We start from the raw sequence: 129,210 nt of genomic DNA on the forward strand, positions 1-129,210 counted from the left end.
CCAGGTTAAAAGTTCTCAAAAGAACATCACATTGTGCCCCATCTAAGGATTTTTTTTGTTTGTTTTTTCTGAAAATGGTTACTAAACTATTTATAAAGCTTTGGGAATTCAGAGAGTCATTATCTACAAAACAAGAAATCAAGGGGTGCAGTAGCCTACCAAAGCTGCTCCAAAGTGGAAAAACATCGACTGTGTTTGGGTTCATCATGAATCTGCTCTGACGGCTCATCACCACCGCATTGTGTATTTATGTTTCTATTTATTTGTCTTTGTTAATCTGCTCTGTACGGTTTCTGAAAACAAACAAACACACAAACAAACAAACAAACAAACAGTGGTCTGGATTTGGGGAGACTGAAGGTCGTGCACTAAATGTAAAGAAACTAACCGAGCAAGATGATCCAAAATGCCAACATGCAGCGACTGGCTGCTGCCAGGAAGACGCAGGAAGATGCAGTTTTTATTTTTTGTGGATTTGTTCTAAAGAAGTGTGATCCACCTTTAGGAGGATCAAGGAGAATCATACTCAATTATCCTCCTTGTTTCTAGGCATCTAGATGGGCCAAGCCCAGGGCCCATTTCTAGAAAACTGTAATATCTTTTGGACAACATGAAGTACACAAATGCACTGACTCAATAATGATACGCTTTGTTTTTCAGTGGAAGAATACTGCACATAGATCATCTTTAAAGGTGGAAAAAGTTCAGAAATAATTTTCTAGGCTGCTATTTTAGCAGTGGTGTGTAAACCTTTTAGATGTTCATTAATTGGTTGATGAAGTTTAGATTTAAAAGCCTGGCTTTCCCAATCTGAAATTATCATCTGAACCTATAATCCTCACGTTTATTCTTTAACAGAAATATGCAATGAGTGAGTGTTTTTATCTCTCTTTTTCTAAGGCAACCTCACCTTTCAGTCTGATAGTTATTTAGTATTGTGTGTTTCTAACTCTGCATTAACAATTTAAAGACCAAAAGCCAATGCCAAATCCTGCCTACGCTGAACTGGTGGGATCAAGAGGTCAAAGTGAAAATGTGGGACAAAAAAAACTTTTATTGAAAAGCAAAATGCTGTAATTTAAACCCAACATTCATCTTTCAAAGTAATGTTTTCATTAATTTGACATACCTGTGGGGTCTACACCTCAATGAAGGCACTAAAATCATGTCTGAATCATAACCTATGGATGAAGTTTCAAAGGAGGAAACCTAATCGTGAGTGCCACAAAAATATAAATGTGATATGAATTTAAGGGGAAAGTGAGCATGTTGAATATAAGCAAAACAAGACAACATCACCATGCTTTGTGGGCATCTGAAACTGTGATCACTGTGCCTAGTGAAGCCATTTCCAACAGATTTTTTTTTTTTTTTAACTATGAACGTTTTGTACTTTTTGGAACTCAAAACCATCAACCATCAGCTACAATCTTGTGCCACAAGGCTGCCAAATGAGCAGGAGATAAATCCTCCCATTTTTCCGGCGGCCACTGTGCTGCTGGTGGTTCAATTCTCTACAATTTCCCTTTTTTTTTTTTCTCCCCTCTCCCTGTAACAAGGGAGGTTTTGGGTGGGCATATCCTTAATAACGGAATAGTGATTCATCATTTAATTATGATTTGACAAATGCTCGCGCCTTCCCCATCCTCTGCATCCTCCTCCCTTTCAATTCTCCGCTCTGCCAAACTGTCACGCACTCCCCCCGTGGGATTAATTCGAGCTGTCTGTCTTTGTGAGGCTGCCGGCGCTCTCGGGGCGGCGGGTGCACGACACTGTCAATGAACAGAGCGCCTGACACTTCCAGGGAGCCGCACACAGACGCACGATCCCCGCTTCCCGTGTTATTGTTTTCACCTCAACCCTCCGCCCCCCCTTCCTTCTCCTGCTCCTGCCTGTTTCCCTTCCTCAGAGTGTGTCTCCTTCTCCTCCTTTCTCCTCTATCTCTCTCTGCTTCTGTCTCTCTCTCTGTCTTCCTCTTGGTTCCTGTCTGTCGCTCGTCTTTTCCCTTCTTTCCTTCCACCCACCCTCAAACCTGGCAGGGAGAGAAGGACAGCAGCAGCATCAGGAGGAAATATCACACAAAGAAAATAGAGAGAGATTATGGGAACACAGCAGAAAAAAAAAACAAAAAAGAAAAAAAAAAACAGACCTAAGATATTCTGCGCCATCAAAGTTCAAACCGAAATTATCTACAAGAGGAGAAATTGTTTTCTATTTATACCTTTGTCTCCTGCCGTTGACGACAATTTAATGTGCGGCCATTAAAACTGGGCTTGTTTGAGTTGAACCTCTGCACTTGTGTCGCCAAATCCAGCAGGCCTTAGCCCCAGCTGGGGAGATAAGGCGTAATACCAAGCCCTAGGCCCAGCCTTATCTCCCCCACTGATAGAGAGAGAGCAGAAGGGGAGGGAAGGGCCGACAGGGAGAGGAAAACAAGGGGGACAAAAACAAGTGTCTTGCAGGGACCCTGGCTGACTAGCTGGCTGACTCTGTTTCTGCGTCCTCGCGCTGTTGGCATAGAAACTAATCCACATGCACATCTCTCCATCTCTGCGGCCGTGACACGGCGTGAGCTAGGGGGAGGAGAGGGTATCTGTTAGCGTTTTCCTGTTAATAATGAGGGAAAGGGGGTGGGGTGGGTAAGGTTTGCTGGCTGACTGACACCCCTGGCCCTCAGCATCCAGCTGCGTCTCACTGTAGGACACAAACTTGTTCGAGCACACCCAGATCCTCTCTGCAGCTGTTGTTCCGCAACTTTGGTAAACACACCTGGAGGACATCAGGCGGTACTGGAGGTAGTATTGATCAACCAAGCTAAGCACAAATTAACTAGCAGCTGGGAGTCATGAGTCGGTTTAAGGGAGCGCTTCGCTGTTTCACGTTTGCTAATTTCAGCACACAGTGGGTGTTGTTGTCAAAGAACTTGTGTCTTTGGTCAAAACTTTAGTCGCTTTGATTCAGCTGCAATGGAGTGTTTTTCAGACATAAACAGTCAGCTTAGGGTGATGTCACATCATCTCAAGCTGACGAGTTCAAACTTTAACTAGGCCACTCTGACGTCTTAATTTATTTATTTTTTTTATGGTTTTCTTTGTTCCTTTTGAGCGATTAAGAAGTACACTCAGTGGTGTGCAGCAAATTATTGTCCTGGTCTAGCATTGTCCTGGAATTAGAACAAACTTGGATATCCAGAGAAACTGCTCATTACCTTAGATCAACATTTAGTATAAAGCTTTTTATGCTTTTATTTTTCTTTTCTATTACTTTATCCAGAGAGACTCCTGTTAGTATATAAATTGCAGAGTACTTTTTGTTTTTCTTTTGCTTTTCTTTTGTTATTTTGTTTGCATTTCCTCTAACTCTGATAAAGCACTTTGAATTGTCTTGTTGCTGAAAATGTGCTATGTAATTAAAATAAAATTACCTTACTTTACCTATATATGGATGGATAATTCTCCTTTGGGGTTTTCAGTCAGAGAGCAGAGTTCATGGTTTGACACTTGCACAGTGAAGCTTTACTGGATCGTCACACTACTACCACCATGTTTGACTGTTACTAAATGTTCTTTTTCTAAATGAATGACGCACGCCTTTAAAAAAGTTCTACTTTTCTCTCATCAATCCACGGTATCACCAAGACGATTTTACAACGCGTGAAGCCGAGCCTTTGTGTTCCTTTTGCAGTGGATTTATCCTTGAAACTCTTTCATGGGTAACGTTTTTGTCCAGTTTCTTTCTCATTATTGAGTTTTGAAGAAAGTGAGCCTTTTGTGAGAAACATGACGCTGTCAGAGCTTAGATGTTCTTATGGTCCCTTTGTGAATTGCCGTGTGAGTAGTTCATGTCGTAATTTCAGCAGGGCCCATTCCTGTTATGGTTTATCTATGTTCCATGACTGTTTCATTTGTGAATAACGGCTCTCGCTCTGGTTCGTTGGAGTCCCACAGCATTAGACGTGGCTCTCAGTATATCAATAATTTTGATTTCACCTGTTCTTAAATTTCTCCAGGTCCTGGTAGATTCTGTTGCATTTCGGAGATGGCTTAGCCTACTTCATGTTGTCAGATAGGTTCTATTAAGATAATCTCATAAAGTCTCACTGTAATCAAGCCTTTGAGTGGCTAATGAAAATGAACTTAATATTCCACCATGCCAAAAAAAAACAAAAACAAATCGATCTGTCACAGTCACTTCATAATTTAGAAGATGTTTGTGGTTACTTAGGTTACCTGTTTCAAGATTAAGATTTGTTGGATGATCAGACAACCAATGTGATTGGATTATATAGTTTAGACATTAAACAGTTTAGATGATATGTTTAACGTCATGGTGCAGATCGATTGGAGTTACTGTTTTTGTTTGTTAGTCATTATGTTTGTTTGGGTGTTCCTTTTGCTTGTTCTTAGTGAGCAGATTATAAATAAAGGTAGCATTCAGCCATCGAGTTAAATTTTTTAAAATCATAATATGTTATGAGACTAGGTGGTTTATGAATGAGTTAGATTTTAAAATAATGTCACAAAACCACAGACATTTATTCCTAGTCAACACTTTTTTTTAAGTTTTTGTCGTATAGCACAAAAGCACATATCTGTCAATTACAAGTGATGCTTATAAAAAGAAATTGACTAAATTCATGCTGGATTGTCCCTCTGAATATGTAGCCATCCTGACGCATAAGAAAGGCGTTATTTTCCTTTTTTTTCATAGCTGTTGTACGTTGAACTCTCATATTGTTCTGTTATTGTTTCCCGATGAGGCCCTCATACTTCTATTTTTCACTGTGACATCAGCTGGAAGAAGAAGTACACAAGAGGGGGGCTGCTTATTCTCCATCTTGCTTCAGCCCCCTCCGCTGCGCCCCTACTCTAGCACACCTCTCTTTCATTCATATGTGCGTGTGTGCGCGCACTCTTACAATAGCCTCTTACAGCTTTTGGAGGACGCTGTATAAGAGTGTGAGGTGCTTTCCCGTGGCTGCACTGTAAAAAAAGTCAGTAAATTTACGGTAAAAAACTGTAAAAAACCAACAGTTTTTGACCGTCGTATCCAAAAACATTGCATTACCGTAGAAATTACATGGAACTACCGTAAGTCGAAACTGCAAAGAAAGTCAGTAAATCTACGGTAAGAAATGGTAAAAGACCAACAGTTTTTGACCGTCGTACCCAAAAACATTGCATTACCGTAGAAATTACATGGAACTACCGTAAGTCGAAACTGCAAAGAAAGTCAGTAAATTTATGGTAAGAAATGGTAAAAGACCAACAGTTTTTGACCGTCGTATCCAAAAACATTGCATTACCGTAGAAATTACATGGAACTACCGTAAGTCAATACACATATATATCATGAATTTTTGACAGTCATGAGCAATAAAAAAAAGGATTGTAAAAATAATAGAAATGGTAAAATCCATAGAAAAATTGTATTCTTTACCAGTAATTAATAATCAATGGTACTAATTTCCCAAATTACAAAGTTTGTTGAAGTTAATCAGCAAAATGTTGCATAGAACTACATTACAATAATTGATTTCTACAAATACATCTTAAAATATATTACTCTCTTCTATTGACTTGTAGTGCAGGGGTTCTCAAAATGTTCTGCTTATAAATCTATATATTGTATTTAGTAAATAGTTATAGGGTGACTCAATCATAAGCATTTTAAAACAATGCAACACAGTTGCTTAGCAAAATAATTGCTTTCATTATTTAATCATTTATTGGGAAATATTAATATATTTATTCATAGTTATTCATTCAAGCTTTCTCTTTTTACTCATAAGGTTCTCCATACCCAGTGGCGCAACTGCACATTATTCAGGTGGATGCTGCGCCCCTATGCGTTGCATACACTGCATACCCACTTTTTGCGCCACTGTCCATATCTTTCAGGGGTCACATCACAATGATTTTCATCTTTCGACTCCCTACCTCGGGAATCCTGTTCTAGTCAACATTTCTAAGATAAATAGAAGCTCTAGTGACCGTTCATTGAACGTGGTCTGATAGGACCAGTAAATGGTAATGAGGGAGGGTGAAGACATGCATCTTGGGTGGTGAGACCTAAACTCGAACCTGTGACTACAGCGTCAAGAACCTTCTCTGTTGTGTGTTACTTCTGAGCCACCGCAAGGGTACTGCATGTTTAGGCTAACAGAGAATTGTTTCTGAGTGACGTCACCCGTACAAGATCGCTCCTCCCCACTCATCTTCATGTGTCCCCATGACATGTTTTATAAACAGAGTAAGGACCATACGCAGTGTTTTGTTCATTCGCCGATTAAATAAAAAGAAATAGAATAATAGCAGCTACAGTGTGTGAAGAGCATTACACTCACTGAGACTTGAGTCCTAGTGTCCATGAAAATGTGTCGTTCAAAACAATCAAATCGTGCGTAAATATTACACCACTAACAGAATTTACATGTACCGTCAATCCTTACATAAACACAGAGTTCTCCATTTTCTGTTGAGTATTTAAGCACAAGCGGGACAGCGGTTGCAATCGATTACCCAAGTTGCTTGATATGTTAACTGCGGTTTAGTTATGATGCAGTCTGACGGTGGGAGGTCTCTTGTCTAAAAAGGTCCGGAATATAATTTACATAAGGACGTAGTTGTCTTTAATACCAAGAACATAGGACAAAAACAGAAGAGATTTAATCTTGACCACGTGCCGACGATCGAACCCAGGTATTCTGAAGGAGAAGTGCAGACAAGCACCAGTGTGCTATTTTCCTTCAACTCGAGTGAAAGATTCAGATCCAACTACTTGGCACATCTCCTGTACATTAGCACCTGACAGGATCCTGTTGGCATTAAAGTGAAGTGCAGCACAAATGTCCTTGTATTAATGACTGGTGTGAGGGCTGAAATTATAGATAAAACGGAAAAAAACTGGTGAAAAACAATAAGATTTGAAAATATAATAGCCCGAGAATTCCAAAACATCTAATTGTAACCCTCTTCATACAATGAGAACGTATCGTTGCCTCGGGGCTGGGGGGGTTGAGCGAGTGAGCATCGCTCCTTCACCCCGCCCCCCAAGACAGCGCTCCTTCCTCTGACGGGGGTGGGGCGCCGATTTATGTTTTCGCGTCCACCTGAAAAATGTGTGGTTGCGCAACTGTGTTTACCCTTATTAACTTCCTTAGAATTTTCACTCCTCCCACTTTCTTAAACGGGGTCTTTTGTGAAGTGCGCATGTTCCAAACGCAAGTTAACAGTGCTGAAAAAAATAATTAAAATATATTTCATTTTATTTTTATTACGAAATGAAATACATATTTTTAAAATTTAAAATAGCACAGCATTTTGAAATAACCTATTAAATAAATAAATATATAAGAGATAAATCACGTGTCTGCCACTTCCGGAGCAGAAAACCGCTGCTCTCTGTCTTACTCAAAGGGAATAAGACACCTCTCAGGTTCTGCCCCGTGCCGTTTCCAGGTAAGGACCTGCTCCGATTAAACCCTAATTTACTAATCTACAAAGGAAATGTTTACTTGCAATTTCTGTGGCAATTTGGCTAAAACATTAAGACTTTATTTACTTCATTGTAAGCTACATCGAAATGAGCCGCGATGTTTATTTAAATGCGCTGCTGCTGGTTGCAAAGACACGTTCTTGCGTTATGAAGCGTTGAAGGCTCATTTTTATCGGAAACACAACACCTCTGGTCCTAGTAGCGTCGGAACGGTTGTTACCGACTTTAAATGCTCGTTGGCATTGTGTGACCACCAGTGTCAAACTACTAAGGCTCTAATAGCTCACTTGAAGCATCATATTGTGGAAGGGCGTGTTGTGAATTGTCCTTTCAGAGGATGCAAAAAAGTTTTTCATGTGAAGTCCTCGTTTACTGCCCACATTTCCCGGAAACACAGAGATCTTGCAGATAATATCCATGACTCATACAAATGTTCTGGTTCTCAGTCATTATCTGTTCACAATGATCCAGATAACATCGAGTCGCAAGGAAATGAGATTATTTTACAGACAGCTCCAAATGAAAGTGATAATGATATTACTGAGGATTTCAGTGATCTTTTTTTTAGAAATGTCTCTCTATTTTACTTGAAATTGCAAGGGCAGTTTCTATTACCAGCTTCAACCATCCAGAATATTGTTGAGGAGATACAAAATATACACGAGTTGGGCCAGACATACTGTTTGAGCAAACTTTGGTCACTGCTAAAAAATGAGACACCATTATCAGATGAAGACATCACCAACATTTGTGAGTCTGTCAAGGGATCTGATCTATTCTCTATATGCCATACTGGGCCGATGAGGACAGCACACTCAAGAGTGCAAACCTTCAAAAAAAACTTCAACTATGTTGAGCCTAAGAAAATATTTTTAGGAAGAGATGAAAACAGAACAGATAGGTTTGCCTACTATGTTCCTCTGAGGAAGACTTTGAAATGTTTGTTGGAGTCTGATCTGTGGAAGAAATCAAGGCAGCACACGTCTGAGTCTCCTTCAGACATTTTAAGTGACATTAATGATGGTCAGATATACAAATTCAACAACTTTTTTGTGGAGAATCCATCATGTCTCAAGCTAATACTGTACCAAGATGCATTTGAAGTGGTTAATCCTTTAGGCTCAGCAAAGACGAGACATAAGATATTAGCCGTGTATGTGTCTGTTGCCAACTTGCCACTTCATGTACGGTCTGACACAGACCACATGTCACTGGTTTTATTGTGCAAGGAAAAAGATTTCAAGGAATTTGGGCATTCTAAAGTTCTTTCTGAGTTACTAGAAGACCTGAGGCTGTTGGAGGAAAATGGGATTGTAATGGTTGATGAAACGGTAGTTAAAGGAACTGTATTTTGCATTGCTGGAGATAATCTAGGCTCACATTGCATTGGTGGGTTCTCTGAAAATTTCAGTCGCACACAGCATTTCTGCAGATACTGCTTAATAACCCGATCAGAATTTCAGGGTGAGGACCCAAATGTGTGTGGACCACTCCGCACTATTGAGAGGTACAACTCTGCTCTTGATGAACTCCAGACAGCTGAGGAACCGGACGTAGAAGGTGTAAAGTTCAGGTCAATATTTAATTCTTTGAAATACTTTCATGTCTGTCTTCCAGGTTTACCTCCTTGTCTAGGTCATGACCTCTTTGAGGGAATTGTATCTTATGACCTGGCATTGTACCTGAAATATTTAATTAAGAAAAAGGGATGGTTCACTTACTCCACTTTGAACAGGCGCATTAAACAGTTCAAATATTGTGACTCTGATGCCTCCTCGAAGCCGTGTGAAGTCACTTATAACGCAGCAAAGCTCTCAGGACAGGCTACGCAGAACTGGAACCTTCTAAGGCTGTTGCCCCTCATTATTGGCGACAAAGTACAAGATACAGCAGATGATGTGTGGCAGTTGACTCTCCAGCTGAAAGATACTGTAGAGTTGATATGTGCTCAGAAAATTTCTTTGGCTCAGATTGCATATCTTGACGTTGTTATTCAAGAGTATTTGGAGACAAGAAAAGCGCTTTTCCCACAATGTAATCTAAAACCAAAGCACCATTATTTACGCCACTATCCAGCTCTGATTATAAAATTTGGACCCTTGATTAGACTATGGACAATGCGTTTTGAAAGTAAGCACAGTTATTTCAAGAGGTGTGCTAGACATTTGAAGAATTTCAAAAATCTCTGCCTCACCCTCTCTGAAAGACATCAGATGTTGCAGGCTTATGTTTCAGCAGGCCAAAGCGGTCAGACTATCTTACAGATTAAGTCTGGTTCTCCTTTTTACTCAACATTATACAGTAAATCAATTCAAGATGCAGTTAGGCAGTTTGACTTCACTGAGACCAACACAAATGTCTCATTTGAAATACTCTACAAGGGAACGTCTTACAAAAAAGGCCAATTTCTTGTAACAGGGAGCATGGAGGCAGTGGAGTTTGGTGAACTACAGCTTATATTGATAAATAATGAAACTGTCCATGTTCTGGTCTCGGTGTATATAGCAGAATTCCTTCCCGAGTATCACATGTACTCTGTTAGGAAAGATGATGAAAAGATGCAGTGTCTAAACATCTGTGACTTGATAGATTTCTATCCATTACCATCTTACATAAAGAATGGAAACAAAATGGTTCCACTGAAACACAGTGTGCTGTCACATTAAACCGGGGTTTTGAAAAGTTAAGTCCAGGACCCATTTGCAGCCTTTTGACTGTTTTTCTTTTCTTTTATCTTTTGCCAATGACGATAATCCCCTAATGAAACAGTTTTACTAATCCAGCATGACTGATGGAGTCTTTAGTTTTAATTAAGGCAAAATGAATGCAGAAAACATTAACTATTACCACAAAACATTGCCTACACATTTAAAAGTTTAAAGTATCAAAACTTTTTGCATTCTCTTGTGAGGACCACATGTATCCAGCAAGCCCTGCTGCACCCAGATTTACTTTGAATGAATTTATTCAATTTTGGAGACCTTTAAAATGTCCATAGTGGATCACTTTTTCTCAGTTGAGTAAGAAAAACTGATTAGTTTTTCTTTTTAGCCTCTTTTTTTCTATCACTTTTTTTCTTTGGCCCTTCACTTCTTTCAACTTCAATATTTTGCACCTTAGGACAGAAGGTTTGGACACCGCCATACTAATGATGTTTTGGAAGAAGTCTTAGGTTGTTATTTTTGTGTTAACTGGAGTTCTTTAACTGTTTTGTTCTCAGATATGGATGATGACTCCCGAAGCCTCACACGCAGGGTTATTTATGAGGGGTTGGCAGATCTCCCAGTCTCAACTCTACAGACTTTGGAGGACACACTAGAATCTTTGGGGGTGGAGACCAATGAAGATTTTCAGTATATTAATGAAAATGATCTGAGATCTGTACTAACACCAATTCAAGCAAGGAAGTTACTGAAAGCTTCGAAACAAACCAGTAGGTACATTATTACAGAGATATAGCAGCCTATCTTTACCTTTTGTTCATTACTATATACCTTTTATCATATAGCACAGACCAGTGGAATTTCCAGTGAGCCATCTCTGTCGTTGTCATCTCCTTCTACAACCAGCACATCGTCTGCCTCTTCATTTTCTATACATTCCACGCCAGTAGATTGGGTTGACACTTTTCAAATTCCTTGGAACAGGTTTCCAGAGAACTTGATTGAGTGTTTTGAGAATGAGGCAAGGCCGAAACCCCACCTTCGAAGAGAAATGATTCGGATTGTTGTTGCTTCAATGATGGAGGTGTGTGCTTCTCCTCGCAAGCAAGAAACCACAGAAGTGGCGAAAAAATTGATAGCAAAATATCCACTTTCACTCCAAGATATTATTGAAGGTGATATAGTGGGCCCAGGGTATTATTCACTCGTCAAGCAACTACAAAATCGTATAGAAAATTTGAGACGGGTTTCAAAACCAAAAATAAGGAAGCGTAAAAACATGTTAGATGAAGATGGCACAGTCCCACCAGAGCAAAATGCAGCTGTTCAGGACATTTACGGTTGTATAAAGTGGGACATGGAAGTCATGCCAATCCAGGAGACAGCAGAGACACAGAAAGAGAAAAAAGTCAAATTGAAAATGCTAAGTGAAGAAAATAACTTAAATTCGGACGAGATAAGAGATCTTATGCAGAGAACCTACTACACTCAAAGGAAAGAAATAAACCAGGGAAAAGACCTACAAATTATGGTGAAGGAGTGGCCCTTCCTGTTTCAGGAAATTGGTATGACGATCCACTTCCAGGAGCTTACTGGAGTAAATCTACTAGAGACTTTCCATAAAAATCTCGAAAAAAAGGGTAAAAGACTTCTGGACTACTTAAGGACTGTCTCGGCCCACAAAATTAAACGAGTTCTTCAAACTGTCCGAAACCTGGATATTCTGAGAGGACAGGTCCAGGGCTGCTCTAAAGAGTTGAAAGATCTTGTCCTCCTCCTTCTGTCTCATTTCAATGACAAAGAGGAAACCCTCTTCCACTATGTAGATGAGACATGCCTAGCAGGAGAAGTAAAAGTGGACAACTTGCCTGTCACACCATGCTTGATTGTATGTGGTAAGTAAATATGAATATTCACTGAGTAATTTTAAGAAAGAAATATTACACTGGTTAAAGTTTGTATAAGACTAATTGTTTTCTGGAATATTTTTTGTCAGGAACCTCCTGTTATACTTCCAAGAATTTTATGCTTGGCATTGACGGCAATGTTGTGAATGACCAAATACCAACCTTCACATCCGCTATATGTCTAATGTTAGCAAGTTACTTTTGCTTCAACATTCATTATCCGACTCATCTGGCCTCCACACTTGATTTCATTCAGAGGTAATATTCTTTTGTTTTCCTTCCCTCATTTAGATGAAGTCATATTTCATTACAGTGGTTGATTTTCATGTATTGAATAGGTGCTTCCTAAACATCAATCCAGACCGGGGGACAAAAGTTGAAACCAAGAAGAATAAGAAGAACGTGTCAGTGAACCCAAGGGTCCTTACCCTAATCTCTGAAATCGCAGATCATGAATGGAGAGGGACATATTAAAATGGACATAATAGTCCAGCAGAAATGTAAATTCTGATTTCTTACACACCACTTATAGAGCAGAATACAAATTTCACTGCAAGAATATGGTTTGCAATCTGGATGGATAGAATTTACATTTAGTTTTCATATTTCTTAGTTTTAGGATCTATTGAATTTATTTTAACAGGCTTGCTGTATGTTTTGCGGTAATTATAAATGCCTGAATATGTAGACAAGTTCAAGACAACAGCTACTTTTTTTTCCATCATTGTGAGAGGCTGTTCCTTTAGTTCAGTAAAATGAGAGAAGAGTGACTTGTATTATTTATTTTAAAATTGTAGATTCATTTAATTTAGATGCTCCATTAATATCTCAGCCAGGACTGCAACTAATGATTCTTTTGGCTATCAATAAATATGACAATCATTGAAACCCATACAAAATTGCACTGTAAGTCAGTAAATTTACGGTAAAAAATTGTAAAATGCCAGCAGTTACTGACCAGAATATTCACAGCATTATACTGCCGTAGAAAATACATGGCATTATCATAACTGAATAAACATATATCCTAAATAATTGTGACAGTCACGAATGTAGAAAATACAGAAATATAGTGTAAAAATATAAGTAATTGTAAAGTTCTTAAAAAATTGTAATATTGCCAGCAGTTAATTACCCTAAACTTAACAGTAGCAATCAGCCAAAATTACAAATTTTGCTGATGTTTAGATCTACAATGTAAAAGCGTAAACAAGACTGCAAAATAATTTTTTACAAAGAACAGAATGCTGGTGTGATATTTTGGTTTCTTTTTTAATAATGCCTTTAATACACCAAACTGAAATCTCAGCAGTAGACCAGGCATCGATCTGGCGATCCACCGATTGCAAAGCAAACTCCTACAGCCAACGCCACCATCATTTATGAGAGCATTTGATCATTAACATTAAGAGAACTGTATGTTAGCCCCTCTTGCTTGAATGAAGCTGAAGTTGGTTTCCAATTGCTGCTTCCAATTTGGGAAATGGCTAAAGGGCAATTCCACCTAATTTTTCACTGCAATCAGCATCTTTAATTTACTCTAGCTAAAAAACTACAACACCTAGACTCTTCAAATCTGGACTAGATTATTCTCAACTCATATCAGAATATTTAAAACCAAGTGTGGGATTTGTAAAACCTTTATCTGATTTGTGAAACTTCAATAAAGAACAATTCTAGTGTTATCCAAAATCATACAAGTTGTAAAGTCACCCATCATTGAAGTTTCACAAATCCCACACTTGGTTTTAAATATTGTGCTATTAGTAGAGAATAGTCTAGAGCAGGGGTCCCCAAACTTTTTCCTGCGAGGGCCACATAGCTGTTCCTTTCTCTGCTCGGGGGCCGGTCTTAGTTTTTGGAGAAAGATACCTTAGAAACTTATTGTCGGCGGGGGGGGGGGGGGGGGGGCTGTTCTGTCTTTGAAACTGTCGACGGGGGGGGGGGGGGGGGGGGGTTGCTGACTACGACACATTCGCGGTCGCTTTTAGATAGATTTTTACCCAGAATGGAAATGGAAAAAACCGTGAGTGAAACGGTGACTGGGACTGACTAGTATATATTTGAGGGAAAGTTAGTTTAACATCTGCTCAAGAGCCCCCTGGTGGTTGAAGAGAAATCCACAAACCAGAAAATACAATATATGAAAAAATACACTGAATGCTCTCTGGTATGAGGAGGCGGGCCAGATCCGGCATTGCCAGACCAAATGACGCAGGCCGTAGTTTGGGGACCCCTGGTCTAGAGAGTTTTTCATTTTGTTATTGTGATAAATAGTAGGGTTTACAGTAAATGGAGACTGTTATTTGTCATGTAAACAAATAATTATCTAGTTTGCATTGCTGCTTGATCCTTCAGCATCAGCAGCAAGATTCTTTTAACTCTGTTCCTGTAGTGGTGTCCTGAACTCAACACAGTAAAGTCACTGTGCTAACTAAGGTTGCTAACTAGGGTGCTGAGAGCCCAGTAGGCCTGGTCCTTGTCAAGATGCTGCTACTGTCTTTGAAATCAAATTTCTGCTATTTTTGCACGTTCAGGAGGAGAAGGGCAACACATCACAGGTGAGTCCCTTTCACGGTTTCAACTGAAGTTAGCTAACTTTAACCAACTGACAAAGAAATGTGTAGTTTCTGAGCCATGCTGTTTATGTACATGCACTGCAGCTAGATATTTTTACTATATGGAACATTTAATCTTCACAGATGCAACACTTCCATTAATGTTTCTGTAGGAACGGCTGCATAGATTATATTTCTGGTCTACTTCAGACTACATGTGCTTAAAGTTATTGTTAATGGCAGAAGCAACTTTTTCCAAGTTTGGTTCAATAATTAATTTGAATTACTTTGAGTGTGAAATGTTCATGCATGCAAGTTAAATCTCTGAAGAACATGTTAGCTTTTGTTTCAATACTTTGGTAATACTTAGAAGTATAAAGCTTGGCATCAGAGATATTATTTAATATTTTCCTTTGACCTCTTGACTCTCACACCCAAAATACTTGCACTAAAGTCACTGGGTCCATGACAGTTGAAGGATTTGAAGATAAGAGAATTTAAATATTAATATTTTACAGCTTTTCTCAGTTTGGGTGCATCTCTCAGAACAGAATTGAAATTCTTAAAACTACCTGTTCAATCTTCAAATTACTGTGTCACTTCTGCACATCAAAAAAATTAGTTTTGCAAGTTTTGCTTTTGTACATCATGTAGCTGGTTATGTACACTTCTATGCTTTTATAATTGTAATTTGCTTTTATCGTCTTGATCAAAATATGTTAACCCTCCTGTTGTCCTCGGGTCAAAATGACCCGCCACTGTGTTAAACCCCCCCCCCCCCAAAAAATCCCCTAAATGTAATTTTTTTAACTTGAGATTTTAAGACTTTTCCTAGATTGGCCCAGACAATAGAAAAAGTTCAGTGTTGCTTTTATTCTCATTTCCATGTAAGCTGTACAAAAAAAGGTACAAAGATGGTCTTCAGGTCAAAATGACCCGTGAGGCAAATGGAGTTGAAATCAAGGTCACAGAGTTATTTACAAACCATAAAATGTTACAAAGTTTTAGTTGTGTCTCAGATCAATCAGTAGCAGAAGTGAGCAGAGAGTGGAAGGCCAATTTTCCGAGCCACAATGCCAGTCAAACTCTTTCACACCTACTCAAGACTGATGCGATTTGATGACCGTGAATCAAGACCAGCAAGACGTATGACAGACAAACTTGCAGCCATAAGAGAGGTATGGGACAAGTGGGTGGAGCGGTTGCCCTACCTCTACAATCCAGAGCCTGATGTAACAGTGGATGAGCAACTGGTTCCATTTAGAGGTAATCTGTTTTCATATTTGTAATAAAAGTGATTTTCACTATTGATTTCTTTGACTGTTTTCTGTGACACTGATACTAATCACTGATGCTAATGTCTTTTGTCCAAAGGTTGTTGTCCTTTCCGGCAGTATATGCCCAGCAAGCCAGCAAAATATGGGATCAAGTCATGGGTGGCTTCTGAATCAAGCTATGCTTGGAAAATGCAAGTCTATACTGGGAAGTCAACCAGTGGATGCCCAGAGAAGAACCAGGGGTTGCGAGTTGTGCTTGATGTGACAGAGGGACTGAGGGGTCACAATGTGACATGTGACAATTTCTTCAACTCTTATGAACTCGGACAGCAGCTCCTGAAGAGGAAGATCACCATGGTTGGTACAGTTCAAAAGAACAAGCCTGAGCTCCCACCTGCACTGCTTGGGTCAAAGGAGAGAGAGGTCTTCTCCTCAAAGTTTGCCTTCACACCCACCACCACTCTAGTTTCCTACCTCCCAAAGAAAAACAAGAATGTAGTTCTTCTGAGCACACTGCACAAAGACGGCGACATTAGTGACCGTGAGGACAGGAAGCCAATCATCATCCTGGAATAAAACCGAAACAAAGGAGGTGTGGACAACCTAGATAAGGTGATTGGAGCATATAGCTGCAGAAGAATGACTGCCCGCTGGCCCCTGGTCATCTTCCACAACATCATTGATGTGTCCTCCTACAATGCCTTTGTGATTTGGATAGAGATCAACCCAACCTGGATGTCTCATAAGCACAACAAGAAGAGGGTGTTCCTGGAGCAGCTAGGAAAGGCACTTGTAACTCCACTCATTGAAAGAAGGAAGCATGTCCCCCACACAGAAGCCTCAGCAGCAGTTGTGAAAGCTATTCAGAGTGCAGCAGCTCCTGATCAACCTGAGGATCCATCTACCACAGCCACTTCCTCAGCTAAGCCAAGTAAGAGGAAGAGATGTCAGTTCTGCCCTCAGACTGTAAAACACATACTGTGTGCTGCAGGTGTAAGAAATATATCTGCAAAGGCTGTGCACTTGCATACTGCCCTACATGTGCCAATTAGTTGAATGGGTTATGTTATTTTTCATATTTTTGTATTGTACATCCTCTTGTTCACTGGAGAAAAGTAAAAGAAAATTAGTCACTGTGATGAATAAAAATGCATTCGAAACTCATTTTGCACATTTTTTTTCTTAAGCTATAGAAATTCAAGTGGAGAGGGAAAAGTCAAGTATTCACACATTTTGTGGTGAGTGACAATATACAAGATAGAATTTGGTGTTTAAAATTCAATTAAGCTGCTTATATTGGGGGTTTATTGAAGACGGGTCATTTTGACCCGGAGGATAAAGGGTGTATACAGAAAATGAGGACAACAGGACAACAACGTGTCTGTGTTGAATTCTCAACTTCCAAAATAGCATCAGTTCATTGTGTAAGTCTTAACATGCATAAGTCTTAAAGTTGTCATAATGTGAATCATATATTAATTAATTTATATTCTATTATTTTCTAAATCTGTCCTGAATTGGTAAATTGCTCCCAAGTGAGTCCTGAGTTTCTCTAACAGGTCAGTGTATGAACCATTAGCTCAACCAACGATCAACCAGTTTTCTGAAACAGATTGGAGGTGCATCTTGTGAACCATCAGTTGGCAACATTATGCTCTATATAGTCAGAACACAACACAATGTTACATGTCTGAGAACTGATGAACAAGTATCTGGGCAGAGTGAACAGCCAGAGAGAAGAAGAGGAGTGAGGCTGAGGAGGAAATAGTTGGGAGGAAAGCAGAAGAAGAGTCAGAAGAGGCTGAGGACATCTGCCAGTTTCCATCAGTCCAACATCAGGACATGGCTGAGACCCACAACATGATGCTGATGGAGGTCCTCCCACCCTACTGTTCATTCCTTAACCCCACTGAGGAAAAAAGATTCCTCAGTGGAGTTAAGGAACAAAGTGACTATGGAAATTAAAATGTAATGTAATTTCTACAGCACTGTACAGTTTTCCTTGAGGAGATTGTCCTGTGGCTCCTTTTCTACTTTTTTTGTTCTCTGCATTTCTGTCTTTTTCTTTCTGAATCACCATGGCATGGTCCATGAATAAATTATAGCAAAAGCGTAAATCAGTGTTTCTCAATCCTGGTCTTCAGCGTCACCCTGTCCTGCAGGTTTAGGTATTTCCCTTCTGCCACACACCTGAATTGTATCTCTGGATGATTAACAAGCTTCTGCAGTACTTGATTGTCATCCAATCATTTGAATCAGCTGTTCTGGAGTAGAGGCACATCTAAAACATGCAGAGCAGGGGGGCGTTGAGGACCAGGGTTGAGAAACACTGGCGTAAATGATCCTTTTGTAGTCTCTTCTCATGACTAATCGATTTGACTGTCTTATCTGTACATAGAGAGACTATAACTTATTATTTTGAGTCACTGATATGTTAACAGACAGAATTTTAAGAGCTGAACTAAGGATTTTGAAAGCAAACAAATGCTATTTTTCCTGTTTCTACAAATTGTTTTGAGAAATGCGCTTACTGTTTTGTAAATGCCAACAATGACTTGAGAAATGCACCAAAAGTGACTGAGAAAAACTAACCTAGCATAAATTGTCTCAGCTGTATCAATTTGTTTGCCTGTATGAAAAGTGTTCACATTTACAGCTTTGTTTCTGCTAGCTTGCAGGAAATGTAACTTACATAAATGGTTGAAGACAACCTATTGGCCTTCATGAGACTCAGATAAATGGTGAGTATCTATTTCATAAATTGCCTAAAACAGTTATATTTGTTTTTATTTGTTTTTTGTTTGTGTATTTTGTCTGGTTGCAGACCAGAGGATCACACCTGTTGACAACAAACAAAGGTTTAACTACTGAATTTTCAGTCAGAAATGATCACACCACCTGGTTGAAGTACCTGTGTCCATATGCAAGTCAACAAAGGTGAAACAAACATTTAAGCGAATAAGATGTTCATGTAGTGCATCTTTCTAACTTTTTCTTTTTGTTTTCCAGCAGAGAGGAAACACCCGATTGACAACATGCGAGTCTCAATTTCAACCTGTGACTGGGAAGACTACAACCATCCTGAGCAACGTCTGATCTCAGCGACTTGTGACTCTCAACCCAGAACAAGAATCCTTTTATCACCATTTTGTCTTCTACAATATGTTATCTCTTATGTGGACACATACTGTTTGTTTTGTTTTTGTTTTCCAGATCTCAGTAATACCGTGAGGAAACTGGACAGAAAATAGAATCAGTTCTTTTTTTAACTTGACTTTTTAAATAGAAATTGTTTCTTTAAGTGGATTACTCGTAATCTGTATTTTTGTTTAATTAGAAATTATTTTCTTTATAACTTTCTGTATAGAAATGCTTGACAAGTTACACTTCCTTGGTTGTTGTACTATAATTTGTATGGTAAAATTCTGGTAGGAACAGAGACCAGTAATTTACCATAAGTTTTTTTTGGGGGGGAGGGTTTACAATAAAATGTCAATATATCATACAGTCTGGATGTGTTTTTCACTCATGTAGATATTATGCCTCAGTCAGCATGACCGTATTTACTACGGCAAAACCACATTTTATTTTTTTTAAAATATTTTAGGAAGTACGGTATTTTACCGTATTTTAAAAATACGGTAAAATCCTGCATTTACAAAATACGGTGAAAAACTGGCAGCTGTGGTTGCCAGAATTTTACCGTATATTAAAAATACGGTAAAATCCTGCATTTACAAAATACGGTAAAAAACTGGCAGCTGTGGTTGCCAGAATTTTACCGTATTTTAAAAATACGGTAAAATCCTGCATTTACAAAATACGGTGAAAAACTGGCAGCTGTGGTTGCCAGAATTTTACCGTATTTTAAAAATACGGTAAAATCCTGCATTTACAAAATACGGTAAAAAACTGGCAGCTGTGGTTGCCAGAATTTTACCGTATATTAAAAATACGGTAAAATCCTGCATTTACAAAATACGGTAAAAAACTGGCAGCTGTGGTTGCCAGAATTTTACCGTATTTTAAAAATACGGTAAAATCCTGCATTTACAAAATACGGTAAAAAACTGGCAGCTGTGGTTGCCAGAATTTTACCGTATATTAAAAATACGGTAAAATCCTGCATTTACAAAATACGGTAAAAAACTGGCAGCTGTGGTTGCCAGAATTTTACCGTATTTTAAAATACGGTAAAATCCTGCATTTAGCAAATACGGTAAAAAACTGGCAGCTGTGGTTGCCAGAATTTTACCGTATTTTAGAAATACGGTAAAAAACTGGCAGCTTTGGTTGCCAGAATTTTACCGTATTTTAGAAATACGGTAAAAAACTGGCAGTTTTGGTTGCCAGAATTTTACCGTATAAAGACGGTAAACTTCTGGCAACTCAGCTGCCAGTTTTTTACCGTAAAATGAGGCCGTTTTTTTTTACAGTGTGTCCTTCAACATCCCACTTACCTCCCAGAAGAGCTCTCTGCATCTCCACTGCCCATGTCACAGCCATTGTCCCTAATTAGGGATTCAGAGACCAAGCCCATTCAATTAATGTGCAGCCACAATGTGCCGCAGATCCACCCCGCTCTTCACCCTTTCACCTCCTCCCCGGAGCCTTAAAAAGCCTTTTCAACCTCTTGTGCAGCTGAAGCAGATTAAAGAAACTGAGGTAAAAAGGTTAGGAGAGGAATTAGTGTTGCAAGTAATGCCATGATTTAGTAAATCTAAATGACAAACTGGAGGAATTGGCAAAAGGGCATCAGAGAAACAGCGGCTTCCTGAATGCTTCATTCTGGTTTGCAGGAAAAAGTTATTCCTTTTTGTTGTTGTTGTTGTAACAGTCCTTCTTGGAAATAAACCTTATGCAACTTGAAAGCTGGTTTATTTCCTCTTAATGGCCCCACATTGTTAAAGCTGCAGTTTTTTTTACATGTCTGTTAAAACTGTCACTGTGTCTTGATGTACGACATATGATGTGGGGGAAAAAAAATCAAGCTCCTCTGCCTTCTCTCAGTGGTTCTACTGCCATCTGCAGAAATACACCACTCCACGTCAGAAACAACCAATCAGATTCAGGAGAAGGATCTTAGCACTGATTGGTTGTTTCTGACTGGGAACAGTGTATTTCTGCAGATGACAGTAGAATCACAGCACCGGCTGGAGGCAGAGAAGATCTTTTTTTTTTTCATAGATTATCTGTCATATAGTGACAGTTTTAACAAATGTGTAAAAAAACAAATGTTTATAATAAAATATGCATAATATATATAATGCATATGCATTATATAAAATAATGCATATTTTATCCATTATTTTAATGCATAAAATATGCATAAGGTATAAGTTACCTTACACTGTAAGGTAACTTATACCTTACAATGTTCCTTAAAACTGCTTCAATTTTAAGGAAAATGCTTTGTGGGTTAAGCAACACCACAACTGAGCAAATGGGTTTCAACCATGAGATACATTATGCAATTACAATTTAATTTGACAATTTTTTTAAACCAGTTGATTTATTTAACAAATTGGGCCTTCAGGAGTGCCATGGAGAACTGTATGGAAGAACAACACCTGGCACGTCCCGATTCTCACGCTAGTCACCAGCTTGAACACGTAATGCTGGGTAACAGCATCACTGCTGTGAGTTAGTTTTTGGAAGTGGATATACTGCGACTTTCACTATACTGTCGAATTGCAACAAGTACTTATACTATGCATTTGCAGCCACAAAGTATGCATATTCACTTTTTAATGCAATGGAGCCTTTGTCATTGACAAATACCAGTAAGAACATTTTTGAAACAAAACAGTGACAAGTGTCAAACACCAAAGTTTAACAAGTTCAGATTGAGATTTAAAAAATATATATCTGAATGCCAAATAGCCACCATCCACCCACTAATATAACGAATCTCGGGAGTTCAATGACCATGAAAATAATTTAATGATTACAACAGTCCAGAAAAAAATACCTACTTTGGGGAGCTTAGCAATTTCTTAAATAAAATTAAGCCAACAAAACAGAATCACTCACAAAGCTCATTGTTTTCTGATCAGCATGGCAACTGATTGAACAAATAAGGCACCAGGATAAAGTAAGCCTGGTCTGGAAAAGGTAGCTGCCCTGGATAAATCAGCAAATCATTTAGTGATTTACCCAAATCCAAATCCGGATCTTTGATCAGGAATCTTGATACATTGATCTTACCTGTGTTTGGAGACATTAAATAAAAATCATCAGCGTCAGATCAAGAATGATCAGAGGAGCTGTAACGGTATTTGTGGGACTCAAAATATACAATAAAATAAATTGCATTCTGAATGTTCTGTCCAAACAATATCCCCCCTCAAAACAACAACAACAAAAAAAGAATCACGCTGTGCTGCATGTTTTCACTAATGTTTGTGGCTACATTGGCCAAAACTTTGCAAAAAGAAAAAAAAGAAAAAAATTTCGTGATTGATCTTTATCTTTCCTCTGTGGGAAATTATTCAATTACTCACACACACCCAGACAGGAAATTAGGGATTTTATGTATGAAGTATTTTTCACAGCTAGGATGCGTGAACAAGCCTCGTAATGAAGCAGGCCTAAGCTCAAAATGATGCTATCTAAAAAATGGGGAAATTACCATGATTGACCCAGTAGAACCTCAGACTGCTCACACACACACATGCACAAATTGTTCCGTTGCTTTGTAGAGGTTCTGCAGATGTCTGGAATACTCTCAGACTTTGAGGTTTGCAAATTCCCCGTTGTATCGTTGCTACATGGATTCAGTTCCTATTTTGACATCTCCACACATTAAGATGTCATTACGATTAGGTTGGGTTTTTTTTTGTGTGTAAATAATTGTATGATCTCTGCAAGTGCATCACCGAGACTCGGACTCTAAATGAAGACTGATGCAGTGCTCCTGGATTTCAACATGAAGTCGTACTGAAGTGAACTCGAACCTGTTAGAATCACTGCTTGATGAAAGCATCTCCAAACACAAATGCTGAGATGAATTAATGGGCTTTAAAAGGTGCTCAATGCATTTTGAGCAACTACTGGTTTACGGTCTGTAGGAAACATAGTGCAGGTACTGACAGATTTGTTAATACGGGGAAAATGTGCAAAAAGTCTTAAAACATAATCTCATACTTTATTCTGTGTAGATTAAAAATATCGTGTTAATAAATATTTGTTTTTAGCTAATTCCTCAGTGGCACATTTACACTGCTGTGAAAAAAATATTTGAACTCTTGCCGATTTCTTGCGTTTGACCATTTCTGTCTCACATAAATGTGAAAATAAGACAATTATAACCTGCGCAAATACAAAATGTAGCTTTTAAATAGAAAAATAACAGCCTATCGTGTCAAGTAATAAATGAATTGTGATTAACCACACCTTTATCAGGTCAAACATTTTTTTAAAATCAAAATAGTCAAGAAACAAACCTGTTGACATTTATCAGTATGGAAAGGGCTACAAAGCAATTTTTAATGTTTTGAGACTCCATAATTCTTCATTTGCCTAAATGCATCTTGATGATCCATGAAACTGATCACTGGATTATTATTATTATTATTATTATTATTATTATTATGACAATGCAGAACCATACTGTAGTTTTCTCCTGATACGTTTTGTTTTCTTTTTTCAGAGAAAAACAAATGTGTAGACTTTTTGAACATTTTGTGTTTTTGCACAGTTTTAAGCCCTTTTCAGGGTAAATTAGTCATATTGTAGGCCAAAGCCCAATCCTAATGAGGCTGAACGTCACTTCTTGTCCTCGCTAGTGTAAAGCTTTGGGAGTGAATGAGCAGCAATAGATTACTGTTAGTATTTGGATTTGGAGTAAAACTGCACCCATTCTGTTTGTTTGTGTGTGCATTTTTCGCTTTCTGTTCTCTCAAACCCTTTCTAACTTTTGCAGAGTTTTACTCCAGAATAAACTTTCTATTAGCCTATTAAAATATATCCAAACATCTGCCCCACCTTGAGAACAAATGCAAGAGTGAGTCTGGCAAGTCTGCACAGTTCATTGACATTTGCCAATAATTACTACAACAAAGCTTTCAAAGTTTTGCAACTGTATTTAACACAAACATCTGGACCATCACAAAAATTAGGGAAGCACTGAAATTGTAAACTTAGCAGTTAGGAGTTAATGCGGCGGACTGGAAATGTCTGAATGATTGTTGCAACTAGTGTCATTATATTTTTCAGCTTTTTATATATATATATATATATATATATATATATATATATATATATTTTCAGCCACACTAGTGAGTGGCAACAGCTTCACTCTAAGTGGAATATATTTATCTTTCACAAATGTCAAATCGTTGTTGTCACAGCACTGTTGCTCCAACAGCGCTGGCATGTGGCAAGCAATTGCCCCATGGGCATGTCAAAGAAACGCACAAATGCACAGTCGGGAAGCAGGCACGCATGCCCGCACACATACGAGCACACCTGTAAACATGTACCATGTGCTGGTATGTCACCAACTGTCTCCTCCTCCCATCGCATCCATCTCTCTCCCCTCTTTGCTCCCTCCCTTCATGCACCTTCTACCCCCTACACCCCGCTCCACCCACCAACCCAATGTTGTGGTCTGCCCGTGACAGTAATTGAGGTATGCTGGTCAGAACAGTGTGAAAACTGGGATGGTAGAGGAGGAAAAGATGGGAGAGAGAGAGAGAGAGAGAGAGAGAGAGAGAGAGAGAGAGAGAGAGAGAGAAATGAAAAGAGGAAGGGAGGGAGGGGGAAGCCATTCATCTGAGGCCTCTGGATGCGGAATGGCGTATTACAGGTCTAATGTGTAATTAGATAGATAGGGAATAAGGTCAGTGTGCTCTGAGAAGGGGGGAATTGCTGCTGGTACAGTGCCATCTAGTGGTGACATGTTAGCAGGGCGTCTCATCCGCAGGTGGACGGTTTGTGGAGTGAACAGGGGGTGGGTCCAATCTGAGAGTAATGGTGATTTATGCCTTAGCCTTTACTGACTGTAAGTGGAATTTCTCACATGACGCTTGCAGTGCTGCTGCCACATAAACTGGCAGACAATCGGGCCTTCGTTTTTGACTCCTGTGTTGGACTAGACAATTGCGATCTGGTCTCAGAGGGAAGTGGAGTTCTCTTCCAGTTGGAAAGTTGTGGGTTCAATTCCAGAATTCCACAGTCGACTGCCCAGGGGCAAAATGCTTGACCCCGAGGAGCCTGGTAATCTGCATGTCAATGGGACTTTGGCGTAAAGGGATTATATTGGTCAGTTTGACTAGCAAAGCACTGTATACATTTAGTTCATTTGTTAAACATGAATAAATATGTTAGACCAGCCAAATGTATTCCTGTGAATTTACTGATTTTCCTTCAATGAATTATTGAGTGTTTGTCCAATTTCAAACCTGAGGTCTGCATATGTTTTCACTGGCAATGTTGAGATGCGCATATGCAAGGGTGATTGACAACACTAAGATCTTCCGTCTGGCTCTGATTGATTGTTTCTGACAGAGGCGTGTATTTCTGTAGCTGGCAGTAGGACTACATGGAGGAGGTGGAGCTTGGTCTTTTCACAAATCATCTGTCTCATGTCACACGGTCACAGTGCAGTGAGAGTTTTACCAAACATGTAAGAAACATATTTTTCTAAATGTTACCGACTGCAGCTTCAAAATTATGTTTATGTGAATTAAAGACATGAAAATAAACTGAAATGAAGCTAGTGCTATACATGTTCAACATTTCAACTTTGATCAAAGAATTAAAGTCACTCAAGACTTTTATTCTTTGAATTAAATTTTGCTGTGCAGTTTTATGAATTTTGCCATGCAGTTATCTGTTGATAGTGTAAATAATGCATATTTTTTTTATTTTATTGCATAATTAAAGTAAAAATAAACATCTTCATTTTATTGCAAATGTTTCTTCTTTAGAAACTCACTGTACTGTTTTCTTATTCAAGCCATCTTTTAGTAAATTCAGGGTCAGACAGTCTTTTCAACCCATTTTATGTTGCTAAAAACGAAAAAAAAAAAAAACATGTGAAAGTTAAACTCATAGCACAATCTGGTAAATAAACAAAACAAAAAAATGCATAACTTTGGCCAAACACAAATACTTGAAGAAGATGGAAGAACAAAAAGAAATGAATCACTTCTGCTCTCCTGGTTACTCTGCTCAAAATATTCACCTTGTAACTTACAAATGTGTGTGTGTGTGTGTGTGCGTGTGTGTGTGGGTGTGCGTGCGTGTGTGTGTTTGTGTGGATGTGTGTGTGTGTGTGCATGCATGAGTGTGCGCATCCGCCCCACCTCTCTATCGTTCTATTACATGGGCCAGTGACTGCGCCATCTCCCCAGTTATACCCCTCTGCTCCCCCAGACGTCTCATGCAGTCCTGAGGGATGGTGCTGATGCGGGAGGAGGAGGGCGGGCGACTACACACATTATCTCTCTGAGAGGCTCAAGCCACATGCATGGCTGCAGCCTCTCCATCCCCTCGCTGCTGAGTCTGACGCTAAACATTTAGCTCAAAACACATCACGTTGCTCTTTTCACAGTCACTCAGAGAGTCTACGCCTGCACAATTTGTTGAGGTAAAAAAAAAGAAAAAACAGAAGTGAAGAGGTTGTGCATCTCCTGTCGCATACGTAAACACGGTGGGGAAGTTATAGTAGGTGCCTTACTATAATGCCATTTATATTTTTACTTTTCTGTTTATTCAAAACCGTGTAATACTGCTCAGGCAAGTTATTGTCATTAATTTTTTTTATTTATTTTTGTTCCTGCAATTTCTCTTTTTTTTCTTAGGCTTCATGAATATGAGGGAGAGCAAATTCTCTCGCTGTAAGTGAAAAATCACAAAGAATAAAGAAAGTCTACTTGAATTGAAATTGAATTGCATTGTCCTCACACCTAAAGTCGTCTCTCTTATGCCTCCTAGTGGCCACGGAAAAACTACACCAAAGCCTTCTGTACAATTTAGAGTGTAGATTAATAAGGCTTCCTGATGGCAAAATAAATTGTGGAAGTTAAGGTAGCAATCTAATCTAAACTTTAATTTCTTATCAGGCTGTAAGTAGTATCAGCCACAGCTCAAGTTGTCTCTTTAATGACATGTAGCTTATGAGTCACTGAACCTTCACCTCTTGGATATTCTGCTTAGAGACAGGTTTCACTTTTCATTTAGCGAAAAAGGAAATTAGAATATCATCCAAAACCTTTGAGTAATTTAAACTGAAAAGCAAAACTCATATATTGCAGGGTTTCACTACACATAGGCCGATAAGTTATTATTTTTTATTATTATTATTTCTGGTAATTTTGATAATTGTGGTTTACAGATGGCTGATGGAAGCCTAAAATCTACATCCTTTGAAAGTTAGATGGAGTTCAGAAAATACCAGCAGATGATGTGACTTCCCAGATCCTCGCTGACTGTAAAAACTCCACACTGACGTCAACCAACTCGGAACTTTTTTTTTCTTTCTACTCTCATGCATGGTAAAACTGCTAAACATTCTACAAATAATAATAACAATAATAATAACAATACTAATACTAATACTAATAATAATAATAATAACAATAATAATAATAAAAACCACCGGGAATTGACAAACATATTTTAAATATATTTCGATTAACAGAAGTTAGACCAATTTCTAAATTGTCTAACTTCTACTTTTGTCCTTGTTACTTTTAATGTGATTTTCTCTATATAAAATGCCATCACTGTACCCGTAATGAAACATTACCAAACAATACTTTTTTATATATAAGCCGGAAGGCCTTTCAGCAACCCACACAGCTGTGGAGCCGGATATTACCAGCTTTTTCAGGAACTCGTTGAGGGGAAGAGCTGATCTTGTGTAACGGCTTTCAAAATTAACCTCAGGGTAAAACTTCTGAAACAAAAAATACTGACTGTAAAATCCAGACGTTAAGTACAAACACCGATTTGCAAATGTATTTAATTGACTTGTTAAATTTATCTACAAACATAAAAAAATAAAAAGCTTTTAATGAGAGTTTATCTGATAGGTCAACACGAAGAAGTCTATAATTATGAGGTGGAATGCAAATGATATCTGGTCTACAACTGTTTCACAAATACAAATCTGACAAATCTACTTTTTGAACAGAGATAAGAGACAGGTAAGAGGAAAAAAAGAAGAAAAAATAAACTATCAGAAGCTACAAAAAGTCTGAAACTGAGTTGATGGTTCAGCAGGTCAACAACCCTAAACATACAGCCAAAGCACAAAACAATTTATTTCAGTAAATTATCCTGACAACTTCATGTGTCAGAATGGTCCATTCATATTCAAGATGTAAATCCAATTTAGAATCTGAGGAAAGATAGATGCTATCCATCCAGTTTGACTGAGTTCAAAGAATTTTGCAAACAAGAATGTGCAGAACCTCCAGTCTCTCGATGAGCAGAGCTAGTAAAGACATACTGTACCCAATAAGACTGGCAGCTGTAGCTGCAGCAAAATTTAATTATATGTAGTGCTGACCCAGTGGTGGTTCACATAAATCATTTTCTCTACCATTTCCAAGTTATGATTTATTTTGAGTTTCACATAAAATCCCAGTAAAACCCTGTGACGTTGAAGGTCGCAAAGTGATAAAAATTTAGAACAGTTCAAGGTTTTAAATGGCCCTGACAGACAAAGCCTAAATAATCACGAGAACTGAAACTGAGTGAAAAAGCTGCTATTGTTAATTGAAAGAGCTTCTGATGTCAAAGAACAAACGTCAAGAAATGTTGGTCAAATTTAGTTAGTTATTTGTCACTGTCTGCGTCTCCGACGCTCTCGTGTCTCTCCTATTTTTAACCTCGGTGAAGCCATTTGTGTCACAACGTCCTGTGTGAGAAGTGTTCCAGGAATAACGTTTGATCGTCCTCAGAAGCAAATTACAATAGGAGTCGTAGATGACTTCTTGTACAGCACTGTGTCACGTACACGTTGTGGTGATGACAGCAAAGCGTTGAGTCATTGTTTTCCCCTTTTTTATCCCAGTGCAGTCTCTTGCACTTCCTGCGTAGCACCATGAGGATCTTATATCCACACAATTGCTCCAAAGCACAACCGCAAACGAGCATACGATGTAAATAAAGGAGTCAGACGAACTATGGGTAAAGACAAAAAGAAATGTAAAATACCTGTTTATACTGCTGCACAATGTTGCATCAGGTCATACGGTCAAGGATTCCCCAAAGCCACTTGTTTCGTTTCGTGTTAGCATATCTTATCACATTGATGGTAATCACCGTCATTATAAGGAGACATGCTGTCAACCCTCCCTGTTAATTATTAGCTTGCTGAAACGCCTTCTTTATTGCTGGGAGCGTCCTGGAAAAACACATAAAGATACATTTACTTTAACGCTTTTCATACATCTTTACCAGTGGAACAATAATTGTGGCTGGCCATGCAACGCTTCCTATATTATACTGTTTATCCCACAGCGATTTAAGATGCTCATTTGTGGGTGTTAGCTGCAGCTCATACACACACGTGACTGGCACACCAACAATGTGTCAGCGCCTCAAAGTTGCCTCACCTCCTTCTTCACCCAGATCCACAGCCACGTACTTAAAATCTGTGGCTGGACGGGAGTGTGGCTCAACTTTTTTTTGTGCTGTGCTTTTGCATCTGCGACAAAATAAACTCAAGTGTAGATACAGCACAACTCTCGCCATTTCTTTTTTGCTCATACAGTGCCTAAACTTGTGAATAAGAGGCATTTCGTTCCAGTTTCTAATCACACACGCAACAGTCACAGTTTTCTCAGTCGAAGTAAGAATGAATGTGTGTCACAGTGGAGGAGCTAACTAAAACGCCAAACCTGTTGAACGACTCTGACTCAGCATTTCTATGCATCATTTTAAACATGCCTGTTTGTTCTCAGACCAACAAAGAGGAAAAACTACAGCGAGGAAGAATATTCTACATCTGATCACACACAGTCTCTTCTAGATGAACAGTAATGTTCACAGTTTATTATACATTCTGAATTGACAAAACTATTTAACAGTTCAGCTAAAGTATAACCCACTGTGCATCATTTATTGTAGAAACACTAAAACGGTTAAAACAACTAAGAGTCAGCCATGTCTCTTTTGTCTTCTGGCTAAACATTGAAGACGTTTCAATTTAAACACAACTTGAGCATGTTAAGTTGTGAGCCTGCATCTATGCATTATAGGTGTTTATTTCTGGTACTTGGAAACCTAAACACATTTTTAAGATGTGTCCCTGCTCAAACAAAGTTGATTCACATGGTTGCATTTCTTCCTCGGCAGGTCATTGACTTGCGCAGAATCCAAAGAGCTGAACCATAAAACCATCTAAAACCTGAACAACACTTGCCTTTAGCGGTCTGGCTTTGGGATTGATGGGGGACATGTTTATTTTTTCTTTATTAATGCTTTATGTAAAGTATCTTTTCGTATAGGTCTCTACATTTTGAGCTCCATTTGGGTCTCTTAGAAAAACAAGTACAATGCTTTTTTTAAAAAAAAAACATTGCCCTAGAAATACACGCTTCATAAAATGTACTTTTTTTTTGGAAGAGTTCTGAGAAGAACCACATTGCCAAAAGAAAGTCATCATACGTGCTGTTTGTAACTCCACGTGAGACGTTGAACTTTGTGACCTACAAACAAAACATTATGAGAGGAGCAAAATCAACACTGTTCATCAACCAGAATGTATACCAACTGTAAAACATGTTGTTGGTGGTGGTGGCATCGTGCTGTGAGGATGGGTTTCTTTAGCAGAGACACTGGACCTCGTCAGACTTGATGTATGCAGCTGAACACAGAGCAATTCTGAAGGAAAAACCAGTTAGAAGCTGAAAGAGTTCTCAGACTATGGAGGAGTTTCACCTCCCAGTTTGATGACAATTCTGAACATACAGGCAGAGCTACTAATGGATTCAATCAAAATACTTTAAAAAAAAAAAAAGAAAAACAATCAAAGTGTAAAAATAGGTATCTGTGGCGCGACTGAAATAAATATTTTTAGATGCTCCGCAACTGACCTTAGCTTTATGCTGCTTTGCAAAAAGAATGGTCCAAAAATTTAAATCTGTACAGGCATCAAACTGTGTCAAACATATTTGCAGCAATAAATAGTGTGAAAATCGATTTTGTTTTTTTCTTTTTTTTAACCCACAGAGGTCTGAATGTACAGTAAATGCACACCAAAATTTTGGGAATTCTTAGGTGTTATTAAAAATCTTGAAATCTATTTTATGTGTTTATCACATAAAATCCTATTGAAGTTCAGCAAAGTCATGCTATGGTGGCAGCATAATAAACTGTCAAAGTTCAGCGGGTATGAATACTTTTTGTAAGGCACTGTTACATTGATTTATATCTGTGTGAAAAATCACACTGCAATGCTAATTATCATGAGTGGATAAATAGATGAGTTCCACTCTGGTTAAAAAGTCAAAAATACCCAAGATGCACTACTGACTTCAAAGCAAATTCTGTATTCTGATTTTATTTGCCAGACAGTGCACTACATTATGTTTGCCCAAGTCCAGCAGGTCTGTGATAATGGAACACTGCAAATAGCAGAGGGAGCTCTGAATCAGTCAGTCAGCAATAACAAAGATGACTATTGAAATATTGTGCAGTTAAAGCATGAAATGTGCAATATTTAATATCTCTGAAAACAGTTTCAGCATTTATTCAGTTGTCTGTGAAACACTGGAAAGATGTGACTGCTTTAAAACAATATGAGAGGTTTGTCGGGCTGAGTTTCCACTTAACACAGCACAGTGAAACTTCACACACTGTGTAGAAGTGCTTAGTAGCTATGAGAGGCTATCAGTAGATGCAATAAAATTGTGAACCCAGGCAGTGTGTAAAAAAATAACACAGCACATATTCTGCACCTTCTCTCTGGATTCAGTCCTTCGGTGCTGTTTTTCCAGAACATCACTGGTTGGGAACAACGGTTGAGAGGGAGCATAGTACTTACTCCATGAGCAGAGTTTAAGATCCCACCCTTTTCTTTTGTTTTTTTCACTCCCATAACCGTGGCTGGTACCACTTCTTTTTTGGTGCATCTCCTTCTCCTGTTAAAGTTACTGCTTGTTCTTAGTGTAGATGCTGTCGTTTCTCTGTTGGTTTCCTAACCTTGTAGCCAAGGCGAGGAATAATCGTCTCCTTTTGGTCCCCTTTGCTCTCTTAAATCCCTTCCTTTTTCACCAGTCATTGTTTTTTTTTTCCCAGATTGTCAACTCCCCTTGGTGACTCAAGTCACCAGGTCCTCATCAGTAGGTGTTCACCTGGGTGAAGTAAAAATGGACGGCTTATCTTTCAAATTAAAAGCACACGTAATACCTCAAGGTTCAAAAATACAGTTAAGAATGTTTTTTTTTTCCTGGATTCACTAGTTTTCTCTCCCTTTGTGGAAATGATTGAGAAAAAAAATCAACTGAATCGGTTTATATTTGATTTACTGGTGAGTTTGGTGGAGTCAAACATTTAGAAAAGCAACAAAAGAGGGTGAGCTGGATGTGACTTAATCCGCTGGTAGTTAGAAACAGGTATTTCCATTTTCAGCTGCTGGGGTGTGCAGCAGTATTAGTGCAGAGATTTAACTGTGTAGGAATCAAATTTCAAAAATACGTTATTTTTTTTTTCTTTTTAGATAAATAAAACAACCAAGTTATGTAAGGGTTTTCAGGAGGAACACTGTGAAGCTGAAAGATGCAGACCAGACACTGAGGAAATTCCATCAATCCAACAGACTGCAGTGATGCTCGCGTCACCGCTCACCACAACCAAACTACTAAATTTGGCAATGAACAAGGGACTTTCTGGATCAACCATTTTTATGGCCAAAAGAATGTTCCCACATGGTGATGTCATGTCACAATGTCAACCCCGTCAAAGAAAACCTTTGGTGATTGCTTTAGTCAGTTTTAAAAATACCCATTAGTTTCCCCCTTCTTTTATTGCTTGAGAGATGGATTGCTTTACTTTTCAGTGCGATAGAACTGATTGAAACGATGGCGCTCGAAATCACGTCTGCAACGCTAACAGCAGGTCTTCTTTTCTCACAAACACAAGCAGACACAAACGAAGGGGACTTCCAGGCCAACACACCTCCACCCACGCACTCAGCCACAGAGGCTGGACTTCGAGACAAAATCACATTCCATGCACGTCTGCTCACATTTACACAAACGGTTTGAGAATTAGGTCTATTGACACAATCTACTGATGGGCACCACCTCACTTGAAATTTGTTGACTATATGGCATGCAGTTACTCCGCTGCAACCTTAATAGGGCGATTGGTGCAACGGTACATATATCAACGTGCTGCTGATGAACTGCATTAGTCATCATCAGCACTAATGACTGATGACTAATGCGGATGTATTATAATGTAAGTGAGTTTCTTCAGCCGTCGGCTGATGTTACGCTTTCAGCTTGTAATTAATGGATATTAATTTCTGTTCATTTGTCTTAAAAATATTAAATTTCTGTAGTAAATGTGAAATGTTTCTTATTAAGTAAGAAACATTAAAACTAAGCTCCAATTTATTGAACGGCTACGAAAAATCAGTTCAGTGTCAAAGCCCACTTATCCACGGAAACTGAATTGTCTTAGACTTATATAGTAGGCACAGAAGAAAAGCGGGACATTCTTCTGAAGCTCGTCACCATCACTCACTTCTCAGTAGAACACGATTAAACTAATTACAGTAAATGTTTTTAAAATTAGAAACTGTTTTGTCCTACGATTTTTATCGTGCAAATATTAGAAGAAGGCATCCTAGGGAAAATATTAAAGTAAAATTACAAGTGTCTGCAAAGGGATAACAATGAAGCCTCTGTGATGGCTGTGTGATTAAGCAACTAAACCAACATGCTATAAAAGGTCTGGCAGCTGTAGCACTGATATATTGTAGGGCAAAAATTAACACAGCAGCACAGCAGAAACAGAATCTCCAAAGTTTCAAAGTCATAATCAAATAAACAAGTGAGTCAATGACCCTGTTTAGAACAGTCATTCAGACCAATTATTTGAATTTGTTGCAGCAATATTGCCAAGAATGCTACTTGAAGAGAATTAACTAATGGCCACTATTACAAAAGCATGGCAACAAAAGCAATGGTTGTTATTTCTTGGTCACTCACGCTGGAAAAAGCAAGGTTTTAATGTTTTTTTCTTTGCTAATATGTTTGTTTGTTTATTTATTTATTAGTTTCCACTGAAGTGGTTCCTAATTAAACATGTTTATTGAGAGTTATTTTGTATGTGCAGAACAATCTTACATAAATCTTAAATAATGCAGCTTTAAGATGTGCCCTGTATGAAAAATGTAGTCATGTGCATTGTGTGTTCTTACCTATTGAAAACAAATCATTTTCAGACCTTGAAGGTTCTGGAAGCATCTTCTGTGTAATCTGAGATTTAGTTATGTCCACATAACTTTAAGCTCAGTTTAGCAGATAATTTACTGGTTCTCCCAAAACCAAATGTCACTGTTGTATGGTGACATTTGGCAACATAGTTTGTCTGTTGGCTAAGAGTTTCATTTTGCTCTCATCTGACCAGACCCATTAGTATTTCATTGGCTTATCCAGATCCCCATCCGCAATCTTTAAGCAAGCCTCAGGCTTTTCTTTCTGCAGTGGAGACTTGTGTAGTGAGTGTGCCGTTTGCCAAACCAACTAATTCCAGGTCTTTCTGAAACTCTCTCTGAGAGATCCTTGGTCTCCGGACAGGATTCTGATTATTTTTGACTCCAAAGTCATAAATCTTGTGAGGATCACAAGATTGTGGCTTTGGTTTTATTTCCACTTCCCAATTCTTGTCCCATCACTTGAACACTCAACAAAAATTCAAAGATCTTGAGCTCTTTCATTTTACCCATAAATACACGCTTCATTTGAGATACCTGGGTAATGAAAAACCTTGTAATAATTTTACTGTAATAGCAATGGCAGGATTACTCTCTAAATACTAGTAGATTTCTTAACAAAGCCACAGAAAACATTCTTTAAAATCTGAGAAGTTTTAAATATTAGATTATGTATTTTGTTTAATCTGTAATGTTTCACATTTTGAAAATGGTCTCAAAGAAAAAAAATGATTTAATATTTAATTACATATTCTTATTTAACCGTAAATATTTTTATTTAACCATAAATGTGTTAAATATGAGGACAAATTGTAAGAACAACTTCTAGTTTTCGTTTGACTGAAAAATGAGGAACAATTCAGCTACCCACACACGAGCTGAGTAATCAGAAATGCTTTCATCGTGTGTCTTTAAGAACATTTAACAAGAAATTCTGAGAATCAAATAAAAAAAGGGGAACTATAAGACCATATGGAAGAAAATCCTACTCCTAGATATTGCAAAAATCCAAATTACATTTCTTAAAGCATGCTGGGACACAGACCTTGCTGTTTTTTATTTTTAGTTCAGATCAAATACAGTATTTAAGGGTTTTTTTTTTTTCAGTTTTCTCTAGCTCCAGTGACCTTATTTATCAGTGGTCAGACAGTAAAGTGGGCTATGACACACGCTAAAAATCACCAGACCAAGACTCGAATCAATGAGATCCACATCGAGGACTAAAGTCTCTGTATATGGGTCGCTGCTCTACCACCGCGCCCGATTTGAAGTATGGAAGTGGTGACGTCATGTTCTGAGATTTTTTTTTTCTTGTAGGATGGATTGGTGCACTTTGAATAGGTGCCACTTTGATTAATGAACATTATGTGGAAGTAGTGAAACCTTGAGACATCAACCATATTGTATGATTATTAGATTTGTTACATTATGGCTTTTTTAGACACATCCATTCACATTTCATAGTTAGTTTTTCTTTTTTTTTTAAAAAAAGAAAAGAAAACTGCAAAGAACTAAAAAGAATCGTAATCTTTTTTTTTTTTTTTGACTTAATGTTTTGAGTCAAAGTAATCTTTTCCAAACAGGTATAAGCAAACATGACATTTATTTGCACTATAATTACTGACGGTCTATCTTTGTATGCTAAACGAGCCAAACTGGCCCAATGACTCATGATACAGGTCACCCGGTTTGTGTGTACACATGCAGAAAACTTTTCCTATCCTATAGTACTGTTCATTTGGTGCCAGACACCACTGCTTTGTTAGTGTTTTCATCTGGCTCAGATATGAGTCAGCATCCCCCGCTCCATCCCGCTATCAACATATGTAAAGCAAGTCTCTGCATGCTGCTCAGACAGTAATCAACCCAAAACAGAGGGCTGCAGCGTGTTTCTTCATGCACATACAGCTGAGTGTCTGAGTCACTATTGATTCAGGGAGGATCTGTCTGGGGTAATCTCCTTAAATGGCTTTTTAGGTTCGTAGGTTATAATTTGTGACAACATTAGAAAAAGGGATTTAATCGCTACGCACCGGAATTAACTTAAAACCCAGTCTCAGACATAAAAGTAACTTCCTTATCTTATTTAAATACAGTTAAAATCTCATTCTGCTTATTTAATTAAAAAAGAAAATCAGGAATATTGAGCTACTTTGCTGGAGAACCCATTGTGTTCCAGCATGCTCTTCTATCTCTTTACCACATCAGATAGTTTGTGCATGTCTGCAGTTGGGATTCACGTCAGATTATGTCTCCCAAAACAGATGTACAATAACAAAGCAGATCTCCTTCAAGAAATCTAATCTGATCTGTTCCTGTCACCACATTCAGCAGACAACCCTGAGAAAGCTGCATGAAAGGTTAACTGGGCCACAAGCAGAATTTTCTTTGGGGACCCAAGCAAATTGTTCAAGTAGCAGCTGTGTTATATAGAAATCTTTCACTCTTGCAACAACAAGAAGTAGATTATAAGTAGGTCAAAATTCAACACATCATCCCCCCGATCTAAAGGAATTCAAAAACAATTGAGAGAAAAAAAAATCCCTGACATCCATCATGCAGGAAATGGTTACACTTCATACAAACTGATGAATCACAGTGAGCGACATTACCCACAAATAAAGAAACAGCGTAACCACACATGGATGCACGTGTTACTCTAACCGTCCAATGACTGGTCCACGAGGTCATAAAAGAACCTAAATGAACAGCTAAGCAGTGCAGGCCTAAGTTGACTCAGTTATGATCAGTGTTCATGATTCACTAATACAAAAAGAGACTCGGCAAAACCTCCAAAAGGTCAAAGTGAAACCCAAAATCAACTCAAATGCCTTCCCTAAATTTGCCAAAAACATCTTAATGATACCAGAGACTTTTATTCATCATACACTCAGTCAAACATAAAGAGTGTGATGGTTTGGAGTTACTTCAGTAAAGTGGGACCTGTTGGCATAGCAGCTGGAAACCGTAAATACTGCTCAGAAGCAAAATAAAACCTGAAGAAGAATGTCAGGCCATTACTTTGTGACCTTAAATTCAAGCCCACATGGGTTCCACAAGCAGGACAACGATCCAAAGTAAACAAGCTAGTCAGTAAGAAGGTTTTGTAGTGACTCGGTCAAATTCAGGGCGTAAACCTGATACAGAAGTTACATGGCAGACGTTAATGCTCAAAAATATTCTAATGTGGCACAAACAAAACAGAACAACTCTGCAAAGAAAAGGGGGCTACAGTTAATTCCTCCACAGAGATGTAAAGCTGATTATTTCAAATTCTTCAGGGTCATTGTTGTCACCGAGGATGGTGCTCCCAGCAAAAACAGGTTAAAAATTCATCTTGAATTTACTTATGTTATTTTTGTCTAATAAAAAAAAATTAGCTTGATGGTCTGCATTATTTAAGTAGGGCATAAAAACAACCAGGGAGTAAATCTGCAAGCGGAGCAAATACTTCTCCAAAGCACTGAAAGTCCAAGAAAAAAGTAGGACGAGATGAAAATTTAAATGGCAACAAATCCAATCAGTAACAACTCAGCAAATCTTTCTGATAAGGTAATGTTTTGCAGTATAACACTTCGACTAAAATTTATATGAATCATTGCACATACAAATGAAGGCAGGCCTAATATCTTGTTCTAAATTTATCACAAGAAAAGGATATTTCATTTGTAAATTAGACTGGAAATTGTAATAATTTAGCTGCAGAATTCTAAAAAAAAAAACAAGTGCATTCTAACTTTTCTCATACAACATATTGTGGTCGATGATATCATAGCAATCTACTGTATGCTAGTGCAATAACATTAAACCAGCACAACTAAGTGGATGATTTAGTCAGCACAAACAACAATAAACCCATTCATGATTTTTTTTTCAACTTTGGTAAAGATTTTCTGCAAAAATATTATGCTTATAACACCATCAATATGTTGAAATGTACTTGGAATACCCTGGCTAAAGCCTGTATGATTAGCACTGTGATTGAAAGCTTGTGAAGATTTGAAGGGTGATGACTTTACACTAAATAGCCCTCTACTAACTTAGTTTTTATTTTAAGGGAACAGGGGGACACATGTTAGTCGTAGTGTGCATTCCTGTGCACTGCAACTTGCTGTCATTTCAACTATTTCTTGCCTTGCTGATCTCAATTTAACGAGTTTGGCTTATTATTTTTTCCTTGCTTAATATTAATGATTCTTTTGTGATTAGTTTTTACCTGTACTTTTGTTTCATTCTGGTTTTCATGTATTAATGTACATTTGAAGGATTTTATCCTTCGTAAATAAGATTTATTTTTATTCTTATTCAACTCTACTTCTATTTTTGTGACTTTATTTTATTCTTCAGGTGACGACTACAACAGGTTTAAAATCTAACTGAGTAACTGCGCAGGAATGAGTTTCACACTCACGCGCATGCGCAATACCGCAACAGCCCAGCTGCGCATGATGACGCCACCCAGCAGATGATGACGCTGCCCATTCATTAAATACAAGACAAGCCCGGACACACACCGTCCGACAGCCGGTGGACGAGCGCTGTTTGTTTTGACCGAACCCAGAGGTTCTTGCGGCGGAGTGAAGAAAAAGCAAAACGAAGACAGAGACGATCTTTATGGGATTAAATCCTCGAACACTCATTTTTAAAGCTGTGTGAGTATCGGCGCCAATATATATAAGGAGCTCGGACGAGTTTGTGAGCTGGTTGTTCCTCAAATAAGCATCGCCGTCGGGGTACCTGTCAGAGGAGGACAGTGACGGATATCGTCGCTGACAATGGTCTTGGAGGATGAACTGACCACAGCCGCAGCGACGGGACAAACGGCAGAGGTGAAGTCTCTGCTGCAAAATGGGGCTCCGGTTAATGGGGTGAATAGTTTTGGACGAACCGCTCTACAGGTCAGTGCCTCCCTGAAGCATCTGCGAGAAACAAACAAAACAACAACAAAACAAACAAACAGAAAAAACAGTGATGTCTATTTTATATGCATCTATTGCATTTCGTATACTTTTAGTTGTTTCAGTCTGGTTTCTGTGTACAAATAGTGCACCTCAAAAGCAGACGGGATAACAAGTGGCAGATGAGGCAGCGACAACGCTATAATCTGTACTCCAAAATGGACGGTTATTCAGGAGGGCGAATAAAACTATATATGTATAATTGGGTTTGATAATGTCAGCGGCGTTCTGAGCTGAAACGAAACCGCAGGGAACCTTTGACTTCATCATAACTTTTACCTTATTTAAAGCTGCGACGGGCATTGGTTTCACTCTTAACATTGTGGTCGGACTGTAAAACAGGGAGTATTTACCAGCCGTCGAGACAATCAATCAACCAATCAATGAATGGAATATACACCTTATTCTTATATATATATATATATATATATATATATATATATATATATATATATATATATATATATATAATATATACTGACTGCAAATAATTTGTAATATATCCGAGTCATGTAAGATCCAATATTAAGCGTGTTTCTAAAGTAGACTCTGACAAAGACGGTACTAAATCCTGTTTGGCAAGTTTTGAGCACTTTAAATAACTAACTCGCTGAGTTTGTACTATAGTGTTAACTGTCAAATTATTGTTAAGCGTTGCAGGGCCTACTGTAAAACTAACTGTGGTAAAACAGACGTTTAACAGATGAGGTAAAACAGCATGTAACCTAGAAAACACGGTCGATGCGAGATAAGTCAGTTCCTAGTGCATTTATGTAGAAAATGTGTTTTTAAAGCAAATTATAGAGTACCAATACATAAAAAAAATAAAATTAAGAACAATAGCTAATTTCGTGTGAGTATTTCATTTCTGTCATTTTTTAAAAAAAAAATTATTTATTTATTTTTTTTAGCGTTTTGGGCGCACTGCACCATTTTGGCAGATATGCTCCAAATTAAATTTTGCAGTGTATAATTATTGAGCACATGGTGGTTTTCGGTCACCTTAACAGTGTAGACGGGTTTGGCATAGAAAAATGTTTGCAGCGTATCACGGTGTTCAGCCGGTCGACTGAAAGGCGCAAGTCCAACAGCGGGTCACCCTTTTTGTTTGCGTACTAGCGAGAAATCAATGAAAACTAATAAAATGGGATTAATTTCGTTAGATGAATAAATGCGCAGATCATTCTATTTCCCCGCATGTGTCCATTGAGCATTAAATAATTCGCCAGGAACTGTTTGTTTTTGTTTTTAAGCATTTTATTCAGTGTTATAGGCCTTTGCATCAAATAATACATTAATTAAAAACGCCTGGTTCGGTTTTCCTGAAGGTGATGATGATGGGCAGCTCGGAGGTGGCTCAGCTCTTACTGACGAGCGGAGCGGATCCAAACGTTGCGGACAGAAGCACAGGGGCGACCCCGCTGCATGACGCGGCCCGAACGGGCTTCCTGGACACGGTGAAGCTTCTGGTGGAAGCCGGGGCCGACCGGCAGGCCCGGGACAAGGACAACCGTCTCCCGGTTGATTTGGCCAGACAGAACGGCCACACGGATGTTGTTGCTGCCCTGGACACTCTATAACTATGGGCCTGTCTTCAGATGAAATATCATTTAATTCAGTTGGTTCTGATTGAGAACCGTGAATAAGGCCCGAAAGGGCCCTAATTTATATTTATTTTTTATTATTTAACGAGATGCTCATAATATAGTAGGATACAACAGGACTTTTAATGGACTACTTTTAGAAATCGGTTTAGGATGATAAATCTTTTTTAAATAACGTTTTGTAAATGTTCATGAAATGCTTTTTTTTTTTTTTTACTGTTCTTCTGAAATATATTTTGCTTAAACTTTTGTTTAATGAAGAAAGCTGATTTAGAAGCCATAACTTGTTGCACATATTTGTTTTATGCACTATTATGAAACCAATACATTGAGATATTATCTCTTTGTATAATTAGTGTTTGCACTTTAATTTAAAAAAAAGTTATCTATGAGTTTGAAACACTGAAGGAGAGAGTAAGCATGCTTCAGGTTGTCACAAAGGTGAATTATTGTCTTTACAACCAAATAAAATAAAGAAATTACTTAAGGATATTCATTACACTGGGGAGTTTTGAACATTGTAGTGCAATTAAAACATGGAACGTATGGACTATGACTCCTGATTGTTTTTAAAAGTGTTTTTGTATGTGCAGGTGAATAACAGCTGAAATGTTTCCTCTTAGCAATTATGCTCTGGACTGGAGCTAAACCATTAAAGTGGCTAGAGATTTGCATTTTCCAGTTTACCTTTAATATGCGGGTCAAATAAAATTGTTTCATCCCTTTATTCAGTAAATGCAGAAACTTATTAGCTGTCATCAGTTTTGGTCCAAGTCCAACAGCATGTGGCCTCATGAACATTTTTAAGCCAGAGACTTGCACTCGGATAGACAAACGACGACAATCTTGTAATTTCTTCATTTCCAGTTTCCCGAACCAGCAGCACGTTTCCCTTTTATGCATTATAGATGACAGGAACAAAAAGGGTGAAATCTGAATTGGCCTGGAAAAACCTGATCAGTGCAGCTGTGCTCTTGATCATGTCTATTCGCAGTGTGATGACCTTATGTTGTAAACATGGTGAGTTATTTTGTATTTCGGTAGCATATGTATATACCAGAATGACAACATGACTGGGCATCCAAATTGTGAATACAAAGAAAAATGAAAAGAAAAAAGATGTTTATCATAACATTTTCTGTTAGAGGAAAAAAAAAATCATATCTTTTAAAAATACAAAAAGTGACAATCGCATTTGCAATAATTGACTTAGTTAATAGGTGCCATTCAAGTAAGTTTTACTGCACTAATCTGTTGAACCGTTTATCAGTTTAGCTCACAAGTCAAAAGAGAAACGAATGGAAAATCCTGATTTACAGCATCAACCGGATCAAAGTGATCAAATCTACTAAAAATTATTCAAATTTTCCTTTTTTCTTAAGAAACTCAGCAAAGACCTCAATGTTTTGATTTATACTTTATTCAGATATTTGTTCATGCATGATGGATTGACAGTTCAGCCTACAAAAAAAAGAGGAAATCTAAGTGACTCAGGCATACTGTGCAGCATACAGTGCAATGGAAAGTCAAGGCCAAAGATCACAAAGATACAAAATGAATTATGCGGTTTACTGAAATATATGGGACAAACATACAAGTTCAATAAATGATTATAAATCTCTACATGAAATGTTTGAGCATGGTTACAAATATGGGTGCAAATTCTACTGCCAACTATATACAAAGTAAGAGCTGAGGATAAGAGTGAAGATCAGAAGATGTAATTTCTAGAAGCAGAAAAACATTCCAAATATTAAGAGTTATGTGGGCATTTAGAATATTGTGGTAAGGACTTTGATCAGTATGTGCTAGACTGCGTTCTATAGGAACTGAAACTAAGACGGACAGTTGAGAGTCAGGACATATAGAAAGTGTAAAGGTTTATAAAATACTAAAAATATAAGTCTGCAACATATCAAGTATAATTTCGAGACTTTTCAAATGCAGTTACCAAAAGGTGGACAAGAAATGACCTGTGAATCAGTTTGAAGAAGTGCTTCGGGATGCGTGTAGAAATTGAGGAGGTGACCTAGTGAGACTCCAGCTAAACAAACAGAGGTGCATTATTCCTGTGAGGCACTTTTCTTGTGATTCACCGATAATGAATCCACAGACAGAGTCAGGGTCCGCCGTCCGTGCTGGGATACGTGCACGTGGTGCCTGGTATTTTTTTTTTTTCCTTTTCCTCTTTTCTGCTTCATGTCTTCTACGCCCACTCAATGCTTCGGTAGCATTACTGAAGACTGAGCCATATTCTGTGAGAAAAAGAAGAAGAGTCGTTAACCTTTCATTTCACACGTTATTCTAGTTTTGGCGATGTGGAAGATGTGGAGTGACTTGTAGAGACGGAACGACGGAATTCCGACGTCTCTAACGTGATCACTTTATCTGACAAATAGTTTCTTAGTAGGTGTAGTAGACAATAAAATAGAAATCCAACAATCGTCACGTGCATGCTGCTGATTCTGTGCAACTGAATCGTTCAGTTACACAAGGTTAAAACACCTGCGACATGGAGTTCAATCAGCAAATAGGTTTCAAACAGCTGGCTCCTATTTAAGGAGATGTTGTATGTGCTGGTTATCACACAGTCCTCTGAAAATCTGTCCCAGGCACTGACTAAAAAGTTGAATGGAAAAGTAAAAGTATATACAGGTGGCGAAAACTATAGGCCAACTAAAATGAGGTCAAGTGCCTCAAAATGGTAACGAGAAAGATGGGAAGAAAATGCAAAAAATGCCATCGGAATCAATCAAATCATAACCGGAATGGAATGTCCTCGATGTTTTGAATACGTTTTTCTCGGTGCATTTGCATGTATGCAAATAAAAGCTATTGGAGGAATTATAAAATTTTCCCACCTTCTATAAACATCCTATTATTTTAAACGCAACTGTACATGTTAAAGTAAAAAAAAAAAAAAAAAAAGACAGAAATATCTGTTGCCATTTAAACACTTATTCTACCTATGATTTTAATTACTCTGGGAATTTTAGAAAACTTGCTCAAAATGCATCTAAGGAATGTTTCCGCCATAAAAAATAAAAATAAAACGTGTCTAGCCTCTGTTTTTTAAGCTACACCTTTTTGTTGCTGTACTTGCTTGCAGTTACTTCTACAAAATGTTACCAACATCTAACATCATAAAGTCTGTCTTACAGACAGAGATTTAAGGGGATTGTGCATTGACATCTTTGGTGGCTGGGTTGGTGAAAATAAACAACAAACGGCAGCAGGAGACAATTTTAAGAATGACCCTGTAAATCAACAAGCAGACGCTGTCGCCAGATGTTAATGACATTTTGTTGGAGTATTACTTTTAAGTTCTTGGTGGTTTGAGTCCAGTCCATCTGGCTGATCTGCGGTATTGCAGTCAGCAGGATGCTGCTGGCTTTGTTTGCGTTCTCCTTCATCATCTTCAGGACATTATCAACACAGACCTGAAAAACAGGAAGAATGGCAGCAGCGTTACAGCAATGAAAATTTCTCTTCCTCTAAATGTCACTGATCTTCTGCATTCCAAACAAAATCATCAATGTTTTTTTTTTTTTTTTTTGCATGTTGCATGTTTTTGTATCCACTTTTGGTTTGTGGGTTATGTGTTTGAATGCCTGTGTCATAACCCCAAATAAGGTCCTGAGGAAGTGCTGTGAGCCCGATCTAGATTTTATTTTTCTCTCCAGTCTCAATTAAAAAAAAAAGGTAAAAATAAAGTCTAACCATTTGAATTTAAGCAAGAAAAAAAAAAAAAAATCGGAAAAATCATTTTGTTATTTAACACACACAAATTATCTTAATTAATTTAAGTTAGAAGATAGTTTTGGTGCCTAAAATGTAAATCATCAGAATACTGGCTGCACTGTGTTTCATCTTGGTGTGTTTTCCCTTCAGATTGCTTATGCTCAATTTAACTTAGGTCTGGACTTTGACTGTGCCATTTTAACACATTCCAGGAGACTCTTTGATCTAAACCATCCCACTGGGGGCTGCATGTTTAGAGTCACTGTCCTTTTGTTCCCTGTTTTCAGCTCCATCCACCTTCTGTTTAACTCTGACCAGCTTCCCTGTTCCTGCTGAAGAAAATCCTCCCTTAAGCATGATACCGCCACCACCATGTTTCACTGTTTGGACGGTGTGGTCAGGGTAATGTGCAGCGTCTGCTATTCGCCAGACAGAGTTTTGCATATCAGGCAAAATGCTCGATTTGGTTTTATCTGATAAAAGCACATTCTTTCACATCTCTGTTTTACTTCCTGCATTGTTTGTGTCATGACTTAATATGGTTTTCTTTCAGTAATGTTTTTTCCCCCTCTTTTATAAATGACATTTGATCACCATTCATCTAGCTTTGACAGCGTTATAAAAACAATAGGAAAATTCTGTCTTGTGGAAATAAAATACAAGCTGTTGCTCAGTATTACAAGCTTTAGAAATATAATTATGATGGGATGTTTACAAATTCTGGTACATTAATATATCAATTTAAATGTGTTTGGAAAGGATCATACAGCTGAAATGCTTTCCGTAAACACCTTCCAGCCTGCCATTTACATATAATTTTGAGAAAGAGAGACAGACAGGTCGGATGTTCTTTTCACTTTTTCAGATACAAATCATTTTTGATTTTCCTTCTTTTAAGTTTTTGTCAATATTTGAAGTAAACTTGTAAAGTTTCACAATTTGAAATCTGCTCACTGCGTATGCAGCATGTGGTAAATAGTTTGACTTGTTCAGCACATTTTTTTTAATCTGATGAGGTATAAAAAAATGATTCACACAGTTTTCCTTTCATTTACACAGCTGCTTTGTGTAAGGTTAAGATTGCATCAGCCTAAGAGTGTACAGGCTGCCAACTACGCAAGTAGCTAATTTTCTCAGGACCGTCACACACTGTACAACTTTTCATGTAGCTGCAGATTTTAAGTCAGTAAGTCAAAAACCAATCTTACGATTGGGTAAATATGTAACTCATGAGTCAATGTGACAAATTAACCACACGTTGATATTCATGACAAATAGATACATTTTTCTTGACACTCTAGTAAACACACAGCTTTTTGGAACAGTTTACTGTCCAAAAACCCGCTAGTGGCTGGAATTGCTCATTTTTAGCCTGTACTATATCAGCTGAGTGGAAACTTTCAAATTACAAGCTGGTTTCTGAACAGTGAATGCATCACATTAATTCATACCAGGTCAGACAGATGACAACTCTCTTCTGAGTGACACTTCATTATTATTCTTTCATCTTTTGAGAAGCGCTTGTCTCACTTCCCATCAGATAGAAACTTCTGAGTTGAATGAAAGAAGAGGTTTGAGAAATTCTGAACCTAACTCTGCTTTCCACTGTGAACTATTGGCTGTTCATTCAGACTGACATATGCGTGGCATCTCCTTTGGTCCCAATATAAAAATTCTGATATATGGTTCATAAAACCTCCATATGGAGTGTTTATAACTAAAACAAATGTTTCAACAATGTAATATAACAAAACCAAGTAACTATGTTACATTCAGTTTTTATATATATAAAAAAAACACGACATAAAACAAATCTGACTTTGCAAAAAGAAACCTTGAAATTGGGCCTCTGTCTCTTTAAGAAGACCCTAAGCTGATCATCTTAAAGAGACAGATTTTACATAATAGCCCCCCTTAACTTGGAAATCACTGGGGGGTTTTCTGTCTTGAAGTAAACAAATATTTTGACAAACTCAGAAATTCTGAGGCATGAAATAGAAACAAAAGTAAGTGAACTATAATATGAATTGTAAGCAGAGTATGCTGTAAATTAGTCACTTTTATTTTATCTGTTAAGATATGTGTAACCCAGATCCTGGAGGAGACACATCTGTGTAACAGTGGGCTGTTTTTAAGAAATACAAGTTGTCCTTTTGGTTGTTGGGTTTTTGTTGTTACTGTTGCTATGACCAGAAAGTAGAAGGGAAAGTGTTTTAGTTTCATTTCTTAAAGAAAAATTGGACGTGCTGAAACTGAAACTGGCAGTTCTGAGCTTTGCAAAACAGAGCGACTAGAATTTGGCCACAATGTGTCTAATTTATGCATCTCTGTTGAGTATAATTTTGTATCCATCTTAGAAAATATCAAATCACAAAGAATGCTCTGGTTGATGAAATCAGCCATTTCATCAACCAGACTTGGAAATATCTAAAAAGGCAAATTACACAATATAAACATGTTTGCTGTTAAAATATTTGTTTTGTTATTAGTATTTTTCTTTTACATTTTAAATGTCTAAAATGCTTCTCCATTCTGTTCGAGACTGCACAAAAACCCTGTTTTTATTTCACACACATTCCAAGTAAAATGTGTCTTACATATCCACGGGTCATATCAGACAACGTCTGAAAATGCCATAAAGTATAAATTACAGTCGGGGATTCTGGTACATCCGTCCTGTTTCTACCTCCTGTAGCCTTCCTCTGTTTTCATGTCATGCTTAATGAATACATTTGTGTTTGTGGTTTTTTTGATAGCATGAAGTCATGACTCATTGTGACTCAACCTCCTCTGGCAGGGCTTCCACCGGAGGCTGGCAGGCCAAGCAGAGTGGGGGTGTGTGGCGTGAGGAGGGAGGGGAGTAAACAGGGAGAGGCCAAGAGGTAGCAGCAGGCCGGGCCGGAGAGAAGAGAGATTGGTGGTGGTGGTGTGGAGGGAGGGGGCGGAAGGATGTGGCGAGTGTTTTGCAACAGGAGGGGGAAGAGGTCAGCTGCAGGAACTTGGAAGTGAAGCTGGATCACTGACAAATAAGCTAAAATTCGCCCACACACAAAACACACGCGCGCGCGCACACACACACACACACACAGCCACTATCAACCGGTTTTTATAGAGCGGCTGCCACAGGAGACGCCACTCGGAAGCTATAGGAAGCCGCAGGCAAAAACTGTGGATCACTTGGGGCGCAGGGGGAGAGACTTCTGAGAGCTCAATATGATAAGAAAACTTGAAAATGTGATCGAAACTGTGCAAGATGGGAACGTTTGGCAGCACATTACACAAGGAAAGACTTTGAGCAATATAAACTTTCTCTGATAACAAAAAGAACTGTAACAGGACGTCAGTCGTGAGCATCCAGTCAATGATTATCATCTTCACTTGCTGTAAAATCATATCCCAGCCTTAAACGCGACAGCTGTCATGGGACACAGGGATATAATTGCAGAATAATTGCTTTATTGCACAACACGGCAGAGGAGAGTCCAAGTAAACCTGTTGACTGACACTGAGTTATCAGAAGAAATCTGCTGAACAGTGAACAGCTGTATGTCATATTTCAGGTTAGTTTCCTTATTACCACTGGTGTAAAGTGACAAAGACTAACCACATAAACCATGTCATCTTACTTGTTTTTTTTCTTCTCTCGTTCTCTTTCTTTCTTTTACTCTTTCCTTTGTTAGACGCAGCAACTACAGTGGAGCAAGTTGTGAGCAAGTTTGGAAAAATAAGGTTTAATGTGATCCCAGAGAAACAGCCCCTCCTCCACATGTTGCTGCACTCTTCCATTCAGCTGCATGAAAGAAGACTACCACAATGCTGCCTTGCTTACAAGACGGAAGGATTGAGCAGTTTGGAAACAATTCTAGCAGACACAGTGTGGAAGCTAATAGAGCAAGTCTTTTCTAATGTACGTGTATTTTTGACCTTTGAAGCTGACAGATTGGGTCCATCACCCTGTTTCTGTCAGTCTGCAGGTGCTGTCTCAGTCCTTCATGGACATTAAAAAGGTGTGACAACCACAACCATTAGTGCTTTATATTTTAATGGGTCAGCAACACTAAAATTTTAAAAAATCGCCCCACAGACACTGCATATTTGAAAAGATGTGTGAGTGAAATTTTTAAGGGAAAGAGAAGTGAAAATCTCTCTGTGCATCACTGAGAAAATTCAAGACTTCACAAATAGGTCAAAATGATATTCATCTGCAAGTCCCATTGTTACTGCTAGCTGCTTAGATGTTTACAGTCAAGTCGGTTATTACAGTACAGCAAAAATGAAAAAAAAAAATAAATAAAATAAATAAATAAATCTGAACCTTGTTATATTTTTTGATTTCCACGAGATAGCCGTCACCAACTGATCAACATCTTCCTCTTATTTAATTTAGCAATGAAACAGCACTCAGCTGTTTCAGGTCTGACTCATGTCAGCAGCGTCTTGGTGCCCGAGTCACTGAATCAGTGGGAACAACGGTTTGTCCTGCCACTCACCGCCTCTTCGTGCTCCTTCCAACAGTCGTAGTCTGTTGCCATTGCGATGCTGGCGTAGCACAGGCCGGCCTCTTTGGCGAGGACCACCTCCGGCACGGTGGTCATGTTGATCACGTCGGCGCCCCACTGTCTGAACATCAGGCTCTCTGCCCGAGAGGAGAAGCGTGGTCCTTCGATGGTCAGCATGGTCCCTCGCACGTGGCACTTGACACCCAGACTGCGCGCCACCTCCACCAGAACCTGTTACAGATAACAGAGCATCTGAGAAAACTGGCCGTTGATGAAGCATTACTGACCTCTGGAAAGGAAAACAGCTGATAGGCAACAGCCATTCTTCTACGGTATTGCCATTAGGGTGATGGCAAGGAGCTCTACCAGCCTTCAGGTCCTGAAGCACGTCATCAGAAATAATTCAAAATACCAGTGGAAACATGCAAAAAAGATGGCATTCAATAATAAGAAAGGTTCGATTGATTATTGAGAAAGGTATAAATAATTTTGGCTGTGCCACGTATTATTGAAATGTAATTTTGTTTTTAAAATTTGTCACTCCTTTTATATCATTCTATTATTTTTTCTTTGTCTGAGAAGCAAGATTCAGGTATACCTGCTCATCATTCTAGGGAGAGGAAGAGTACACCCTGGAGAGGTCAATATAGTCCACAAAAAAAAAACACACACGGCAAACACACGCACACACGCAAACACGCACACCTAATTCTTTTTTTAAAAAGTGTATTTTTCTGCTTCAGTCAAGATGTTTTATTTTAGCCTGGCCCCAGAATCTCGCTGCAGTGGAAGGTGACCAGCACATAGTACCTTTTTTTTTTTTTTTATTTATTTTTTAGACAAACTCACCTCTCTGGTTTTGTTGCAAAAAGGCTCGACCATGGGGATGTGACAGACCCCCGGTGGGCTGGTGGGCTGCCCGTCATACAGCGTCTGAGGCCTCTTGGTCGTCCTGGAGAAGAGAGACTCAAAGTCTTTACTGGAGCCAATTTACAAATGCTGCTCTTTCAAATTCATGTCAAAATCAAGATCAACCACATCAAAGTGGAACATCTTACATTACAATAAAAGATCTCTTTAAAATAATCATCAATTTGAACATTAAACTGAATAGTACATCAGGAATGTATGTGATAATGTTGGGGAAGGTTTACCGTGATAATATTCCGCTAATATTCCAAATAACCAGGTGCTTCATTTTTATAAAGTTAATGTTGCTTTTCCTTGGGTTTTCTGCAGAGAGCAAACAGCATGGTGTCTATTTAAGAAGCTAATATTGAATCCAGTACAATCAGCTTTTTGCAATATGTATTTTTGCACAAATGAATACTGCAAAGTTGATAAAAGCACTAAGAACCACACATCAACACCAATATGCATCGAGTGGTTTCTAATACCGTAGACTTGTACAGTCTATTGTAACACTGATACACTGCTTTCCTCATCTATCCAGGACAATAAAGTGTAGTGATAGAAAAGCAGCAGTTTTTGTTTTATAAATAAAACAAGTGTCCTCTGTGTCAGTGAGCTGAGTCAGCCGTAGCTTCATCCTGTCTCCAATGAGCTCATAATGCAGACAAACGGTGGCAAGCACACAAATAACCTATTGACTTTTCCCAGCGAGCCGAGAACATCAGGCCTTCTGTGGTTCCCCGAAGCCTTCCAGCTGGGTTTTTAGTTATGAAACCCTTGAGCTTTGGAGTCAGTGAAGGTGAAGGAAGAATACATTTTGTTCTCTTCACGTCTTACACTGCGAGTATGAAAACATGTTTTTAGATTTTTATATGGCACTCTTTGTCTAGAAAGGAATACTAAATGAAAGGTCTACAGTAGGGCTGACTGAAAGTGACTTCTTGCTTTCTGGTGTTTTCTCAGAGATCATAGAGTCGTAGCAGCATTGTCTTAGACACCCCAAGTATGAACACCTCTGATGCCCTGCCCTCATCTCTTACTCACAACCGTGGCATTCATTGGATGATTAATGTCAGCCTTTAAATACTTTGTGCAAGCTTTGCAAAGCTTCCCGTCAAAAGCAACAATTTAGGTGGGACAAAGCGTGAGCCGAGAACAATGCCTGATTATATCAAGAAAAACCAGTTATCCTTGGCCTTGCAATTCGCTTGTATTTAAAGTGCATTTTCCACATTGCATATTTACGAAATATTTCATATATTCCTGATACAACCACGAGGAATTAGCAGTACAAGGCAAACATTACTGAAAGGGCAGTCAGCAATTTCTGTTTACGTGTTTGAATGTTAAGAATACTATGTAGGGGTTGTGATGACTTTTTGCAGAATAGAATGGTTACACAAGACATAAATGAAGGAGTCAAAAATAAGAATTGGTTACATATATTTGAATTGATTGTGGACTCCAATTGATCCACACCGGGTCAAAATTATACTCATAAGCTAAAATACATGAATGCATCCCACTAATGTGTGGCTTTCGAACTCAAGAACACTGCAGTAATTGGTAAGCATGGTAGAGGCAGAATCATGCTGAGGGGCGTGCATGTATATACTGACTTTGGCTCCGCGTGGATTAAAGAAAGATCAAACTTCCACACCTACTTCTTATTTTCACTCAAGCTTGTTTATTGAATGATTATTCCACCTGGGAAATAAACACTTCAAAATAAATAAACACAAGCTCAAATTTTAAAAAAAGTTAGGCCAAGTCATGTATGTAAACTTATATCACTGGAACTACGATCACTGTTCAACTTGTCTGATTAAGACGGTGCCATGCATGGAGTTGATAAGAAGTAAAAATCTGAGGTATATTCAGGAAAAACCAAACACAGGCTGGCTTCAAAGCAAAACTGCGAGAAGGCATTTACCAAATGTTCCTTAACGGTAAGCGTGTGGTACTTTGAAATGAAGGAATGAAGAGATGTTGCGCATATCTGAAACCTCCCATTATTCCTGCGAGACAGCAGCCGTTAAACATGTACGACGAGTACATTTAATTTTCTAAAAATGCTGCCCGGCCAGTTTGGAGCTGAACGTTAGCTATTTAATCAACCGCAAAGATCTGCGGCCGTCGCCTGAAACGAGAGAATGGAAGAAAAAGGCAAAGTTGAGATTTAGATTTACAGGAACACAGGACACTGGCACAAACAGACAAAGGCATCTGTTTATTAAAAGTTCAGCTTCTGCACGATGAGTTAACGAGATGGGCTGAGCTAAAGCGATGCAATCACATGCAGTGGGACAAGTCCGAGCAAGTCCCAATGTTTAACTTCCTCATTTCGGATGAATAAGTCATGGTGAGGATAGTTCATCTGGTTCCTCAAAACACTCAACAAAACCACAGGCTGAAATGTCGGAGAGCAGGTTATTAAGATCGGCTTGACTCGCCTTGTGCCAACTCACAGGTCACAAGGGCGGTGATTCAAATAGGAACTCGGAAAATGTACAGCCATGTCTTGGAAGACGGTGTGCTCTCGTCTAAACTGGCTGTCTTTTCAATGTTTGGAGAAAAAAAAAGAAAAGAATAGCGGAGCGCTCGCCTCGAGGCGAGAAACAGCTGAGGAAGAAATTCTTAGCCACAAGACAAAGATCTTTATTTTTTTACCATCAGTGGCAGCAATCTGAACATGTGAGACAAAACACCTGAAGAAGAGAAGCAAAAAATGCCTGTGTATTCCACCACCATTTTTTTCTTTTATTTATATTTTATTACTAATGTTCTCTGAAAAAAACTCAAGAGTCCTTCCTAAAAGCAAAGATGTTAAAACCGGGACTGCATGAAATCAGAAAAAACCCACATCTAGACTATTTTACTTAATCACAATGTCCCACCACTCTCTGCCAAAAATATTATCATCCATGCGTTAATTTGCTGTGCTGCTGTAATGTATCTCAAGATTAACTTACACACAGACGGACTTCACTTACCGTACTAGGCATAGGACTTCTGAGGGGAACTGGAGTTGATTTAGGGGAATCGCAGTAAAATGCGACTCAATAAAGATCAGCACCACACTTTTCAGATTTTTTTTGTTTTTTTTTGATAAAAACTACAAAATAGACACCCCCACTCATTGTTTTCCTTCCACTTAAAAAAGTCTGTGCTCAAATCTGGATAAAACGCAGACATTTGTGGCTGTGACGTGAGAACATGTTCAAAGGTTCCAGAGGTATGAATACTTTTGCACCGAACTGAACGTCCAATATAATTTCCTCTCACTTCAATAAGCATTACATGTCAAAACACTGAACACTGCACTTGGCGCAAAAACTCTTCACAGGTTAGAGATTAGAAGTTCACCTGTTTACCTCCTGAAACTACCTTTAAGCTGATCCACAGTCGGTTATGTTACCATGCCAACTAAATGCTGATTCAGTCTGACCTCATCCTGACCTTGGGCTGAAAAATCCTCTCACATACGTACGGTTCTGCTTCTTCAATGTCAGCTCAAGTCTGGATATTTGTGAAGCATTTTTACAAAGTCATCCTGGTTGCTAATTATCAGTATTAGACAGGAACAAAAATGCAACAAAGTCGACCAACAGGCTCTGCTGTAATTTTAGCGGCAGTTATTTAATATAAACAGCCCAAATGAAGACCACAAAAGTCCACACCAAGTATTGAAAAAACCTCCCAAACATCCATTCGTAGACGTTCAACAAACACGGACATTTCATCCTCCTCTTAACTAACTGCCAAACCAAACACACAGACCAAGAAGACGTTAAACAGGTTTGTCAAATTACAAATCAACTTATTGTGTATAAACACTCGATGTGAACCGACAGCAGAAATTCTCATGCAAGAACAAAATCTCACTGAATGAATGTAGAGCAGGGGTCACCAACTCCAGTCCTCCAGGGCTACCATCCTGCAACTTTTAGATTCACCTCTGCTCCAAAATGTCTGAGTTCCCTCACCAGCATTCATTCCTCTCTGCAATAGGCTGGAAACGAGCAGTTTATTTGATCCAGGCGTGTTTGAGCAGAGATGCATCTAAAAGTTACAGGATGGTAGCCCTCGAGGACTGGAGTTGGTGACCCCTGATGTAGAGACTCATGGAAAAAAACAAAACAAAGAAAAAAAACAAAAAACAGGAATACATAGAAGTATCTCTGTCCCAAAAGTTAAGACGATTATTTTAGTAGTCTCCTCGCTGAAACATCACGCTTTCAATTTGTTTTCTCTTTAGCTTTTCACTTTTACTTCAGCAAACTGCTACAAAAATTACTCTGCAGAAGTCTTCAGTTTTTTTTTTTTTCCCCCACAAAGCAGGGCAGAAGGCAAACACTGCTTTTCTCACATCACACCAAACATTCTGAAAAAAATCTTCCTTCCTTCCTGACACGGATATCCGAACACTTTGAAAGTTAACACAGATTCTGCTCTAACATGATCCTAGTGTCTAAACAAAACATCAGCTGATGTCAAGTCAAAGGGGTTCATTCATAAACAAGAACACCCGGTTAGCTAGTCACACTTCACTTGTTCTACTTCATATCACACTTGTGTGTAAAAACAGTGCTTGAGAAGAATGAGGGTTGGTTTAGAAAAAAAAAAAATTAAATATATAACCCAATTAACCCAAATTTGGCTTACACCATGGCTTACGTCTCTATTTAGCGTCAAAACAACTCCAGTGCTCTGAACATCAAGTAGCATAAAGCTAATTAAAAACAGCTTACAGTACAATCTCTGCTCATAAAAACGGTATAAATGCTGGTGCATTACAGGTTCAGGTTGTACCTAGTTATTATTTATCATCATTATTTACAGAAGACATTCTGAGTGACTTCAGCTTCTGGTGCTAACAATAATAATGGTGACGTCAATGCTGACGTTAAACTGGTAACCGTTATTAATGTGCACACAACAACAACGAGACAAAAATGTTCACAGGTATAAGATGACAAGAATGAACAAGTGTTGATATTTTGTGGAAGTTTGAAGTACGTCAAACTTAATGGCTTAACAATGTTTCTAAAATGCAAATTGGGATTGAAACAAGTTGGCAGTTGGGCAAAACTCATTAAAATATAGTTAGAAATGCTCTTTACTCCAAGTGCTGCTGTCTTTTTTATGTAAGAGCTATGCTTCTTATTGAAGGAAATCTTGATAAAATCATAATTTTAATCTATAAAATTTTGTGGATTTTTTTTTTTTTTACATTTGAAATAACACCTGCTATTTCAAATGAATAACAAGTGTATTGCAGTATGTTTTCATCGTGACAATGCCTGAAGCATTTCCCCAACATTTACAATAGTATCATGAATTTCCACATCTTGACAACAGAGTGCAAGAGAGAAAGTCTTCAAGGGTTCTTTTATCCCGCTGTAAGAAGCAGCAGGTGGGCGAGGTGATGAGTCAATCTACGGCCCATTCACCTGTACAACCCTCTGGCCACTGAAATCTTCCCCGAGAAGGATCTTAAAATTGAACATTAACCTCCAGGAAAGTTTTGATGCAACATTTAAGTTGTTTTGAAACCAACACTTTTTCCAATCTTGGCATCACTTCATACTGGTAAGCGGCTACCGTCTCGAGGAGTCGGGAATCAGTTGATCAAAGCACGTGCATGGCACACGTCGCTGACCTGTCGATGAACTGATCTATGATGACGATGTCACCGGGCTGAATCTCTTCCCTCAGGGAGCCACAAGCCGTGGTTACCACCAGATGAGTGCAGCCCTCTTCTCTTAGAGCCCAGATGTTGGCCTGGTAGTTCACATTCGACGGCATTATGGTGTGCTGTCTCCCGTGTCTACGTTTGGCAAAATTCACAATGTCATTTTATACACATGCACACAACACCCAACACTGGCCCTTTTCCCAAGGCGCACTGACACCACAGGAGAGCTTACCTCGCAAGGAGCACACATTCCACATTTTTAATCTTTCCCAGTATCAAAGCATCTGAGGGCTGTTCAAGCAAAACAGGGAAATCTTTCAGAATACACCACGAAGCCAAAACAGAGCACATGAAATGCTTACTCTTTACACCACAGAGTGCGCTTTGGAACAAACAACTTGCCTTTCCATATGGTGTGTCAACATAACGCTCTGTTCTTCCTTCCAGAATATCTGGATCATCAAGACCTGACCCACCGATGATTCCTATCTAAAAAGAAAACAAGGTAAAAAGTCACAAAGATATGAGCTGTGTTTTGAATTAATTTTGGTGGTTGCATCCAGCCGCAATGGTTTGTCTTTGTTTGCACTTTAATACACTTTACATAAAGAAACAAAGAACTTCACCTGCCAATGCAAATTTATGGTGTACCCTGGAAAAGGAAACACACCTCAGAAGCAGCAATGCGACCACCAGATTGATTGATTGATACAAGCTTAGTTCGACAACAACGACTCTGTCTTGCAAATTTCTGTTTGTGACGACTGGCTCCATCCCAACTGTGAAATGAAAACTATGTACGCCTAACATATCATCTACTGTACATCTTTGGGTATCTCCACAGCACACTGTCAAAAAATATGTTGTTTTTTTTAAAGCACACAGATAGAAAAAGCCTTGCTAGCTCTCTGTTAAGATTAATTGTAGGCTAGTAAAATCAACAGAGACAATGGCTAATGTCATCAGGTTGCATTAATAGCACAAATGTTGATTTGCATATGTCATGCAATGGACTTACTTAACCTGATGTGTCTGAGACAGGGTTTCAGTCATATCAGGCAGCAACCTGACAATCAGGTTGCTACTAAAGCAACCTGATTGTCAGGTTGCATTAAATGTCTGAGACTGGGTTTGGCTCAAAGGACCCCAGTGTTATGGAGGATGCTGCTGTTGATGCTAAAGTGGAAGCAAACAGTGACAATGACTGGAAACATATTCAGAACTTTTACTGGTACAAATTGGTTTACTAGATAGATACAGAAACCAGAAATCCAAAAGTTCTGTTTTGATGGAATCACAGTTTAGGGAAAGTGGAATGGCATGTAGCCTGAGTTCATATTCCTTTATCCAAAGTAAACTTCTGACTGCTACGTGGCAGAGGTTTGTTTGGTTTTTTTTCTTAGTTTTCCCCTTCAGTGTAACCTGGAATGAAGTGAACTGTTCTACATGTGCTGATAGAGTGTAGTTAACTGAATGCATTGAGCAGACATACCAACCTTCCTTGAAATGATCATAAAAGATTTTTGATCATGAACTCAGGCCACTGCAGTCTGTTTTAGTTCTCTTCATAAACCTATTTCGTTGTAGTGTTTGACTAGGACACATGTCCCCGTCAGTCAGTCAGTAAGCGTGGCGACAACAGCAGGGTGCGCTCAGGCGGCCACGTGTTTAGGTAGGGTTAAAATTCTGATGAAAAATAAACACATTTTATTGCCAGAATAAAAGCCTCCGAGTTCCCACAGATATGCTTAGCTAAGTGTTATAGTCAAGTTACTGTGTAAAGTAGCTTAGTTACAATGCTAACGTCAAGACAATGTTTGTTCCTTCACTTCTAGGTTTGATATAGATTATATGGCTTAGTCCCCCTCCTTTCAGCGAGCTCAGCCACGTAACGTTCAGCAGCAGCTAACAATGCTCGCAATGTAGCATGAAACGATAGTTAATACCTTTACGGGGACGGAGGACGCCATTACAGTTATCTTCTTGCAAGAAAAAGTGGAGGGTTTGGTCAAATAGAGGAAGCTTCACCATGAACATCCGTCCGCACTGTGAAGCGCCAGTATTTCTCTTCCTGCTCGGTCATTTGAAAAATAAAAGCACTGCGAAAAAAAAAATAAATAAATCTCCGACTGTTAGAATGTCAATTATTTCCTTTACAAGCCAAACTTTTATTATTTATCGATTAGAAAAGGTAAGAGGTGAGGAAGAGTCTGGAAAATGAATGAACGCAGAAACTCAGCACACGTCTGCAACTTAAATCTAAATATCTGTAATATAAATAAATATGCAAAATTTGTTTTAATATATTTATGGGTTTTTTGTATCATCAACGTCATACTAGTTTCAATACTACGTGTGTCTTTGAGGGATATAGTTTTCACCTTTTGTTTTATTTAAGACCTCTAAAAGGTCATATCGTTCATATGTAAAAACCAGCAATTGTCTTTTAAAAAATCATATTAATTTAACCAAAAAAAAAAACAAAAAAAAAGGTTTTTCTAACTTTTAAAACCATTATCCCGTCCACTAGATGTCACCGTAATCTCAGTGCCTGCTTAATCTGTGTAGGTCTTGTCCGTTTTTGAGAGATATCATTACTAGATTGCCCCCTTCTGGATGGGAGATAAAGTTAAACAAGAGTACTTCGTGTAATATTTAATATTTTCCCTTTAAAAACTGTCTTGTTTAACGCATTTCTGACCGCAGAAGTATGTAAAGACACAAACACCCACGGTTTCACTATTTTGAAAATATTTGGTTTGAGATTATGCAGGAATAGATAAAGATCTCCACCGAAGTTACTCCTACCTCTGGTAGATTCAAATTCAAAATAATCATTTAAATTGACTTGACAAATTTCTAAGAAAGGTAGAAAATAGTTTTGACATGCTGTTTTTTTTCAGAATAAAAATGTAAAAAAAAAAAGAAAAAAAAAGAAAATACTCTTTTTAAATTAAGTGCCAGTATGTGTGGCAGATGTATATCTATCGTGTTTCTGACAGACGCATAATGATTTAAATAGGTTAATCTTTTGGGAAAGTGTCCTTTAGATTACCATTTGTTGCAACATAGTGCAAAAAATAGTAAGTGCATAATGAATCTACAAATAACTTACTCATTATAAACATCACCAGTAGAACATCCTCCACAGTAACCCATTCAAATTAATTCATAAATTAAACTTGATACAAAAAAAAAGTCATTTTTGAAATCATAGTGCCATTTTAATGGTAACAACTGAATTACTGGCAGTTAAAAGTAGATCTGTGCCATAATTACAACAGAAAGGCTTAAAATCCCTGAATATACAGACACCTCTGCACATTGCAATATTTCAATATTTTAACAAAATAACAGCTCATGCTTGTAAAATATACAATTCAAAAATATTTACCCCTCTACCTTGGTAGCATTGTCATGTAAAACAGCCTTTAATAACTTTTTACATGGTGGGCATACCAGACAGTTTTGATACAAAATGTCATTAAAGATAATCTGTTTTGAACTGTAGAACGTACATCGTTTGTGAGACATATGGAATTTACGGTGGAAAAACATAGTTACAATAAAAATAATATTAAAAAAAAGAACTGGACACCTGATAGTTTAAAGACTGTTCTGATGCAAAATACTTGTGGCAAGCTCTAGAATATTTAATCCATCAATGTGATTGTGAAGCTTGGTCCACTGTGGCAGGGTTTTCTCCGCCATCAGCAGCATTATCGATGAAAGTATGTTCAGTAGTTCTACTGACAGGCGTGATGCTGCGATTGGCAAATGACTCATTGTCGCTCTCAATTGTAATGACATTGGGCGAGGACTTTGCTTTGTGCTCGGAACTCTTGCTTTTTTTACTTTTCTTCTTGTGCTTCTTCTTCTTATGGTGGTGCTTGTGTCGCTCACCGACGACCTCTGTGCTCCCACTCCTGCTTCTCCTCCTCGACCTCTCTTTGGATCTTTTATGGTGCTTCTCTTTGCTTGTCTTCTTGTGTTTTGTCAACGACATGGAGTCACTTTGGCCACTTTGGGTGTTCTTGGACGGTTCTGCCAAATGTTTAGCTTTATATTTCCTTTTGCCGCCAGGCTTGTCAAGATGAGATTTCCTTTCTGGCGAAGAGGAGCAGCTGCTGGAAAACGCTCTGGATCGAGACTGCCTCCCGTCTCGTCGGTGAGACGAGTCCCTGCTGCGGCTCCTGGACTTGGAGTGCGAGTACTTGTGGCTGCTGTAATAGTAGGACCGTCTCTGTGTGTAGTGAGTTACGCTACCATTCCTCTCTCGTCTGTAATGGGTGTATGACTGGTAGCTGTGGTCGCTGTCCCTCCTTGCATGCAGTCCATCAGTTTTTGAGAAGTTTCCACGACGGGCATGAGAACTGAAAGTGCTTTGAGAAATTACTGGACTTTTGCTAGAGTACTTGCGCCCTCTGCTCTTTGAGTTGCTCTTCTTTCTCTTGTGGTCTCTCTCCTTTGATTTATGTCCCTCAATAGACCTTTCCCTGCTGTCAAACCTTTTATGTGTTCTTCTACCAGTTGAAGTATTGTATGTGTTTGAGCCAAGTCTTTCTTTAGAGGAGGACTGATGATGGTGGTCTGTTTGGCCTTTTGGAGTTTCTCCAGCCTTACTGGAATCACTACTGTGTGAATTTGCAGGACTACAGCTGGTGAAACGGATGTGTTGCGACTGAAGAGGAGCTTCTTGGTTCTCCTCAACAGAAGAGCCATCAGAGTCGGAAGACAGATGAACCAGCTCTGGAGTCCTTTCTGTTGTAGGCTTAACATATCCCACAATGACACAGTCATCACCGTCAGAAGATGCACAGTCTTCATTGGTGCCGTCTGCATGAGCAACATCTGTTTGGCTATAAGAACTAATTTGTGGTGGAGAAGCCCCAAACATTTGCTGCTCGTCTTCTGAGCTGCTTTCTGAATCCAAGTCCAGGACTGTCTGAAAGTCTTGCCTGCTGGGCTCTGTTGTTGTTGAATACGAAGGCCCAGGCGTCTCATCGTCCCACAAAGACTGACTCAGAGTAGATGCCGAGTTCCCAGGAGGTTCCATCTCTGCAGAGTTTTCCTCGTCCTCTGAAATGGCGATTACAGAGGAGTTGGAGCTGCTGTGCTCATTGGAGGAGGGTGCAGGGCAATCATAAACGGCATGTTGGTCGTAGGCCTCCATATTGAAGGGGGACTTTGCAAAATTGATGAATTCGTGCAGAAAGTGTTCTGTCCGACCCTGCAGGAAAGGTCTGAGCTCTTCCTGGATGGCCCCGTCCTCCATATCGTAGCGTGTAATGCGTGACATGATGATATGCTGAACTATGTTGACCAAAGAGCCGTGGGCCCCGTACAGCACCATCAGTTCTCTTTTTAGCCACGGGACGAGTCTGTGTAGGCAGGCAGGATTTCTTCTATAAAATTCAGCGGATGTGTCTCTGGAGCGCCCACCGTCCCTCACATTCCTCACCCTCACCCCCTTTCGGTAGAGCTCCCTTCTAAAGTTGATCATCTCTTGCTCCCTGACATTGTTCACGGCTCTGCCTTCGCTTGCAGCTCTCCTCTTAGCCGCCAACCTCATCATCATGCGGCGAATGTATCGATCCCGTCTCTGCTGGGGTAAATCGGAGGAAGCTTCAAACATTACTCCGTTATCTGGAGGCGGAGAGGTTCTTCTCATCTGTCGATGAACCCCAGTGAGAGTCGTTCGGTATCGAAACCGAACTCCTTCGAAATAACCAAATGAGGAATTTTCCACCTGCTGTTTCAGTTCATATTTTTGAAAGTCCTCGTCTGATTTTATGCTGTGATAGATTGAACTAAATGGCTGTTTGCACAGTGGGCACTCAGGTTTGTTCTTCGACCACTCCAGAATACAACGGAAGCAGAATTTATGGAGGCAGCGGTCCAAGTAGGACATATTATGAAATACGTCCAAACAGATGGGGCACTTGGAGTCTGGAGACACGTCTGCAGACATTGTCTTGGAGGTTTTACGCCTTCCACTCTTTGAGCTGTGCTGTAGGGCAACCTTGACTGCTGACATGATCTGATGAGGAAAAAGGAAAGTTGACCATTTTGGAAAAATTAAGTTAAAAAAAAAACAGTCATGAAACAATTTCACAACATCCCGAAAGCCCTATTTTTTTTTAAGTTTCTCAAAGACTTGCATGACAAAATGAAGACAACTTAGTTGGTGTCTCTCAGTGATTTTTTTTTTTACTTTTACATCTTAATGGCCTTTGAACAAACATTAAAAAAATATTTTAGCAGCAGAGAGAGCAAGAGTGGATGAACAATTTCAGTACGGCATTTCACATCCAAGCAGTTACCTTTACATTAGCATTATATTGTGCTGCCATAACAAAAAAACTTGCATTTGATGTTTTATCTTAGTATGCTTCATTTACTACTACTTCCTTTTGTTGAATGTTCTGATGCCAATTCGGGCATCTTAGAAAAGGTGAAAAGTAATGATCCATTCTCCAACCAAAATATTGCTAATTGGAGAAACTTCCAGTAGGTAGATAGTATTTTTGGAGCCACATGCCAACACCCTACCATAGACTTAGTAGATTTTATAAAGTTACTTTACATGCATTATCTGATGATCAACAACAGAATTACAATAATGTTATGGTGCATGGAATATTCACTGAATATGTAACGTTCCAATTAAGATATTCTCTGTTTATAAAAGGTTATTTTTCTTTATTTTGACACCTAATAATAAAAATAAAGTTGCAGTTCTTTTATTTTATACATATATATATATATATATATATATATATATATATACACACACATATAGTGGGCATTTATAAAAATAGAGAACATTATTTTTAGAAGCTTTTGAGACAAACTTTAGCAAATCGGCCAGCATCCTTTAAAATATCCACAATAAGTTGCGGATATTAAAGCTTTTTAAAGCTGTAGCAAGCCCTTCAAATATAGAAGAAATACTGTATATTTTGATCAACAGCATTGGGTTCACACACGATCAAATGCCGTATTATAGTGTTGACATGACATCCTAAATAGTACTACACTGTTAAAGAACGACTTACGTCACTGGAACTGGATTTATAACAGAAAAAAACCCAACCATCTTAAAACTTTAGTAGCTCAAAATGAATTTATTCTGTTTAATACCCACACAATTAAAAAGGTGTGGTAAGGACTACAATCATGATTCCTTCCAAGTGTAAGAAATCATAAAGAATTACGGGCACTAAAATTGCTAAGCCCGGGGTTCGTGTGTACTGTTCTCTTGAAAAGACATTTATATTACTGGAGGGGAAAACTAACTGGAAACTGTTGTTTAAGGATCAACTCGATTGAAGTTAGCAGACTAGCTAAATTTAGCTATGGAGGCTAGCAAGCACTACAGCTGGTTAGTTAGTCGGCTTTAGGAAAAGTTGTTTAGCATGTACCTGTTACTTTGTTGAACACGTATATGGTCGAAAACTAACTATACCTTCTCTCCTTGAAGAAACTCGCTCATTCCAAGACAAATTTATCGTTAAATATTTCCTTCCTCACATTTCATAACGCAGGCTTGACAACGGGAAGACCTGTGCACAACTTCCGCCTTTCAAAATAAAACAGCGCGTTCGCAATGTTTTTTAAGTTTGTTAAGCAGAGCATATAATTTGTGGACACTTGCATTATTTTTTACTTTGCACACATAAATGAATGTCTATACCCTAAAGAACACTAAACCTACAATAAGACATGCTGTGGTGGGGATCCTTCAATGAAAGAAAATCCTGCAAGTGAGGAATGGATCATAATCAAAGGGTGAGCGTGTGTTAAAAATTTGAAACAAAACCTTCAGGAGTTTGTGACAAAATTTGACTTGGATTATCGCTTTGCCTTCCAACATGACATCCATTGCTCCTGGTAGAACGCTAACTCCATAATGCACATTATTGATAGATGTGCTCTAAACCCTGTCTTGAATCCCATTGAAAACTTGCGAGGGTCAGCTGAAGATTAAGGTTCATTCCAAAAGACCATCAAATTTGAAGGATCTTGAGACTGCAGGCGGTTATCCAACAAAAATAAAAACACAAAATGACTAATAGCGTCAAGGGTTTTATAAAATGAATTAGTTTCTGTGTTCAAAGCAAAACACAGCTCTCATTTATAAATCTAGAATGCTTAAAAAAGGTGTTTGAAATTTTTGGAGAGAAAAAAGAAATATTTTAAAATACAATTTTGTCCGCAACTATGTTCAAAAAATGACTTCGAACACGCCCTGATTTAGATTACATCTAATCAACAAAGGAAAAGCAGCTACGACTTTATCTGTACACATTATTTTATGAGCATTTCCAAACCAGTTTGTTTTCCTAAAGTTGCTGCAGATATTCATGTTGCCGTATGGCTTCATCACAGAGAATAACATCCAACCCCCAAACGCATGCTTTCAAATTTCACATCTTAAATTATTTCCATACCTTATATTGGTGACTTTTATAAATTAACACAACTGCTGTTTGACAGGTGAGCAACCAGTAAATCAAAAATCAGCAAATATTTCTGGTTAAAAGAATTTCTCTACAAACATTTGATCCATGTTCTTGTGCATAAAGTACACAGTTTATTTTTGCAATATACATTTTTTTTTACAACAGAAACTCAAGAAAATTAATGAAATATTTCAGGTTCAGTGATGGCCATGTGTTTCAGGGAGACCAGGAAGAACTTCACCCGTCTCAAGAATGGTGTCACCCTGAGGAAAAAAAAAAAAAAAAAAAAAACTCAGAAAGCAGGTTTATGACATTAAAGTTGAGTAAAGAGAGATACAAACCCTTTATAATTACATTAAAATAAAAGTAATAGTCAGAATTTATTTTAAAAAAAAAATCACACTCACAGGGAAAAGCTTGGGTTTTAGCTCCACAATGCCGTAAGGTCTTTGCTGTAAAGAAAAATGACACCATTGTTTAGTCCCTCCTGATCAGATAAGCTTTGATTCACAATTATTTTCTAAATTATTAAGGGCAAGAAATACAGCCAGACAGTTTCTTTGTTACAGCTACATTTAAGTGCGACGGCTCGTCTCGGTTTCAAAGCATTTGCTCTTTGACATAAGGTTTGATCCTAGTTTGTCTGTGCAATTTTATTTCCTTCAGAGAGTTCATTCTGAGAGCCTGAGAGCCAAAGTTAAACTTAGAAAAGTTTAACTTTGAAGCTATATTTTTTTTCTTTGTCTGACTGCAACAAAATGGGTTTGTTTGATATACTGATAAGAGTTTTTCTTCCCTAACTGCATGTCCAGTTAAAAAAAGAAAAAGAAAAGACACACACACACACACGCACACACACACACACACAGCTGTCACCATTTCTGTGAACTTACAGCAGCGTGGTATTTCACATAGTAGTGGGCAAGCCAGGCAGGTATCAGCAGCCGTGTTAATGTGAAAACACCACCTTTGTACACCTTGTGGGTCTGCAAATACAGAAATTAATCAGTATTAAATAAAATAATAAAAAAAAAAGATTTTATAAAAGATAGATAATTCTAAGACATTTTAATTCACAAATAATTACCATTTTTTTCTCAACTCAAGGATTAAACTGGCCAGTAAGGGTGCAAGAGTATTTGAGTGGGATCATCAAATGGTTACATAGAACATACTGAATAGCACCTTCATAACAAAAACCATTTGAAGACTTAAAGACTTTTAGTTGAAATATAAATTATTCAACTCCTCTATTTAAGTGAGATTTTAAGACAAAAAAACATATCAAATGAGGACAATTTGAATTGCTTAACACCATAAATATTACAAGTAGCATCTTCAAGTTAAACATAAAATGTCTACAGCTGCTTCAAAAGTATTCAACCCCTTGATGACAACCATCTTTAGCATTCAGCAATATGACACCATATTGCTGTCATGTACTTAATGATCATCTCCTGCCAGGCTTTCTGAGGACGCTGACCAATTGCTCAAAACATTGCTTGGGATCACTGTCCTCCTGCCTGGGGGTCCAGAGATGTCCACTTCCCCACTGGCTCCATTACATTTTCTCCCAGGATTTAACTCAGTAAATTTAGTGAGTCAATCTTTATGCTCCACATCCTCTACATGCTACAGGTCTCCAGAACCACAAAAATTGGGTTCTTTTCAGCGAACGCTTCATTCTTCTTCTACAATGGATTCTACAATGTTTAACAGGTTGAAAATGTTTAAGAATGCACTTATTAAAAGTATGATGTGTTGACCTTGGATAAACTTATTGTAGCACTGCTTTTAATTTAACCATTCAAAATGTTCCTGTGCCATTTTGATTTACAAACTTAGCAGAGAAGATTCAATCATTTTAACCGTCAGAGTAGCTTTATCTACACAGGTGTTATGATTTACTAAAAATATTCTGGGTGCTGCAAATACAGTAATTATAATTGCTCAAATTGTGATCTGAAATTTAATTAAACTGATAAACTACTGAAGATGTAGCAGTTGGTATTGCACTGTATGTAAAATACGCAAACAATGGAATATATACAGACCACTGTTTTAATTAAATACTTTAAGCCTAACTAAATAATTTTCGCACAATAATATCATTGTAAGTTTAATGAAGCGCACATTTATCTTAATAAAGCTGTATCTCAGTCCAGATCACATTTAATATAACGTGTTGTTGTGTTTTAATGACTCACATAAAGCCTCCACAGACTCTTCGGCTCCAGAAACCCGGCCCAGAACTTAGCGACAGGCCCGAGAGGTTTGGGCTGCAGCACGGGCTCCCTGTGACTGAGCTCCTGGTCCTTTAGCCACTGCCTCCGGAGCTTCACTAGCTGCTGGAAGCGCAGCTTCTCGTCTGGTGTGTAGCCAGACATTATTATTCTTGAACGTTCAACCTCGACAGACCTACAATGACACCATGGAGGACACTTCCCTTAGCAGACAAGAGTAGCCGGAAATGCTACAAGAAGAAAATGACACAATTTAAGAGTTTAACTAATCTGAGAGTGACCTCTACTGGACAACAGTAGGAAGGAAACCGGTTGAGGGATCCAAGATGGGAAAAGGGAGAGAAAAGCTTTTGAGAGGATGCCCCTGGTTTTCTCCTAAATGCACCAAAATGTAATAAAAAAATAAAATAAAATCTTAACAATACTTTACAAGTAAATGATGCATTAATTATTCGTCTTTAGCTGAAGGTCTTTGGAATTGCTGTGCTGTTTTTTATATTATTAATTTTAACCGCTAGATGGCGCCAGAAGCAACATTCTGACTAAAACAAAAAATAATATTCCATATTTTAACGGAACCTACCTAAAACTCGGGATTTATTTCAAGTAATATGTAAAACATTTTATTAGGAAGTAAATGTTCAAGAGACATAAGTGACTTTAAATAGTTCTCTTCATCACACATTAATTTCTATGTGTGTGAAGGACACCTCACTTGTTCTTTTTTAAATTATTTTTGTTGTTATTGTATATGTGTGTGTATCTTGGTGTATTTTATTTGCCTGTCACTTGCTGCATAAACCGGATTATTCTATTCTATTCTATTCTATTCTATTGAAATTGACATACTAATAACTGAAATAGTGAACATTTCCCTTTTTTGATCAGTTAAGTTGACTAAAATTTTTATATTTGCTAAATGAGAGAATAATATGACAGAAGAAGTTATTTCTTCTGTCACATCTTTCATCTTTCCATAATCTTCTCCCAGTAGTTTACTACAATATTCTGTTCGTAATTTTATAAATAGTTAGGTTAAACGGGAACCTTTCTTTTCCCAATTTTCCACCAGCCATAATTGATAAATAAATAAATAAATAAATAAATAAATAAATAAATAAATAAATAAATAAATAAATAAATAAAAATACATAAAGAGGGGTTCTTTTACTTTGAAAGTAGCCGGAAATAGTCATGTAACGTCTGTCCTCGCTGTTACTTTTAGCATCATGTCTTTAATTAGCTAACGCTTCCTTATTTTTGGGATTGAAGCTCAATAAAAATTTTTAAAAAAATCACCACACAAATTGCAAATGTTTCTCGACTTAGATTTTAACTCTTTATAAAGGTAAGTGTCGTTTAAAACGCATGTTTTCGTCCGGTCGACGTTAAGGCTAGCCATTCTGAGTAATTAACCTTGGTCGGGTTTTGTCAGAATGGTTTAATTATCATTAAAACAGCTACAAGTAAAACGTTAGATGATGACAAAACTTTTAAATTATTGTTAATGTCAGTTATAGGTCTAAGCTCATTGTCTGGTCAATTAAATAATTTTGTTTGTAGAAGCAGCTAGGGCTGTCACGTGAGCTAAGCGATAACGGTGAAAACATGTCTTCACCTGTATTGTATAAGCTTGAATTTCGACTTACATGTGATAGCAATGGGGGGGGGGGGGGGAGATCACGTTAATACCATTAAAACTGTTCCCATAGTTTTCTTAGAATAGATAAAGAAGTCAAATAGGTTTATTAAAACTAATAGTCACAACACATATGATGGCATACAGGTGCATCTCAATAAATTAGTCTATTATTTAAATTAATATTTATGTTAACTGTGATTATTTTTCTGTTTACAGGCAATGAAAACATAACATTTAAGATTAGACGATTACATCAGACCATTGAACACCATTTATTAGAAGACATAAATATGGGCTTAATGAGTATTATGTCCAGTACCTACTTAAAGATTTTTATTTTCAAAAGGTAATTTTACAAATAAGCTGCATTGCAGCGCATATTCTCATTTCCTCAGATGTGCTAAAGCTTCCGGGAACACTGGTACAACTAGCAGTGTATCTGCTTGGAGAGTGACATTTACGTGTTATTTAGAATGCATTTTGTGTTTCACTTTAATTGCTTTTAATTATATGGACAAATCAGTCTGAGATAAAGTTAATCTAATGTGTCTTTATTTCTTTGATGGATTTTTTTATTTTCTTTTTTCAGGACAATCCCAGTCTTTGGATGGAGTCATTTTCCAGCTTCTCGCTATTTTCTATAGTCATACTAAGGGACCTCAGGTTTCAGGATTCAGGTCTTAGTGCAACAGAGTTGCAGAAGAATGGTCAAATATTTTTGTAGCACCTCAGACATAAAGAGCACATGGGACCATGTTGTCTCTGCCTTTTGGCAGAGATACCCTAATCCTTTCAGGTAGTGAAACTCTTTTCATTGTCTCTATTATATCAAACCATATTGTTTAAAGATATTTGGAGGATATGAAAAGTGAAAAAGGAATTTTGTGGTGAATGGTAACGTGAACCAATTATTTATTTTTTTTGTTTTTACAAAAAAATAAAGCTTTGTTACCGCTAACTTGTTAGAATGCATTTTAAAGCAAACTAAAATATCCAGTCTGTGTAACTGTTTTATTATAATAATCAGCCTTTAGAGAATTTGCAACAGATGGCGCCTTCGTGTTTGAAATAAATGCGAAACATTTTTAGAATATCATTAAAATGCGCAAAAGATGTCTGGCGTTTATACTAAGCGATGAGGTCAATTCTAAATGAATCAATAAAAACACCTTCCAAAGTCCATTATTAATATGTGACACATGGCACTGAATATGCATTTCTCTGAAAGAAAAAGACAACATCAGTCATGATTAGAATAGAGAACTGAAAAAAAGTCACCAGAGAAGTAAAACTGGGCTCAGTCTGTTCAAGTTCTCTAGACCGTTATCTGCTTCTTACCGCCTGCTGCCAAGGCCTGCTCTTTTCACCATGAAAACATGAAGAGTTTTGCGACACTTTGAAAACACTGATCTGCAATATTGATACTAGAAATAAAATTAATATAATAAGAGTGAAATGATCTCAGTGATGACTGTCAAAACAAAACAAAAAAAAATCTAGACAAAAAGTTTTCAACCTGAATTAAAGCTATTTGATGGCAGACTCAGGAACATTTATTAAAAGTCTGGTTGTTGAGTTGGTTAAATGAAGACCATACAGAAACAAAATGATTGATGTAAATATAAGGTCAGTTAATGTCAAAGCCACTCTCTTGACTCCTTTAGCGCTCAGCCAAAACTGCAAAAGTTAATTCCAGTCAATAAGATTAAATCCATTTGTGTCATTTGTTGTGGCCATTTGGGAACTTTGTAAGTATCTTTAAAAGAAACAATTGGTCCTATCACTGAGCCTTAGGAGACCCTCAGATGAAAAGTTTAGCATATATAAATCTATTTTCTCCACAGCAATGTCAGATGGGTGTTTTTTTTTTTTTTCGTTTTTTTTTTAGATCCCAAAAATTACACATGGATTTTGTTGTTTAGTATCACAAAGATAATTCTTTCAAGGATATTCTTTATATATATATATATATATATATATATATATCTGTAGAACTGTAGTTTATGTTTTCTGACTTCGTTTTATCAGGAAAGGGATTAGCTTAAAGTGATAAGAAAGCCTTCACAAAATCCTCCACATAATCCTGTTTATTATGTTTATACATAATAAACATGTCTTCACCTGTATTGTACAAAGTCTCAGAGGTGTAAAAATACCGAGCACCACCGCTAACGCGACTCTACGTCTCCCAGCACCCATGTTCTCACTGAGGACGTTGTGTACCGGGAGGTGACCACGGACCACCGGCTCCTCTCCAGACGCCTGCTGATGAAGACCAATCGGCTGCCTCGCTGGGCAGAGCGGTTCTTCCCTGCCGGCATGTCTCGCTACGTCTACATCCTGGAGGACTCCATCGTGGACCCGGTCAACAGAAGCTTGACCACCTACACCTGGAACCTGAATCACACGACTCTCATGGTGAGGCCGCATTCTCTGTGAAAAGGAAAACGGACAAACATCCTGTTGCACGTAAAACATTTCAGCTTAGAATCTAGCATTGGCGAGTTTTTGGTTCTAAAGAGCGTGCACGCTTTCCTTCTCTCCTGGTTCAGTCTGTGGAGGAGCGCTGTGTTTTCCTAGATTCGGCGGAGCAGCCAGCAACCACGCAGCTAAAACGGGAAGCGTGGATATCTTCAAGCATTTTTGGCTTCTCCAAACCCATTCAGGTACAGTTTACCTGCAGTTTACTTTAATAAGCTCACCTGTGCAAACCTTTGGATTGCTTTATATACGTATGTCTCTTTTAACGCTTGTTTCTTGTGACACGTGCAGACGGGCTATTTTGAGTTCTGCTAAGGTGTTTAGAAGTAGCCAGGAGGCCGATTGTATGTTTGGAGAAGCTGCAGATCTTCACTGCTTAGGGGGGGAGAATCAGTAGACAGGACAGCTGTTAAGCAAATAGCATTTTAAAAAGAGAGGCCATTGTTGAAGTCTGGAAATCTCATTTGCAGTTTGAGTTTGTAACATGTGAAAGTATTAAAAGGTTTAAGAGGGTATGAATACCGTTTCTAGTCACTGTTTGTAATTTAGTTCACCTGTCAAGGGGAGTTTATTAATTTTCAAATGTTTAATCATTTGGGCTATTACTTTAAGGGTGCTGTAGAGAACATTTCAATTCAAAGTGCTTTGCACGATGAAAACGTAAAACAGAAATATACTGCGTTGACATGAAGGAAAGTGATGAAAAGCCTAAAGACTGAAATTAATGATGTTTGTCTTGGTATAATAAGTGGAACAGTCAAAGGCAACTCTAATAAGCAAATGGGGTTTTATCTTCGATTTAAAGGAAGTCAGTGTTCCAGCAGTTTTCTGGTTTTCTAGATGCTTTTTTTTTTTTTCCAGATTAGTGCAGCATAAAAACTGAATGCTGCTTCTCCATATTTCAGAGTATTTTAAAATCAGAGATCCGGAATGTTGATGTGAATCTAAACTAAATGTCTTAATGTCTGTTCTCTGGGTCACAGGGAGCCAGTGAAAGAATGTTTTGACTGGGTGATGTGCTTTATTTTCCCGGTTTTAGTGAGAACGCAAGCAGCAGAGTTCTGGATCACTTCAGATAGACCTTTGAAGACACTGTTGCAGTAATCCAACTAAGGATAAATGCAAGATCTTGTTGGGATATTAGACCTTCAATCTAAGCAGTATTAAACCCATTAGCTGTAATTAAAATCAGAACATTCCAAACTTTATTAAACATCTCCAGACACGGAGGAGTGTACTTCTCTTGCCATTAAATTACCATTTCTTGTCGTGTGCTTTCCCAGGAGTTTGGATTGGCCCGCTTCAAGAGCAACCAGGTGAAGGCCATGAAGGGGCTGGAATACGCTCTATCCAATCTGCAGGGTATGTACGCTACGATTGAGCTTCAGATGAGGGCAAGGCGAAGTGTAACGTCTTATTAATGTGCTTAAATAACAAAAGATTAGAGAAATGTCTCCTGTTGTTCCTGCTCCGACAAAAGTAAAATGTTTGGAGGTTCTGACATAGAAGACAAAGTCACACTCGAGAAAAGAAAACCACGAACCGTTCAGTTAGAAACAAATGTAATCTCCTATTAACTGTTAGCTGCTTGTTTTGATCTGTCAGTGTAGCTTCTTGCGCGGTCTGGCAGTCCTGTGCTCCAAACCGCTGTTGTGCTGATGCAGCAGCGTACTGTTGTCTAAAAGGGAGTTCTCCCATTGTTGTGATTCTGTTTTATTGCCCCATTGTTGATGGCTCTGCAGGACTGGGCATCAGGCTGAGCGTTGGGGTGAGTATGTTGGGTGGGTGGCGGGGTGGCATCAAATTGACACTCTTGGCCTCTGCCCATGGTTGTCACATGAGCCTGCAACAATAGCTAGAGTAGTGGAGGTACTGACACTCCCATTCTTCTGGGAAAATATTGCCAGCTAGAGCAACAATGTCTTTATGTGGTCCTCAAAGCAGCAATAAAATGTCTGTTTTGATGCAGCATGGCTAACCTAGCATTACTTCCAGCAGTTGCAATTTGTGAAAAATTGCCTGCATACAATATTATTTATAATTCTGTTTTGTTTGTCGCATGCAAAAACCTTAGCGGCACGTAAATATTAAAATAAGCTGAAAATGCATGATGCATGATTGCTTCCATATCTCAGATTAAAAGGCCCAAATAAAGTCATTGTTATTTAGTAAATTTTGATTTGAAGCTTTTGGTTTGTTTGTTTTTGGGGGTTTTTTTATTGTAGTTTTTCTGTTTCTGTAGACTGTCAGTAAGTCACGTAGCCTAGAAACACACCAAGTTTTGGTCTTGTTTATAGGGATTTCAATTTGGAGCCAAATTTGAGGGAACGTGGCGAAGTGTTACGTGTGCGAAGGATTTCAGAAAAGTTTGCATGCGGTTTTCCTGGGTCTGTTTTTCTGCCATCATTAGCTCCACATAAAAACAGACTGCTTTTAATTTTCTGCCTTAAACATGTAGCTGCACGTCGGGTTTCTGTCTCGCTGTTGACAAACTGTCACTGCTGCCAGCATCAGTTGTTCGAGAAGCCTGGAGGAATTTACTTCAGAGGTTTTAAGCCTTGAACTTTTTCACATTTTGTCCAAGTTGTAAAGAAGGTTGAAGCAAAGTTAGGTTATAAAAATATCCAGTAAAGAGAAGAACACTGCACATCTGCACTCAACATGAATGGTGCAAAACTTAAACCCCATCCTGAATGCACTGACTCCATGGAGCAACAGGTGGGGGCAGCATGATGCAGAGGACATGCCTTTTTTTTAGCAGGGGCAGGGAATCTGCTCAGAGTTGATAGGATGATAGCCGGAAGGTACAGACGTACCCACAAAAATACTTGCAGGTTTAATCGGTGTGACATGTGGTTCAAGATTAAAATGCACACCACACTTTTCAGATTTTTTTACTGCAAAAAACAAAAAAAATGTAATTTTCCTTCCAGCTCATAAATATGCACAAATTTGTGCTGGCCTGTTGCAGAACACGTTGTCGTTTGTGGTTGTAGAGTGACTAAATGTGAAAAAGGGTCAAGAAGATGACGATTTCCTGAGGCGCCTTAGAAAACCAAACTTGTATTCTGTTCTACTCCCACTTTGCTTTCAGTCTCAAACTGCACGTTCTCAGGGGCTTGGATGTTTTGAGCTTACTAAAAATCAGGTGAAAGCTGGTATATTGTATTACATGTTTGCCACATTTGAGTTTTTAACTTTGAAAAAGGAAAAAAAAAAAAAAAAGAAAGCAGAATTGGTAAAAGATTTGAATCGGCAAGTCAAACCTCAAAGCAAACCAAAACTTTCTAAGCCTCCAGAAGCCTCATTGGTACATTTCTGTTTTTTTTTTTTTTTTTGTTTTTTTTTAACAAAATAAGCAAAACCTTTTTAGAATAACTACTTTAAGAATATTGGAGTAAACTTTTCACCATAGCTATGATACACTGAGGCGACCTCAGAACTTTTCTACCTGCTTTTTGACTTTTTTCAAATATGCTGCAAGATTTGACGAGACCGGTTCATCCCTGCTGTCCGTTCTGTCTTTATTGTGCTTGTTGATCTCCCTTGAGGTTGAAAGGTTCACCGTCAGGGCAGATACACACACACACACACACACACACGCTCACACACTTGCACCCCATAGCCCACGGCAGTGAATCCAATGCGAGCCACTTCAAACCAGCATACAAAAGAGGGAGTTTTGTTTACTTGTAGGATCTCCAAGGTCCTCTGTGCTTGTTTATGTCACCTATTCATCTGACATCCTTGAGTCCATAATGTGGAAAACAGATGACTGGCTGTCTGGAGCTCAGACAGCTCTCAAATGAACTCGGATGAAATTAAAGCCTTTGAGATATTGCCTGTTTAGAGTAAAGATACAGAGACTCATTCTTGTTTTAAACTCTTATTTTTTTGGAAACAATCTCAGGTAAGCCAGTAAATGAGAGTTAAACCCCTGGTAATAATTGCAGTTGAGCCTTGCACTTTCATCCTAACTTGATGCCTGCAGCACCGGTAAATCTGTCGACGTGCTTAGACAACGGCGTCTTTGATGCCTCTTCAGATTTTCTGAAAAACCCAAAAATATTACAAAAACGTCACCTGAAAGCCCCCCTTGCAAAAGTATTTCTGTCCCTTTAGCATGTTCACAGTTTTGTTTTTTTGTTTTTTGCTTTTTTTTGTTTTTTTTATGTGACAACCACAACAGAGGATTGTTGGGTAGTTACGTGAAATGCCTTAGGACACATAAAGCTCTTTCTATTCTCATGGTCATTAGTCATTAGTGAAACACAGCAAACAGATCAGAGATAAATGTGTTGCACAAATCAAACCTACACAGCTGCCCACCTAAACAGACAGACCGGGTAAGAAACCCATTACTGAAGAAATCCCTGCCTTAGTGTTGCAGTGGACACGTGGGAGAAGGGTGATCTGGTCAGATGAGACCAAAACTGAACCTTCTGGCCTACATGCAGAATGTGGCAGCGTCATGCTGTGGGGGTGTTTTTGAAAAGGGAAGCTGGTCATTTGATGGGAAGGTTAGTGGCGCTAAACATCGGACAGAGATTTCAGGCTTCCAGCAGCGTGGGTCATCCAGTCTGTAGATAAAGCGTACTCAGCTGATCGTCTGTTCCGAATAGACAATCTTTGCCTAGATTTGAAAATTGATATGCAAGCTCATTCTGTGTGGCTGAGCTTGAACTATTTTGCAAAGAATAATGTTCAAAGCCGCGTAGGCAGAATCCTAAAGACTTCACAGTTGGTCTACGACTTAAAATCCCAATTAAATTATATTCAGCTTTGTAGATGCAACATGGCAAAATGGAAAACAGATCAAGACGTATGAATACTTTTGCAGCGAGTTGTGCAGATGATGAATAGTTATGCCTTGGTTATTGATTTAAGTTTGTTTTTTTTTTTTTTCCTTCCATCTCGTCCTGCTGTGGTTGTGGTAGGAGAGACGCCGCAACGGCTGCTCCGAGACTCGGTGAGACCCCCGTCAGAGAAGGCCAAGGAGGCGGCCAAGAGTCTGGCTTCAGCTGCCGCCGCTCCGAAGAAACCCCGGCAATACGTCTGACGGCCGGGAGCGGGAGGCTCGGGGCCGACGCCTTGGATGAGAGCAAACTGTGACTGACTTGGTCCTCTTCATCATGTCTGTGTTTTTTTCTTTCTTTCTGTCTCAGCTCTGTTAAATCTCAGGTGTTTGTATGAAAGAAGTCTGCCTAGAACTGTGCCAGTCAGCCAGATGTAAATACTGAGTCCAGATCACTTCACATTTTAAGTGTCCCAGTAGAGAGAGACGATGTTGATTTTTTTGTACTTTTTAGAGCTAATATATAGAGCTAATATATGCATCAGTAATCTGTGACATGATCTTTAGAAAGCATAAAATGCCTATGCTGACACTGACAATCGCAACAGACTGGCTTCTATCAGAATGAGCAACATTTTCACTGATTTACTGTAACGTGATCAGGCTGTAACTGTATGACTGTTTCTGAGGTGCAATAATGATGATAATAATGAAACTGAATCAACTTTTATTTTAAAGCTTGTTCTAAAGATCATTCTGATTTCAGCGACTGCATTCCTTTCAAGTTTGAATTTGACTGGATTTTTATTTGTTGTCTAAGCCTTGGATTAAAGACACAATATGATGGATGTATTCCTGTTTTTTTTTTCTCTCCAACAGCCAAAATCTTCAGGACGTCCAATTTCAGAAAGCTCTTTTGTTAAATGAGCTTCAATAAAACTTAAAAAAAAAAAAAAAAAGGTCACATGATTGACAGATGCTTATTGTTTATGGGATCAGCTAACGTCTTTCTGCTGCTGCAGCAAGAAGCTCCACTCTGACCTTTAAAAGTTAATATTCCAGACTTCAGCTTCACAGCTGCACAAACCAAACAGGAAGCCCCCTAACATTTCAGCTCTTTTTATCTGCCTTTTCCTGCTGCTTTGCTCAGCTGCGTGCATGAATAAGTCACAGCAACGTGTTTATGTATAAAACATTTTAATTATATTACAATGAGACAATACACAATACCTTCAAGTGTTTGCTAAAATGTAGCCAGCACCAGGTACTCGTGTAGACGCGCTCATACGCACAAAACAAAAACAAAACCAAAAAAAAAAAAAAAAAAGGAACTTAACATCTTCTGTATGCAAATTACACATCCTCTATAAAGGAACATATTTCACAGGTCTCTGGCACAGAACTCTCCCTCCCCGGCTCAGCACGCCGGTCCCCAACTGTTTCTCCGTCATCCTCTGTACTAAACCCACAGCCAGAGATCCTCCTGCTGATGCGGCTCTGGAGGGTTTCTACCTCTACGTGTGAAGGTGTGATGAAGGTTGACAAAGGGCGGAAAGCTGATCGAAAGCCTAAAGGGTACTTAAAGCTATCCACGTCGTATAACAAGACATAAATTCTTAATTAATCATGGAAGGAATAAAAGTGACCATTCGTTTGGCAGGAATAATATTCCTAATGGAAGTCATTGTGTGGATTTTTGAAAGCAGCAACAGATTCTGATCTCTGATCAAGGTGTGCTGATGTTATGTTGTCCGAGTCTGTCGATGTTTCCAAACCTACAAGCTTTGCAGAAAGTGCACTATACCAAAAGCTAATCTCTGAGCAACAGTAACGCGAAAGTAGGCATGGGCCAGTAAAGATATTCTCACGATAAAATATTAAGGAAAAAAAAATAACTTGGTGATAACAGAAAAATATAAAATATTTAAATTGTGTTCGTCTCGAAGCATCCAGAGCTGTCCATCTCATGAGCACAGAAAGTCTGTTTTCAACCACCTGACTAGCAGGTGGAGCAGCTAGCATCATGCTACTGAGGCTCCATCTAGCTGAAATAAAAAAAAAACCTCTGTTCACTCCAGAGCCTTATTTTGGCATTTCATTTAAAGGGCCTTTCAATTACAGATGCACTAATAAATCATTAGGATATCGGAATCGACTAGTTTCCACCCAATATCAATATTGTTAAAAAGACTTTTAAAAATCAATCATCCAGAGCCTCAGAACTAGCCAATCAGGATAGCCTTGTCATTTCCTAATGTTCTTTTGGATTCAGAACTACAAACCTCCACCACTCACAGATTTTTGTCCTTTATGTGGCAGTTCTAAAAATTATTTTTTTTATATTTTTATTAAATTCGCAGGCGATACCTGGCCAGAAAAAAAGCCTAATTGGTGCATTTCTACTTTGGTTTTGAAACCTGAACCTTTTAAAACCTCAATACCAGCAACTGGTCCATGCCTACGCAGAAGCCATCATCAAAACTCGTCTTTGCTTGCATGTGTGTTTATATTTACACATATATATTTATTCAACTGGTACAATCTCTGCTTAGAAAAGGCACATCTTTAAAGGAACCTCCTTACGCTTTTAAAACTTGACCAGAATGTCGACTAACGTCCGGTCGGCTGCTCAGTAAACCACTCAGCATGACTGCAAGTGCCATTTTTTTTTTAATCCAATGACAGAACTGAAACATCATAATCTCACATCCATCTAGCCCCAATCCCTGTTGCGTTTCATACAGGAGGTTCTGTGCGAGAGAGTCATCCCATGCCTTCAATAATAGTATACTCAGTTGTTCATTTTGACCAACATGGATGCCTTTTTTTTTTTCATTTGTTTGTTTAGTTTTTGCGACAAACAGTCATGTACAAATGCTCTGACATGAATGTAAACTCTTTATGACCAAAAGAAAATAAATTTAACCTGGGGTTGGGTTTCTTTTTTTTTTTTTTTTTGCCCTCCTGCAGTGTATGGAGAGAGTGCAGATAGGAGGTTAAAAAAAAAAAGTGTTGGTCACCATAAATGCACCACAGAGTAAAAGCAAAATAAACCACCTGCTTGTCTTTAAAAATCCCTGCCCTGCCCACCCTCCCTTGTCTGAAAGCACAAGATGGTCATATTGCTGTGAGTCGAGAAGTCCTCCTGATCGATGGGTAACACTAGTTTTTTTTTTTTTTTTCTTCCTTTCTTTCTTTTTCAGTTTGGGACGGACCACCTGGGAGCTCGGAGGATAACACCTTAAGCTGCCATTGATTGGATTATTCTTTTATCGCTCCTCTCCCGGGTGGCTCCCGCAGAACAAACATTTAGTCAAAATACAATTATTGTTAAAAAACAAAAAAATAAAGAAGATGAAGAAGCTTCAAGCCCAGACGTTTAGAGCCCCCCGCTGGTGTCCGTTCGGTGGGGCTAGGGAGCGAATAGAAGCTGCCATGGGAGTTCACCAGTGTGTGTCTTTCTTGTTTATTTCCATGACAGAGATGGCTGTGGGGGGGTGGAGTGGGGGTCCTGGACAGGGTGCGGCGGTGACTCCAAGCAGAAGCCAAGGGGCGGCGGGTGGGGCGGGATACTGATGTCGTCACAATACCCCTCTGCTTGTGGAAGTGTAGAGAAAACAAGGAGGAGGAGGGGGGAGTGTGACCTGAGTTGGGGAGGTTAACGAGGAGGAGGAGGAGGAGGAAGGCTCACCAAGGCACAGAATGACAGCAGAAGAGTCACTCAAGAGAGAGGGGGCCAGTGTATGAGCTCCCCTGCCCCCACTCTCCCTTCAACAAGCCTGGCCTCCTGTCTGTCTGTCTCTTTTATATAGATATATATTTATAGATATAGATAGATATACTCACTCTTTTTTTGACTTTTTTTTTTCAGTTTCAGAGAACATTTAGGAAAATATAATACAAAACTCAAGTACAAGAAATATAGACTACACTAGCTGGTTTCACTTTAAGTGACGAGTAGCTTCTTTTCTTTCCAGGGTTTTTTTTTTTTTTTTTTTTTTTATTGATATTTTTTCTTCTGTTTTTAGCAGTTTTGTATTTTTTTGGTCAGACCCACCCGCCGTAGTGGACGAGCTGCTTTTCGGTTTTGTTTTGTTTTTGTTTGGTTTTTTTTTAAAGTGCCAAGCTCTACAGACTGCAAAAAGACCGGGGGCGGGGGGTGGGTGGGGTCGAGTGAGGTGGAGGTCGGGGGGGAAACTTATTGATTACTAACACCGTCAGAGGCGCCTCGTCCGTCCATAACCACTATTGTGCATCGGTTACAGTCAAAGCCTGGGGGAAGTTCACCCAGAAAAGCCGAGAGGAATAATAATAATAATAATAATAATAATAATAAATGGTAGGAGAAAGCAAAAGAGAAGATTATTACTTCTGCTGGGAAAAACTGCAGGATTAGTTTGCTAAATTCTCTATCCCTTAACAGAACGAGAACAGTTTCCCACTGATTTGTCAGCTTTGACCTGCTAATCGGACGCTGTAGATTCAGGCGAAGCGACAGAGCTGCGGAGGATTTTTTTTCCAATTCTTATCGTTAGGTGGCGCCGTGCAGACGGGCAGAGGTCAGTTAGTGAATCCGACGCAAAGGTCAGCTTACCGTCTACGGGTTAAAGAAACAAAACACAACATAAAAATCTCCCAATGACAATAGCTCGTGGTCCGCCGGGATCACTTCAGAACGTAAGAGGGGAAGCCTCTTATTTGCTACATCAATTAGCTACTGAGAAGGAAAAAAAAAAACAAAACATAAAACAAAACACAATGTTTGGGTTTTTATAGTTGTAGGGCAACTCCTTCCTTCCTGTTTTTCTCTCTGAATTAGTAGTCCATCCACACCATCTGGTGGTATAGTGTAGTGGTCAGTAGTGTGGAGTTAGTGGTTAGGCGACCCAACCAGAGGGAGACGTGGACAGTAACTGGATTATCTATTTACACCGTTTCTGCTCCTGCAGCTCTGATGTTTCTCCTGTCGTCTTCACTGAAAGATGAACTGACCATGAAAAGAGGTTGTGGGTATAAAAAAAACAAAAAAAAAAAAAACAACCTGGCTGTGCATTCAGGATGTGATGAAGATGTAAAAACAGGAAAGGGTCGATGCATTTGGACTGCTAAGTTCGAGGGTGTGTGATCGTGCTCTTAATGTGACCTTTCAAGGGCCTCGGAAAAGTATTCACACCCCGGGAAGCTTTTCACATTACAATCATAATCTTCAATGTAGTTTGTTGGAAATTTCGTAGCATTTGTCAGCAGAAAGCTTCAAGATGGCTATAAATCTTTAGCAACAGTCATTTCTCTTTTTCTTTTTTTTTCTTTTTTTTAAGTGCAAAGCCTTGCCTGAATACTTTTGCCTCAGGAAGATAAATGAAACTTGCTTTTGCATTAGGCGATTAACAGGTCAAAGCTGTTCTTCTTCACTGCCTGATTAAGTAATTATCTTTCTAATTATCAGAAAGAAAAGCCACAAACTCTCCTCTGCGCTGTCTGAGCCTGCAGCAACACTCGGTTAGAAGGGGCTGTGTGGGGGTGGGGGGGCAGGACGCGTTGGGGGTTGAGGGGTGCCAGGAAGGGGCTCGGCTAGCGTGTCAGCCTGCAGAGGCGTGGCCTGGAACAGGTGGAAGCCGTACCGCCGTCGTGGACCGGTCTGACGCAGGTAACAGGCGGCGTCCGGGGGCGGGCGGGGATCAGGAAGGAAAAGCAAAACGCTGGGAGGAACTGGTTGGTTGAGCGACGGAAGGTGCCTAACAGTGATGCGGCTGCAGTCTGTGGGAATGTGCGGCTGTGTAGCTGGTGTCGCTGGAGCTGCTCTGGACGCCGTAGTGGTCCTCCTCCTCTTCCTCCTCCTCCTCGCCGTCGCTGATGCTGTCTATGCTGTCCACCTCGCCCGGGGTGAACTCCATGCCCTCGATGTCCACCTCTGTTTGCGCAAACACAAGGAGACAACAAGCAAAAACGTTGACTTCCGCCCGACTGCGACATATGGCTGGCGCACCTGTGAGGGAGCGGGCTGCGCCTGCTGATTTAAACCTGGATTTGGGCTGCCTTTAACTCGGAGCAAACAAGGAGCTCTTTTGTGCTCCAGCAGGTAATCCCCCGTGCACGGATAGACAACTGCAAACGTGTTTATCTTAACGCAGGATTAGTAAACACACTAAAACCGCCCAAAGCCAAGATTTTTCAGGAAACTCCGTGACACCAGACTCTTATTAGCAGACATCATGTAGCTTCCCATTCTGGAATGAAGCTAGAAAGCGGCGTGAAGATCCAACGCCGACAACCTTCTTATCTCTCATCACCAGTCCACCGATGCAACTGGTTCTTCTGAGTTGTCCTGAGATTTGAAATGGTTTTCACATATAAAACCAGCCTGACCTCAGACGGTCTGTTATTTCTGCAGCGGACACCACAACTTGCTCCGACACGCAGCGGGCCGCATGACGGAGTAGCTGAAATGCCTCTTTATCTGTAATCTGAGGTGTTAACCTTTAACCCCTGGGGGACTAACCTGCTGACAGGGTTGGGGATAATTGCCTGATCAGGCTGGACATTTTAGAGCGCGGCTTCGGTGGAGCTACGAGGCCGCTTTACTTGTGGAGGACAAAAGTATTCATCCCCTCTGAATTGTTTCACATTTTGTCGTGTTACAGCCACAAACCTCAGTCTGTTTTATACATTTTATCCTGTCCTTAGCAGCCCCACAGGATGGTCCTGCTGCCACCATGTTTCATAGTAACAGTGCACATTCAGTTGTGATGTGCACTGTTAAGTTTTCTTCCATAAACAACCTAAAAATGGGACTCCTGGTGGTTTCTAAACAGTTTTCATGAAAAGTAACTTTACTAGATGAATATTACCGCATCATCCCTGCAGTCTTTATAAAAGTTTGGACATTTGATTAGAAACGATTAGCCTAGCTTCTGTAGATCAGGCAGTCAGGTTAGATGTAATGTCTAGTTAGAGCTGCAGATGTACTACAGTCATTTATACAAGAAATATATTCATTTAAAATGAATAAAGCCCATGTTTTCTTAGTTTTAAATATGTGCTACTTGCGCTATGTGCTACAGATAGTGCTTGATTGTGGCACAGATAAAATGAAATGTCCTCTGGCCTGCAGAATCTGCTGTTTTAAATGCTCAAACTTCGCTTTAGTTCCTCAGAGTTCCCCTGAAGCGTCAGCGTACCTTGCTCTGAGTCGGTGGAGATGGTGGAGCCCATGCTGTCAGTGCGAATGCGCTCCACGGACCCCGACACGGAGAGCTGCTCGAGGCGGCGTTTGAGGTAGCGGTGCTCTCTCTGAAGCTGCTCCTTCACATTCAAAGCCTTCCTGTCCTGTTCCTCCAGCTTCTGCAGACAAAACATACAAAAAATAAATAAATAAATGAATAAAAAAAACGGCAAAGAGTGAGCGGAGAATTTCATCTTGGCCCAAACACGCCCCCTGCCCGGCAGATCTTCTTTTATCTGGATGCACTATCAGTAAAATTGAGTTGTGAAAGTGAATTAAAGGAAATGAAAATGCAAATATAGTATTGAAACGGTACATGAAAATAGTGCAAGGTCCTGCTGTGGATATGCAAGTTTCTTTTTTATGCTTTTTGTTTTTTTATTGTGGCTCAAAATTATTAGTGTCGCTGCTGAATGTTTTGGAGAGCAGCTAAGAGAAATCTGCCTCTGCTTCATATTTATGCCAAAGGACAAAAAGGAAGTTGTGAACTTGGATCAATGATCTTGCAAAAATATCCATTCATTTCACATTAAAGGTTGGATATTAATCATCTGCAACAGAAGATGAATTTCTTTTACTACTTTTAACACGTCCTTGCCAAAGTTACCAGTAAGTGAGGTGGCTGCAATCATTTAGTCGTCGCCGTAGCTGCAGAAGGCTTTTGAAAAGCAGGTTTTGTTTTGCATCTGCAAACATCCACACCTCGATCAAACTCACTAAAGCTCCACACAAGCAACTTTAATGAGTGTAGCTACTAAAAGCAAGAGAGATTTCCAGGTCAAAAAGGCAAAAAATAAACATGAGCCTCACAGTCATATTCAGACTCTGTGTGAGGTTATATTTTGCACTCGTTTGCATCTGAAAGTTTTCGGTGGTGAATCAAAGCCACCCCGGGCCCCGAGGCCTCCTGTGAGATGAGAAGGCTCAGCGGAGTGACGAGAATCCGCGTGCATCGTCTGAGCTCGAAAAACAGGAAATAAGGGGTTAAAACTCTTGACGTTTGAATTTTCCACCCAACCACAGTGTTGCTGCCTGTAAACAGCACGATCAGTGCAGCATGACCTAAACTGTACCCACAGGTCGCCTTCTGCAGCCTCACAGTCCGTGCACCAGCAGCACTTCTTAAGCATTTCTGTATTTCTGCTCGTTGCGCGTCGAGCGGATCGACGTATCGGTGAGCTGATCTCACCATGAACCATAGAGGAGCCGTTTCCAAACATTATATCATCTCCTTATCTACATATCAGCCACCCAGTTCTCTGTAAAGTCCACTTTGTTGACTCATATGTTGAACTTGTTTTTCTTCCTTTCACTGTTGAATTCTTTCTTTTTTTTTTCTGAATCTGATTGGAAGATTACAAAAACAATGGCAAAAAAAACAAAACAACAACAAACAAACAAGGAGAGCAAGGATTTTCTTGATTTTCTAAGGACATATTTGTTTAAATCAAACGTGCTTGTACAAAATACATGCACCATTTTGTGATAGCCAACAGTGTCTTGCAAAAGTATGTAGTGTATACTGTTAAACCCCAAACTTGGGATTTTATATATTGGATCAGCACAAAACAGGGCATAAATGTGAGCTGAAATTAAATAGACACATTTTAAGAAAAAAAAAAAAGTGTTCATTCAGAAACTAACTTCATCCTGAGCAGAGTTAATAAACTCAAGGACAGTTTGTTGTTTAGCTGGATTTCATTTAGGGGTATCAGAGTATAAATGGAGCTGAATACCCAACAATGTTTTTCATTTTTAAATGTGTTTTTTTTTTTAAAGCATAAAGCATTTTATTTTCCTACCATAACACAATTAAGTGCTGCTTCTTTGATGGTCAATCATAAAAAAAAAAAGCCAGGACAAAGGTGCAACATTTAACTGGTAAAACCCACAAGTGCTGATTTTATCAGCATACCTGTCCAAAAAAAAAAAAAAAAAAAAGCACATTTGGCAGTTTTGTGAGATAAAAATAAACCGCATAAGCTGTGGTTTGGAACAGTAGCAACCAGTTACAACCACAGACATTTTACTTATTTATTTTTTCAACTTTGTGGTGGCGTGCTCTTTGAGTACCTTAATGTGCATTTTGGCCCTTTTCAGCAGGCTCAGGGTGGTGTGTCTCGTACTGTCTGGACCCAAAGGCACCAGCTTCTTCAACTGCTCCAAGTAGAGTCGTAGCTTGGCACGTCTGCAAGCAAGCACACGAGAACAAAATGAGTCAGCACCTGTCAAGTACCATGAGCGCACCCACACACAAACACAAACCCACGCAGACACACGCAGGTGGAGAGGATCGTCCTTAAAGCTGCAGAAGCAAAACGTTGCTCCGCGTGCGCTCTGACCGTCACGGCCTGATCTTGCGCTGGAAAACGGGAGCAGTGATGGCGAACACTTTGAGTTGGAACGTGAGATTTTTTTTTTCCAATGCCCGAGGTGTGTTGGAGTCTCAGTGGTAACACTGGGTTTAAAAGCGCAAAACATTTGCTTGAGAACAACAAATAGCAGATTTGTATTTGTGTCCAGTTAGAAAATATCCTATATTTACATAATAAATAGTTCTGACATCTATTTTTATTTTTTTTTTTTTTATTTTCAGTGTCTTGCATTTTAGCTTGAGATGGTTTCCAGATTTAACTTATGCTGAAATAAAATAAATGACTTGATAAATGTATCGAATAGCAATTGTCGCTGCGATATTAATGTGCGATATAGCGCAAACACAAAAGGCTGCTTGGACACAATGACTGGTGAAGCTCCGCACTGCAAAACTGATCCAGTCAGTCAGATGGACTTTGGCTGCACTTGGTGTGGACACAGTGAGGACATGGGAGCAGTGAAGACAGAGAAAGATGTGGGTTCAGGCGTGATTCGCATTGAAAACTGATATTGAACAGTAATATTGCAACTGTGCGTTTTCCCATTGCCGAACACGCCAAATGAGTTAAATTTACCTCATGTTTATTTGATATTTTTGCCTATAATGATAAAGAAAATCAAGGTTACAAACAACCTTTAGTCATACTGATATTTTTAGTCAAGGTTCCCACGTCATAAGGATACCATACAACTACTTGCATGATTTTGTTTAGCTTTTTTCACGTAGACTATTTGAGGTACTTTTTTTTTTGGAAAGAAAACATTTGTATCTACTTTGTTTCCCTAAAACAGACAGCAATTAATTCCTGCTCCCCTTAATCTAAATAAGAGTAAATCTTCCAGTTTGTTAGTTAAACATAACCACAGAGGGCAGAGTCCCTGCGAGGCCGCCTACAGTCTGAAGACTGTAGTGATGGGGAATGCGACTAATGTACGCTAACGATCCTTAAATGTCTCATAAACAGACAAAGCAGCAAAACCTCAAAACCACCTACAGTCAAAACTATGAGCAGCACTCACCCCACCCACCTACTCTCAGAGAAATGATCGGTTAACGTTTAAAAAACAGCGCGTGTACATGACAAAACCTTTGACAGACAAGATGAATTTATTGTTTCTTGTGGCTGATGGTATCAACGAGGAACAGGTGGATCAGGATGCAAGACTCTCGTCAACACCCACGCAGTCTCAGTATGAGGGCTTTTGTTTTCTGTTTCATTCAACTTATTACCGAGTCTTTCGGTTTTCCTCACGGTGGGGTCACCCGTCTTCGAAACGCAGCGAAATGTCAACCCTGCTCGAATAACAGCTAGCAAAGTCGCAGGGAAAATGTGTGGAAAAAACAAAACAAAACAAAAACTGCTGACCAAAATGGCGTCAATGATATGATGAACATCTGTTCCAGTGAGTTTAACGCTGATCCCAGATGCAGATTGTGACTATAGAAAACTCAGCATCCAGTCCAAAGCCCTGCAGGCCAACAACCCCGTACCCCTGGGTAAAGGCTCTCTGCATGCACCATCGGGAGGTTTATTTAGGTGATAGGCGAGGACAAATCAGAGTTAATCTGTGTGTGCAAGAGGAGCTTTTTATCCGCTCGACACTGTATATGATTCGCAACGTCAACTGAGCCGGCGTGCCCCCTTCTCTCTGTTCTGGGTCCATTCGGATTTGTCCATGAAAGCCTTTCAACCCTCCGTTAGTCAAGCAGGTCCGTGAACAGTTTCTTTGTTCTGGGCCCTCCGTCCCCTTCTTTCTCTCCAGCTCCTTTGGCTAACTCCAACGGAACGGTAAACAAACTCCCAACAACGTGAGATCTGCTCTGACCATCACAATAAACCTAATCAGGGCAACAAAGCTCGCTGGGGCGAGTTGAAGCACGGAGCTTCAGCAATTACAGCCGCATCGCCGCTGCAGAACGTCTTCCCTTCAGGAAGGGCGTCACCTGCATTTTCCACAGCACCCGCAACATAATAAACTTCCTGAATGAGAGGGACGTGTTTATTTCTGAGGGATCTGGTTAGCTGGGCTTTAATGTGTCGGAAATGTGAACGAATCATTTCTCTCTGCAGGTGTGTATGGAGGTGTTCCACGAAAGAGGGCATGTGAAAGTGCTCCCACTCTTTTAATCCCCACAAACCTTCGCTCCTGGGGGAAAAAAAAAAAAAAAAAAAAAAAAGCTGAAAAAACTCGGACCGAACCCCTTCAACTCCGTGCTCCACACTGCCAACACCAACACGCCCTCAATCCCACTGGAAAACAAGTGTCCTCTGAGGTCAGGGGCGGGGGGCCATCCCCGGCCCGCTCCAGTCCAGCCACATGAAGCGCTTGGTCTGCAGCCAGGGGAAGCAGGCAGGAAGGAGCAGGGGGTCTGCAGCAGAAGGGTGTTTTTTTTTTTTTTTTTTGGGAACAGGAGCGGGGTCTGAGTTGGTGGACGACTTTTTCTGGGGTTGAAAAGAAGGGCTCTTTCAGCGCAGTGTGCTCAGCTGCACCAAGCATCCTCCAAAGGGTAATTTGAGCCAACCGTCATAGACCCCCACCTCAGTCTCAGCTTCTCTTGTGATAAAATAACAAAAACAAGGCGTTTCCCCACCCCACCCTCCCAGGCCACCCCCCAAAATAGTGCGCCTGGCGATCCAACTCCCCGTGTAGAAAACTTTGCTTTTCAATTATTTGCTTTCCATACTAGAAAAAGCATCAAAAGCTCACAAATATTTCCAGATTTTGTCACGTCACAACAAACTTTAGTGGATTTAATTGTGGGCGATGAACGTAGTGCAGAATTGTGAAGTGAAAGGAAAATCATACGTTCTCAAAAGTTTTCACAAATAAAAATCTGAAAAGTGTGGTGTGCTGCAGCTAGAAGGTCCTGGCCTGGAGACTTTCTGCATTGAGTTAGCATGTGAGTGTTGTCCTATAGGCTACTCGGGCTTCTTCCTACAATCCACCTTTGGGGGTTCGTCTCTACCAGCTCTACGACATCTTCAGACTGAAATTTATGCCCCAGAATAACTAGCACTCCACTCAATTTGATAGGCAGCAATTTGTAGCACAGGACTGAGAACTGGGCTTTGGTTAGGCCATCCTAACTCGCTCTGATGTTATTTTGTAACAGAACAGTACTCTTAAGAACTAAGGTATCACAGCTCTGCAGCAGGCAGTGTGTAGGTCTGACACTTATTTCTGTCTTTCACTAAACACCATGCTGAGACATGATAATTACTCAGGTAAGTCCTCTTTGGCAAGAAATTAATTTGTTAAAGCAATCATGCTTTTCTCTCCCTGTCTGACTGCAATATTTTGTGGTCAGATTTTTTTTTTTTTTTTTGCAACAGGATGTTCATTCCAAAGCTTCTGCACATTAATAGTCAAATCTGATCTTTCCCGATTTTGTCTGGTATGCAGATTTGATATGACGTTCACTAGAGACATCATGACAACATGACAAAACATAGAAGCCGATCATGTTCATGTTTTTCTACTATCCCTACAATCAAGTGATGGGAACAAGCACAAACATACAGAAGTTGAGGTGTAAGGCTGACTAAAACTAAATGTCCACAGCATGACCAGCTTCCTTCTCCCAGATGACCGACAGACCCTCCCACCGGGTCCTGTCTGCACGTACACAGTTAACAATGATCACAGCACTCTTGCTAAATTAGTGAATTTGTCAACATTTTTAGCTATTTTTCAAACCCCTGGGGGGAAAAAAGCAACTATTGCTCCAAATGTAGTAACTTTCTCTGTTATTGGAAGACTCTGGCAACAACACATCAAAGCAGCAATCGTACTGCAGTTACAGAAAACAGTGAGTGGCTCCATGAGTCCAAGAGACTGGGACACTGAAGGTGTACTGTGGCCTTAAGAAAAATAATTGGTGGCCAAAATCAAAATCTGCAATTGGTGCACCCCTAGTGGAAATGTTAGGGAAGTATGAGTATTTCTGCAAAGGTCTGTATCACTGTTACAACGTGTAATTCTCTCTTCTAAACCCTTTATATAATCTGCTCATAGTTGCATCCATTCTCTGATTTATCATCTTACAGGCTTATTAAAAGCTAAATTTAAGGAAGTAGGGACTGGGATGTGCTACACTGAAGAAGACTTTTTATATGTTTGCATGCCAGAAGCAAAAAAAAAAAAGGAATTCTTTAATCTCTGGTTTGAGATAAAAATTCCCCAAATTATTATAAAGGTATCTGTTATATTACTAGGTATCTGTTACCCATTTACCCAAATGAGTTGCTGAGAAGATTGCAGCAATCTTTGACTTTACAAAAAGGTTGGGAATTATAGAAAACAGCTATAGTTCCCCCCCAACGTTTCCGGCTTTACACGCTGACAAATGCACTCCAGTCAGTGTTGGGAACATCTTTGTTTGAGGAGAGCGTTGTGTTCCTGATGCATATCAACAGGACAGGATCTCGTTCAACCCAGCATTGTGTCTCTGTCAGCTCCCTTCGCAGCGGCATGTGCTCCCCTGTCACGAGACGCGCCGTGTTTTTCCTCAAGAGCGCACCGCTGATTTGCGGTGGGGACCGGGACCCTCGCTCGCTGTTTGTTATTCCTGAGCCGAAGTCACGCAATGTTTATCAGATCGTCAGAAACAGCCGTGCCAGGAGTGGCGTCTGATGAACGCGATCGCCGTGTCCCTGAGAGTCTTCGCCGTCTGACCTGTGTCGTTTTGAGTCACAACAAATTTTCCAATTTGGATTCAGATCAGGATGCTCTTTGATTAAAAACACAGCGTGAGGCAGTTTGTGGCAGTTAGTTAGGGTCAGCTATGAGTTCAGAGAAGTTAAAACTCGAGGAGTTTTATTGTGCGACAGAGACAATGCACAAAACTCACCCTGTTTTCAATCTGACCCTCCTGGGAAATGTTGTGTTTATTGTGTTTGAGCACAGCTAACGCTGTGCAGATGCAAAGGGAATTACGTTTCTTTTAAGTTGTTCTAATGTCCGTTAAACTAAATCGAGCAACCTGCATCTTTCTGGCATTGTTTGAGCTGTTGACTGAATCACTAGAATTTGATTTCCATGTTTACTCATCTGCTGGAAATCAATAAAAATCATTAAGCCACCAATTAATCATATTTTCACAAGTACAACTCCTTTGTTTAGAAAATACCGTAGACTTATTTAATAATTTTATACCCTAGTTCATATAAGGTGTATTTCACAAAGCGAAATTGAAGTCAAATCCTTTGATTATGTGCACAAACTTGAGCAAAAAAAAAAAAAAAAAAAAAAAAAAACTTTTACAGCACAAAAATAAGTACAACATACTGAGTAGAATTTCCTGGCTTGATCAATTGGCAAATACAGGATAAGAAAAAAAAAACTACTACATGTGGAATTTAATCACCACATTTAGCTTATAACTGTTAAAAAAATATAAATTTTAATATGATGTCATGCATGCACATTAATAAAAATATATTTGGAAAAAACATGCCGCTGCATGTTTCTGTGATGATATTTAAATGAGTTTTTTTTTTTTTGTTTGTTTGTTTTTTTATGTCTAAGTGACCCAAGTGGAGCAGAGACTGAAGGGGCCCCAAAGGGTTAACAGAAAAGAAGTGTAACAACATCATGGTAACAGTGAGAAGCCGTGGCGCTTGCAGAGAAATCGCCACCTGACTGTTTTCACGAGCTGAGTACCACGGGAGGATTTGTGTTTAACCTCTGGCTTTCACTCCCCCCTCTCCATCTGGGACTGGGTGCCAAAACAAAGCCAAGACTTTAGGAAGGGAAAAAAAGGAACTCAAAAATGACACACTGCTTAAAGTGAAAAAAGTTATTTAAACTGCTGATGCTCACTTCAGTTTTGCTGAGTTCAGATCTTGTTGTTTTTTATCTAAGACCTGCTTGTTTTGTTGCTAAGCGAACTTGCAGCAACTTGCCAATTTATATAGATGCACTTATAGAGCTAGTTAGAAAAGAGGTAGTTGCTGCTCACACACACGCACACGCGCGCACACACACACACACACACACACACACACACACACACACACACACACACACACACACTGGTCCTCCTGGATGTAGAGTGTCCCAGGACGCCTTTGTGTCCCCCCACAAAGAGCTATAGGGCCTGAGAAGGCAACCTAGTGCAAACAACAAGTCTTCACCCGTCACTCACTGAGCTGTTTAATGAACTTAAAGCCATGCATTCCTTTTCCCATGCATGCACGACAGAGTGGCACATCTGGCACAGAGCCAAGCCTGCAGAACCGAGGTCAGATGTTGTCAGAATCTCCGCTGCGGTTTTTCTTGCAACTGCTAGAGTTGGCACGCTATGACCTCCGCTAAGGTTAAAGAGGACGATATGTTAGAACGTCCAGCTCAGGCTCTGTTTTTGCCAGAGCCTGTGAGACATCAGCATACGAGATGATGCTTCAACAACTGGGTCTCAAAAGGACCCAACAACAAAACTTCGAATGCAATGTAGAGGGAAGGAAGGGTCGGTACGAGATTGTTATGGTGAAACTTCCTGTAAAATGATCAGCATTTAAACAAAAAAAGCACAACATGATGTAACTTCTTCTAACTGCACATAGATCATTATAGTTCTAATTAGGTTCTCTGTGACATTTATAAACTACAAAAGTGGCTTCTGCAGCCCAAAACATAGTAATTAGTATTAATGCTTATTAATACTGTGCATAGTTTTACATTTTCAGGTTTTGTTTATTAGTTTGTTTACTCCGCCATATCCCAGAATGCAATGGGAAGGCATTGGTTCATGTTTGCAGAGTTCTACAAACAAACCACACCATGGAGTGAAATGAAAAAGTTCGTTATAAACAGAGTGAGCAGCTTAGGTGTGAAACTTCCCAAAAAGAGATGTTGGGTTTAGGGACGGTGATCGGAAATGAACGTCCAAATCGAATTTTTGGTCTAGGGCCCCAAACAATCTTGTGCTGGCTCTAAGCCACCCCTGAATTTACTAGGAGCAATAAGATGAAAAACTTTTAAGTAGTTTTGAAAACGCAATACCTGTAAGCAGTGTATGCTTGCATCTGACATGTCGATTTTAAAATAAGCATTCAAGTCCTACTTTGAAAAGGTCACAACGAAACACTGTTTATCTTTGTCGTACAGGTAGGAAAATAAATGTTCCCTCTCTGCGCTCCTAATGACATTACTTAGCTGAACCTGGGCGTTATGTTATAATTTTAGGAGAGAGTTTTCTGCTTTCTAAAACTTCAGTTTTGCTCACTTTAATGCAAACAAAAGAGCAAAATTAAAAGTAGAGAGAAACAGCCCTCTGTAAACATTTTGTGCCTGTTCCCTTTACAGCGTGTCTCCCCAGCGAGAGTCGTTGCATGAGCTCGGATCGCCATGGTGAGACGCCCTGGAATGCAAAGCTGCCAGCAGAGCGCCTCTACATCTGGCTGGCAGGTTCCTGAGAAGAACGAGGCAGATGGGAGGGAAGGTTGGAGGGTCGGCGAGGGACCCTGCCCGGGGCCCCTGCCGAGAAAACGACACACGCAATCCTTCAGCAGCCCTTCATTAGTCTGCCTGTCACCCTCCGGGCCCGCCAAAGACATGTTTACATTCAACACAATGCCGGAGCGCCGTCTCGGGGAGGTGAGAATAAAACAGGAATAAAAAGAAGTTGCTGCGGCAGTTCATATGAAACCGGAGGGCTGGTTCGCCACGCTGCCCACGTCAGCGATACGGAAGGCGCACACACCTCGAGACACGAGAGGCTTTTATCGCCACAATATGAAATGTCAGTCGTCTGGGACGAGCCGTGTTTGTTTTCTGTCATCGAAGGCGCCACGCCCATTGAGAGCAGTGACAGCTACGGAGGTGAGGCAGACGGATACAAGTTGCCCCCTCGACCCAGATCCCGACTGGTGGAACATGGCTCTCGCTCATCCTCGCATGAGCCGACTCTCGCGCATATTCAGTGAGCAGAAACCTGAACGTGGTCTCCCTTTTTATAGCAAAACTCTTCAGGAAAGGGCTTCAGCGTGCTTTCGAGTGCGATTAAAGTTCAGGAAATAGTAGTATTTGTGTGCGGCTGACACGTCGTAGTAAAACTACCACGCAACAAACAGGAATTTCCACAGGGCGTGCTCGGGAATGCCGAGTAATTGGATTCATTTGATTGTTGTAGTGTACTGAAACGATCGCCTTGTGTGTGTACGGATCATTGCAAAATCCCTTCCACAGAGCAGCCAGCTTACAGTGGTGTTAACAGAAAAACACATGTGAACTGGATTTTAAAGAGGTGAGCGCGTTTGCTCTCTCACGCGGAGGCGCGGTTTACCCCTTGTGCGTCTGGGAGCCTTTCCAGGGCAACGCCAAAACGGCAGACCTGAACGTTACCCGTCTTCTGCTGCGTGTGCCGAAGAGCACATCTGCACAGTTTGCATGGACCAGCAGAGACAAGTTCCCGGAGCTCAATAAACACATCAAACCCTTATTATAGCCAGCTTTTATAGTGATCTCAGTCAATATTTAACAAACAAGATAGTAGTGGCATGACATTAGATTTCTGAGTCCTTGTTGACTGGGAAAGTTAGATAGTTAACCAGAGACGGGCCAATTTAGTGCTTCAGGAGTGATTTTTTTTTTATATATATAAAGTTTTTGAAATGTTTTAGCTCATTATGGTTTATGCAGAACTGTATCTTTGAAACAAGATTACTGCATGAACTTAAAAAGTCATCAAAGCATTTAAATTAAAAATCTCACTTTTCAGGCCTTTAAGAAGAAACAAGTCCAGATTTAGGCTGTATTACAATTAGTTTGCATTTTATTTTTTTTATTCATTTATCTTCCTGTGGATCTGTAAGTAACCTCTTTTACTCATTTACTTATGTTATTGGAAAATGAACATATTAGTTGTAGTTCTGGAGATTGGATGCTGTTTTACGCTCTGACAAAATTACAAAGCACAGGCCTTCACCTCCTGAACCTGCTCTAGTTTAGGTTTGCTTAGCAGATTTCAATACAAATAATCTTGTTACATTCTGTAATGCTACATTTTAGATATTAATGAGTTAGGTTATTAATTTAACTAGCTAAGGATATTGTTTTATGTAGCTTTTACATTTAAGTCAAGAGGCCCATTAAGAGGCGTTTTTAAAAAGTCTCACGTTGACTCACTAAAACTTAGCAGAAACTAGTTTAAAAATAATAATAAAAAGGTAGGTAGTGTAGTGTGTGGTCACATGTGACGGCTTTCTTGCCAGAAGAATTGAAACGAGCTGCAGCGAACGCAGCTGCAGAACACTGTGGAGTTTTGAGCTCCCCAAGCCATCCGCCGAGTCTCCCCCATAAATTCAGCCTCTGTTACTTAACTCCACATTCCAGCATATGTGCTGCCTGCTCCGCTGACCTGAATTTCAGGCTGCCTGGTTGACACACACATACTGTAGCAGCCAGCCAGTTCATGTGTGTGTGTGTGTGTGTGTGCGCTTCTCATTCCACTCTTTCTGCCGTACTCGAGAATGTCTTGACGAACAGTTTCCTTTTCAGGTGCATGCGGTTTGGATCAAAGCATGAAAGGTTGGAGCAGCAAACCTTTCTCAACTTACTCCTTTTGAAAATAAACCAAACAAAATCTCGCTTTGCTTAAGGAACATCTAAACATAGCGCTTTATTAGGGAAACCAACTTAAAGCTGCTTCCTTAAAATGTGTAAGCTTCCACCTCGGAGTATGTTTAGACTCCAACGTAAGACCCAAGCACCAGTGCACCTCAATGTACAGCCGGTCAGGCTGCGTCCAGCATGGTTTCTCTTGTAAGCATCAAGATGTTGTGAGCTAATGATTAGAGGTTTTGCTAGAGGACACCCTGCAGCATCAGATGAAAAGCAAAGGAGGAACATTCTTCACTAAATGTAGGCCTGAAGCACTCATATTCTCATATTCAAGGTGTTTCCATGCGAGTGGCTGCATAAACAAAAAACGTGTGATGAATTTCAAAAACATCTAAAGACTTGTGGCACTCTGGATCAATTATGTGGCACAAATTTCAACTGTTTAGTTTCTACATGTTACCAATTTGTCCTAATTTACTTTTATTTCATACCCATAAAAAATAAAATACTCTCTACCTGAGCACTGTGTAACAGCTTATTGATGTCTTATGGGGAAAAATGGCCATAAACATCATCAAAAGTTATGCATAATTAAGAATTTAGAATTTCTATGCATGTAAGGTGAGATCCTCCAGTCTAAAACGAGTAATTTCTTTTTCATTTTGATATTAGAAATTGCAAACGGTGTATGTTTTACAGACTGATACAGATAAAAATAAACATCTTTTTTTTTTCTAAACAGAATTTGTCTTTATGCAGTCGGTCTGGTCATATTCCCGTTTTTTATGTGCGACAGCCTTGATGCAGTGCAGTATAACAGCAGCATTCAGTCTTGTTATTGCTCCTCATTCTTTGAGCAGTGTGACTGTAATGAATGTGACTGTGTCCATGATCATCATTCATTATATTAGCTGCTTATGTAAGACCTGGGACTCCAGATCGCCACGCACAGGAGGAATTTAACTGACACTGTGGCAGAGGGGGAAGTAAATTACACACGCAATCATGTGAGTGTGCACACATCACATTTGAACAAACCTGGAGGGAGGAAAGAAACTTTCCTCGCTGTTGAAACTGCTAATCAGCAAAGCAGAAGACAGCTTTTACAGTGGTTTTGCACCTCGCGGTCTAAAGTAAAACAAAAGAACTAGCAGGTCAAAACTGATCAAGGTGTTCGGTGAAAGGCAAGTCGTCCTGCAACTTCGCCCTGCCTCGGGTTCTGCTGACTCAAACACTTTCAGCAAGCAGAAACGGAGAGCCAGAACAAGGAGGTGGAGAGGGGAAGGGAAGTCAAGATAACAGAAAAACCAGATGTGGTCTCTGGGGTGAAGAGGGAGAAAGCAGAGGGGTGAAGAAACAAGAGGGGAGTGCATGGGATGCCTTTTTGTTCAAACATGGGTATAATTCAAATGGCTCAGCGGGGAGCCGACTGCCCTATAGGCACACACAGGAGTTTTTCGAGGGGGGAAAAGTCATTCATCTCAGCTAGGAGTAGAGGACAGCGGAGGAGTAAATTTAATTAGCGAGAAGATTAGGCTGACAAATGGCCTGCTCGCTCCTGAAGTGTGTGTGAATTTAAAACGGGACTCAGTCGGCGCACTGTCTGCACTGCAGGACGGAGAAGTGAGAAAACACTATTTGGAGGAAAAAAATAAATCTGCTGATCTCAATTATGTCAAAAACCAGAGCGGTAAAAATAGGAGAGACAATCCTTCCCTTGTTGAAGAGAAGTGGAAGCTCAAATGCTCAGCAACATTTTACTGAGTTTAGAGTTCCTGTGAACAGGTGGCACGAGGGAAAGGGAAGGTTGAGTAACTTCTCAGCGCTGGTCGAAAGGGAAACATGTGGCACGATAAGCGCGTCACAGACATCATCGAGAGCGGTTAAAGAAAGAAAGGGGAAGGAAGCAATGCCAGAGGATACCAACCACACCGGACCAATTGGTTTCTCGATAAACTCCAGCTGAAGCTCTGCAGCTCTGGTAAGGGCAGAAAGCATAAGAATAAGCAGAACCACAACAGAGGCCATCTAAATGGAGCTGCCGTGGCTAAAGTCGGGCTGCAGCAGATAAGCAGGCTACGTCGGGGACAGATGACCCAGTGGGACCCCAGCACCCGCCCCGCAGACGACTCCGTCTGATAACGAGACACAAATATATGCAGGGTGCCTCCTGAATGCCTGGCAAGGCAGCAGCGACAGACGCCCAAAAGCAGAAGATCAAAGCATAGCAGTGAGAGAAACTGATGCCGGAGTGAAATGTAGAACTGAGCACATCTATTTAGTTTGTAAACTATTGCAATAAATCTGCAACGTGACTTCTTTTCACATCTATTGGTATTGCTATAAGTGTGTCTATTTTTAGGAAGAAGCTCTTTCATTTATGATGTAAATGATAAATTGCCACTGTGCCTTATATTAGCCATCACTCCCTAACCCTATCTGCGCACTTAGGATTGATTAAGATTTAATTCACTTTCATAAATTATTTTTGTATTAAATAAATCTCAATAATTCACTTAAGTTAAGTTGTTCATACCTCTGTAAGATTGAGATCAAAAGACTCTTAATTTTACCAACATTTATCTTTTAACAGGAAATAGTGTTAACATTTTGGAGTGGTCTGACTTGAATCTGTGCAGGGAGCTAAAGATTAGGGTGATGGCAAGGAGGCATTCCAATCAGATAAACTTTCCGACAGTGAAATGCCTTTTACATGGTTTGATTCTTGGAGCTCTGTGTCTCATTTCAAAAACCAACTTCTTGGTTGAAAACATAATACATTTAAATCTACCAGGAGAATTTTTTTTTCTTTTTTTTTTGAAGGACAGCGTTAAACTTGGCATACATTGTGGATTTTGCATAAATACTTTCATGGAAACCAAACTGTAAAACATTTTATTCCTGCCAATCAGGTATAATAAATTCCAGTAGCATGTCTAACCAGACCCCACCTATAAAATACGCCTTGCGGCATTTAAGCTGGACACTTATTTGCCAATTAGACCGCCTTGTGAATGTTAAAGGATGGCTCTGTACTTTTGGAAGGTGAACCAAAACATCCCAACCTTTGACCGCAAAACGACACTGAGTCAGGGCTCGAACAGCAGCCCCTCCCTGAAGAGGCGTCCGATGGCGCGATGGAAGAGAAAGGTGATGACTACGACACTGGGGATTGCTGGGGATTTAGCATGTCTGCGTGTCTAAAAAGATGTTTCAAACTGGTTGAACAAGACAATCAGAAGAGTTTTGGTTTCAAAATTAATCAGCAGACCAGGAATTTTTCAACATCTTCATTGAAGTTGTTGGACGTGAGAAGAAAAAAGGAAAGGACCTAGACAACCACTGACTAGAAAACTGCTCTTATTTTAACACAACAGTCTGACTACTAGAACAAATCCATATCATGTAATGACACTGAAACCCTAAACTAAAAAGAGAAAATATGCTTTAGTGCTAATCAGTTTTAAGTATTACTTAGTCCTATTCTAGAGAGTTAATTATCCATAGACATTTGCCATACTTGTTATAACACAAAAATGATCGAATATTTATGCTAGCTTTAGGTGTGATATTTTAGGCATAACTTGAAAATGCAGACCAGCTGAACTGAAATAGAAATCTCCAACTTTAGCTACTGTAGCTAATATTTCTGCTATTGGGAGTTTAACGGTACAAATAAGTTGATTTGTGCATACGGGGTAAGGGTTCAATTCGCGTTCAGAGCAACAACAGCATATAAACAGAGGTTAAATGGTAGGTTCCTTTGCTAAACCCAGTGGACCAAATAAAAACCCTCTCAAAAACAGACAGATGTTGCCAGCAAGGACTCTCTAACAGAGAGAACAAATTATAGCAGACGTAAATTATTCACTGAATTTGCAGATATTTTCAGGCACAGCAAAGTGTGAGATTATATATACACACTGCTTGCCATATGTCCACAACTAGTCCCCCACTGATAGAGCAGTATCACTAGAGGCATGACGTTTTTGCTCACCGCTGATAAAAAAAAACAAACAAGAAGAGTCTTCCAGCTCATGTGTGCAATCGCTACCAATTATTCTAGCCTTACATTTAGTTTGAAGGGTTTTAAATAGTTACCCTAGCTAATATTTTATTGCTGCGGATTTTAATACAATACATGTGGATGTCGCCGTGGGCCGGCAGGAGAGTTGCACAGTGTTGCACTCTTTAAAACAAAAACCTGGTAAATTTTCAACTGACTGCTTTCACAAGGGTCGAGCTTGCGTGCCGTAAAGATTTGCCGGGAAAGAATCAACATTGCATCAATAGTTACCATTTCTTCCACGTATACCCAGATGTGACAGGTAAAGTATGTAGCGCAGGACCTGCACCGTCACAAGGTCCTGACGTGTGCAACGGACCTTGTAATTTGAGGGCACATGTTCAGACAAAGATTCGCCTCATAGCTTTGCAAATAATGAAAATTACATCGATGAGTGTATGGGGCCCTGTCATTACAAACAGAGATGGAAAATTTCCATGCAAACAGTCACAGGTCTAACAAAAAAAAAAAAAAAAAAAAACACACACATGATGACATATTGACGGGGCAATTATACCCAGTAAAGGTCATGATGTTGATAAACGGTAAGAGAACTCAGGTGTTTACTAAATATAGTTACGGCTATCTACCTTTTTAAACAAGCTTATGATAAGGGAAGTGTGGAAGCTGGATGTAGAAGTCTTTACTGGCATGAGCATTTGTCAATTTGGCTGATCATCACTTCGTTGGTAGCAACCAACCACACCCGTCATTGGACATGAGGAAACTTCTGTGTCTCAACCCCTGCGGCGTAATCATTCAGGACCTACGTCTATGTCTCGCAGGTCACGGAGGAATATGTCCTTACTTGTTTCACTTCATGCAACACACACACACTATTACTCACTGCCAGACATGTGACTAGCAAACCCCAAGCCCTGATAGCGTGTGTCAGCATTTAAACACGCCCATTTCAGCCACTGCTCATATGCTGCCGGTCACATCAGCTGTTTCTTGAAAGCCACAAAAGAACGCCAGCTGCATTTACAGGAAATCAACGGGCCCAAAGAATTTACATCGTCTTATCGCGCCTTGCAAAAGTATTCATACCTGCTGAATTTCTGCTGATAAGGCAACTATGAGTTCACAAATGTGGCCTTGGGGTATAGAAGAGTGGAAGAAGAAAGCCATTGTTGGAAGGAAAAGCACAAATAGCCAAATTTAAAGTTTGCCAAAAGACTTGTAAGTGACACAGCAAAAATGTGAAAGGAGGCCTGAGGAGACCAAAATGTAACTCTTTGACCTACATGCAAAGCTCTATTATATCTGAAAAATAACACACACTTGTCATGGTCTAACTTGGTAGGGGCTGCATCATGATGGGGGAATCTTTTTTTTCTCCAGTGGGGTCAGAGTTGGTGAGAGTTGATTGGAAGGTGGATGGAACTAAATACAGGGTGATATCAGAAAAAAAAAATTGTTAGAGGCTTCAAAAGACTTGAGACTGGGGCAGAGATTCCCCTTGCAGCAGAAAAACAACTCCAGACATACAGTATATAGTCAGAACTGCTATGGAGCAGGTGCTAGAATGGCCCAGTCAAAGTCAAGAACTATATTCCATTAAGAATCACTGGCAAGACTTGGACAAAATTGATGTTCAAAGATACTCTCCACTCAATCTGACTGAGTTTGAGCTATTTTGCAAAAAAAAAAATAATAATAATAATAATAATAATGTGCCAACCTTGTGTGAAGATCTAAGTATTCATTCAGGGAAGTTGAATAAAAATGTATGCCACAAAACCAGTTTTTATTGCTTAAAAATATCAACAACCATGTATCCTTTCCCTTCTGCTTAATAATTAGACAATACTCATTGTTAGCCTGTCAAACTAAATCCCACCAAAATACTTTCAAGTTTGTAGTTGTAAAATGAAAAATAAAATTTTTAATGTGTATGTATGAACATTTTTGCAAGGCAGTCTGCAATGCCGGGAAATCACTATTTTGTTTTTCTAACTCGAAGGAGTTTGCTTCCTAGCAAGATGGAAGTCTAAACAGAGCAAAAACAGTCATCTGTGTCTCTCGTGCCCACACCATGAATCGTGAGAGTCGTTCCCAAAAATAAGCTGAAGAAAAACAATTTTGTGCTTGAGTGTTGCATGCTGGGAAAAAGCCAGATCAGAGAGTGTGCGTGCCATCTGTGGACTTCTGAGTCTGGAGAAATGACAAAAAAAAAAAAAAAAAAAAGGGTCCAGATCCTCTCCGCCTCCATTCACAGCATTATTTTAGGCAGGATTATCTCATTTCTGACAGGATTCCCCCCCCCGCCTGTCTGCCTGCGGATTTCAGCTGTGAAATGGAGAAAGATCTAATGCATGTCAAGCTGCACTTTCAAATCATCTCATTATCTAATTTCAGACACGATGGACTCTTGGAGGAAGACTCTACATCTGATTTGCATTGCAGGTTGATTTTCACTAAGAGGAATAAATCTGATTTCTACCTGCTGCTCGGAAACACAATCGCCAGTCAAACGGACTTAAAGAAAATGCACAGTGTTGCAGAGTGTCAGAGTGTCAAATATCAACTTACCTGTGTTTTTCAAGCTCATTGTGTGATGATCTGAAAGAAGAAAAGACGAGTGTCAGGACCAGGATCATAACACCCCAAGATCATCGCATAGCATGAGATTCTGTGTCAAAATAAAAGGCTAATTGTTTTTTTTTTTTTGTTTTTTTATCTAAATGTTAGAGAGAAGAGTCAAATAAGCACATGCAAACAGATCAGAGAGGTTACATTGCACAGTGATGTGGTGCAACAAAAAAGGCTCCAAAATGAACAAATGTGTAGTATATTGTAAGAGATTTGACAAAGAAGGAACAGAAACATGCTCGGGCATGGCAACAGGTTCTTTTTAACCATCGGCAGCCTGACCCTTCAGCATCATCAGATTTTCATTTAGCATTAATATTTAATAAGACGATGAGAAAAATGTATGTTTTATTCAGGCGAGACAGGTAGTAAGGAGTCAACCAGATATTATTCCAAGAGCACATGTCGACCTAAGCCTGAGCTTCCCAGTGCTGTTGATGATCATCAGGGCGGAAAGGTTAAAGGTTAATGAGGAGTTTGTATTACACAAATCCTTGGTGAGGAACATTCTGTACAGATGGTGGAAATTCAAGACCATTGTTAACCTGCCAGGGAGGGGTCAGCCAACAAAGATAACCCCAGGAGAAAGGTGTGTAATAAGCTGTTATTCTCAGGATCCTCACAAAGGAACTCATGTTTGCCTCTAAGCATCTTAAGGCCTCTTTCACGGCGGCTAATGTTAACAATACCAAATCCGCTATTAGGGCAACACCACACAGAGCACTTTGAAAACATGTCTGTCTTTATTTAAGAAAAAAAAAAAAAAAAAGGAAAACAAAACTTTCTGGTTTCATTTTGTGCTTTGAAAAGTACAATACAATGCTGTCTGAATGTTTTTTGCTTTGCACATGTCAGTTTGTACTCCCCTTGAAAAGGTTTCGTACTCCCACTGACAAATGGCTTTTCACAGAGATTTTCTAAACTTACAGAAATTGTGACTCAAGTGACTATTACATGGACTCATTAAGTCACTCACACTCTACTTTTGTCTTTTGTAATGAATATTAGAACCGCAATCAATAAAAATAGGGTGTCATTTGAATTTTTTTTTTTTTTTAAAAAGTCACAATTCATTTGAGCAATTTCAGCACTTCAGAAAAATATTTGTCTCCATAATTTTTTTTTAACCTTTACCATGTCACGCTTTTGCCATTTTGGTAATTTTGTACCAGCATTTTTCAGGTATGAAAAGTAGCCTTATGCGACGTGACAAGTTGTACTGCCAAACGTCTCACCGTGAGTATGTTCCTTTTTCTCTTTGACAACCATTGATTTAAAGTCATTTTCACTAATCTGCTCATTTTTCAACTGAATTAAATTACAATTTTCAACTGAATTAAATTTAAATTTTCAACTAAATTAAATTAGATGTGGTTATATTAGTCCCATAAGCTACCGTCTCCTGGTCCAAACTGGAAACAAAACCAAAAGCAATAGAAATAGTTTTGAATATAAGCATGTCTGTATTAAATTATATGAGATTTGGATTTTACATGATATATTTCATCAAAATATTAAACTACCAATTAACTAATATGCAATGATTACTTAGATCTGTACAAAATGGAATTAAGTTGGCAATTATGTTATAGTTTATTGTTAAAAATATATATTCTAATAAGAATTTGTCAAATTATGATGGAAACAATAACACAATAACTTTAAAAATACTTGCTTGCTGTTTCATAAGAGCATCAAAACAAGACTGAAAATAATTATTTCGTACCGTTTCAGTAGCACAGCAGTATTTTTAAAAAATGAAGAACTAAAATACAGTTTTTCTTCGGCTCAAACCACTGCAAATGTTAATATCACAAAATATAAGAATTTCTTTTGTTTTTGTTATTTTTATCCATAGTATATATGTCCCCCTAAGTAGAAGTAGGTATGACATGGAAGGGGCAAAATGTCCTGCACTAAACTAGAACAAATAGAAACATTCACACAAAATTGCACACTGTAGTGTGATGGATTATTATTCATTTGAAAATCTATGTTTTCCAGCAAGGAAAGGAGCTGCTTGCCATGGGAAATTTCCTGACAAACCATGAGCCAACTTGTATTTGCCTTGGGAAGATTTTGTACCTGCTTTGACAACCAATAATTTTAAGACATCCTATAATTTTCCCATAGTCGACTGTAAGAAAAAATGGTTATGAGTCCGTTAAATAATATCTCCTAGTTTTTTTTGTTTTTGTTTTTGTTTTTTTGTGATTAGCTGATATCAAAAGAGTACACTAACTTAAGATGACATCACAACCATTGTCAATATAATTAAGGTGTAAAATCAAATCAAATGGGTAATATACTGTGAGATTAGGATTTAGATCTATGCATTCTATGACTGTTTATCTTTATCATGTTATCCAGAAAAATAAACTGATATGTGATGGTTAGGAAAATGGATATGAAATATTTTGTGTAGAGATAACAAATGGAAAACACGTGAATTTATGAAGTATGGGCTCGGATTGGCAGAGCTGCAAATTGACCTGGAGTCATAAACACGTTCCATCATAAGAAAGGCTCTAAATTACAACGTAGCAGCCAAAATGTGATGCCGTGGCTCTGATTTGCTACATCAAACGATGAGAACAAACTGTGCAGGAAAAAAGGCAGCACATCTGGCCCTGGACAGAATATCAACAGAAAGTGGGTCATGTAACAAGAACATGAGCCTAAGCAAACAACACGGTTTTTGACAACGAATCTTAAATGGGACGAGGGAATTGTTGCTAAGTAAGTAATGAAGTAAGTAAAAAAAAAGAAAAAAGTTTTAAAGGACATGCAGTAAACAGCTCGCACCACAACCAAAGCCGTTCTGTTTGCCTTACAGCTGAAGTGGAAAACTGATCGACATTTACAAGGGGAGACGTCCAGCTGCAGCAGAGGGTCACACCCCTGCTGACTGCAAATTCTCACCAATTTTTACTGCTACCGCTTTACGAAACTGGAACAATTTAGTGAAGCCGAGGAGAGCTTTCTGCCAAGCTTCATGACAAATATATGTAAAGTTCAAAACTTTTAAGTGCCATTCTAAAAGCAGAGCCTCAATTTTAAGATGTGTTTTTCAATCGTGGCCAATAGCTGCAAAGAGAAAATGCAGGGAGAGCTCAGCTGAACTGATACCCCCCCCACATACACACACACAACAAGGGATCCGTGACACCCCATGCACGCTGCAGCCACTGCTGCAGTTTCTGCATGACGGCTGATCAGCGGCGAAGGACGCGGAATAAAAACGGCTCTCAGACGTCTGGAGGCTTCAGACGCTGCAGAATTCCTCAGCGTACACGGGCTATTCCGAGGAGCGACTCCCCCCGTTGTGACACGCAGGCAGCCGGGAGGGCAACCGAAACAGGCCCTCCGTTCATGAGGGTGTCATGGATACCGTGGCAACAAAAACAAAAACAGCAACAACAAAAGGGGCCAGACTGACAACAAGCCCTTTTCAGACTTTCCACCACCCTAGAGCCCCCCCCCCCCCTCATCTCCCCCTGCCAAGCTCACGAAAGCAGTGGTTCCCACAGCTGTACCGCAACAACAAGGCAGTTTGACGTGCTGAAAGGGTTACGGCTGACCCGTCTGCACAATATCATCCCAGAAGGAGCACAGGATGTCACACCGCTGCAGATCTAAGAAGGCAGACAAAGAGCTTCGCTCCCAGCCCGGAGGAAGTTGCGCTATTGAAAGATGTAGAAATTGGAGGAAAATGTCCCAGTCAAAGCACGAGGCCCGAGCAGGAAATCGTGAGGAGGAAGAAGGGAATGCTCCAACCCACAGGTTAAACCACACATTTTTACATGTTATGTAAAAGCATGGTGTCTGGCATGCAAAACCAATGATGCCATGTATCAGTTTTTAGAAGGAAGTAACACAGCAAAGGCCATCCCCTGAACATTTCCCTACTCACAGGAAGGAATTCAAGGCTGAAAATAAAGCTCTTTTTTTTGTATGTGACTATTTATATGCGAGTGTAGTACAGAGGAGTCTCAGTGAAACAGAAACTAGTAAACAGCCAAAACACAGCGATAATTTCAAAGAAACTCAATGGGGACCGCTTCTTGCTATGCGTACATGTGAAATACTATTTTGCTTATTCTCCCCGAGAACAGACTCAGAAACATGTCACCCGTAATTATGCCAAGTCGACCACCTTTTTAAACCTGATTAATGTTACATTTTCTTCAGGTCCACCCACCAACTTGAAGGGCCTGCCCGTGCATAGAGCTAATGGAGGAGTTTTAATTAAGGGCAGTCACATTAAGATGGAGTGAAAAATTGGTCCTCGAACTCGGTGGGCGTGGGTTCGTTCCGCAGGTATGTGTGTGGGCCACCACACCCGGCACACACATCCGCACTCCCTTTTCATCATTCACCCGTTTATTGAAAGGATGCATTTCCTTGTAAGACCAACAGAATGTTGTAGGAACTGGATGAACTTGAAGTATTGTTTTAATTTCACAAAACTTAAAACCAAATATTAGCTCTTAACCTCAACCGATCACCCGCTGCATAGTTTGCTACTGTGAAATTACTTCCTAACTATTTAACAAATCAACTTAAAAAAAATAAAATAAATCTTAATCAGCATTTAATTGTACAAACAAAAATATAAATCATACAAATTCTCTTAGACAGTCACAACTTATCCAGACTAACAGGTATAGTTAATGACCAATTAAATACACTATTACACACCAGGATCAAGTAAGTCTCAAAAAAAGCATATAGTTACAAAAAAAAACTCCAGATTAGTCTCCTATTGTGGGTGTGTCTCCATATGACACAATACATTTCGCAGAGATAAATGAAGGGAAGCTCAATCTGGTGTGACAACTCTGTTTTTAGCAACATGAGCTTAAAAGATTTATTACCCGATCAATGACTCAAGTTTCATTTCAAATAGGCTGTGGTTTGTCACATGCAAGGATTCGTTTGTCAGCATGCAGAAAGAGTCATTTAAGATTTTAGCAGCAAAATTCTACATTTATCCAGCAGCAGTAAACTTTTTTTTTTCTTTCTTTTTTTTTAGTATAAATCCAGATTTGATTAACCCGAGAACCAAAGCTGGGTCCTCGCGGGGCCAAGACTAAAGAGGCTTTTCCACAACTTGTATGTAAAAAAAAAAAGTCATACGTTGACGCAAGCACTATTTTGCGAACCTTTAAGTCATTCTTACATTTGCACTGGATGATTGTTTAGTGAGAAACAAATTATTTATATCTGAAAATGGAGATGAGACGTTGCGCACCACTAATGACACTCCGACACGTAAAGGATTTCCAACCCAGTTATGACAAAACTGGGGGAAAAAAATAAACTATTAAAAAAAAAAAAACTACACTGCCTCACTTTTCCTTTACTTTGACCAAAAAAAGTTTAACATGTTCTGCTATCAGTATGGTTTTCACACTGGATGACCATCAGTAGCACACTGCCTCCGTCCTTCATTTCCTGTGTAAATGGTTATAAGCTTCTCTGTAAATAGCTATCTAATACAAATGTGGTGATGGTTTAAAGTTTAATGAAATGTCCAAAGTGTCATATCCTGCTGGTAAAATATTACTTGCTAATGATTAGTCATAAGTATGTTTCCAGTGTCAACCTAAACCAACATTTTAAAGATGTTATGGTTGAAGCCACCTGCAACTGTACATGCGCTATAATTTAAGTATGTAATTTAATTTAATTCGGATTAATTTGCACCGATACCATGTTGTACCTTTACAGCCTTGTGTCAATTCGAACCCATGTCAGGGATGTTTTGTACCCACAGAGATCATTTAAAGACACTGGTTTACTTAAAGTCATCTGGACGTCACTCAGAGTTGCAAAACACAAGTTTGATCAGAGGACGGAATCTCTTACATTTCATAAGAGTCGAGTAATCCATGCGGTGATCAGAACGACAATCAGTAATGCTATCAAGAGAAATACATTCATCTAACTGGTAAATATTTGGGTTTGTAATGGTTGTTTACAGGTGTAACTGGGAGCACGTGGGCATGAAATGGGAGCATTATGGCACAAATTATTGGGAAAGAATTGTCAAAGGTAAACTGACTCAGACTTCAGGGGTTGATTGTCACATTACACCATCGCCATTTCAAAAACTTTGCAGACTGAAAGCTTTTCTAATAAGAGGAGTTGACTTCCACGGGATCTTTTTGCCAATCATGATCCAATTCGTTTCCTCCTTTGGAGATAATGAGTACCCACTCTGATGACCAACGACTTACAGTAGTTTTCGAAATTTTGCTACCATAAGGAAATATTCTAAATAAAACATCATGGCAGGGTTATTTTGGGTGAGTGTTCATCATTTTGCCCTTTCATATCTCTGTAGTTTAGGTCACTTGATACACAACTTTTTTATGCACTAAATAGTGCTGATCTCAGCAGGACATTTTGTACCGACTATGCATTACTACTGGGAGATTTGTGCAGACTGACAAACATCGGTTTAAAATAATCTTCTATAATCTACTCATGCTCCGCTATAAGGAAATGTGGCTACTCTACACCAATAGGGTAATATTTACTAACAGGAAGTCACTCTGTGTTATTTTGGGGTTTTTATGGGTCAGAATCTCCCTAATTATAAAGTCCGTAGTGAATAATACAAAATTAAATTAAATTACACATGAGTTTTGAGCATTTCTATAATTAGAAATATCATATAATATATAATTAGAATAAGCCTATAAAAAGTACTAAAATAAAGTGATATGCAAACCCACATGGGAATAAATAGGAAGGCATGGAACTACAATGCAAAAGTGGCACAAAGCGGTGAACGCAGAGCTATTCTGAGAAAAGGATTCAATATTAACCTTCAGTCATTTATCTAACAAGCTAGAAATCATAAAGTAAAATTGAATCAAAACTGAAACTTGCGTTTATTTTGTCTGTGTGCAGTTCAGTAGCACATCTTGAGGATGTGTTTTCTAAGCGGGAGAGGTCGTTCAGCGGAGATCTGACCAAAAAAAAAATTAAATACTGACGGTTCAACCAAAAAAAACATGAGGACAACAACAACCTTCTTGTGTTCTGTGTGTCAGAGTGTGGGAAGAAAGTGCAGGACTGCAGTTCCTGAAATGCGACCCTCTGTCACTCTCTCTCTTTCTCTCTCTGTTTTTCTTTTGCAGGACTTTCATTTTGCAACCAGACACACCAAACAAAACACTCTCGCCACATGAAAAACACAGCGTTTTAACCCAGGTGAAAGCATGGCAGGCTGTGTGAGACATGCTGCAGAAACGAAAGGTTAAATGCATGTCGGGTGTGCGTGTGTTTTTCTCCCTCTCCGGTTCTCTCAGCATGGGGAGGGCAACACAGAAACAGACAGAGGCAGCAGAGTTGACAGTGTACGCGTGGCACTGTTGATTGGAGAGACCAAAACACACTGATCCCAGCCCAGACATACATACCAGCAGGGCTGCTATACTCATGTTTATGCACCGCTAGAGTTTACAATGGCATGGCACGTGAAGGCAAGACATATAGCTACATATTTACCTATTGTTCTGAGCTTTTCTGGAAATTGGTGTGGCTTTCGTTTTCTTTCGGGAAAAGTCACTGCTGTATGGTAAAACAGACGCATAACCATGTTCTGCCTCTGTGGACACACATAAAACAATAAATAATGAAATGTTAGTTTACTGTTAGCCAGTCAATACAGGGAAACGTGAAATTGCTATTATGTCTAAATCCTTCCAAGAAATAATCCATTAGTACAAACATTTTTTATATCAAGGTAGAGTGCACATTAACCCATATTTTTAATGCAACTGTTTTAAGCCCTGTTTTCATATACTAAAACGACAAGACATAAACAAGTCGTATCTCTACAAAATTAGATTACATCATTCTTTCTGTAACACATCATGTTTCTGGGTCCACTTTGTACCCATCGCCTTGTCTGTGTCCCATTGAGAAACAAGTGACATCATACCTGCACTGAAGGCAGGATAGTGTTAAAACCCAGAAGCATCGAGCCTCATTTATTATGTCACAAAATAACTCCTTTAAATAAATGCCTGTCACTTCAGCTTTAAATACCTCTGTCTCGTCTCTCCAAATATTCTGCAGCCTCCAGCAAAATTAAAAGAGAATTCAGTTCCATCTTCTCCGGGTCTTGGTGTTCTTTAAAAAAATAGAAAAAAATATATATCTATCTACACAAGTGTACAATTCATAAAATAATGGAATGAAGATGAAAAATAAAAGCTGTTCTTCAGCGGAGCCCAAACGCTGCTACGTTCACTTCTGAGTCCTGACGACTCCAAACTACAGTAACAGCAGCACCTAAACTCAGGAAACCAACTGATTACACCGCTATCCAATCAGAAAACCTCCCTGAGGTGCGTCTACGCCAATGAAAGTCCTCTTTGCGATGTCATTGGCTTGACTGAGTGAAGTCATTGGCGATATACCCTAGCAACAGCCGCTAGTGCCCGCCTTTTTCGATGCTGATTGGCTTTCTACTCTGTGTGGAAGCGTCTGATTGGCTAATGAGAAAGAGGATGGGTGTTTTTCATATAGTTGAACTTGGATGTTGTTTTGGTTTCCCAAAGTGAGCTAACTTCTCGAAGTACGGTTTCTGCGTTTTGGCCGTGGAATAAACGGCATTTGTTCAGTCAGCAAGGCTCAATTATACTTCAGTCATATATCGTTTGGCATGACAAGTACTCAGTCACACGGATGATGTTTTGTGTTTATTTCCTGTACAAGTCATTCTGAAAGTCTTCAGCTGGGCCCATAACACCAAGCTGAGCCAGCTGTGAAGATAAAGCACCATTGCAACACACAGTTCCCTTTAAATATGTTTATTCATGCCTCGTCTTTTAATAAATGCGATAGCATGAATGCACTGTAAGAACTTTTTTATGCACAAATTATGGTGTTTAGAAAAAGAATACTTTTTTTATTACAACAGCAAATTGTATCCTGAAAAATTAAGATTCAACCTTCATTTAAGCATTTTTTAAATTGGGTCATGGGGGGAGTAACATTATTGGTAACCACCATGTCATATTTTTTTTACAACCCTTTTGCCAACAGAGCAGGACTGCCTTCTAAAACATTTCACAGGGTGTTGATGTAGTCATATTTGTTTATAATTATACAACTGAAAACTCATGGATAGTCAGAAGCTCATAGATCATGATGCCTGTTCATGTTTCCTTAGGGGGAAAAATGACATGACAGCCATTTCTCTTTGCTACTGAAGGCAAACAGTCTATAACTTTATTCAAATTTTGTCATAATTTGATGCTTTAGTCACATGTCCCTTTTAATTGTACACAAAACTGTAAAAAAAAAAAATCTTTCATAACAGTCAAAGTTTTACTACTATGCTAGCTACTTTTTTTTCTTATCTTGCAGAGTCAGGTCTGTCTGCAGTCATGATTCATGACCATTGCGTCAATCGAGATCATGTGACAGAGATCAGCTCTTGAAATTGAATTTGATAGTGGAAAATTCTACCCCATCCATCACCAGCTAAGCATGAGAGAAAAGTGTCAGAGGTTTCGCAGAAATAGAAGAGTTATGAATTTCAAAAGGCTTTTAAATCTGAGTTTTTTATGCGCATGGCAGGCAGTTTCTCATGCTAGAAGCCAGATGTTTGTTGGACTGCATTCTGAAGAAAACACCAACACATCAGAATGAGGAAGTGACTCTCAGCGTGAATTATGAAGACCCCAAGGACCACAAACACAGTTTATGCTGTATGCTCTTGGTGATATGCGACACATGAGATCCTCATGGGGCCCATGCTGCAAGATAGTATATCGAGTTATGTTGTAAGTTAGTGTGTGGCTTTGGAGTTCTGTTGATGTCAGCAAGTTTAACAAGAGTGATGTGCAAACTGAAGAACCACCTAAAATATGTGAAGCTGTTCACAGTTGTTAGCTGCCACACCAAGACAGATGATACTGTCTGTCTAGATGATAAGTATGCAACACTTTCATTTGCATAAATGATCTCATGAAGAGCTCTTTTTTCCCTCTACTCTGCTGCCACAAAGACCAATGGATTTTTATTTATTTATTTTTAAAATACCAACAGAAAGTAGAATTACAAATTAGAAGGAAATTATGCACGATAGTAAGATGTTTTTACTGCTGAAAGTCTGAAAAGTGTGTTAAGAGTTTGTATTTGGCCCTCTTTTACCCTTTTACCCCTCATTAAAATCAGGTGTAACCAATTGTTAATCTAATCCACCTGAGTTTAATTTAATCACAGCTGTTCTGTTAAGGCCTCAGAGGTTTGTAGAGAACATTAGCAACCAAGCTTTTCTTCAGAAGGGACAGGGGCGAGCTGTGTCAAAAATGGATCAACCTCTAAAATAGAACGTAAACAGCAATAGGACAATAGAAAACATGCCAAGGCTGCGAAAGACTTGCGATGCTGACAGAGTTTTGACTTCCTGCAGGACAAAAATCCAGAGCTACAATGAAAAGGTTTAGCTCAAAGTTCTGTTTCAAAATTACCTGGAGCTAAATTAATTTAGAAATCTATGGCAGAACTTAAAATAATGTTCACAGAAACTATTCATCCATTTTGCAAACTAGAATTGGTACACATTTCAGTTTCTAGACATGCAAAGCAGGTAGGTATAGTGACAAACTACAAAAGATTACCTGTAATTTTAGTGACTGGGTAAAGCATTGAATCAGGAGGCCTTAAAATACAAATGCACACTTTTCAGGTCTTTAAGTGTAAAAATGTATAGTACTCCTTATTTTATAATGTCTTAATGATCTGTGCTAAAAGTAAGTACAATTCAAAATTTGTGCAGATAAAATGTTCAAGAGCTATTGGTACTTTTGCATGATGTTATATAACGCAGTCAATTTCTGAGTAGGAGATAATGTTTTAATTTGTGGAGAATGTTTTTTATTTTTAGAGTATTTCTCAAATGCAGCCTCTCTGCAGTGATGTCCAGGATGCAGGTGTTTTGAGTTGCTTGGCCTTTACCAAAACTAAACTAGTATTTGGTTCACCAAGCTCAGGCCATGCAGAAACCACATTCAACTGCTAATCAAGCTGTATTTAAGTTTCTGTCTCTCCGACTCCATTTGCATCATGTTGAATATGGAGAGCCATTTCAGCCAAATTTAATTTTGGCTGAAATTGAGAAATCATAGTAAGAATGAAATCACACATAGTGTAAAACTCACTTGTTTCACAACAAATGAACTAATGCATTTTCTTCTGTTGAACCTCATGGTGTGTTTTTGCCTGTATATCACAACTGTCCTTAAGGGTAAAATATGAGAGAGTCATAATAGTTGAACCCCTCATATCATGTGCCCACATGCGCAAGGACACTCTTTACAACTACAGTCTGATTGCAGGAAGCCACAGGTTCACTGAGGCACATGAAGTGTGCACTTAACCGGTGTAACACTTGTTTGACCTTGTAAGAACCCATTGCCATCTCTGCATATCCATAGCGCATGTGTGTTAATCCGTACCTGGAGAGGATCTTTTCTGCAAGCGAGCATTTATTATCATGAGCGCATAGTCACTTCTGTTTTGGAAGTTCTGTTTTCCCTGAAAACTCACTGATGTGAATTTCAGAAGAAATGTGTGGCTTTCTGCTGCTGCGTTTACAGTAATTATTCAGTGACACAATACTTGAAAAGCGACAAAGATGTTCACTACACATGGCTTTGAAAACATGAAATCGGCAAAAACCCCGTGAAAAATGGCAGTTGCATGATTATCCAAATTTTGGATCCATTTCCTGGATTTTACTTTCATGCTGGCATTTGCATTTTACTTTTTGCATTGTTTTCCCTGGACTGATCAAAAGATTGTAAGCCAATTTTATTGCAGGACTTTCATCTTCACAACTCAATATAATTTACAAATAAATAAATCTCAAAAGTGTGGAGTGCAATTTTATACACCCCGCTTTTCTCCACTACCCCTATATAAAATCCATCTCAAACCAGTTGCCTTCACGTGAAGCTAAGTAGAGTGTGTACTTCAGTGTTGGTATAACTGAAGTTATTCTGTGAAAGCCTCAGAGTTTTTTAGTACTTTAGTCCTTTTCAGTACTTTTTAGAGCAAACAGCACCATGGAGACCAATGCATACAGCAGACAGGCCAGGGAAACAGCTGTGGAGAAGAATTAGGCAACAGAAAGTATTACTCAGAAAAGCAACCAAGTGACCAATGGTAGCTTTGGAAACTCAGTTGGGAGAATCTGTCGGTAGGATGGGTACCTGTCAACTCCCCATGTCCGACTTCTTTGGAAGACTTGAGAGATTGTCATGCTTATAAAAGAGAAACATATTAAAAATATCGAAAGTTCGACATGGGCTGAGTAAGACACCCAGCACACGTGTAGAAGAAAGTGCTCCGCTCAGAGGAATCTACAATTAAATTTGTTGACCTACATGCAAAACTCTTTATCTGGCAGAAAACGTCATCCTGAACACATCATCCTCACTGCGAAGCATGATGTGGCATCCCTGTGCATCTGATGCCACGGGGATGCAATTTTCAGCAGGAACGAAGAAACTGTTCAGAGTTGATGGGACTGGATTGAGCTCCTGTCAACCCTGGCAATCATGAGGGGGCTGAGAGGGCTCACCTTTCAACAGGACAACAACTCCAAACACTGAGCTACAAACCAATGGAGTAAATCAAAGGATATTCATGCATCAGAACGGTCCAGTTAAACTCCAAACCTAAATCCAGCTGGGAATCTACAGTAGTGTTTCACAAAAAAAATATAAAATATTTATATAATATAATATAATATAAAATGAAAAAGGGTTTAAAAGGTGAGTGAATACTTTTGCAATGCAGAGTGTAATTACAGTCACAACTTGTTCAAGTGGTTCTTGCTTATCCATTCCAGCACTAGCTATTCTTTTGCATCGCTTTACAAAGGAAATAGCTTTTGTCCCTCCTGCTTCCATTCTTTCTATTTATAGACTTATCATCTGCATGCTCTGTGATCACAGTGGCTCAGGCCCTGAACTGCACAAATGCCCCAGGCCTGTGCAGCCAAATGACTACTCTCTCCTCGCTGCCTCTTCCTTTTCCTTTGTCCAACGTCCATCTTGGCCAAACATCTTGACATACTGGCAGCACATTGCTTTTGACAAATGGTGTTCATGTCACAGATCAGCCATGGTCAAATCTGTTAGAATGATAAGACTATTACATCCATTAAAAAAAATAAAAACTAAAAAAAGAATAAAAAATAGGTCATAGCAAAAGAGAAGCTATTAAGCCTATTAAATCAAATGCAATCATATCTTTTAGAAACCGATAAACAAGCAGTTTATATTTTTAGATATATTTTATGTTTGATTTACATAAAACTTTTCTTATAGTAATATAAAGTGTGGTAAAAAAAATCAAAAAGTCAACAGTGAAAATAAAAACATTTGTTGTTTCCACTCAATTCAAAACCAAACTTCATCATAAAAATCAAACTTCATCAAACTTCATCAAACTCCAGTGAAGTTTGATTGCTGTAAACCTTCTACTGTTAATTACTGTAGGAGCATAGAACTGAAAAGTTTATTTTAAATAAACTTTTACTTTAGATCAAAAAAGTACTGAAAGTTTCAGCTCCAATTTCACGTCACTATGTCTACATATTTTGTTTTTACATATTCGATTGAGAGAAAATGATCATTACCTAAGTAAAAGATAAAAAATGAGATCAAATGCACAACGTTACTGCATTGTACAATACATCTAAATGTAAAAGAATGCAAAATTGCAGGTTACTCTTCAAGGATTCAAAAGCTACAAAGCTCTTGCATGAGTAGAGACAAAACTAAAACTATTTTGCATTTGGAAAATGATCATTCTCTCCTGGGAATTAGTTGTGGCCCTCATGAAGACCTGATGTGACCCAATGAAAACAAAACAACAAGCAAACAATATCAGCAACATGTTTTCTTCGCTTTCATTAACTGTACTTCTAAGGAGCTCATTTCAAAGTGTCAAGTTCTCTCAGGAAATGAAGCAAAGCCTTCCAGTGTGTTGCTTCTCTGTCACTTTGGTTCATAAAGAGGTTTCAACAGTTAGAAGTTGGCAGCGGTGGAGCAAGGAGAGGAAAAATGCCAAAATGGTTGGTTATTCTTCATTTTTAATCGTCCAACATTTCTGTAAATGTCAGCACTTAGCAGAGTGGTTTGTGATTGAATGCAAGTCTTGCCAGAAGTTGTCCTAGATAAAACAGACCAACTTGTCGAAAGTGCTCCATCCTGAGTTGTTTCTCCTTTTTAATCCTACAGTGCGTTATAACATTTTGTCATGTTACAATGTCTTTTTTTTTTTTTTTTTTTGCTTGTTTGGTTTGAACCACCAAGATGCCTATAGTAACTTTGAAGGAGCTGCAGGGATCCACATATCAGGTAGAACAATCTCTCTATTGGAACTACTATTGGGCACTTATGCAGATCTGGCCACATGGAGTGTCACGAGACAAAAAAGCTATTACTGAAGTAATAAGAAGTCCTGTTTGCAGCTTGCCACCACAATGTAGGGGTCACAGTAACCATGGGGACAATGGTGATTTGGTCAGCAGAGAAACTGGAAAAGTTTAGACTATGTTCAAATTGTTATTTATATGAAAAGTACCTCTGCAAAACGTCCTGAAGATGCAAATGACATTGTGAAACATGGTGGTGGCAGTATCATGGTTTGGGGTATCGATTTGAGGAAAATGTATGACCTATAAGATGCTGCCAAAGATTTGATGCTGTGACTGAGGTTAACCTTCCAGCAGGACAATGACCCTAAGCATACAGCCAGAGTTATGGTCTAATATTTTAGATCAAGACATGTTCATTTGTTAAAATTAACCAAAGTTCATGCATAAATGCATCTCTGAATTTGTGGCACGACCTAAATATTATTCTATATTCTCCATCAATCTGTCTGAGCTTGAGTTATTTAGCAAAGAAGAACAGGCGAAGCTTGTAGAGACATAAATAGTTGCAGTTATGTTTGGATTAACGGAGCAAAAAACCCAAATGAAGGTTGATACATTATTGGAATTTATTGGTGGAGAATGACACTGGTTGTTGCTGCTTAAGCTGATACTTGAACTGCAGACTCAAGAAGGTGTTTTTCTTGTCGACACTGATCGCTCACTGACAAGCTCAGTGTCAGAAAGCACCCAACACCACGTTCCAGATGCCTTTTGGGCCAAAGTTCCTTGCTGCAGTCTCTCCACTGTTTTTGTTCCACGTGTTATCAAGATTTATACAGTTACTTACAGTGAAACTCCACACACGGGTCAAAAGTCCATAAACAGCTTTTATATTTTCTGTCTACAGACTCAAGATCAGGAAAACACCTTTCTCATTTGCAGTTCATGTGTCACGACAGAACTAAACTGAGGCAAGAAGATGAAACGTCTACAAATCGATTGCAATAACAAGATCAGAAATGAAAACTTTTACGCTCCAAGTGTGTGCGATCCAAAGGAAAGACGGGATGAGATAAGATGATAAATGCGAAAACTGAAAGCAAGATCTCATATGTGTTTGAGCTGATGAGTGGCAAACAGTCTTGACATCAATAAACATATCTGCATGATTCTTCTTATATGGCCACAATTACAGTTCAGACAGTCCAGTCATCTGCTACTTTATTAAATACAACTGTTTGTTTTGTTGCCAACACAAACAGCAAATCAGCACATCACAAGGTGAGAACTCAGTGCATTTGGACGTATAGAGGTGGTAAACAGAGCCATCTTAAAAGGAGATTTGGGTTATTTTTAACATGATTGTTTCTGCAGGTGGCAAGTCTAAGAGCTTCAGAACCGATTGATCTATTGGCATTTTTACAAACTATCAGGTTTCCAGAGAATGGTCAAAAAATGTGCAACAGTTGTGTGGAGAAAATGTTTTTGTTGATTTCAGAATGCAGAGGAGAATGTGCTGAATGCTTAAAAAAAATGATTAAAAAGCAATAGTACTTCAAAGTATGTGGAATAACATACCACACCTACATGATACCTGTACTTTCAAATAGAGAGGCGAAACCCCATCAGGCGTCACTCTTGTCAGCTAAGAACAGGAAACTGAAGCTACAGTTCACACAGGCTCACCAAAGAGACTGGAAAAAATGTCACCTGGTTGTATGAGTTCAGACTGAGCTGAGACATTCAGATGGTTGGAACAGAATTTGGTGTCAACACCAAGAAAGCATGGCTCTATCCTACCTTAAGTCAGTGGTTAAGACCGGTCATGGTTTAATAGTCTAGGTGATATTCTCTTGTCAACCCCTCTTCAGTAGCAACTAAATCATCGTTTAAACTCCTCAGCCTACCTAAGTATTGATCATATCACTTTATGAACACATTGTTCTTATTTTCTAATGGCAACATCTCCCAGAATAATGCAAAACTCAAATAATCTCAAGCTGGTTTCTGTACTGCAGTGGTCTCCCCATTTGTCAGAGCTCAATACAATATGTCACTTTTGAGATGTGCAGGCGGCAATTCTGCACCAAGTGTACGATGCCATCGTATCAGCGTGAACCAAAATCTCTACGAAATGTTTCTGAAGCCTTATTGAATCTACACCACAAAGAATTAAGACAATTCTGAAGGGACTAACAAGTTGTACCTATAAAAGTAATGGATGAGTCGAATCTAAAATTAGCTTAATGGAATATGCCACATTGCCACATCAAGAAGTCTCAGTTGCTTATATCATGTGACATGTTCCATGATCCCTCCCATGGAAGAGTCCTGTGAATCAGAATTAGTGACGTACCAGAGAAGTACCAAAGATCTGGCTTTTAACTGTAAGACTAAGCGCGTCCACATGAGTCTAAGATCCAGCTGTATCATTACTCAAGCAGACATTAACTAAATGCTACACTTGTTTAGCTTTTTCGTTGAGTCTTTTCCCAAATGGGAAATATTGTTAAGGATAAATTCTCGAATACTTCAGGAACAGGAAATAATGAGCAGGAAATTAAAGAAGTGAGTAGCGAACACAGGAAACTACTCACTATTTAAGGGAGCTTAACTATGGAGGGCGTGTTGTGAAATGGTGAGTCTGACCAGGGGAATGTTAAAGAGCTGTGGAAGAGGAGTGAGAGGGGAACTGAGGGAAAGAAAGAAAATAAAGACTGACAATAGAACAAACCAAAATGAACATATGGAAGAACAAAAGAAATGTGGAAAAGGAAAGAAGTGATGAGATAAACACAAGGTGAATAATTGTACATGGTGAAGAGCCTAACAACAATAATGAACACCAGAAAGGAATTAACATGGAAAAATCTTTACTGATGATAAAAAGCCAGAAATATCAGGAAAAAAAAAAACACAAAATTAACAAGAACATAAACACATTACAACAATAAACTCTTGACAGTGATTTTCCTCTATTCACTGTCGTGTTACGTTACAAACACGACAAGTTACAAACACGCTGTAACTTGTGTTTGTAACTTGAAATGCAAACAAATCAAGAGATATGAATACTCTACACACACACACACACACACACACACACACACACCCACACACACACACACAGAATCTTGCAAAATATTTACAGTCTTTCTATTTATTGCAGTTACATTAAAATAATAAGTGGAGTTTATTGTAAACTCCGTTTACAATAAATGATCACGGTTCATTTCTATCCTTCACAACCTCAGCTTTGCAAAAGTTTTCACGTGTGTGAATTCTTTTGCAAGAAATGGATGTGAGAGATGTGAGAAAACTGTGAACAATGGAGAAACAGGACGTGGTCCACACTCCTTAAAATTACCCACACATTTATTTACTCCTGTATCGATGTCTCTCCCTAAAGCTTATCATTTAATTCAGGTAGAGTGTCAAATATCCAACTGCTTTTTGAGGAGAATACACATATCTTAGCAAAACTTTATTTTTCTCTTTTGCACGTTTTTTTCACTATGTTTTTGCAATTTGCCTCTATTTTAAATGACACAATATCAGTGTATTTTAAAATAGCATTTCATTTCTGATGTAATGGTTTTCCTCCTTTCCTTTTCTTTTCTTGTCTTACTAAGAATAACTAACAGTCAAATTAAATATTTTTAAACAATTAAAAACAAACATAAATGTGTTCAATTTTTTTCCAGTACGGAATGTGTTTATTTTACATTTGTGACTGAAATTGCCAGTGCAGCTTCTCCTACTTTGTTTTCCACTGCACACCTGAAATGTCTCTGCTTGAAGATTGGACCGCAATGTTCCAATCATTCAAACTCCATTTATAGTAAATGAACGTAGCCCATTTCAGTGACTCACAGAGCTAATTATAAAACTTGTCCAAAAAAATTTGGTAACACTTTATTTGAAGGGGTGTCTATAAGACTGACATGATAGTGTCATAAGCATGAAGGAGTCCTTATGAATGCTTACAACTGTTGTCATGAAGTGTCATTCGGTAAATAATGGCACTTTTAATGCAAAGTTGCACTAACAGTTGCATAGAAAGTCCATTAATAGCGTCAACTTTGCATTATTCTGTCAATAATGGACCTTTTACTGCCAAGTTATATGAAAATTTGCATACAAAGTCAATTAAAAGTGTCAACTTTGCATTAAAAGTGTAATCATTTACCGAATGACACTTCATGACAACAGTCATAAACATTCATGAAGACTCCTTCATGTTCATAACAGGTGTAATGTCATGTTAATAACGCTGTCATGCCAATCTTATGCACACCTCTTCAAATAAAGTGTTACCAAAAACACTTGTTTCAGGCAGTTTGGGATGATACATTTATATGTTTCAAGATGCAAATTCCATATGCTCTGAGACTACATTTTGGGAAAATTTTACGGGTCATGTCCTTTTGCGTTCTGTTCAATTGGATTTGTGGTCTTCGCTGGCAGTGGTGTTAGAGGACATAATCAATCTCACTCTTTCTTATATCTCATCTGCACTGACCCACACATGTCCCCCTCATATGTCCTTAAATCCATTATCCTGGAGCTTCACATTGAGCTCATGGCTGCTTGAGCTATTCAAGTGTCCTTCAGTCTTTCAGCTTTGTGTATTTCTGCATCAAAACCAGAACTATTTTCTGCACTTGAACCCCCCCCCCCCTTGGTTTCCTGGCCTTTCCCTGCATGTTGCCATCTGACAGAGCAACTGTCACATGCTCCCTCACCTCAGAAGCTCAGAGCCGCATGACTGTGAGAATCATGTTGCTGCTGCATATGTCTCATGGAGTGCTGAAGCATGAGTGGTTCGGGCCGCTGCTCACAAATCTGCTTGTGTCTCAGGAAAATGTGTAAGTGAAAACTATGTTTTCTGCCCTGTTTGGTTTTGTTTTGTTTATAGCTAAATATCGAGGAAAAACAAATCCCGCCAGGCTGAAATGGTGGTGGTGGTGGGGGGGTGGCAGCTGGGTTGGTGTGAATGTGAGTTTGAATGGGTTCAGATAAAACAACCATATCCGTGACCATGGCAACTGGTGAACTCGAGCTAATTCATACACTCAAACAGCGGGTCTCCAACAACAAACATCCTGCCCTATAAATATGCGAACCAGTCAGATCATTTGGTTGGGCAGTGGAGAAGGATGGTGACAGACCACCCACACTAATGGCTGTGATTCTGCTATTGGGGTGCATAGATATCCATCACAGTAGCAAAAGAACATAGCGAAAGTCTGCGTTTTGTGGGTCTGGATTTGCCCGACATCCTGCTGAGAATCCCTGTCAGGATGTCTGAGTTTACAAATCCCTGTTGTGCCCCAGCCTCTAATCTTTGGAGTTGTGGTAACTTGGGAACGGTGCATTTCCTTGTATTGAGTTTGCAGTGGCCCTCCACCCAAAATACATTCTAGAGGATCTCCTTCTTTAAGTCGAAAAGGTTGCTTCAAATGTCTAGTCTTTTTTTTTTTTTTTTCAGATGACAAAAATGAAGCACGTCATGAGATTGGAGTGACCTGTGTTTGGAGGGTGGTGGGAACTTCACACAAAACATTTGGTTGACATTCATTGTAAATTGTTATTAATTTCATGCCATGATAATATGGGACGCATGACCAGCAGATCAAAAAGATACCTGCTGCAAGAGAGAACTAAAAGTTCATGTTAAAATGCTCCAGTTACCACGGTTCCCATAAAACCTATGTACACTTTCATAAAATGTAAATAAACTGAACGATAATGAAAAATCTCCACAGTAAGATGGTGCCAATTCCATAGTGACGATCTGCTTAGGGTGCCCATCCATTTTGAGTCTATATGAACACTATTGATCGTGTGAGCAAAGGGAAGACAGAACAGGATATATTCTAACATGTGCACACAACCCACTGCTATTTTTGGTTGTATAAGCGTTCCACGTTGAAAAAGTCAAAAACAAAATCAAAATGTACGTCTATGTTTAGTGTATGTTAAGCAAAACACAAAAAATGGACAAATTGTTCAACAGACAATCCGTCTTGCAGTCTTTTAGCTTTCTTTCATCCCTGTAAAAGACACATGTGTGACTCCCCTCATCGGCCGCGCGTATGTTTGTGCGCGTAAATACCAACAATGTTTAAATGCCGAGCTTAAGCTTTTCATCATCTCGGTCACAAGTGGTCAAAGGGTGTGGCGGGGACAAATGTCACAGAGAAAACACCACTGTAATTACCACCATTCATCAAGGTTCTGCTCACACGCACCACTACCTGTCTGTGTGACTCACTGTGTGTCAGCTATTGTCCTGTTCATATCTGCACAGTCTTGGATTGGAATATATATATAGGCTGTCTGAGAGTGCGCGTGTGTCTGTGTTTGTTGGCTGTCTGTGTATTGCTCTGCCCTTCAGGCACTCCTGCATCATCGGCACTAAGGGACTGATTTTGTATTATTCAATGCTGAGGTGCCAGCATAGGCAGCCCAGTCAAAGAGTTGGAAAAAAAAATTCAACTGAAACATCTTTACAAGAGTTTCTTATGGACATGGTCATTTCATTCTCCTTTTGTCTTCTTGTCTCTAAAATGGTGGAATGAATGCCTGACAAAACAGTCTCTGTTAGTGTTAAAATAGCCCAACAATCCAGTTTTTTAAACTGAATATCAGTTATAGTGCTCTGTATTTCATTTGGTATTTTATGCAATACTCAAGCCCGCAGCAGCGTATCATAAAGAAGTGGAAGGAAGAGGAGTCAGCCTAATTTTACATGATGACAGAAAAAACGTGTCATGCTGCACATAGTTGGACTCCTCCAACTCCATGCCACAGTTTCTAGGTCTTTGATTCTATTTCTTCAAAAGACTTTGGTGTAGTTTTGCTTTTCATTGTTCCAGATCAGTTTTTGTTAGCAACTTAAAGAAACATGGACAAGATTGACTGGGGAAAGGAGTATTTTAGGTCAAAAAATATGCATGTGTTAGAATGAGTCGAGGCCTAAAACCAATTGTTAGTCTGTGGTAAGACTTTTAAATGTATTCGCACAGATAATTTTTATACAGTCTTCAGCTTTTTGGCAACAAAGAATGGGCAAGAAATTTGATCTTTAGATGTGAAAGCTGGTTGAGACATACCCCAAAAGGAGCTGCAGCTCCAGTTGCAGCAAGTATCAACATTTTTACATACTCAAAATGTAAAAAAAACAAAAAACAAAAGCACATTCTTTCCACTTCAAGATTATCCATTACTTTGTTTTGGTCTGTCATGTGAAATCCCAATTAAATACACTGAAGTCTGTGGTTTACCGTGACAAAATGTGAAAACGTTTACAGTGTAAACAGAAGAGAAACAGCTGAGTAATGTTTTATCCAAGAACAATAGGCAAAACCACAGATATTCCAGACTGCCCTGAGAAACAGACCAAAAAGAAACTCGCGTAGAAGTTTTCACCAGAGCACAAACAACGAAAGAGGAGGAAAAACACAAAGCATGCTCAGAGATCAGCAATGTAGCATTGACGAGTATGGCCTGTTTACACATTTATGCGACAGAATAGTGTGTTCTTGTGATTCCCTTAGTTATCATTTGTTTTGTGGGAATAAAGTGGAACTAAAGGCAAAGTCTTGAGATCTTGGGGCAACAGAGAGAATATGCTTGTCTGTATGGCCGTGCAGTGGTTGCTAGCTGCAAGAGATAAATACAGAGAGAGAGAGGAAGAAACAGACAGAGAGAGAGCGAGAGTGGCCCACAAACATACAGCTGTTTCTAATCGGTAACTCAGCACCGATGGCTGACCTACATTCTGGTGCGTGCATGTCTTTGAACCCGTGGCCCTGCCAGACTCAGCCATGGGGGAAGGTAGAGAGAGAGAAAAACAAGTTGGTGGAGAGGAGTGGCTGGAGTCGAAATTGGTGGAAAAAAAAGGGGGGGGTAAGAAGGAAACACGTGAAGAAGGACAATTCTGTGTTGGTTTGTTTATAACAGATTGTGCAAGTCATATTTAGCATAAGTCGCAGAATGGCACGAAAGATTAAACCCGTGCGAATGTTTCTTCAGCTCCAACATGCAGCTGTGCACAGTTAGAAGGGCGAAAATAGGTTTTTGGCTTCTTCTGATGGAAAAAAATCCTTTCTTTTTTCCTTTCTTCGTCTACACCCTGCTGTCGGTCAAACAATTAAAAAGTTCTGTTGTGTGCGTCTGAATGAGTGTGGCTTTTCATGGAGTTTCTGGGGTGCATCTAGCTTGCATTCCTTGCATGCAGAGGAGGGCTTCGTCGTGCCAGGGGTCCCCTGAAAATGAGACATGGCAAAGTTCCCTATCTGCAGATCTCAAGCAGGACAAGTATTCGCCGGCTGATGCAGACCTTGAACTCACTGATAGGGATAAGCATGTTTTATAAGATCTAGGAATATGATCCAGAGCAAAAAAAAAAGAAAAAAAAAAACCTGCAAAAAAAGAAACCGTTAACTTTACCATTTACACACACTCTGCTTCAGAGAGAGGAAGGAACTGGAAGTAGGTCACTGTGTCTCAGGACTCCAAGAGAAAAAAAAAAAAACAGAAAGAAAATAGAAACTAGGGGAGTGCTTAACTCAGGACAGCTAAGAATTTAAAGGACTGTAAAAACAAATGTGCACAAAAATGGAGCAAAATGAGCACACAGGCAGGCGACAAATTCATTAAGTAAGCTGCAGGATCAGTTACAGAACAACAGACTTTGCAGAGTTTACAAGACCGTTATTTCAGGGGATGAAACAGGTGTGGCACAGAAAATGCTAGCCTCAAAAGCTGTTTTTTAAAGAAGTGCATGCTAAAATCAACAACTTTTAAAACCAAAATAGCTGTTGTTTTAATTATCAAAAGCAAGACAAAAAGAGGGTGAGGGGAATTATTTTATCTGGTGGACTGGTTGGAAAACGCAGCAGCAGTGCCAGGAACTGAATTAGTCAACCTCTGTCAGCAAATTTTATAAAGCCATTGCAGGCGTGCAGAAAGACAGTTTCTTTTTGTCTTCCTGCAAAGGACTTTTAACAGGGTTATTAGTGTCAGTAGCGACACTGTCACAATGCACAGATGTTTGTGTTTTGTTTTTGTTTTTTTCATAATCCTCCTTGATTACTTCTGGATTTATTCTTTTTGGAAGAGGTCTTGACATATTCAGGTGTTGGTTGTTGCTGTTAGTGTTTTGTGTTCTGTGTTTCTTTGTGCATTTGGATGTATTTCTCTTAAATCGGTGTTAGTCTTTTTCTCTTTAGTTTGCAGTTTCTTTGCAAACGATTTCAGCTTCCTTTGTGTAGAATATTAGTCTCGCCTCGGCCTGGCTTTCTTCCAGAGTTGTTCCTGGTCCTCCAGTTTACTTATCTCCATTCAATGTCAATCTTCACTATTCCTTCAGTATAAGCTCTCTGGTTGTCATTGTTGTGGGCATTTATTCTACTCTTGATTGGTTTGGGATTTATTAAGTTTCTTCATGTTCAGTTCATGTTTCTGGATATTTGTACCATGGACTTTGTTTTTATCATTTTTTGGGTGTTACTGAAGATCTCTGTTTTTGCTACACCTCTCCCTCTCTTTGCCTGCATTTAGGTCCTCTATAATCATCACCCCATCTGTGACAGACACAGATGGTTGCATCTTGCCCTGTATGTTGTTCTCTATTCCTTTCTGGTCTTTTAGGATCTTTTTATTTTTGTGCTGGCTTCATTAAAAAAATGTCTTGTCAGCAGCTGCAACAGCACAAAATAGTTTTTCCAAACCATCATTTCATTTTTTTTTTTTTTTTTTGTAGAAGGTCTGGTAATCCATGAAAAAAAATATTTGGAAAAGGAAAACTTTTGGAATATGCCCCCCTATAGTTTTGGAGTTTTTCCTCTATTTTTTCACATGTTTTTTTTTTTTTTTTCATTCATACTCAGCATTCACATACTGTTTTAAAAAGCTATCCAAATAACCTAAAAATAAGAGGTTTACCATCTCACTGAATCTAATTTACTCTTCAAAGGTTTTTACATTTCTTGACCTTGAAATCTCCATTAAGATTCTCCAAAAATATCCATGTTTTCCTAGAAATCCCTGAAGTCTGCACATGACATCTGTAATTTCACCGGAGGCTACGCTGCACATACCTGGGCTGCTCGATTAGATTCTGAAGGCCCCTGTTGAACTTGTCAACAACAAAAACCAAAAACAATCTGTCATTATTTTCTTTCCACTTCACAAGCACACACTACTTTGTGTTGGTCTATCAGTTGAAATCCCAGTAAAACAAATTGAAGCTTGTGGTTGTAAAGTAATATCATAGGGAGTGAGGATACTTCTGCAGACTTTGTAAACAAGACTATCTAAAACACATGAAAATGTGTGTACTTTTATTTTTACACATGTCAAGCAAACTCCAGGTGTCTCTGTTGACGGCAAGTCATCTCATCTTTAACTCGCAGGCAAACCACACGTAAGGCACTCTGTGTTTGTGTTGTGTTCTTTTTTTAGTTGCAGTCAAGGCTGCGCAATGATGAAATCAAATAAAGTCGCCTCATGTGATGTTTTGGACGTCTCACTCAGCAGCGTGACAATAACACTTGATAATATGCACTTACAGGCTTTGGGGTCCCAGTTAAATTCATCTGGCTTGCCAGGACTTGTCACGGGCCTCTGTTTGGCCTGTGGCTGTGTGTGTGTGTGTGTGTGTTTTGAGCACTCTGAAGAAGGGTGGGGCCTGTCACTTTAAAAAAGGCTGTCAAAGAGAGGAACAGCAAAACAAAAAAACAAACAAAAAACAGCAAGACAACCAGAGTCACTATCATCTGCTCAGCACTAGTTTCCTTGTGAACAAGTGCAGAGTGAGAAGAAAAACTTTCACTAATTTCCCAAAGAGCAACTATGAAAAAAACAAAATAAACATTAGAGATTAAAATGTTGCGTGTACACTGACAATCGTGTTTATTTTGGGATATTTTGGGTGAAGACCTGCAGCTTAAAACATAAAGACAAATGTTTGCACTCAGACTAGAAGTCTGATCCTTCTGCAAACACGAGAGGAATAACTTCTTCAACACCGTGCGGTATCCGTTTGCGTGCAGCGCTGTTTGACAGCTGTATCTTTCCTCGGGGACAGCTGATTGGTAGAGCTTATGTTAACATACTGCCGACATGCTTCAGAGAGGCAAACGGATCCAGTGCCTTTAAGTGTCTTAATCAGGGACAGGTGGTCACTGAGTGGTTTATGAGACGGATCTGGATGCCAGGTTTAACTGTCAGGAGTCATATCCAGCAGATACTAACAGAATCTTGGGCATTTCTTCATGAAAATGATCCCTGCCTGCGAGCGCGAAACCGTATTGCGGCCCACCATGAATGACAACCCTGTTAAAGATGTGCAGTCCTGCAGAGGCCTGTGACATCTGCTCAGCACTAGTTTCCTTTCCCTTTTTCCTGCAGCAGCACAATCTCAAACATTATGTACAAGTTGTTTGTTGCTTTCGTACCTGTACTGCTGATGCAAGTGGACAGAGAATTTATCCAAGTGGAATCACTGAAGCATTATGTTGATCCTACAGCAATAGACACCAATTTTAGTGAAAACCTCATGAGATGAAAAGGATGAAAAAGGGTTTGATCTTATGATCTGAGGGGCTAAAAGTGTATTACATGTAATGAGTATTTTACTTTCAAACCTCCTTAGTGCAAAATTATTTCAGGAGTTTGTTAAAAAAAAAGCAAAAAAAAAAAAAACACTGTGGTAAAATGTCTCTTCGCTGCTCTTCAGACACACTGAGCTGTCAAGTGTAGCAGCAGTTAACCTTGATTTTTATGCAGAAGTAAAGAAGCTGATTTTCATTATGGGACTTCAACCCGTCTTTTTTAAGACATTTCAGGACATAAAGAACAAGTGGCTTTTCAGGTTTTAAAATACAAGGTCAAAGCTGGGCTTCAATTCACACCAAGAGAGATTGTAATCGGAAAACGTATATTTTACAATGCAAATATGATGCAACTGAACAAGCAAATTAAATGACAAAAGCGTATTGTCTTTGTTTTTAATGAACATTTGCTGGTAACAACATGCTGATTTATTTATTTTTTTGCTCTTCGGGAATGCACCAGGGGACAGAGGCACATCACGTTGTCATTTAGCATTTAGTCAATGTGGCACCGGATCTACATTTCACACTGTGGTAACTGCAGACAGATGCACGCAGAACCAGAGCTCTTTCCATTTCCTGGAGTTGGCATAATTATTAATAAGCTTAGTTTGCTGCTAAGTGTGTTTTCTGTTGGAGGTTGATGCAGCAAAAAGGAAGTGAAAACTTGCATAAAATGCGCTTTTCTTTTTGCCGTCATTGTGACATCACGACCAAACTTACCATGGTTGCTCGATGGGCAGAGGTAAAAATAACACAAATGCCATGCAACCACCCAAAGCCTTCTTCAATGTCCTTTAATAAAATAAAAAAATAAAAATCATCTTTTACTTTTAAACTATTATCAAAATGTCTACAATACAATTGCTGGTAAGCGTGGAATGAATGAGGACTTGACCATAAACAGTGTTGCAAAACAGTAAGCGTTTTGTCATTGTGGGATTTTCCACTTATTTGTATATTTCAACTTAACAAACAAGTGGAAATTTTTGTTTGGTGAAATCCAACTCTGCAGTGAATTATCACTTTCACTAGCCTCACTAAGAAAACAAAGTACCATATGCCTATGATTTCAAATTTGTATTACACGTGTCTGAGCAGTGTGATGAATTCATGTTTTGAAATGCATCAGAAAGAAAAAATAATAGGTGCAGCTTTCTCACTTCTTAAAAAGTCAAAGTAGTCGTGTCTAAAGAGTAGCCGTGTCAACAAAAAGCAGTGCAAAATTACAAACAAGAAAGAAAATGAAATAACTTGAATACGAATGATGTTCTTGCAAGCTGTCCATCAAATTTGATTGAACATTGCATATTTTATAAAGACAAACAAGCTAAAATTTCAGTCTGTAGATGTACAAAGCAGGTAGAAATATACCACAAAATATTTACAGTTGTAGCTGCAGAAAATGTTCTACAGAGGGTGACTCAGGGGGCCTGAACATGAATGTGTAACGTTTTTCAAAATTGTATTTGTACACACCTCTGGACCCACTTATCCATTTAGTTTAACTTCAGAATTATGCACCAGTTTTTATTGGTCTATTAGTTAAAATTCCAATGGAATAAATTGTAATAGGCACTTAGGCAAGGTGATTATATGACCACTGAAAGAAGAACAAGGCATAAAACAAGTTTCATTTTGACTTTAATAGGCAATGTTGCAAATTGTGACGCGTGACGTCAGGCTTAATATCACTAGTGCTGACACACATCCACTTATACAGTTATGGAGGAATTCTTATACTTACCACAAAAAAGTTTGTCATATATGGGTTTGCATGCGAATTTGCAAAAACATGTCAGAGGAAGTGCGTTATGTCATACTGTATCATTAAATGTCAGGAAACAACATGACCAGGCATCTTCTCGTCAATGCTTGACAAAATTACTATTATTCATGTTGCGGTAAGAACGTGCATCATCGCATGCAACCCAAATTAATTTGCAGCGTTTTCCTAAATAGTACGAATTTAAACCAAACATGCACAACTCATTACTGTCT

The 129,210-nt window shown here is 39.1% G+C and overlaps 7 protein-coding genes across 9 annotated transcripts; 3 read left to right on the plus strand and 4 right to left on the minus strand.

The window, feature by feature from the left end:
* The first annotated feature begins 10,136 nt into the window (after positions 1 to 10,136).
* LOC148161081 (uncharacterized) lies at positions 10,137 to 12,837 on the plus strand. Its single transcript, XM_088003998.1, has 3 exons — positions 10,137 to 12,055; positions 12,157 to 12,325; positions 12,406 to 12,837. Exons 1-3 carry the CDS (start codon positions 11,212 to 11,214, stop codon positions 12,539 to 12,541), a joined length of 1,149 nt encoding a protein of 382 aa, XP_087860124.1. The 5' UTR covers positions 10,137 to 11,211; the 3' UTR covers positions 12,542 to 12,837.
* Positions 12,838 to 38,793: 25,956 nt separating this feature from the next.
* cdkn2a/b (cyclin-dependent kinase inhibitor 2A/B (p15, inhibits CDK4)) lies at positions 38,794 to 41,413 on the plus strand. Its single transcript, XM_014989603.2, has 2 exons — positions 38,794 to 39,203; positions 40,592 to 41,413. The coding sequence occupies exons 1-2, from the start codon at positions 39,081 to 39,083 to the stop codon at positions 40,841 to 40,843; spliced, it is 375 nt and encodes a 124-aa protein (XP_014845089.1). The 5' UTR covers positions 38,794 to 39,080; the 3' UTR covers positions 40,844 to 41,413.
* Positions 41,414 to 42,269: 856 nt separating this feature from the next.
* mtap (methylthioadenosine phosphorylase) lies at positions 42,270 to 57,804 on the minus strand. Of its 2 annotated transcripts, none has more exons than XM_014989601.2 (8): positions 57,664 to 57,804; positions 56,120 to 56,206; positions 55,950 to 56,008; positions 55,682 to 55,849; positions 49,957 to 50,059; positions 49,099 to 49,338; positions 44,185 to 44,307; positions 42,270 to 43,122 (listed from the first exon to the last, which is right to left on the minus strand). In XM_014989601.2, exons 1-8 carry the CDS (start codon positions 57,685 to 57,687, stop codon positions 43,084 to 43,086), a joined length of 843 nt encoding a protein of 280 aa, XP_014845087.2. In that variant the 5' UTR covers positions 57,688 to 57,804; the 3' UTR covers positions 42,270 to 43,083. The 2 variants fall into 2 exon arrangements, with proteins under 2 accessions (XP_014845087.2, XP_087860137.1); XM_088004011.1 differs by lacking the exon at positions 57,664 to 57,804 and adding an exon at positions 57,214 to 57,604.
* Positions 57,805 to 58,919: 1,115 nt separating this feature from the next.
* Positions 58,920 to 64,128, minus strand: toporsa (topoisomerase I binding, arginine/serine-rich a). Of its 2 annotated transcripts, none has more exons than XM_014989596.2 (2): positions 63,186 to 64,128; positions 58,920 to 61,757 (listed from the first exon to the last, which is right to left on the minus strand). In XM_014989596.2, the coding sequence occupies exons 1-2, from the start codon at positions 63,210 to 63,212 to the stop codon at positions 59,379 to 59,381; spliced, it is 2,406 nt and encodes an 801-aa protein (XP_014845082.2). In that variant the 5' UTR covers positions 63,213 to 64,128; the 3' UTR covers positions 58,920 to 59,378. The 2 variants fall into 2 exon arrangements, with proteins under 2 accessions (XP_014845082.2, XP_014845083.2); XM_014989597.2 differs by having other exon boundaries at positions 63,142 to 64,128.
* A 151-nt stretch (positions 64,129 to 64,279) lies between these two features.
* On the minus strand, positions 64,280 to 66,657 carry ndufb6 (NADH:ubiquinone oxidoreductase subunit B). Its single transcript, XM_014989600.2, has 4 exons — positions 66,390 to 66,657; positions 65,076 to 65,168; positions 64,590 to 64,634; positions 64,280 to 64,445 (listed from the first exon to the last, which is right to left on the minus strand). The coding sequence occupies exons 1-4, from the start codon at positions 66,567 to 66,569 to the stop codon at positions 64,380 to 64,382; spliced, it is 384 nt and encodes a 127-aa protein (XP_014845086.1). The 5' UTR covers positions 66,570 to 66,657; the 3' UTR covers positions 64,280 to 64,379.
* A 775-nt stretch (positions 66,658 to 67,432) lies between these two features.
* Positions 67,433 to 76,191, plus strand: LOC106919331 (PRELI domain-containing protein 1, mitochondrial-like). The gene is made up of 6 exons (XM_014989594.2): positions 67,433 to 67,773; positions 68,657 to 68,863; positions 70,260 to 70,485; positions 70,620 to 70,733; positions 71,832 to 71,910; positions 75,486 to 76,191. The coding sequence occupies exons 2-6, from the start codon at positions 68,772 to 68,774 to the stop codon at positions 75,605 to 75,607; spliced, it is 633 nt and encodes a 210-aa protein (XP_014845080.2). The 5' UTR covers positions 67,433 to 67,773; positions 68,657 to 68,771; the 3' UTR covers positions 75,608 to 76,191.
* A 332-nt stretch (positions 76,192 to 76,523) lies between these two features.
* mxd4 (MAX dimerization protein 4) lies at positions 76,524 to 109,491 on the minus strand. Its single transcript, XM_014989593.2, has 6 exons — positions 109,231 to 109,491; positions 108,688 to 108,787; positions 101,107 to 101,136; positions 84,639 to 84,753; positions 82,522 to 82,684; positions 76,524 to 81,254 (listed from the first exon to the last, which is right to left on the minus strand). The coding sequence occupies exons 1-6, from the start codon at positions 109,292 to 109,294 to the stop codon at positions 81,079 to 81,081; spliced, it is 648 nt and encodes a 215-aa protein (XP_014845079.1). The 5' UTR covers positions 109,295 to 109,491; the 3' UTR covers positions 76,524 to 81,078.
* Positions 109,492 to 129,210: the final 19,719 nt, after the last annotated feature.

This window comes from Poecilia mexicana, unplaced genomic scaffold (assembly GCF_051168715.1).
Source record: "Poecilia mexicana isolate PSO_F unplaced genomic scaffold, ASM5116871v1 scaffold_1, whole genome shotgun sequence".
NCBI lineage: Eukaryota > Metazoa > Chordata > Actinopteri > Cyprinodontiformes > Poeciliidae > Poecilia > Poecilia mexicana.

Coding starts and splice junctions, on each gene's coding strand:
- LOC148161081 (XM_088003998.1), top strand. CDS start 11,212: ATGATTCGGATTGTTGTTGCTTCAATGATGGAGGTGTGTGCTTCTCCT. Junction 12,056..12,156: donor ACCATGCTTGATTGTATGTG/GTAAGTAAATAT, acceptor ATTTTTTGTCAG/GAACCTCCTGTTATACTTCC. Junction 12,326..12,405: donor ACACTTGATTTCATTCAGAG/GTAATATTCTTT, acceptor TGTATTGAATAG/GTGCTTCCTAAACATCAATC.
- cdkn2a/b (XM_014989603.2), top strand. CDS start 39,081: ATGGTCTTGGAGGATGAACTGACCACAGCCGCAGCGACGGGACAAACG. Junction 39,204..40,591: donor TTGGACGAACCGCTCTACAG/GTCAGTGCCTCC, acceptor GTTTTCCTGAAG/GTGATGATGATGGGCAGCTC.
- mtap (XM_014989601.2), bottom strand. CDS start 57,687: ATGGCGTCCTCCGTCCCCGTAAAG. Junction 56,207..57,663: donor CGTCCTCCGTCCCCGTAAAG/GTATTAACTATC, acceptor TTTTCTTTTTAG/ATAGGAATCATCGGTGGGTC. Junction 56,009..56,119: donor TTGACACACCATATGGAAAG/GCAAGTTGTTTG, acceptor TTGCTTGAACAG/CCCTCAGATGCTTTGATACT.
- toporsa (XM_014989596.2), bottom strand. CDS start 63,212: ATGAGCGAGTTTCTTCAAGGAGAGAAG. Junction 61,758..63,185: donor AGTTTCTTCAAGGAGAGAAG/GTATAGTTAGTT, acceptor TTTCCTCATCAG/ATCATGTCAGCAGTCAAGGT.
- ndufb6 (XM_014989600.2), bottom strand. CDS start 66,569: ATGTCTGGCTACACACCAGACGAGAAGCTGCGCTTCCAGCAGCTAGTG. Junction 65,169..66,389: donor AGAGTCTGTGGAGGCTTTAT/GTGAGTCATTAA, acceptor CTGTATTTGCAG/ACCCACAAGGTGTACAAAGG. Junction 64,446..64,589: donor TAAAACCCAAGCTTTTCCCT/GTGAGTGTGATT, acceptor TTTTTTCCTCAG/GGTGACACCATTCTTGAGAC.
- LOC106919331 (XM_014989594.2), top strand. CDS start 68,772: ATGGTCAAATATTTTTGTAGCACCTCAGACATAAAGAGCACATGGGAC. Junction 70,734..71,831: donor GCTTCTCCAAACCCATTCAG/GTACAGTTTACC, acceptor GTGCTTTCCCAG/GAGTTTGGATTGGCCCGCTT. Junction 71,911..75,485: donor CGCTCTATCCAATCTGCAGG/GTATGTACGCTA, acceptor TGGTTGTGGTAG/GAGAGACGCCGCAACGGCTG.
- mxd4 (XM_014989593.2), bottom strand. CDS start 109,294: ATGGAACTGAATTCTCTTTTAATTTTGCTGGAGGCTGCAGAATATTTG. Junction 82,685..84,638: donor GGGCCAAAATGCACATTAAG/GTACTCAAAGAG, acceptor TTTTGTCTGCAG/AAGCTGGAGGAACAGGACAG. Junction 81,255..82,521: donor CTCCACCGACTCAGAGCAAG/GTACGCTGACGC, acceptor TTGCGCAAACAG/AGGTGGACATCGAGGGCATG.